This window comes from Lithobates pipiens, unplaced genomic scaffold (genome assembly GCF_037356315.1).
Source record: "Lithobates pipiens isolate NorthernLeopardFrog02 unplaced genomic scaffold, aLitPip1_a1.2 Scaffold_8, whole genome shotgun sequence".
In the NCBI taxonomy this organism is placed as follows: Eukaryota; Metazoa; Chordata; class Amphibia; order Anura; family Ranidae; genus Lithobates; species Lithobates pipiens.
This window is the reverse complement of record NW_027507903.1, coordinates 661,540,485-661,684,663: the sequence shown is the minus strand read 5'-3', so window position 1 is coordinate 661,684,663 and position 144,179 is coordinate 661,540,485. Positions and strand designations below refer to the sequence as shown.

General features: G+C 48.1%; 4 protein-coding genes across 4 annotated transcripts; all 4 read left to right on the top strand.

Annotated features, from left to right (window-relative positions):
• The first annotated feature begins 55,166 nt into the window (after nt 1-55,166).
• LOC143961829 (C-reactive protein-like) lies at nt 55,167-82,999 on the top strand. Its single transcript, XM_077471163.1, has 3 exons — nt 55,167-55,248; nt 72,746-72,807; nt 82,342-82,999. The coding sequence occupies exons 2-3, from the start codon at nt 72,750-72,752 to the stop codon at nt 82,971-82,973; spliced, it is 690 nt and encodes a 229-aa protein (XP_077327289.1). The 5' UTR covers nt 55,167-55,248; nt 72,746-72,749; the 3' UTR covers nt 82,974-82,999.
• Nucleotides 83,000-93,715: 10,716 nt separating this feature from the next.
• Nucleotides 93,716-118,716, top strand: LOC143961828 (uncharacterized). The gene is made up of 3 exons (XM_077471162.1): nt 93,716-93,954; nt 108,962-109,023; nt 113,262-118,716. Exon 3 carries the CDS (start codon nt 115,386-115,388, stop codon nt 116,277-116,279), a length of 894 nt encoding a protein of 297 aa, XP_077327288.1. The 5' UTR covers nt 93,716-93,954; nt 108,962-109,023; nt 113,262-115,385; the 3' UTR covers nt 116,280-118,716.
• On the top strand, nt 108,966-114,893 carry LOC143962492 (C-reactive protein-like). Its single transcript, XM_077471771.1, has 3 exons — nt 108,966-109,023; nt 113,262-113,882; nt 114,685-114,893. The coding sequence occupies exons 1-3, from the start codon at nt 108,966-108,968 to the stop codon at nt 114,891-114,893; spliced, it is 888 nt and encodes a 295-aa protein (XP_077327897.1).
• Nucleotides 118,717-137,196: 18,480 nt separating the features above from the next.
• Nucleotides 137,197-142,087, top strand: LOC143961827 (C-reactive protein-like). The gene is made up of 2 exons (XM_077471161.1): nt 137,197-137,253; nt 140,960-142,087. Exons 1-2 carry the CDS (start codon nt 137,211-137,213, stop codon nt 141,592-141,594), a joined length of 678 nt encoding a protein of 225 aa, XP_077327287.1. The 5' UTR covers nt 137,197-137,210; the 3' UTR covers nt 141,595-142,087.
• The last annotated feature ends 2,092 nt before the right edge of the window (nt 142,088-144,179 follow it).

Below are 144,179 nucleotides of genomic sequence, written 5' to 3'. Positions count from 1 at the left end.
CTCGCTATCCCCGGCTCTTAGCCACTTAACCTCTTGAGATCCGCGCTATAACCGAATGACAGCTACAGCGCAGACCTCCTTTGCCGGGACTACGTCTATTGCACGAGCGGCCTGCATGCCCCCTGAGGGGCGCGCGCGGCGAGCTCTGTGATCGGCGAGTCAATGAGACTCGCCTGATCACGGATCCGAGCAAGGGGTCGATCCCGACCCCTTATCACGTGATCAGCTGTCAGCCAATGACAGCTGATCATGTGACAAAACAGAGCCGGTAATTGGTTATTTTTCCTCCTTGCGCTGACAGCGCAAGGAGAGAAAAAAAAGCAGATCACCGGCGGCCGTGATCGGGACATCAGTCCTGATCACGGCCAGTGTATCAGTGCCCACCTGCCCCCTGCCAGTAACCCCCAGAGAATTAAAAAAGTGCCACCCAGCAGTGCCACCCATCAGTGCCCATAATGCCACCCAGCAGTGCCATACATCAGTGCCCACAGTGCCATACATCAGTGCCCACAGTGCCATACATCAGTACCCACAGTGCCACCTATCAGTGCCCACAGTGCCACCTATCAGTGCCCACAATCTGCCTCAACAACATTGCTGCACCTCAGTGCCACATATCCGTGCCAATCAGTGTCATCTACCAGTGCCCATCAGTGCCACCTATCAGTGCCACCTATCAGTCCCATCTATCAGTGGTACCTATCAGTGCCCCTTAGTGCCACCCATCCGTGCCACCCATCCGGGCCACCTATCAGTGCCACCTATCAGTGCCGCCTTATCTGTGCCCATCAGTACTGCCTTATCTGTGCCTATCGGTGCCACCTTATCTGTGCCTATTAGTGTCACCTTAACTGTGCCTATCAGTGCCCACCAGTGCCGCCCATCAGTGCCCACCAGTGCCGCCTCATCAGCGCATTTCAATGAAGGAGAAAAATGACCTGTTTGCTAAATTTTATAACAAACTATTAAACATGATTTTTTATTTTTTTATATTGCATCTTTTTTTTTTGTTTAGCAAAAAATAAAACTCCCAGCTGTAATTAAATACCACCAAAAGAAAGCTCTATTTGTGGGAAAAAAATGATAAAAATGTCATTTGGGTACAGTGTAGTATGACCGCGTAATTGTCATTCAAAGTGCATCAGCGCTGAAAGCTGAAAATCGGTCTGGGCAGGAGGGGGGTTTAAGTGCCCAGTAAGCAAGTGGTTAAAGACCAGCCTCTTTTTGAGATTTTGGTGCTTACATGTTTAAAACAGTTTTTTTTTTGCTCGAAAATTACTTAGAACCCCCAAATATTATATATTGTTTTTTTTTTTTTTCTAAAACCCTAGAGAATAAAATTTTGCAATACTTTTTTTTTTTTACACTGTATTTGCGCAGCGGTCTTACAAGTGCACTTTTTTCGGAAAAAAAAAACACTTTTTTGAATAAAAAAAGAAGAAAAATATATATTTTTTTATATTGTGAAAGATAATGTTACACCAAGTAAATTGATTCCCAACATGTCACGCTTCAGAATTGCGCCCGCTCGTGGAATGGCGTCAAAATTTTACCCTCAAAAATTCATAGACCACCATTATCGTAAACACATCAGGCGCCTGAAGAGATGGATACCTCAGTTGTGGCAGCAGCTGCTGCCGTTACCGAGATATCCCTCTTCAAAAAAAGGGATGTACGTTGGCATGTGCTGGTCATGAAGTGGTTAAAGGGGACGTATAGGTACAGCCATTTGCCCGCCGCTGTCCTTGTGCCGACGTATATCGGCATGCGGCGGTCGGCAAATGGTTAACATTCTAACAAAAGGAAAAGGCAAAATAAAGAGAGGAGGGAGGAGGAGAAATGAAAGAGAGGAGGGAGGAAGAGAAAAGAGAATAAGAGGAAGGAGGGGGAGAGAAGAGAAAAAAAAGGAATGAGGGGGTGGGAAAAGAAAGAGAGGGGAATGAGGAGACGAGAGGGGAAAGGAGGGAGGAAGGGAGAGGAGGGGGAGAATAATAGACAACGAGAGGAAGGAGGAGGAAAGAAGAGAGGGAGAGATAAGGAAGGAGGAAAAAAGAAAAGGAGACAGAAGGAAGGAGCAAAGAAGAGAGGGAGAGAGAAGGAAGGAGGAAAGAAGAGAGGGAGAGAGAAAGGAGGAAAGAAGAGAAGGACAGATAAGGAAGGAGGAAAGAAGAGAAGGAGAGAGAAGGAAGGAGCAAAGAAGAGAGGGAGAGAGAAGGGAGGAGGAAAGAAGAGAAGGAAGGAGGAAAGAAGAGAGGGAGAGAGAAAAAAGGAGGAAAGAAGAGAGGGAGAGAGAAAGGAGGAGGAAAGAAGAGAGGGAGAGAGAATGAAGGAGGAAAGAAGAGAGGGAGAGAGAAAAAAGGAGGAAAGAAGAGTGTGAGAGAGAAGGAATGAGGAAAGAAGAGGGAGATAGAGAAGGGAGGAGGAAAGAAGAGGGGGAGAGAGAAAAAAGGAGGAAAGAAGAGGGGGAGAGAGAAGGAAGGAGGAAAGAAGAGAAGGAGAGAGAAAGAAGGAGGAAAGAGGAGAGGGAGAGAAGGAAGGATGAAAGAAGAGAATGAAGGAGGAAAAAAAGAGAAGGAAGGAGGAAAAAAGAGAGGGAGAGAGAAAAAATGAGGAAAGAAGCGAGGGAGAGAGAATGAAGGAGGAAAGAAGAGAGGGAGAGAGAAGGAAGAAGGAAAGAAGAGGGAGAGAGAGAAGGAAGGAGGAAAGAAGAGGGGGAGATAGAAGGAAGGAGGAAAGAAGGGAAGGAGAGAGAAGGAAGGAGGAAAGAAGAGAGGGAGAGAGAAAAAAGGAGGAAAGAAGAGAGGGAGAGAGAAAAAAAGGAGGAAAGAAGAGAGGGAGAGAGAAAGAAGGAGGAAAGAGGAGAGGGAGAGAAGGAAGGAGGAAATAAGAGAGGGAGCAAGAAAGAAGGAGGAAAGAAGAGAGGGAGAGAGAAAAAAGGAGGAAAGAAGAGAGGGAGAGAGAAAGAAGGAGGTAAGAAGAGAAGGAGAGAGAAGGAAGGAGGAAAGAAGAGGAGAGAGAAGGAAGGAGGAAAGAAGAGGAGAGAGAAGGAAGGGGGAAAGAAGAGAAGGAGAGAGAAGGAAGGAGGAAAGAAGATAGGGAGAGAGAAGGAAGGAGGAAAGAGGAGAGGGAGAGAAGGAAGGAGGAAATAAGAGAGGGAGCGAGAAAGAAGGAGGAAAGAAGAGAGGGAGAGAGAATAAAGGAGGGAAGAAGAGAGGGAGAGAGAAACAAGGAGGTAAGAAGAGAAGGAGAGAGAAGGAAGGAGGAAAGAAGATAGGGAGAGAGAAGGAAGGAGGAAAGAGGAGAGGGAGAGAAGGAAGGAGGAAATAAGAGAGGGAGCGAGAAAGAAGGAGGAAAGAAGAGAGGGAGAGAGAATAAAGGAGGGAAGAAGAGAGGGAGAGAGAAACAAGGAGGTAAGAAGAGAAGGAGAGAGAAGGAAGGAGGAAAGAAGAGGAGAGAGAAGGAAGGAGGAAAGAAGAGGTGAGAGAAGGAAGGGGGAAAGAAGAGAGGGAGAGAGAAAGAAGGAGGAAAGAAGAGAAGGAGAGAGAAGGAAGGAGGAAAGAAGAGAGGGAGAGAGAATGAAGGAGGAAAGAAGAGAGGGAGAGAGAAAGAAGGAGGAAAGAAGAGAGGGAGAGAGAAGGAAGGAGGAAAGAAGAGAGGGAGAGAGAAAGAAGGAGGAAAGAAGAGGAGAGAGAAGGAAGGAGGAAAGAAGAGAGGGAGAGAGAAAGAAGGAGGAAAGAAGAGAGGGAGAGAGAAGGAAGGAGGAAAGAAGAGAGGGAGCGAGAAGGAAGGAAGAAAGAAGAGAGGGAGAGAGAAAGAAGGAGGAAAGAAGAGGAGAGAGAAAGAAGGAGGACAGAAGAGAGGGAGAGAGAAAGAATGAGGAAAGAAGAGAGGGAGAGAGAAAGAAGGAGGAAAGAAGAGAGGGAGAGAGAAGGAAGGAGGAAAGAAGACATTGAGAGACCGGCTCTCCAAATCCTCCCTGGAGGAGCTCCAAAGATTGCAGAAGTTCCTCAGCCTCATGTTCTCTCCCATTGCGTGATGAACACAAGGATCCTGTGGTTAGTGAATCATCTCTTTCTGTGCCAACAGTTCTCTTTACTGAAGTCACATCCCCCCCAACTCTATAAAGGAACATTTCTCAGACGCCCACCATTCCTCTTCTATCACGGGATCCGCTCCCACTAACATGCCCAGAGAAGTCACCTCTGTAGGGGACTGGGAGGAGGCAGACAACTGTCATGCTAATGTTCCTCTCTCCACTGATGACCCCACACTGAGACACCACGACAGGAGTCTGAGCTCAGCAATTCATAAGCCTAATGCCGTGTACACACCATGGGAATTTCGGGCCAGCAAAAGACCGATGAGAGCTTTTTATCGGAAAATGCGACCGTGTGTACGCTCCATCGGAATTTAGCTGTCCGAATTCCCACCAGCCAAAAATTGATAGCATGTTCTCAATTTTCCAGACGGAAAAAACTTTCTATCGGAAATTCCGATCGTGTGTAATGCAATTCCGACACGCCAAAAATCACGCATGCTCAGATTGAACTACGAGACGGAAGCTATTGGCTACTGGCTATTGAACTTCCTTTTTCTAGTCGCGTCGTACGTGTTGCACGTCACCGCGTTCTAAACGATCGCAGTTTGGTATGACCGTGTGTAGGCGAGACAGCTTGAGCTGAATTCCGTCGGGAAAATCATCAGAGCTTTTTCCGATGAAAATTCCGATCGTGTGTACGCGGCATCGGACTACACTTGTTCCTCAGATAGAGTCAGTTACCACTTGAAGACCCAGAATTTTCTGGCACTTTTTGTTTTCATGTGAAAATTTTTTTTATTTTTTGGCTACAAAACTAGTTCTAACCCGTTTTGTAGCAACAAAAAATAACAAATTTTCACATAATATATATATATATATATATCTATATATATATATATATATATATATATATATATATATATATATATATATATGTGTATATATATATATATATATATATATATGTATATTTATATATATGTATATATGTATATTTATATATATGTATATATGTATATTTATATATATGTGTATATATATATATATATATATATATATGTATATATATATATATATATATATATATATATATATGTATATATGTATATATATATATATGTATATATGTATATATATATATATATATATATATATATATATATATATATATATATGTATATATATATATATATATTTTTTTTTTTTTTAAAGTAGAGGCCCTAGAGAACTAATTGTTTGTTTTTTTGTAATTTTTTTTATGTCGCGCGGTATTTGCACAGCATTTTTTTTTTTATGCAATTTTTTGGAAAAAATACAGTCTTTTTCATTTTAATGCAAAAAAAACAAGAAACATAACAAAATTTTTTGTAAATTATAAAATATGATGTAATGCCAAGTAGATAGATACCAAACATGTCACGTTTTAAAATTGCGCACGCCCAACAGCGACACACAACTTAAATTTTACTATTCATAGGCGACGCTTTATAAAGCCTTTACAGGTCAGCACATTACATCTACAGAGTAGGCCTGGTGGTAGAATTACCGCCCATGATCCGATGTTAACAGCGATACCTCCTATGTGCGGGGCGATCGCTGTTTGTGTGCGTGCGGGACCGACGCATGCATTTGCATTTGCCTTTGCGTGCTCGCACGAGGGGACGGGCACTTTTTACATTTTTTTTTTGGAGAAAAAAGAAAGCCACCGCTCCAAGCTAGTCCACCCGGAAGACTGCTTGTTTTCCAGACAATGGGAGTCCCGGGTGCAGGCTGATTGCACAAACCAATGGATGAAAAGGGAAAAAAAAAACTCTGGACAGCCGCACTCCAGATCGAATCAAAAAGGAATCGTGCCTTTATTTTTCCAAGTAAAAATTCACATCATACAAATCACAGCAACAAAGGAGAAAAATAGAACAAAAAACGTTGACGCGTTTCACGCTAAAATTAGCGCTTACTCATAGCTGATATTTGTCCTAAGTGAGGAACAAATATATACTATGTAGATAACATCATGCGATCGTATAATCAATAGTGAAAATCTGTGACGGCTGGTAGCCCGTTACTGTAGAATCTTCACACATGTGATCCAAATTATATATATATATATATATATATATATATATATATATATATATATATCAAATCTCGAAATAAGACCAGTGAAAGAGATGCAAAGTGAATAAATGTGAAATAAAGAGAACCCCAAACTAAAACAGATTGCGCAAATGTGCATATAAATAATCAATATATGTGAAGAAAAATACTATATATCAATATATATAATCTTAATCTGTTATGTGTAACAGATAAAAAAAAGGGGGGGGGGGGAGGGAGAAGTAAAAAAACAGAATATATAAAAAAATGTGAGGCATGTAATTATAATGTGCAGGCATGTGTCTATGAAAACAAAAAATGTGTACATAACTGTGTGAAAAAAAAAGTACATAACACAGTTATGTACACTATGTGCACACTCCCCTCCCCCCCCCTTTCACTTCTGCCTTGAAGAGAATTGCTGGCTAAAAAAATTCAATACTGGCATGATGCCTGTAGGTGCACTGAAACCCAAGGACGACCATGGAGGTTCTAAGGACGGTAAGTAGCAGTGGCGGCTGGTGAAGTTTTAGGATGGGAGGGGGGGGTGCAAGACCCTGCACCTCCAGATTTGGCCTCTCCCACTTCTCACAAGACACACCCCTTATATAATCAACATCATATACCAGGCTGCACATTATAGACAGGGCTCTGTACATCATATACCAGGCTGCACATTATACACTGGGCTCTGCACATCATATACCAGGCTGCACATTATAGACAGGGCTCTGCACATCATATACCAGGCTGCACATTGTACACCGGGCTCTGCACATCATATACCAGGCTGCACATTGTACACCGGGCTCTGCACATCATATACCAGGCTGCACATTATAGACAGGGCTCTAGTAAAGCAACCTATAAATCACACATATCTGCATTCTGCAACCTGTAAATCACACATATCTCTATTCTGCAACCTGTAAATTGCACATATCTGCATTCTGCAACCTGTAAATCGCACATATCTGCATTCTGCAACCTGTAAATCGCACATATCTGCATTCTGCAACCTGCAAATCGCACATATCTGCATTATGTAAATCGCACATAACTGCATTCTTCAAACTGTAAATCACACATAACTGCATTCAGCAACGCGTATTTGCACATATCTGCAACCTGTAAATCGCACATATCTGCATTCTGCAACCTGTAAATTGCACATATCTGCATTATGTAAATTGCACATAACTGCATTCTGCAAACTGTAAATCACACATAACTGCATTCAGCAACCTGTAAATTACACATATCTGCATTATGTAAATTGCACATAACTGCATTCTGCAAACTGTAAATCACACATAACTGCATTCAGCAACCTGTAAATTGCACATATCTGCAACCTTTAAATCGCACATATCTGCATTCTGTAAATTGCACATATCTGCATTCTGCAACCTGTAAATCGCTCATATCTGCAACCTGTAAATCGCACATATCTGCATATCTGGGTGCTTCATCTCACTTGCCTTGGCTTACAGTACTGATCTGCAGAACAGCATTCGCATGTCACTATATGAGCACTGTTCATCAAGAACCACCAACCACTGTCTAAGCAGAAGAGAATGAGACTGTGGGGGGTGGAGGCTGTAAACTAACAATTAATTAATCACAATTAATAACTGTGGGGGGGGATCGGTATGCTGCCGACCACTGAGAATAATTAATTACTTTTTAATCATGTTGAGCGCGGGGGGGGCGGGGGATTGGTGTGCCGCCAACCACCAGGGAGGCGCCGAAAATAGAAATTAATCTTGCCCCCGAGAAGAGAAGAAGAAAAAAATAATTAAGGTTGGGGGGTCCGGTGGGGGGGGCGCTGAAAAAAGGATATTTTATATATATATATATATATATATATATATATATAAATATATATATATATATATATTAAATATAAGTTGGAAAGCATGGCCATACCTTACCTCAGCCTGTGAGCCTGTGATCCTCTCAGGCGGGGACATTGCAGTGAAAACAGCGGGCCAACGTCACTTCCTTGAGTGACGTCAGAAGCGCCGCCCATGTCACTCAAAGAGCAAGTCTATGCCCTCGCCCGGCCAGTCTATCGTGCCGGAAGCTGTGGTGCGATCGGCTGCGCCACGGGGCGTTTTTTGAGGAAATGAAGTGCCACGTCTGCAATCTTGTGATTGCATAGACGTGTCGCTTCCCATACTGCACTGCGCCCGGTGCCAGGACACAGTGCACATAGGGACATTTAAAAAATATATATATTTTTTTTTTTTAAGGGACATGTTTTTTTTTTTACTGCATGGGGGGTGGCGCCCCCTATGGACGGGCCTCCACTGGTAAGTAGTTTAAGGAAAGGTTATTACTCTCCTCTATGATTGAGGCCCTAATAGTCTCGACCCCTAAACCCAACAAAGATTTACTTCTTTGTGACTCATTCAGACCAATATCCCTCATTAATACTGATCTTAAAATCCTTTCAAAAATGTTAGCTCTCAGGTTAAATAAAGTTATTGCCTCACTGGTAAATTTGGACCAAACAGGATTCATCCCTGGAAGGTCGACCAATTTTAATATTCAAAGACCTTTTACTAATCTGCAGGTCCCCAACCACCAACCAGACCCCTAGAGCCCTTGTGGCCTTGGATGCTCACAAGGCGTTTGATTCTATAGAATGAACTTATCTAATTCAGGTTCTATGTATACAGAGCCTTGAAAAAGTATTCATACCCCTTGAGATTTTCCAAATTTTGTCATGTTACAACCAAAAACGTAAATGTATTTTATTGGGAAATTATGTGATAGACCAGTGATGGGGAACCTTGGCACAACCAGATGTTTTGGAACTACATGATGCTCATCTACACTGCAGAGTGCATGAGGATCATGGGAAATGTAGTTCCAAAACATCTGGGGTGCCAAGGTTCGCCATCACTGTGATAGACCAATACAAAGTGGCACATATTTGTTAAGTGGAAGGAAAATGATAAATGGTTTTCAATTTTTTTTACAAATAAATATGTGAAACGTGTGGGCGGGGGGGGGGGGGGGCATTTGTATTCAGCCCCCCTTTACTCTGATACCCCTAACTAAGATCTAATGGAACCGACTGCCATCAGAAGTCACCTAATTAGTAAATAGAGTCCTGTGTGTCATTCAATCTCAGTATACAGTAAATAACGCTGTTCTGTGAAGCCCTCAGAGGTTTGTTAGAGAACCTTCGTGAACAAACAGCATCATGAAGACCAAGGAACACACCAGGCAGGTCAGGGATAAAGTTGTGGAAAAGTTTAGAGCACTGTTTAATCCATCATCGGAAAATGGAAAGAGTATGACACAACTGCAAACCTACCATGGCCGTCCTAACCACCTAAACTGACAGGCCGGGCAAGGAGAGCATTCATCAGAGATGCAGCCAAGAGGTCCATGAAGGAGCTTCAGAAATCCACAGCTCAGGTGGGAGAATCTGTCCACAGGACAACTATTAGTTGTGTTCTTCACAAATCTGGCCTTTATGGAAGAGTAACCAACAAATGGCCCCTGACCCCACCTATAAATGGCCTTCACAGCAAAGAAGACATGGAAGGGCAAAAGCATGAAAGACAAAAACAGAACATTCTATAGCTCAACTCACAAACCAGTCTGCTCACCAACCAGATTAACCTGTCCAACAATCCGCGTTAAAAATAGGGGTTTAGTTATCACGCATTTGTAAACGCATGTTTAAGCTGCAAGGCCTCTTCACGGCACCCTGTGTATTGCTTGCAGTCCTAAACACTACTGAATTTATGAGCGTCTCCACAGTGGGAGCACATGCTTTTGAGATTGAATGACTACTGTCCAAATACTAAGAAAATACCTTACTTCCATGTATCTCCTCTTTTCGTACTAAGACATCTCATTGGCTCAAACTTCCTCTCACTCTGGTTGGCAGAGTAAACCTATTTAAAATGATTTTCCTCCCCAAATTTTTGTATATTTTGTCTTATTCACCAATCTATGTGACAAAAGGATATTCAGGGAAATCAATTCAGTTCTTTACACATTCCATTGGCACACTTAATCAGTCAGACTCTCGTTGGAGACTAAGGCCACGTACACACGGGCGGACTGTCTGCCCAACTTAGTCCGCTGAACAGTGTTTCAGCGGACAATCCGCTCGTGTGTGGGCTTCAGCGGACTTTTTCAGCGGACAGTCTGACGAACAAAGTCTTACGGAATTTCCGTAAGACAGTCCGTTCAAACTTGGTTTTGTCCGTCCAAACTTGGTTTCAGCGGACAGTCCGCTCGTGTGTAGGCAAGTTGGACGGACTAAGTATGGCGCATGCTCAGAAAGGGTTTACACGGCCGAAGGTTGCATTGCAGTGTATAGGACGTCGTTTTTCTAGTCCCGTTGTACGTGCTGTACACGTCATCACGCACGCTTCAGCGGACTGTCTGCTCATCGTGTGTGGTCAAGTCCGTTCATGCTAATTTTGAACGGACTGTCTGTCGGATTGTCTGCCGAACTTAGTTGGGCAGACAATCCGCCCGTGTGTACGCGGCCTAAGCAGCTTCCCATTCAGTGGCGTAACTAGAACCTTCAGGGCCCCGATGCAAGAAACCATGAGGGGCCCCCCTTAACCCCAGCCAGGGCCCTTCCCTCCGAGTCCGGTGGTGGAACTCCAGGGCGTGGTCACAGGTATGACCTTTTTGAGCCCTGTAGTTCCATTTATTTTTATTTTTTTTAGGTGCCCCACAGGGGGACTGTCCCTAGGCAGGATGGGGTCCCTGTCCCCAGAAGAGATGAGGTCCTTTTCTCCAGGGCAGATGAAGTTACTGCCCCCAGATGAGAAGGGGTCCCTGTCCCCAGGGGAGATGGGGGTCCCTGTCCCAACGTGAGAAGGGGTCCCTGTCCCCAGGGGGAGATGGAGGGGGTATGTAATGGTGTGTGGGGGTTGGGGTCTTCTCACTCACCATGACCAAGCTGCAGGCCGCGCACTCATCCATGTTGGCCTGGGCTCCATCCAGTGTGCTGGACCGGCGATCAGCATATCTCCCCGAAAGACCTTTCATCATCTGTGTATGACGGGGGAGGAGGGGGGCTGGCAGACAAGCCTGCAGTGTCCTCCGGGGAGCCGTCTCTCATAGGGCTGCACTGCACCTGTGTGCTTAAAGTTTGTTTACCCGGGAGAAGTGCGCAGTGCAGTGTGGGCCGGACTCGGGGGGGCGGGACTCTGGCTGGGGAGAACAGACAATGGACTGAGCGGCAATGCATGGAGCAGGAGAGGGGTACTCTGAGGAGCCAGCCGAGGACACAGGTCATGCGGGGAATGCACAACTAAAGAGCAGCCAGTGCGATAGTCGAGCATGGAGCTCTGCTAGTCAACCTCCACCTCCAGCCACCCATGTGCATGGTGCACTGGTACCCCTCGCTGCCTATGCTGCTGCCGGCCATATGAAGAGGGGGCTGCATGGGCCCCCTGCATCACAGGGCCCAGTTGTGGTCACGACTGCTGCACCCCCTATAGTTATGCGCCTGTTCCCACTACTAGGGTAGCTTTGGCTTTCCCCGGTCTTCGTCTCTATTTCTTTGATGCTCAGTTAGTTTATATTCGTTGGTTGCTCTTCCCTCAACTGAAGAATTTGGCTACTGTGGTGGAGGCTACGGTAGTTTCCTCATACAAGATTCTGGCCAATCTTATTTGTAGGCTTACGCTTTTCACAACAGAGGGTACTCATATTTTATGGGTGTCAATGAGAATTTAGGTCCACCTTGCTAGTTAGCGGAATGGTCCCTCTTTGGCCATCATTGTTCGTGGCATAGATACAACAAGGTGTTGGAAACATTCCTCAGAGATTTTGCTCCATAGTGACATGATAACCACGCAGTTCCTGCAGATTTATCGGCGCATATCCATGATGTCAATCAGCCATTCCACCATATTCCAAAGGTGCTGAGATCTGGTGACTGTGGAGGCCATTGGAGTGCAATGAACTAATTGTTATTTTCAAGAAACCAGTGGGGAGATGATTTGAGCTTTGTGACATGGTTCATTATCCATGCTGGAAGGTGCCATCAGAAGATGGGGACACTGTAGGGTTGCCACCTCATCCCTTTTAACCCAAACACATATGAATTACACAGGTTCTGAGGCCAATTTAATGCAGATAAGGCACTGAGTGAGTTTAATTACCACCTTAATCAGCCACAGAACCTGTGTAATTAATATGTGTTCGGGTTTAAAGGGATGAGGTGGCAACCATAGTACACTGTAGTCATAAAGGGATGGACATAGTCAGCAACAGTATTCAGGTAGACCGTGGCGTTTAAACCATACTCAACTGGTACTAATGGTCCTCTGCCCTACTTCCACCTGTATACTACCCTGCTAACCCCTCTACAATTCTCTGATAACCTACTGTACATGTCCCTACAAACAGGGCCAGATTAACGTAGGGGCTATTGGAGCTGCAGCTCCAGGTCCCTACCTTTAAAATAGGCCCAGCCCCCCAAAAATAACAGGCCATGCATGGAAAGCAATGGGCATATGGGGAGGGATCTCCTTTGACTGGCCCTGCATTTCGCACTCACCGCCAACCGGGGTCAGTAGGGAGTCTCATGAGAAGCTCAGTCCATCCTAAGAGGTGGCCACAGCTTTATTACTAGGGAAGAGGAGGCTCAAGGTGAGAGGAGGCAATGAACCATGACATTCCTGCCAACTGCTGATACAGCGCTTGGGGAGGGCTCAGAGGATTTGTGCTGGCCAGAATGAGAGGGATGGTGGAGCCATGAGGATGCGGGCAACTGGTATGGTCACTTCTCCTCCTGAGAAGGCCTCAGAAATGATGTGTATTTTGTGACTTTTGGGGTCACAGCTATCATTCCTTGGCTACTGCAGGGGAGACATTAGGGTTCTAATAGTATCTGTCACTTACCCGTGCTATCACTTATGGATAACTTAATAAACTTTTAAAAAGTCCACCAAAGTCCCAAGCACCAGGCCCATGATGCTCTTAATCTGGGCCTGCCTACAAACTGCTGACCTTATCTTCTGCCTTGCTGATCCCATGTACACTGCCTTTCTACTCCTACACTGCGCTGCTGACCTTACATCCTCTGCCCCCCTGTCATGTTTTTACTGCAGTCCCACATCAGAAAGGCTGAATCTGATCCTCTTACTCAATACTTCATCCATAGTGGTAGTAGGCCTCAGCTGCAGGAACATGTTCTCCTCCTCAACCTCAGATACAATGAATTGCTGTGCATCCTCTTGCAGAAAGTGGCTGATATACATAGTTACTTAGTAGGTGAGGTTGAAAAAAAGACACAAGTCCATGAAGTTCAACCTATGGCATGGTCCAACCTGATAAGGTCCTTCATCAACTCGACTGACTCCCGTATCTCTGGATAAGGAGGAAGAACAGGATGCTTTAGCAGCTACTGATGACTTCAAGCTATTCTGTTCCTGGGAGACAGGAAGAGCATGAGGAAGACTTGGTTAGCCCCCTTTCACACTTGTACGACTTGCCCCACGATTTTGGACTGCAAAATCGCATGACAAGTCATTCTCCATGATTTTGAATGACTACCATTCATATTGGCATGACTTTAAAGTGGTTGTAAACCCTTACAACCAACTTTGACCTACAGGTAAGCCTAGATTAAGGCTTACCTGTAGGTTCAAGAAATATCTCCTAAACCTATACGGTTTAGGAGATATTTACCCGAAGACAGCGGCCTGTAGGCGCACTGGGGCAGGCCGCAGATCGCGGCGATATGCCTCGAGTGTCGGCTCCCGTGCGAATGCGCGGGAGTGACGTCATCGCGGCTCCGGCAAATCACAGCGCTGGAGCCGCGGGACCCGGAAGTCGCTCCGGGATCCATGGCAGCGGCAAAGAGGAAGACGGAGGACCGATTCGGGGGCTTCGTTCTCAGGTAAGTTATTCATAATGAACTAGTATGCTATGCATACTAGCTCATTATGCCTTTGCCTTACAGGTTGTGCTTTTAAAAAAAAATAATAATAATTTGCCTTTACTTCCTCTTTAAGTCGTGTCGACTTCAAAGTAGTTCCTGCACTACTTTTTTTCTGAAGTTGGATCAAAGTCGGATTCGGTATTAACTGATCCGACTTTGGCATGCGACTTGTGCATAAAGGCATGTGACTTGGCATGGGTTACCCCTTCATGAGCATACTGGGCCCTTCAGTCTGGTATGGATTTTAAGGGGAACCCCCATGCTAAGGAAACGGCGTGGGGTCCCCCCCAAAATACATACCAGATCCTTATCCGAGCACCAGCCTGGAAAGGAAAGGGGATGGGGATGAGTGGGCGCCCCCCCCCCCCCCCGAGCCATACCAGGCCGCATGCCCTCAACATGGGGGGTGGGTACTTTGAGGCAGGGGGACCCTGCCCCCCCAGCCCAAAGCAACTTGCCCCCATGTTGATGAGGACAAGGGCCCCTTCCCAACAAGCCTGGCCATTGGTTGTCGGGGTCTGCGGGCGGGGGGCTTATCGGAATCTGGGAGCCTCCTTTAATAAGGGGGCCCCCAGATCCCGGCCCCCCACCCTATGTGAATGAGTACCCCTACCCATTCACCTGGGGGGAAAAAGTGTCAATAAAAAAACACACTACACAGGTTTTTAAAGTAATTTATTAGACAGCTCCGGGGGTCTTCTTCCAACTTCGGGGGTCTCTTATGACTTCTTTGCTTTCTTCTCCCGATCTCCGGTGTCTTCTCCCGTTCTCCGGTGCCTTCTGCCAGGCTCCTCCGCTATCTTCTTCCAGCTCTTTTACTAGCGTTGGCCCGCTCTTCTCCGTTGTTGTCGTCGTCTTCTTCTCTCTTCTGTCTTCTGTCTTCTCTCTTCCGATGTTGACACAACGCTCTCCCCCAATGTAATGCATTGTGTGCCGTGCGCAACGATTTATATAGCCATGGGGCGTGGTCACCCGGTGACCCCACTCCATTACAACGCCAGAGTCCCATCATGCCACGGGCTGTGGCATCATAAGGAGGCGGGGTCACCGGGTGACATCACCCGGTGACCACGCCCCATGCCTATATAAATTGTTGTGCACCGCGCACGTGGTATTACAGCGGGAGAGAGCGTCGTGTCAACATCGGAAGAGAGAAGACAGAAGAGAGAAGACAGAAGAGAGAAGACAGAAGAAGAAGACAATGACGACGGAGAAGACAGGGCCAACGCTAGTAAAAGAGCTGGAAGAAAATAGTGGAGGAGCCCGGCAGAAGGCCCCGGAGAGCGGAAGAAGACACCGGAGAGTGGAAGAAGAGATCAGAGAAGTCGGAAGAGACCCCCAAAGTCTGAAGAAGACCCCCGGAGCTGCCTAATAAATTACTTTAAAAACCTGTCTAGTGTGTTTTTTTTCATTGACACTTTTTTCCCCAGGTGAATGGGTAGGGGTACGATGTACCCCATACTCATTTACATAGGGTGGGGGCCGGGATCTGGGGGCCCCCTTGCTAAAGGGGGCTCCCAGATTCCAATAAGCCCCCCCGCCCGCAGACCCCGACAACTAACGGCCAGGGTTGTCAGGAAGGGGCCCTTGTCTTCATCAACATGGGGCAAGGTGCTTTGGGGTGGGGGGCAGGGCCCCCCTGCCTCAAAGAACCCACCCCCCATGTTGAGGGCATGTGGCCTGGGATGGCTCAGGGGGGGGGGGCTCACCCGTCCCCATCCCCTTTCCTGACCGGCCAGGCTGGTGCTCGGATAAGGGTCTGGTATGGATTTTGGGGCGGACCCCACGCAATTTTTTCGGCGTGGGGGTTCCTCTTAAAACACATACTAGACCGAAGGCCCCGGTATGCCCATGAAGGGGGAACCAATGCCATTTTTTTTCTTTAAAAAAAAAAATTAGTGTGGAGTTCCCTCTAATTATTTGGTAATCAAAGTCGCGTCCCTGCTCGTTGAAGTTGTACTTCAAGTCGTGGGGCAAAGTCGGATCCACAGTCATATGACTGTCTTGCCAAATCGCCTGACTTTGGAGTAGCACAAGTGTGAAAGGGTCCTTAGACACTCCACCATCTTCTCTTCATCCCTGGGTGTATAACAGGCTTGCTGCCAGAAATGAAAGACACATGTGCCCTACCCCTAGATATTGAACCACAACCCTCAATGTGGCCTGTGGATATGAATGCTGGAATGCTGAACAAGGTAATGTTAAAAATGTATTTTTAAAAGTGTAAATGTACACAATCACAGGGCTTGTCTTAATCTGACATCAAAAGGTTTATTAACCACTTAAGGACCGCCGCATGTAGATATACGTTGGCAGAATGGCATGTACGGGCACATGGGTTGATGCCACCATGCTTCGGCATATATATATTTTAGGCACAGGTTGTGTTAAAAAAAAAATTATTTTTTACAGTTTTTTTTTGGTATTTGCTTTGCAGGTATGGTATGGTAAGGTTTTACTGTTCTACTGTAATGTTACTTTGTTTTAACGTTAACCATAATTTGCTTAGCAGGTACACCATTCAGTTGCAGCGTGGATTTATTTATATTGATCAGCAACAGCGTTTGCTCCCACGATACATAAAGCTGCGACTCCAACGCTGTAGGAGGTGATTTCACCACTACAGTTAAAAAAAAAAAGAGCATATATGCCGAAGCATGGGGGCAGCAGGGGCGGAGGAGCGATTTTACTCCTATTGCCGCGTACATACGGTCGAAATTCAGGCGGAGGGCTTGCCCGTGGAAAAGTTCAACCGTGTGTACGTGGCATAACTTTTTTGTGGGAGGATGCCCCCATGATTCAGCATATATAAATGGTGCATGTATGCCCATCATTAGAAGTGGGTGGGTGAAGGGAGATATTCTAATGGTGGGCATATCCACCGATCAATCTCTTTTTATTCGTTCAGCCAACATGACTCTCAGCAAATAGCTTGGGGTGTCTACTTTCCAAAATGGGGTCATGGGGGGGGGGGGGGGGGGGGGTTGTGCTATTTTGGCATTTTATGGCCTTCGAAACTGTAATAGGTAGTGAGGAGTGAAATCAAAAATTTGCGCCCTTAGAAATCCAGAAGGTGATGATTGGTTTTCGGGGCCCCGTACGCAGCTAGGCTCCCAAAAAGTCCCACACATGTGGTATCCCTGTACTCAGGAGAAGCAGCAAAATGTATTTTGGGGTGCAATTCCACATATAACTATGGTATGTGTGAGTAATATATCATTTAGTGACAACTTTTTGTAAAAAAATAATTATTTATATTTTTTGTCATTATTCAATCCCTTGGGACAAAAAAAAATATTCAATGGGCTCAACATGCCCCTCAGCAAATAGCTTGGGGTATCTACTTTCCAAAATGGGGTCATTTGGGGGGGTTTATGCTATCTTGGCATTTTATGGCATTTTATGGCCTTTTTATGGCCTGTGATAGGTAGTGAGGAGTAAAATAAAAAATTAATGCCCTTAGAAATCCTGAAGGCGGTGCTTGGATTTCGGGGTCTCCCTGTACTCAGGAGAAGCAGCATAATGTATTTTGGGGTGTAATTTCACATATGCCTATAGCATGTGTGAGCAATATATCATTTAGTGACAACTTTGTGCAAAAAAAAAAAAAGTTTGTAAGATTCCCACAACTTGTGGCAAAATATAAAATATTCCATGGACTCAACATGCCTCTCATAAAATAGCTTAGGGTGTCTACTTTCCAAAATTGGGTCATTTTGGGGGGTTTTGTGCTATTTTGGCATTTTATGGCCTTCGAAACTGTGATAGGTAGTGAGGAGTGAAATTAAAAATTTTCACCCTTAGAAATCCTGAAGGTGGTGATTGGTTTTCGGGGTCCCGTACGTGGCTAGACTCCCAAAAAGTCCCACACATGAGGTATCCCCGTACTCAGGAGAAGCAGAATGTATTTTGGGGTGCAATTCCACATATAACCACGGCATGTGTGAGCAATATATCATTTAGTGACACATTTTTGTAAACATTTTATTTATTTCGATTTTTTTGTGTCATTATTCAATCACTTGGGACAAAAAAAAAAATATTCAATGGGCTCAACATGCCTCTCAGCAATTTCCTTGGGGTGTCTACTTTCCAAAATGGGGTCATTTTGGGGGGGGGGGGTTGTACTGCCCTGCCATTTTAGCACCTCAAGAAATGAGATAGGCAGTCATAAACTAAAGCTGCGTAAATTCCAGAAAATGCTCCCTAGTTTGTAGACGCTATAACTTTTGCGCAAACCAATAAATATACGATTATTGACATTTTTTTTTACTAAAGACATGTGGCTGAATAAATTTTGGCCTAAATGTATGATTAAAATTGAGTTTATTCGATTTTTCTTATAACAAAAGGTAGAAAATATCTTTTTTTCTCGAAATTTTCGGTCTTTTTCCATTTATATCGCAAAAAAATAAAAATTGCAGAGGCAATCAAATACCATCAAAAGAAAGCTCTATTTGTGGGAAGAAAAGGACGCAAATTTTGTTTGGGTACAACATTGCATGACCGCGCAATTACCAGTTAAAGCAGTGCAGTGCGAAATTGTAAAAAGACCTCTGGTCCTTAGGCTGACAATTGGTCCGGGGCTGAAGTGATTAACCACTTGCCGACCAGCCGCTGCAGTTTTAGTGCGGCAGAATGGCACAGCTGGGCGAAACAACGTCATGTTACGTCGCTTCGCCCTGTGGCCACTAGGGGCGCACGCCGATGCGAGTGCCCGATGACTGCCGGGCTCCCACGATCTCTCATGAGACAGCGAGAACTGGGATCTGTGTGTGAGGGGAGAAGAGACTGATCGTGTGTTCATACAAAGTATGAACACCGATCTCTCTCTTCCCCTAGCAAGTCCCAACCCCCTACAGTTAGAACACACCCAGGGAACACAGTTAACCGCTTGATCGCCCCCTAGTATTAACCCCTTCCCTGCCAGTAACATTTTTTTTTACAGTAATCGGTGCATTTTTATAGCACTGATCGCTGTATAATTGTCAGTGGTCCCAAAAATGTGTCAAAAACGTCCAATTTGTCCGCCGCAGTCCCGATAAAAATCACAGATCACCGCCATTACTAGTAGAAAAATAAATAATAATAAAAATGCCATAAATCTATCTCCTATTTTGTAGACGCTATAAATTTTGTGCAAGCCAATCAATATATACGCTTATTGTGATATATATTTTTTACCAAAAATATGTAGAAGAATACATATGGGCCTAGACTGAGGAAGAAATTAGTTTTTTTGAAAAAAATAAAAATAAATGTGGGATATTTATTATAGCAAAAAGTAAAAGATATTGTGTTTTTTTTTTAAATTGTCCCTGTTCTTTTGTTTATACCGCAAAAAAATAAAAACAGCAGTGGTGAACAAATACCACCAAAAGAAAGCTCTATTTGTGGGGGAAAAAAAGAGACGCAAATTTTGTTTGGGTACGGCGTCCAACGGCCGCGCAATTGTCAGTTAAAGCAACGCAGCGCCAAATTGTAAACAGTGCTCTGGTCAGGAAGGGTTGTAAAATCTTCCGGGGCTGAAGCGGTTAACAAATCAACTGAGAGCCGAGCTCAGCCTCGCCCTGTGCAGAGGAGTTGCAACGAGTTCAATTTTATTGCTAGCTCCAGATACTTTCAGTTCTGTTTGAACTTTTATACCGATCCTGTAACCTTGAATTACGGGCACAACCTCTGCCAGGTCTGTATTGATCGTGTGCTGGATACACAGGAGAATATTCTGGTCTTGTATGCAGAGAGAAGTTTCAGGAGTCGTCCTGCATTGCAGAAGATAATTAAACCTCGTAACATGGCAGAGAATTTACTGTCTGCTCAGCAAGATCGGGAGGAGTCCGGGGTCTTCTGTACTCACTGTGTGGACTATCCTGTACCTGCTGTTAGATCCTGTCTGCTCTGTGAGGTTTCTTTGTGTGATAAACATCTGAGAGTCCACAAAACGTCCCCAGAACACGTCTTATGTGACCCCACCTTGTCCATGGAGAGCAGGAAATGCCCCGTCCATAAGGAAGTTTTGAAGTATTTCTGCACTAATGACGGTAGCTGTGTCTGTATGTCTTGTTGTCTGATCGGAGAACACATAGGACATAAGATGGAGTCACTGAATGAGGCTTCTGAGAAGAAGAAGGAGCAACTGAGGAATGTTCTGCAGAAACTTCTGACAAAGAGAGAGAAGACGGAGGAAAGAGTCCAGAGTCTGCAGGAACACAGGTGGAAAGTAGAAGAAGAAGCAGCCGGTGACACCGAGAGAGCCACTGCCCTGTTTAGAGATCTCAGGAGACGTCTGGAAGACCTGGAGAAGAGAGTCCTGAGGGAAATCTCCGGGAGGGCAGAGCGGGTCTTTATTTCCATATTGGATTTCATACGGGATCTGGAGATAAAGAAGGAGGAGCTGTCCAGGAAGTTGCGTCACATTGAGGAGCTGTGTAACGTGACGGATCCACTGACTGTCTTACAGGAATCAGACACAGGTGACTTGTGTGATACTGAGGATGGAGATAATGAGGACAGAGAGAGACATGAGGAGCTCCTCCATGATGGAGGGGGTCTGGGTGTGGCGGGGGTCTTACATACAGGTTTATCTGATATAATAACAGAGGTAAATGTATACTTCCCTATACGGGAATCTTCAGACATATTAATGGATGTAAACACATCGGGTAATGAGCTACAGATGTCAGATGACAGGAAAACTGCTCCCGGGTCATATATAGACCAGAATCACCGAGAAACACCAGAGAGATCTCAGAATTGTCCTCAGGTGATGAGCAGTCAGAGTTTCTCCTCAGGGCTACATTACGGGGATGTGGATGTTGGGGGGTCAGGGAGCTGGAGAGTTGAAATGTGTTACCCTGCAGACATATTATTGGATGTAAACACAGCTAGTAATAATCTACATATATCAGATGATGGGAAAACTGTATCCAGGTCAGATAGGAACCAGAGGCGCCCACAAGCACCAGAGAGATTTCAGTATTGTCCTCAGGTGATGAGCAGTCAGAGTTTCTCCTCGGGGAGATATTACTGGGATGTGGATGTTGGGGGATCAGATGAATGGGTAGTCGGGATGTGTTACCCCAGTATAGACAGGAGAGGACGTAAATCAGAGATTGGAAGGAATAATAAGTCCTGGGGATTGGACAGGTCTGGTCATCAGTATTTTGTGATACATGACGGTAAAGATATCCCCTTACCCACCAATCCCTCCAGTAACAGAGTCAGAATAGATCTGGATTATGAGGCCGGGCGGATCTCCTTTTATGATCTGTGTGACCCGATCCGACACATCAACACCTTCACCACCACCTTCACTGAGCCCCTCCATGCTGTGTTTAATGTGTTGAAAGGTTGTATAAAGATATGTGAGGAGAGAAGTGAGAACGCCCAGAGTCTGGTGACATCACAAGAATGGGTGATGGGAATGGATCATTGATCAGCCACTGCTTGGAGGACTCCACAGATAGAGGAGCCACCCTAAGACAGAAATTGTGTTACTGGCAGGATCACTAGGGGAAAAAAAAAAGCCCTAAAATTGATAAGCTTCAATATATATCATTTTTGTTTTTGGGTTTATTACCACTTTAAGTCTTTGCTCCGGAACAAGCATGCTGTAAATCCATGGTTCTCAACCTCGGTCCTCAAGTACCCCCAACAGGCCATGTTTTGGGAATTTCTCTTAGATAAAATAGCTGTCCAAAATACCAAGCCATTGACTCGGTGCAAGATAAAGTGAAAACCTGAAAACGTTGCACAGAGTCAATGGATTGGTATTTTGGACAGCTATTTTATCTAAGAGAAATTCCCAAAACATGGCCTGTTGGGGGTACTTGAGGACCGAGGTTGAGAACCACTGCTGTAAGTAAGAAAAAAAAAGTCAGAATTCCTTATCTCTATACTTGCTCCGGGTCAAAGACGGAGACAGTATTGAAGCCGAAGCATCAGCTTGACCGCCAGGGAACTAGCATTCTCGCAGGGAGTTTAGCAATGGCAGCCCCCCATGCTTCTCTCATGACAGATAGACATGTGCAGACTGAAATATTTATTTTCGGAATTTCGTTTTCGTCCGAAAAATACATTTATTTAGTTACTCCCGAAATTCGTTTTTATTTATTTAGTTTTTTAGTTTTCATTAGTCCGAAAATCAAAAATGAATTACGGTTGAATCTGTCATTGAAGGCTTATGGTGTCTATTGGAATGTTAAAGAAGATTCGACGGAGCAGCGAAACTCATGACGCTGCAATCATACATTCCCGGACGAATATTTCGACTACAAGCTATAGTAGGATTCTAATGTCGTACGTCTTCTATGGGTTTTTTTAAGGCTATTTGTATTGCACACAGGTCATTAGCATTAAGAAAAAAAAATGCGTTGGGGTCCCCCAAATTTCCATACCTGGCCCTTCAGGTCTGGTATGGATATTAAGGGGAACCCATGCCAAAAAAAAAATGGTGTGGGGGTCGACCTCAAAATCCATACCAGGCCCTTCAGGTCTGGCATGGATTTTAAGGGGAACCCCGCACCAAAAAAAATGGCGTGGGGGTCCCTCTCAAAATCCATACCAGACCCTTATCCGAGCATGTAACCTGGCAGGCCGCAGGAAAAGAGGGGGGGAAGAGAGAGCGCCCCCCCTCCTGAACCGTACCAGGCCACATGCCCTCAACATTGGGACGGTGCTTTGAGGTAGCCCCTCAAAGCACCTTGTCCCCATGTTGATGAGGACAAGGGCCTCATCCCCACAACCCTGGCCGGTGGTTGTGGGGGTTCTGCGGGTGGGGGGCTTATCGGAATCTGGAATCCCCCTTTAACAAGGGGACCCCCAGATCCCGGCCTCCCCCCTTGTGAAATGGTAAGGGGGGTACAAAATTACCCTTACCATTTCATCAAAAAAGTGACAATAAAGTGTTAAAAATGACAGGAGACGGTCTTTGACAATTCCTTTATTAAAGTCTTCTTTAATAAAGGCCTGTAGGGCCTGGTATGGATTTTGAGGGGGCCCCCACGCCATTTTTTTTTTGGCGCAGGGTTCCCCTTAAAATCCATGTCAGACCCGAAGGGCCTGGTATGCTCTTGAAGGGGAACCCATGCTGTTTTTACATTAAAGTCGTGTTGTAAGTCGCGCTGTGATTCACATTCAAGTCGTGTCCAAGTTGCCTCCCAAAGTCGTGCTGGAAGTCGTGTCGCCCCTGTGTGAATGGACTGTTATGATACAAGTTCCATAGACACAGATTGTTATTGTCAGAGTCACGTCGAATCTCCTACCTGTATCGAACTGCGTCAAAACGAAAATAAAGCATTTGTTTATATCGGATCTTTTGTTTTTCGGACTCTGCGCTTTCGTTATCATTTGTCTAAACGATAACGAAAATACCTGAAATTCGGACGAAAATGCATTCGGACAAAAACGAATGCACATGTCTAATGACAGATGCCCTTTAAATATAAAATGTAATTCATTATCTGACACAATGATAACTGCCAGGTGTGTCTGAATTCCAGGGACAGTCCCGGGATTTAGAGGTTTGTCCCTGGAAATCTTGCTGATTTTAATCATATTTTTCTATATTTTTCTTTATTAGGGTTTGTATTACAGAGTCATTTCTTCTTCATGGTAATCATAATCGGTGATGGTTATTTTATTTGTATAACATAAAATTTGGGCTATGCATTGGTACCTCATCCATAAATTATGTGACACAGAAATTCATAAAAAAAATTATATATTTATTACAAAAAGTTAAAATATGTTAGCATTATATTCATAAAATCATAAGGTCAATGCTCATTTTGGATGATGCAGGCCATATAATTACACTTCAACAATATTCCTTTGCTAATATGTCAAGAGCTCAACGCATTTCACCAACATTGCTTCCTCGGGACCTCAGACTGCAAAGAAAATGTGGCCTATCCAAAAGGAAAAAGCACAACAATTCATTTTAGTAAATAACATGCAACATGATACAGTAGTACGAGCATAATCCGTTCCCCAAGAATGCTTGTAATGCAAAGCACTCGTATATATCAAAGCGAGTTTCCCCATAAGAATCAATCGAAAGTAAGATAATGTGTTCCCCAGTCAATGCTGGTCTGTGCAGTGCTGTATGTGGCCAGAGATGTGAGGGTGCCGGTGTATGCAGTACAGCATGTGGCCAGAACTACAGGGGCGCCAGAGGCACTCGGAAGCACTCGGAAATGCTCTGAGAAAATCAGGAATGGAGTATTTCTGAGTATTTCCGAGTGTCTCTGAGCATCTCAGAGTGTCTTAGAGTGTCACCGGCCGCCCTGCACCTCTGGCCAAATAAGGTACTGCACACCCAGAGGCTTGAATCCTGCTCGTCTCATGAGTCAACGCTCGCAAATAGAGCCAGGATTAAAAAAAAACAAAAAAAAACAGCTTGTATAGCGAAACGCTTGTTAACCACATTACAAACAATCTGAGGTTCCACTGTATATAGTAAGCATGCTGTGTCCCTCTAGACCACTTACATGCTCCAATCAGAGCCAGGCAAAATAATGTTCCATATGCCATAATTTGTCCTATAGAAAGGAGCACAACTGGTTGGGAAGCTAGCCTCATCACTAGGCAAACAAACAAAATGTCCAAGAGTGTCACACTGTTACTCCTACTCACTCCTACTCCTACTCACTCCTACTCACTATTAAATAGATCCCAGAGGAGGAAAACAGCACTGAAACCAGATCACGATATCAGAATGTTTAATCCAATACAGATTAATGTGACCTATGATATCCAATACACACAAACCATATATTTATGGATATATGAATATTGAGGTCCTGAGGAAGCAATGTTGGTGAAACACGTTGACATATTAGCAAACGAATATTGTTGAAGTGCAATTATATGGCCTGCATTATCCAAAATGAGCAGTGACCTTATGATTTTAAGAATGTAATGCTAACATATTTTATATGAACATTTTTTATGAATTTCTGTGTCACTGTCCTTTTCTGGTACCAGTAAAGCCCACAAGGTTCTATATATATATATATATATATATATATATATATATATATATATATATATTCTTTAAAGGCTATTTTATTCCTCATATTCCTGTTTCTATCAATGTCGGCTGTTTTCAGTCCTGGAGATACACGTCTCCTTCATACAGGAGAGAATTCTGGGAAATCCCTGGAAGATATATGAGGAATAATGAGGTTGTCTCACTTCCTGTTAAAGCAGAACTCCGGGTTGTATTCATGTATACAGAGCCACCTTCATTTCTCTCTTCTATCTGCCCGGAGTTCAGCTTTAAATTAGAGAAGACACCCCGACATTCTCCTCCTCCTTTCCTAAGATTTTGTTAGTTTTTTTTTTTCTCTGAATGTTTTTTTTTCTCCTAAAGTCACCATTTATATAGAGAAATGTTCTTTTATCATATAGTGATAGGAAGTGATGAGGATTTAGTATTATAGGGGAACGGCTGGACTGAGGAGCTGCTAGAACTAGTATTGTCCATGTCTAACGGGGTCCCGGGAAATCTTTATTTCATAGAAAAGTATCCAGAAATAGATCTGCAGATCAGGGTCTGGATTGTACTTGGCAGAAGAGCTGACAATCCACATCAGATTTCCCCCATGATAACCCCAGAGACATCTATCATCTGTTATAGTCATCCTGCCGTCCACCAGATTAGGAATGTTCATGTTTCTATTGGTCATGTTCTATTTCTATCACCGGAGTCATGTGATCAGTTCTGTCAATCTTTTTTTTTCGGATCTTTTATGTCCCAATCATGTCCAGTAATTAGAAGTGATTGTCAGGAATCGTATTGTATTGGAAGTGATTTCTTTATAATAAATGGAGATGAAGCATTTCCTCAGATTGGGTTGTGCTGTGGTCACTATATAACCAGTAAAAAAGGGAGGACAGACCATATTGGCCCCATAAAGAATGAGGAAGGACATCTGGTTACAAAGGATGGGGAGATGGTGAAGGTATTGTATTTATTCTTCTCCTCAGTCTTCACGAGGGAATTGGGGGGCTTCAGTAACCAAAACTGCAGTGTTTATCCTCATGACACATCACAGGAAGCACCTCCATGGCTAACAGAGGACAGAATTAGAGATAGAGTTGGAAAAACTAACATTAGTAAGTCACCGAGACCAGATGGCTTGCACCCGAGGGTCCTTAGTGAACTTCAGTCAAGTAATTGCCAGACCATTGTTCCTAACTTTTACTGACAGTCTACTGACTGGAATGGTACCAGCTGATTGGAGAGAAGCCAATGTAGCACCAATATTGAAAAAAAAGGGCCAAAATATATCCATGGGAATTACAGACCAGTTAGCCTAACATCAATAGTATGTAAACTCTTGGAAGGGATGATAAGGGACTATATACAAGATTTTAATAATGAGAACGGTATCATTAGCAGTAATCAGCATGGATTCATGAAGAATCGTTCTTGCCAAACCAATCTACTAACCTTCTACGAGGAGGTAAATTGCCATCTAGATAAAGGAAGGCCCGTAGACGTGGTGTATCTGGATAAAGGAAGGCCCGTAGATGTGGTGTATCTGGATAAAGGAAGGCCCGTAGACGTGGTGTATCTGGATAAAGGAAGGCCCGTAGATGTGGTGTATCTAGATAAAGGAAGGCCCGTAGATGTGGTGTATCTGGATAAAGGAAGGCCCGTAGATGTGGTGTATCTGGATAAAGGAAGGCCCATAGACGTGGTGTATCTAGATAAAGGAAGGCCCGTAGATGTGGTGTATCTAGATACAGGAAGGCCCGTAGATGTGGTGTATCTAGATAAAGGAAGGCCCGTAGATGTGGTGTATCTGGAAAAGGAAGGCCCGTAGACGTGGTGTATCTGGATAAAGGAAGGGCCATAGACGTGGTGTATCTGGATAAAGGAAATCCCGTAGACGTGGTGTATCTGGATTTTGCAAAAGCATTTGACACAGTTCCCCATAAACGTTTACTGTACAAAATAAGTTCCGTTGGCATGGACCATAGGGTGAGTACATGGATTGAAAACTGGCTACAATGGCGAGTTCAGAGGGTGGTGATAAATGGGGAGTACTCGGAATGGTCGGGGGTGGGTAGTGGGGTCCCCCAGGGTTGTGTCCTTGGACCAATCCTATTTAATTTATTCATAAATGACCTGGAGGATGGGGATGGGGCAAAAAGTTCAATCTCTGTATTTGCGGACAATACTAAGCTAAGCAGGGCAATAATTTCTCCGCAGGATGTGGAAACCTCGCAAAAAGATCTGAACAAATGAATGGGGGGAGGGGCAACTACATGGCAAATGAGGTTCAATGTAGAAAAATGTAAAATAATGCATTTGGGTGGCAAAAATCTGAATGCAATCTATAGACTTGGGGGGGGGGGGAGAACCTCTGGGGGGATCTAGGATGGGAAGGACCTGGGGGTCCTAGTAGATGATAGGCTCAGTAATGCCTTGCAATGCCAAGCTGCTGTTAACAAAGCAAACAGAATATCGGCATGTAATAAAAAAGGGATCAACTCCAGAGATAAAACGATAATTCTCCCGCTCTACAAGACTCTGGTCCGGCCGCACCTGGAGTATACTGTCCAGTTCTGGGCACCAGTCCTCAGGAAGGATGTACTGGAAATGGAGCGACTACAAAGAAGGGTAACAAAGCTGATAAAGTGACTGGAGGATATTAGTTATGAGGAAAGGTTGCGAGCTCTGAACTTATTCTCTCTGGAGAAGAGACGCTTGAGAGGGGATATGATTTCAATATACAAATACCGTACTGGTGACCCCACAATATATAAATACCGTACTTGTGTCCCCACAATAGGGATAAAACTTTTTATGTGGAAGGGAGTTTAACAAGACTCGTGGCCACTCATTAAAATTAGAAGAAAAAAGGTGTAACCTTAAACTACGTAGAGGGTTTTTTACTGTAAGAGTGGCAAGGATGTGGAATTTCATTCCACAGGCGGTGGTCTCAGCGGGGAGCATCGATAGTTTCAAAAAACAATTAGATAAGCACCTGAATGACCGCAACATACAGGGATATACAATGTAATACTGACATATAATCACACACATAGGTTGGACTTGATGGACTTGTGTCTTTTTCAACCTCACCTACTAAGTAACTATGATATGAGAAGTTCTAGAACCCCAAAGACCCGTGGCACCGGGTTTACTGTGTATATTCAGGATGAGCCCCGCCACTGCACACGGCGTGATCTGAGCCAGAAGAAGCCCCACCCACATCCACCAATGGGGATCAGTATAGAGGCTGACAGGGGGAGGGGCTGGAGGATGACACGCCTACACACTTCTGTAGCTCACAGATGGACATGACCAGAAATGATGGAGGTCTACTGATGTCTTTATTAATTCAGGAAAAACAAAGAAATCTAGATATTGGAAGGGAGTCATTCTACTATGATGGGGCTGAAGTCATTTCCCATGATCCTCGGAGAGAGTATTACAGGAGATAGGTCAGGTACTCCGCTCCAGCAGAAACGATTCCTTCATATTGGTCAGAACCTTCCCGGTCATTGTCCAACCAATCCAAGACATGAGAGCTGAAATATTATTGGTTAGACACTTTCCTCTCAGATACATTTTAGGATTTGGGAACAATTTATATGTAGTGGCGGCTGCTGAAGAGCACGCGCTATGCGTTTTTTCAAAGTTAAACTATAGTTTGATTTGGGTATAGTTATCTAAATTGGACTTCTGCATCAGTCTGACTGGGCTGTGAGATGTTCAGCCTGGCCACAGGGGGCACTGTCTCTTGTGGCAGGTGTGGAACTATGGTCTGGTCAGGTGCTTAAGTTACTCTCTTTCGGAGCCAGGTCATTGGGAGTGGCCCTCTCACTGTGATTTCTGGGAGAGGGTATTTAAGATGCGGACGTCACATGGTTCGGGGGTTCCGGTCCAGTATGATGTGCTGACTTCATGGTCCTGACCCTCCTGACCAGCCCCCAGGAAGGCTATGGCCTGGGGTGCGGATCCACCCGACTTTAATGTCTCGGGGCTGGCTAGCCTGAGGCAAGGAAACTAAGGAAGGATTCTGAGGTGGTTGGGTGCCGTCTCCGGTTCGGGAGAGACCCAGTGTACTTCAAGCATTCCAGGGGAGGACTCTTTAGAAGAACACCACGTACGGGTTGGTTTTCTTAACAAGAGCCTGGAAGGGCTGAAGTAAACGAGAGAATCCGGTCTTGTAGATATCGCCAAGCAGGCTGAAAGATCCAGGTATCCTACAAGTGTTTCAAGTTTAGTTTTCCTATGGGTTCTACAACAACGTCGGTGATAAAGACTTTGTTCCTGAGTAAGCACCTTGTTGGCTGCTAGGCCTTGTGAGAGACGAACTGTCCAACCTGAGTGATCATCCAGCTGCGAATGGCTATTCTCTGGATGCAGTCAAAGTAAGCAAGTTCTCTAACGTTTTTTGGAATTTGACATTAAGAGTACCTGAATTTCCTTCCCAACCCTCTGATCCCAAGTTGAAAGACTGTTCAATTGACTGAGTTTTGCAAATAAAATCCATTCAACTGGGTCTGTTGTCAGTCTCGAGTTACTGAGCCATCTACCATGGGACATCCCCTAGACGTGCAACGAGGAGAAACAAAGGTAACGGTAAGCCCAAAAATAACCAGCAGCTCCTTCGGGGGTTAGTGCTACATATGTCAGTTTGATTTGTGAAAAACGGAGTTCAGTAGATGATCTTCAATTGTTTAGAGGATTGTTACCGACTCCTTAATTGTCTAATGAGTGTTGGACTCCGAGGGCCTGAACTGTGACTGAATGGAGTGGGGTTGTGTTCTCTGCCCATGTGATGTACAATTTCTTATTCTTAATTCATTTATTGAAACTAGAGAAATATAATTCAGTTTTCTGTTGTATCTCCTCCTGATGAATCCATCACACCCGTATATGAGGAGACTCTATGTATGAAGTGAAGGATGACCATGGGTGGTCATTTCTTATTCTGACTCCAATCATTGTAATAGTGTCGGATCCTTCACTGAGTCCTCTATGGAATAAGATAAAATATATAAGGAGGATAAAGGAGGAGAGAAATGGAAAGAGTAGGAGAGATGAGAACAAGAGAAGTAACTAATAGAGAAGTTAGAGAGGATGTAGAAGGAAGGAGAGGGGAGGAAGGAGAGAGAAGAGAGAGAGAAAGGAGGGAACAGTCTAGGAAGAAGAAGGGGAGTGAAGAAGGAGAGAGAGGGGAGGAGGAGAGAAAGAAAACAGGAAGAGAGAAGAGATAGGAGAATTAAGGAGGAGGAGAGAAGAGACAGAGCGAATGAGGGAGGAGAGAGAGGAGCACAAAGTAGAGAGTGAGAGGAGGGAGGTGAAAATAATAAGAAGAGATGAGCAAAGAAGAGATAAAAGAGAGAGAGGAGGGGGGGAGGAAAATAAAGAGAGAGAGAGAGAGGAAAGAGGAGGAGAGAAGAGATGATGATGAAGGAGGAGAAAAGAGAGAGAGGAGGAGGAGATATGAGAGTGAGAGGATGGAGGACGAGAGAAGAAGAAAGGATGATGGAGGATAGAAGGGAGAGACAGAGCAAGAGACAGAAAAAGAGTGAGAGAGCAGAGTGAGGAGGAGAGAAGAGAAAGAGAAATGGGAGAAGAGAGCAAAAGAGAGGAGAGAGATGAGAGAAAAGAAAAAAGGATGAAATAAAGAGAGAGTAACGGGGAGAGAAGAGAGAGAGGAGAAGAAGAGAGTGGGAGGCGGGGGGGGGGGAAGGGGAGAGAAAGTGAAATGGAAGGAGTAGAGAAAAGAGAGATGAGGGGAGGAGAGAAGGAGATAACAGGGTGTTGTGTGTCAGATTGTGGATGAAATCTGTGGAGAGAGGTGAAATTGTTCGGAGGTGGGAGAGGAGATGGAGACACGCCACCAGGGCAATCTTTAATATTGATTGGACCCTGGGCAAAGCATTTTCTTGGGCCACCCCCCCCCCCCCCCCATGCAATTTCGCTCTACACCTGCTGTGAGACATACAATAAATAGCAGCTACACTCAAAATCTGTTTACTGTACCAGATCAGGCAGCGATTGCAATTGGTTGCCAGAGGTTACAGTGTATCATTACTGCATACTGACTGGTTGCTAGAGGTTACAGTGTATCATTACTGCATACTGACTGGTTGCTAGAGGTTACAGCACACATTACGGCTCACTAATTAGTTGCTAGAGGTTACAGCACACATTACGGCTCACTGATTAGTTGCTAGAGGTTACAGCACATCACATCACCTTACATGGTTACAATCAGTCAAGACTTCGGGAGAGCGGCTCTCCAAATCCTCCCTGGAGGAGCTCCAAAGATTGCAGAAATTCCTCAGCCTCATGTTCTTTCCCATTGCGTGATGAACACAAGGATTCTGTGGTTAGTGAATCATCTCTTCCTGTTCTCTTTACTGAAGTCACATCCCCCCCCAACTCCATAAAGGAACATTTCTCAGACGCCCACCATTCCTCTTCTATCACGGGATCCGCTCCCACTAACATGCCCAGAGAAGTCACCTCTGTAGGGGACCGGGAGGAGGCAGACAACTGTCATGAGACAACATGTCACTGAGACACCACAAGAGGAGTCTTAGCTCAGCAATTCAGAACCCTCAGACTGCACTTGTTCCTAAAATAATTTTGCTCCATCATTTAGCCCCCGTCAAATTGCCCCATCAAAACTGCCCCATCCTATTGCCCCTTTAAAATTGATCAATCATACTGCCACCATAAAAAATGGCCCCATTATATTGCTCCATCATAATTGCCCCATCATACTGCCACAATCAAAATTGCCCCATCATATTGCCCCATCATACTGCCACCATCAAAATTGCAATACTCAAAATTGCTTCATCCTATTGCCCCAATCAAATTGCCCCATCAAGATACCCCCATTAAAACTGCCTCATCATACTGCCACCATCAAAACTGCCCCATCATAATATATATAATATAAAAACCACTTCCCGCCCGCCATATAACAGAATTATGTGTGCAAAGTGGTTAAGTTACCCTGACTGGATGTCATATGATGTTCTGCAAGATAAGTCACGATCGCACGCCTGTGCCTACGATCTTGAGTGTGGTGGGTCAATGAAACAGCTGTGTCCAATCACAGCATAAACAGGAAAATATGTTTATCAACTTTTCCTCCTCTCGTGCTGACAGAGGCGAGTAGAGGAGAGCTGATTGGCTGCTTTCCTGAAGGGGAGAGGATGCCCACCCAGGACCACCAGGTAAGCCCACCCATGACAACCAGGTTCGTCAATCAGTGCCCATTAGAGGTGACAATCAGTGCCCAGCAGTAATGCCTGCCAGTGCCTCCTCATCAGTGCTGCTTATCAGAGCCATCTATCAGTGCGGCCTATCAGTGCCACCTATCAGTGCTGCCTAGCAGTCCCCATCAGTGTCACCTATCAGTGCCCATCAGTGCCGCCTATCAATGCCCATCAGTGCTGCATATCAGTGCCACCTAGCCGTGCTGCATATTAGTGCCTCATCATCAGTGTCACTTCATCAGTGCCACCTCACCAGTGCCCATCAGTGCTACCTTATCAGTGAAGGAGAAAAATTACTTATTTACAAAATTTTATAACAGAAACAAAGAAAAAAATATTTTTTCAAAATTTTCGGTTTTATTTTTATTTCTTTAGCAAAAAAAACAAAAAACACAGTTTTGATCAAATACAACCAAAAGAAAGTTCTATTTGTGATAACAAAATTATAAAAATGTAGTTTGGGTACAGTGTAGTATGACCGCACAATTGTCATTCAAAGTGTGACAGCACTGAAAGCTGAAAATTGGGGGGGGGGGGGAGCTACCTACATTTTACAATCCATAGGTGACGTTTTAACCACTTGCCGACTGCCGCATGCCGATATACGTCGGCACAATGGCAGCGGTCGGCAAATGGGCATACCTGTACGTCCCCTTCAAGAGGTGGGGATATCGCGACCGTGCCCGCGGGACCGGTGGACTCGATGTCCGCCGGTCTCCCGGCAATCGTGTCACGGAGCCACTGATATGTAAACAAGGCATTTCCCCATTCTGGGTTGTGGCATGATAGAGATCACCACTCCCTGTCATGGAGAGCAGTGATCACTGTCATGTTTTGGTGAGCCCACCCCCCCACAGTTAGAACATGCCCAGGGAACACAGTTAACCCTTTGATCGCCCCCTAGTGGTTAACCCCTTCCCTGCCAGTGTCATTTACACTGTAATCAGTGCATTTTTATAGCATTGATCGCTGTATAAATGACAATGATCCCAAAAAAGGGTCAAAAGTGTGCGATGTGTCCGCCATAATGTCGCAGTCACGATAAAATTCGCAGATCGCCGCCATTACTTATAAAACAAAATGAATAATAAAAATGCCATAAAACTCTCCCCTATTTTGTAGACGCTACAACTTTTGCACAAACCAATCAATATACGCTTTTTCCATTTTTTTTTTACAAAAAATATGTAGAATAAAACTGAGAAAAAAGTAGTATTTTTTTGGGGGATATTTATTATAGCAAAAAGTTAAAAAATGTATTTTTTTTCAAAATTGTCACTCTTTTTTTCGTTTATAGCGCAAAAAAGAAAAACTGCAGAGGTGATCAACTGCCACCAAAAGAAAGCTCTATTTGTGGGGAAAAAAGGACGTCAATTTAGTTTGGGTGTCACGTCGCACGACCGTGCAATTGTCAGTTAAAGCAACGCAGTGCCGTATCGCAAAAAGTGCTCTGGTCAGGAAGGGGGTACAATCTTCTGGGGCCGAAGCGGTTAAAAGCCTTTACCACTTTATATCTACAGAGGAGGTCTGGTGCTAGAATTACTGCCCATGATCCAATGTTAACGGTGATACCCCATAAGTGTGGGACAATCGCTGTGTGTGTGCCCGCGGGATCGACGCATGCATTTGCCTTTGCCCGCTAGCACGATGGGACGGGGGCACTTTAATTATTTTTTTATTATTATTAGCTTATACAAAAAAAAATAATACACTGTTTCTTTCTTTATTTTCATTGATCACTTTATTGCTGCCACAAGGAATATAAACATCCTTTTGACAGGTCTCTTTATGGAGGGATCAGGGGTCAATAAGACCCCAAATCCCTCTTTTGCACTTGAAAGCATTTTTGAGTACTTTTTTTTTTCAAAAAACTGAGCCGCTGACCTTCAGGTAAACCGGAAGTGAAGTCAGGTCATCTCATCTGGGTTACCATAGCGGAGACCAGACTGGGTGGCACATAAGGAATATATGATACCCCAATTGTTGGTATTGTATCCCTTTATTTATTTATTTTTTTCAAAAGAACTCATTGATGATGTAACAATACATTCCTAATATATATCATATAAACCATTGGTACTTCACAATTGTAATAGGTAGTCCGTTACTTGTACATAATAGATGAAAGGACTGTGAAAGTTCTTAAATGCGTTTGGTGATATTGTTGAGTGTATGAAGGCATGTCAGCTTAGGAGGAAACGTTGTCTGGCAACCGAGTGGTTGAGGTCTGTGTTGATTTTTTTTTTCTTTGTGAAGCAACAATAGTAGTTCCTGTTTTATCTGCAAAATTTTTGCATGTGTGGAAGATGTCCAATTTTTTAGACCTGCTCTCTACGCCACCAGGAGGCAGAGTAGGATACAATTTAGTGTTGGTTCTTGCCCTTGGATGGCCATGTCAGAAGCAGCTGGTTACAATACCCAAAGATGAGAAGAAGAGGGTCTTTAGGAAGGTGAAGCAGGGTAAATCCTTGAATGAAAGATATGGTTTCGTCCCAAAAGTGGAGATTTATTTGCACGTCCAAAAGCGGTGGGATGAAGTAGGTCTTTGTTGGTGGCAGAGTGGGTAGGAGGACGATTAAGGGTTGTCTTTATCCAGCAGGAATGGTATATGTGCACGATGGATTATTTTAATTTGTGTTTCCTGCTATTGTTCGTACAGTGTCAACTGGAGGACTTTGTTGAATCCCAGCAAAAAATTTTCCGTAAGCTCTGGGACTGGAAGGTCCTTTCCCCAGTTTGAGGGGGCGGGGATGGGGGTTATTTTGCTGATCAGCAATTTGTACTGTATATGTTTGAAATAGCGTAAGATCCTTCTTTGAGTAGATGGTCTGTTATTGTAGTCTTGGATCTCTTACCACTTTTACTGCATTAGGTACGGATGAAGTTGACACATTGCCAGAAGTAGAAGGCATGGGAATTTGGCAAAGAGAATTTTTCAGCTATACTTAAGAAGTGAGAAGGTATAGGGTACACCTGTTTCCATGTCACAGAGGGAGGCAAACTCTGTAAGGCCATTTCGTTGCCACAGGGTGTATGTTTGGTGTTCTAACCTTGGAGGGAAGCTGGGGTTTCCTTGAATTGTTAGGTGTCTGGAGATGAAGAGGGGGAGAGGTTTAAGCTCTTGTGTACTTCCATCCATGCTATGGCTGTATCAAGGGGCGGGACAAGGGGTGGGCAGGAGGGGCGGCTGCTCCTGGCGCAATGGTTTATTGCAGGGGTAGGGGGCACCCTGACCCTAACTCTAAAGGAAAGGGGGGCGCAGTTTGACATCTTTGCCCTGGGCACTGAATGATCTTGTCCCGGCACTGGCTGTATCATGTAGAAGAAGGTTATGTTGAAGATCTGATAGGAGTAGTTTCCATTTGCAGTGTAGTAGGACCATCAACAAATATGGGTGGGCCATTTCAGATTCAGAGGAAAAGTTTGAGTAGTGGTAAAGTCTAGGCCTGTTCTCAGTAGGCAGGCTAGATTATACGTTCTAATATTTGGGAGACTAATGCCCCCTCACCCCTGGGAAGGTGAGGGGGCACCCGCGCTATGCACAGTCTTTTCTTTTTGCCAAATAAATTTGGAAATGGCTTTATTAAAAAAGCTGTATATCTTTGTTTTAGTAGTAAAGGTATGGTTTGAAGTGGGTAGAGTAGTTGGTCGAAGCAGACCATTTTGAAAAGATGACATCTTCCCAGAAGCGAAAGAGGCAGATCCATCCAGTTTTCCAATTCTTGAATGATTTTGGTAATCAAGGGAGGATAGTTAAATGTGTACAAGGAAGAAGGAGATACCCCTATCCTAATACCCAAGTAGGTAATGTGAGACTTGGCTTTAGTGAAAGATGTCACCGAAAGGGGATTTGCAGAGGAGCCTAAGGGAAGAATTTAGCTCTTAGTGTAGTTGATGCAGAGGCCCGAACAATCTCTGAAATCATCAGAGGACTTCTTAATTGAGATCGTATCAAGGAAGGGATAAGCAGAAAAGATGAGTATGTTGTCTGCAAAAAGGGCTCTATGCAGTTCGTGTTTCCCTATATGGATTCCGTGTGGAGGGGCATGATTATTTAGGTACCTACAAAGGGGTTCTAGTGCCAGGTTGAAAAGTAGAAGTGCTAGGGAGCATCCTTTTCTTGTACCTTTGTATAGGCGGAATTTGTTGGTGAGGAGACCTGCCACCACCAAGTCTGGCCATAGGATAAGTGTACATGGACTTGACGAGATGGTTGAAAGAGCCTGTGAAGTCACCCTTGGTCAAGATCAATGAGAGCCAATCAAAGCTGATATTTTAAAAGGCTTTTTCCGCATCCAGAGTGATGATCGCAAAATACCCCCCTGGGTGATTTTTATCATGTTCTAAGGCCATTAACGCCATCTGTCCATGTGTCAAAGTAGTTTTTGGCTTTTTGCCAAATGTCTCTGTTTTCGGGGGAGTTTGGGGCAGAGAGAGATTGCTGAGCCTCTCTCTAAGATGAGAGCTTGCTGTCTTATAGCTAGATAGGGCCTTTTTCTTGTAAGAGGCTGCAAAGGATATGATCCGACCATGAAGATAAACCTTCCCTGTTTCCCAATAGAGGTTAGAGTTGTCAGCATGGGGAGAATTGGCGGTAGTGTACTCTTTCCAAGCATGGTCTATGTATGAGTGGAAGTCGGCATTGCTATACAAATATGATGGGAAACGCCATAGGCGAGGGTTTGATTTGGAGTCTGCTATGTCAAGTGTGTTCGAGATTGGGGAATGGTCCGAAATGGCTATTTCATGGATATCTGTCCTAGCAATCGTCGGGATTATGTGATTAGTGCAGAAAAGGTAGTCAATTCTGGTGAAAACATTGTGGGGTGTAGAATAAAAAGTGAATTCTCTGTCCACCGGGTGGGAGAGGCACCACGCTTCAATGAAATGGAGGGATTCCATAGTGGAAGTGAAGAGGGTTTGTTCTGAGTCATGAGTTGCTTTGTGCGTTTTTTTGGGAGTGGATCAATCATCTGTCATGTGCATTGTGGAGTTGAAATGCCCACTTACTACATGTAGAAAATGTGGGAACTTCAACAGTTTGGTATATAGGTCTCCAAAGAATTTCTTTCCAGGGTTTTTGGGTGCATAGATGTTAGAGATCAAAAGATCTCTGTCGCCGAACGGATGTGGGTGGTGAGAAGGCATCCCTGAGTGTCGGAGTCTATTTTTACTACTTCACATGTAAGGTTTTTGTGTATCAGGATGAGTACCCCAGCCTTTCGGCCAACTGCATCAGTTCCTAACACAGTGCCTGCCCACAATTTTTTCATGCGGTGAATGTCAGGGCATGTCAAATGGGTTTCCTGGAGTAGGGCTATGTCAGTTTTCAGTCTCTTGAGATTTCTTAGTATCTTGAGTCTCTTGATAGGGGATCAAAGTCCCTTTATATTCCATTAAGGTAACTCTCATGGGGGGGGGGGGGGTTCGGAGGAAAGAAATTAGCTGGTATTGTATATGAAAGGGTGAATACCAGGGATAGGGGGACTATTGCTCTGGAGGTTTGCAGTGGGTGTTCCCTAGGCGATTTGGAGATTGCAGTGGGTAGAGTAGTTGGTCGAAGCTGACCATTTTGAAAAGATGACATCTTCCCAGATACGAAAGAGGCAGATCCATCCAGTTTTCCAATTCTTGAATGATTTTGGTAATCAAGGGAGGATAGTTTAAGGTGTACAAGGAAGAAGGAGATACCCCTATCCTAATACCCAAGTAGGTAATGTGAGACTTGGCTTTAGTGAAAGATGAGCGTTTTACCGAAAAGGGATTTGCAGAAAAAGAAAAACTAATAGTTAAAGGGATTTGCAGAAAAAGAAAAACTAATAGTTATTGGATTTGTATAGGCCGCTTGACTAGAAAGGACCGCGGCGGTATATGCAAAAGTGAACGACAATAGGGACATTTTCCATATTCAAAGTCTAAGCAGTGTTCCAATTACCCAAGTGAATGAAAGAGAGATAACCAAGGAGTAAGAGTCAGTGATGATTGGAGTGATTGCTGGATCCAGAGGACTTGAGGCGTTTAGGAGAACCCTTACGTGGGCTGCATTGTTCCATAGGACGGAGTGATGAGGATGCCCTGGAAGGGGGGTTTGATTGTGGATCTTTGTGGATCTTTGTGGAGGGAGCGTAGAAACACCTCTGCCTCCGAGGGGTTATGGAAGGGAGCTTTGAGGCAAAGTACTGCGGAGAAAGCCAAAGTGAATTTTATCTGTTGCTGGTATAACCCCCATGCATATCTGCTGGAAAGCTTTCCTTTTCTTTGAAACTTCGATGTAGTAGTTGGCAAATACCAGGATTTTGATCCCATTGATTTGTAAAGACCTGACCTGTCTGTACTTTTGCAAGATGGCAGCATTATCAGCATAGTTCAGACACTTGGCAATAATCGGATGAGGGGAAGTGCGTTTCGTGAACAAAATGTAGGCCTAGCGCTTCTGGTATGCGCCTGGTGCAAAATTCTGTTATTGCAGATGATTGCATAGACACCTATGAAGCGTTGGTTGTTCCGACGCAATCTATTTTCCAGATCTTCCAGTTTTTGTACGATGTACTGATTTGTTTTATCCTGTGCCTGCTCCATTCACTGTGCCTGGTACAGCTCCTCCCAAATATTAGACATTCTATGCTCAGCTTCATTGAGGCGGGAGGCATGTTCCCCCAGCTCTTTTTCTTATGAGGAGCATGCCTGCATTGACAGCCTTTTCCATAGAGGCTTCTATTGTAGGGGCCAGAATCGCAGTAACAGCTTGGGCGATCTCTCTGTGTTGTCTGACACTGACTGTGGTGTGAGACCGCCACTCACTTCCATAGCAGGTGCGTGTGCTATGATGGATGACAAGGCATCCCCGGCCTCGATTTGCTGCTAGGCCAGTGGGACTCACGGACCACTTTTGTCCAAAAAGTGGTCCATTGTTGCAAGGGGTCTTTCCGGAGGCTGTGCAGGCAGTAGCGGGTGTTAGGGCAGATATTGGACGTCATTTTTCTGGCCGTGCTGCGGGAGCTAAGGTGGAGTACAGCTACGCCATACGGCGTCAGAACCAGAAGTGTATGCCTCTATTTTAACCACTTACCATCTGGGCCAATTCTGACACTTCACTCCTACATGTAGAAATCGACTTTGTTTTGCTAGAAAATTACTTAGAACTCTCAAACATTATATATATTTTTAAGCAGAGGCCCCAGAAAATAAAATGCTGGGTTTTGCAATTTTTTATGTCACACAGTATTTGTGCAGCGTTTTTTCAAATGCAATTTTTGCATCAGCTCTACTCACGAGTCTCATTTAAATCCTTTTTGATATTACGGCAAGAGCTGGAGATCCCAGCACCCTGGTATTTTAGGTATTTACAGCTTCGGCCTGCTGAAGGAGCTCAGTTCGGGGTGCGAGAGGTGCATCTCTCTAACTCTAAACTGGAAAGAGCCCCTCTCCACCTTACTCATACAGGACTCACTTCTGCCTTCTGAATGAAGGAAGAAATTGCTGGCTGCACACCGACCTGATTGAAGTCCATTCATTGAACCATACAAATAATAACACACACCATGGTTGCCATAGCAGGAACAGAGGTGGACTAGTTTCGCACAGCTACATTTTGCTTACTCATCACCTTGAAATGTGTTACTGACATTCCTTAAATAGCCGCCCACACCCATGTCCACAGGTGTGGGTGGGTATCAGTGGACACCCTACCTGTCCCAATTACATAGAGAGCTGCATAATTAGAACCAGACAGGAGGGAAAGAAAAGGATACACCTTATCTCATTTTGTTACATAGTAAGAAGAAAACGTTGACGCAAAGTATCAAATACACATCAATAAAAGCCAATCACCCCCTGCCAATCTGCCAACAGCGCATATGCAAATGAATACTAACAAACAATTGACCAGGGGCGGCCCATCCATTAAGGGAGCGCGGACGCCGCCCCCTCCATCGTGTCACCCCTCTATATGACTAATGGATAGAGTCATGCATTGCATGACTCTATCCGTGGCTGCCCGATGGGCAGCCCCTATTCAGGCGTCCAGCCCCTTTTCGGGTGTCGGGCGCCTGAATTACATCGGCGGGGGTGTTATTATTTAAGCACCTGATTAGAGCCATAGGCTCTAATAGGCTTCAAAAAGTGTGGACTCGGGGCGCAGAGCCTCACCCAGAGTCCACCCAGATGTGTTAGAAAAGCAAATTAATATTTGCATTTTTCTAACACTAAACCGCCTCTCTGCCAATCAGGATGAGCGGATCTAATACTGGTCACCTGATTGGCTGAAGGCACATGTGCCCCTACTGAAGAGAGAAGGGGGAAACATGGAGGACACAGGAGCCATTCCACAGCATCGGGCAGACAGTGGGAAGGCAGGGGTCAGAGGGGCTGCATTTGATGTGCACAAGTGGCTGCATTTGATGGGCACAAGTGGCTGCATTTGATGGGCACAAGTGGCTGCATTTGATGGGCACAAGTGGCTGCATTTGATGAGCACAAGTGGCTGCGTATGATAGGCACAAGTGGCTGCGTATGATGGGCACAAGTGGCTGCGTATGATGGGCACAATTGGCTGCATATGATGGGCACAAGTGGCAGCATATGATGGGCACAAGTGGCTACATTTGGTGAGCACAAGTGGCTGCGTATGATGGGCACAAGTGGCTGCATATGATGGGCACAAGTGGCTGCATATGATGGGCACAAGTGGCTGCATTTGATGAGCACAAGTGGCTGCGTATGATGGGCACAAGTGGCTGCATATGATGGGCACAAGTGGCTGCATATGATGGGCACAAGTGGCTGCATTTGGTGAGCACAAGTGGCTGCGTATGATGGGCACAAGTGGCTGCATATGATGGGCACAATTGGCTGCATATGATGGGCACAAGTGGCAGCATATGATGGGCACAAGTGGCTACATTTGGTGAGCACAAGTGGCTGCGTATGATGGGCACAAGTGGCTGCATATGATGGGCACAAGTGGCTGCATATGATGGGCACAAGTGGCTGCATATGATGGGCACAAGTGGCTGCATTTGATGAGCACAAGTGGCTGCGTATGATGGGCACAAGTGGCTGCATATGATGGGCACAAGTGGCTGCATATGATGGGCACAAGTGGCTGCATTTGATGAGCACAAGTGGCTGCGTATGATGGGCACAAGTGGCTGCATATGATGGGCACAAGTGGCTGCATATGATGGGCACAAGTGGCTGCATATGATGGGCACAAGTGGCTGCATATGATGGGCACAAGTGGCTGCATTTGATGGGGCACAAGTGGCTGCATATGATGGACACAAATGGCTGCATTTGATGGCACAGAGGCTGCATTTCATGTGTACAGTGGCTGCATCTGACGGCACAGTGGCTGCGTTTGATGTGTACAGAGAGGCAGCAATTGATGTTTTTTTTTTGTTTTTTAGTTTTTTACAGCTTGTTTGTATCCCCCCAAAAAAATATGTTCATATGATGGGCACAAGTGGCTGCATTTAAAGGGCACAAGTGGCTGCATTTGATGAGCACAAGTGGCTGCATTTGATGAGCACAAGTGGCTGCATTTGATGAGCACAAGTGGCTGCATATGATGGACACAAATGGCTGCATTTGATGGCACAAGTGGCTGCATATGATGGGCACAAGTGGCTGCATATGATGGGCACAAGTGGCTGCATATGATGGGCACAAGTGGCTGCATTTGATGAGCACAAGTGGCTGCATATGATGGACACAAATGGCTGCATTTGATGGCACAGTGGCTGCATTTCATGTGTACAGTGGCTGCATCTGATGGCACAGTGGCTGCATTTGATGTGTACAGTGAGGCAGCAATTGATGTTTTTTTTTGTTGTTTTTTTGTTTTTTTACAGCTTGTTTGTATCCCCCCCAAAAAAATGTTGAGCACCAGCCGCCGCTGCAATTGACCATAACAAGTACGTGTAAAACTATAAAAAATTTATCATATATGAATACATACATATAAAATTTAAACGAAAAGAAAAACTATTGTATATGTATATAATAAGTAGACAAATCATATAAGAAAAACACAGAACAAAGGGAAAAGAAAATAAGACCAAAAAAATGCATATAAAATCATGAATGATCTCCAAAATATAATGAACAATCATAAATGCACATATAAACATCATATAAAAAATCAACCTAAAGTTTGTGCATATGTCTTAGCCCTTGTACACACGGTCGGAGATTCAGACGGAATGTGTCCGATCGGACTGTTTTGTCGGATATTCAGACTGTGTGTGGTCTACATCAGACTGTTTCCGTCGGATATACTCCGACGGACCAAGTTTTCCAACTTGTTGGTAAAATTTTCCAACAAAATGCTCAGATCGGACATACTCCGATCATGTGTAGAGAATTCCGATCGGACAAAGTGCCACGCATGCTCAGATCAAATTCCTACACCAAAGCTATTGGCTACTAGCGTGAACGTAGTACCGTCGTAACGAAATAATGTCATCACGTCGGATTTTCCAGCGGATTTGGTTGTCGGAATCTCCGACCGTGTGTACAAGGGGTTAAGGTTATATGATAACCAATAGAGAGACCAATTTGTAAATAACAAATTCTAAATATGATAATCTTACACTGACCCAGACATGGCGGTAACTAACCACCATACCCTGTGTGGAACTGTGTGTACCATACATATCAACTCCCAACCTCCAGATCATTGTACCAAGAATAATATTTAAATATCTAAATGATCTCCATCAGATTATATCATAATAAAATAAAACAAAAAATGTCTATACTAGAGGAAATGAAAGAGTGAACTGATGAACAGACATGGAGCAAAAAATAAAAAAAATAAAAATAAAGTAAAGTGAAATATATTGTGAACTACCTCTATAGAAAAAGTATACTTTTGAGCCGCAGAGAGGTGCTGGGATGTATTCATAAATAGGACTAACATCCCATTCAAACCCATGGGAATGCGAGTCTGAAGATGGAAAATCCAAAACACCTCTCTGCGGCGCAGCAGGCGAAAGGCATCTCCACCTCTCTTTGGGACCCTAATCTTGTCTATGACTTGGACCTGCACAGTGGATTTATTACCTCCATGACATGATGTAAAATGTTTTGCTATATTTGTGGATTGTTTATTTTTTAGCAATGCTGTAGACATGTTCATAAAACCTATCGTGTCCTCCCCACATATTGGACACAGCAGGCACTACATGAAATAAGGTAGATCACAAAACTCGTATTTGCAATTGTAAAAAGAAGTCAATATTAAATTCTCTCTTATTAGACGTAGAGGTAAATTTACGGTGTCCTTCAGGGCGGGAGGGTGAGGTGATTTCCATTGTTTTGCCACAGCTAGCCGGGCAGCAATCAGGATGTGTGTTACCAGCACATTGAGGTGTCCAGGCCAAGTGGCAAGTGATAATCCCAGGAGTAGATCCAATGGTGTCATAGGGAAGGAGATGGCACATAAAGCGGAAATAAAGTCAGATATCTCCTTCCAGTAGATTTTGATGGCTGGACAGTCCCACCGGTTGTGTTTTAATGATCAATGTTGCCGCCACCTCTCCAGCATTTCGGTGAAATTGTGGGGTATATAGTAGCTAACCTGTCCGAGGGTATAATACCACGTATGGAATAGCTTTTGCAAGAATTCCCAGTGGGTTATGCAGTGGGATAGGCGGAGAGGAATTATGAGGGACTGGTGCCACTGTTTAGTTGGAGGTGATATGTCTGTGTGAGTGGGCCAGAACTTGATGGAGGAGGCAAGTGATTCAGGGGGTGAGAAATATTCTATCAGACTGTCCAAGTGTCAAAGAAGTGCCACATCCCAATGGATATTGAAACAAAAAAGAAAAACGAGACGGGACTTTGGAGGCACCAAAAGACACTTTGAATTTGGACAATGGTAGTTTATTAAAATAATTTCATTGATACAAACATTTTAAAATTCCTATAAAATTGAAGCATGATGCATACGACAAAGTAAGCAATACATTTCAAATTAAAGAATTGCACATGATATCATTCCTCAAAATACTACTGCAACGCAACAATACCCCTACGCGTTTCAACTAAAACAGTCTTCCTCAGGGAGTTCTTTGTTGAGGAGTTCATTGAATCGACACTAAAAGACAAATGTCAATCAGAGAGACATGTTCTGCAAAATCATGTTGAAATATGTGCATCAAACATTGAAAATATGAGTATATCTTACACAATGTAGATGGAAGAATCATATATGGACACCAGAAAGGGACAGAGGGAAGGGGATTATTACGGTGCCAACACAACTCAATACAAAGTAGGATTAAAAGACAGATTTTATTACATTGCGTTAAAAATCAATTCAAAATACTAATTCACATAAGTATAAAAAGGAGCATATACAATATAATGTTCGCCAAAAAAGATAATGGCTATTTACAGTAGCAGGTCAAGTCTTCCCTACTATTTTCGCCAAGACATTGGCTTCATCAGGGGAATAGGACGTGACAAAAGGAACTGTAGCTCTATAAAAAGAAAAAAAGATTATTTAGAAAAAAAAATCAATAAACACGAATATAGTGTCAGACATGGTGCGCATTACTGAATAATTGGGCGATGTGGTACTTAATGTCCCACCCCCCTCCCAAATCCATCGAACACCTCCCCACATACCATATGATGGGAATGAAACATCCCAACACCACAAAAACATTCACCCAGCCTACCCTAATAGCTCAACGGGGCAAGGCCAGTGCGGTCCAAATCCCAGGGATGGCAAGCCCACGCTGCAGAGGGAAAATGGGAGACCAATAAATACTAGAAAAATAAGGGCAAATGGCTCAAATAGAGCTCATGTCTGTTTCATAGATAGGGCTAAAAAGCCTCAATACAAACAAGTAAAGAATATTGTGATGAAAGGGGCTCTGTGGTAATCGAGGATATAAGGTTGATCAAGGAAGGACGATTAGGCTGGAGTATTAAAGATGAAATAACTAAATAAAATAAAAATTAATAATAAAAATAGATACTAACGTAGAAATAACAAAAAAAAAAAAACACCATCTAACTGTTAAAGCCTCACTGTGTGCTAGTTACAATCAAGGGGTTCAAAATGATGTTTGAAAAAACAAAATTGATGTAGAGTGGTACCTGAGTTGAATGAAAAGCACTATCCAAAGGTCACAGCATAAAAAGGCCTAGTCAGGAAAGTAATAGAGTGAAAAGAGCGTTGTAAATAGAATTGCAATCGAAAGCATATCAGCAGTACAATAATAAGTATCAATGGAAAAAAGAAATGAGAAACCCCCCCCATCCTGGAGACTACCTTCAGTGGAGAAGTTCACTGTAACAGCGCCCCTTGAAGCCAGTGATCTTAGGCTGGCAGGGTCTGCCTTTATAGCCCCCCACCCAGTTGGCGTGTGACGTCACCAACCAGGAGCGGGCAGATTATGGCCACTGCGCCTGCGCAGTATCGATATCCAGCAGCCTACAGTTCCCGCAACGCCGTGCGCAGCGTCAATCACGTCACACAGCTCCAGCCGTGCAGCACAGACAGATGTAGGCGCGGCAAGCAGTGGGCCCTCCAATAGGGAGGACAGAAAAAATCCATCCGCACTTATATGGGAGGATAGCAAAAGTGGCAGATGTTTAAGGAGGGGATATGGGGCGAAATGGGGGCCGGGGGAGGGCGGGCCTCGTGTAAAATGACATTCAGCCCTTGGGTGTCCATACAGCCACAGGCTGTGATCGAATCGATTCCCCTGGGCATAACCCAGATGGGGGCATGGCTGGAGCCGTGTGACATGATTGAACTGCGCCCGGCGTTGTGGAATCTGTCGGACGCCTTCTCCGTGTCTAAAGAAAGGAAGAGAGAAAGCGTTTGACCATGCTCCATCCATTGAATAAGGTTGATGAAGCGCCTGGTACCATCTGATGCCTGCCTGCCTACCTGGCACGCACCCCACTTGGTCTAGGTGGATAATCTAGGGAATGATGTGTCGAGGGTCTGCGTTTTGTTGGACTGGTGGCATCAAGCACGGGGTCTATAATATCATTAAAGTCTCTGCACAGCATTAAATGTGTGGATATATATGGGTGTAATTTTGAGAGCAGGGTAGCGTAGAACTTTTATGGGCTGTGTTGGTTGTATAGAGGTTAACAATAGTGTGAGGGCAACTGTCAATTGTAACTGAGAGTATTATATATCTGCCATCTTTGTCTATTTCACTGTGGTGGAGAGAAAAGTTTACTGATGCGCTTATGGTGACCATGACTCGCATTTGCGAAGAAGCAGTGTGGGTATCGTCCATGTGTGCATGAAGGTTGCATAAGTTTAGAAAAGTGGGTCTCTTAATTGCAGAACATGTTGCGCCAATGCCTCTTTCCAGAGAAAGTTATGTTTGAAGGGGGAGTTTAGACCTTTAGCATTTATTGAGGTGGGTGTGAGGACCGTGTTAAAAAAGGAGTGCCTGAAGGAGTAAACGGATGTAGAGATACTATATCCCTTACACGTATCAGTTAAAGTTTCTAGGAGTGTCAAGATAGCTCACAGGTTACAAGAATGTATACAGCAGTTTACAGAAGAAAAAAAAAGGAGTGTCAAAACTGCACTTAATGGAACGGTATGCAGATAAGTATTTACTCAATACAGGCAACAAGCTGAACAAGATAGTGTGCGCAGCACACTATAACCTGAAGGGTGGGAAACAAAAATATGGACATCGCCCAGACTGGATCTGAATGAATGAATGCGGGGACTGAACATAACTATAAACCTTCAAACTCAGTCCCTTCTAGGCACCGGATTCCAGGAGTCAATGAATGTGGGGGGTGGGCCCCTTAGCCCCGTGTCATGGGGAGTAAGAGGGAGCTTGCCCCAATTGGTCAGTTTTTTGTACCCATATTTGGGGGGTGAGGATGAGGATATTTTGTTGCTGATAGGTGACCAGCAATTTAGTTGGGAAGCCCCACCTGTAGACTATTTTATTTTTTACAGAAAGTGTCCCCGCCGGCTTGCGCTACACTGTTAGTGTAGCGGCAGTCTTATGGGGCGGACTGGGCTGAGAGGCAAATTAGTCTAGTGCCCCCATAAAGGGACCACACTGCTTCCAGCAGGTGGGTGGCCGGCATTCCACAACTGGGGGGGGGAGGGGGGCACTGCTTCTAATTTTGACTGTCCTACCATTCTGGACCACAAACCTTCCTCACTGTGCTATATGTTTCTGCTGCACCATTGGCATGGTTATATCGTCTTAGTCCTCTCCATAAAATTATCAGAAATTTGTGCTTAGAGTAGAACTATAGCCAACACTTTTTTTTTTTTTTCATTTTGGATAGAATAAGGGAGGATTATAGCCCCTGTCAGTTTCTTTTTTATCATGCCTGTCCCAATTGCAGAGATTTCCCTTCACTTCCTGCCCCATCGCCAAACAGGAAGTAAGGAAATCTATGCAAATTAAGGGAATCCACCCCCCCCGGCCCTCAGAACTAGTGTCCCCACGCAAAAATTTCAGGGTGGGTCTTAAACAGCAAGGGGTGTGACCTTGACAGGAAGGGGTGTGTCATATTTAAATTAGGGGGTGCACGAGTTTAGTCAGGCCTAGGGCAGCACAAAACCTAAATACACTACTGTCTCTGATGGTTGAGAGGATTTGCTCCTTAATATGGAAAAAGTGAATCCGAGCCAGTACATCCCTTGGGATGTCAGCTGGTAAGTGTGAGGTTTTGGCAATCCTGTGTTGAGATAAGTTGCTGCATGTGGGGAGTGAGCGCATTCGCTTTAACTGATTCAAGGATGCCCCTGAATTTAATGTTATTTCGCCTAGAACGATCCTCTAAATCCACCAATTTCATCTTAATGCGGTGGATCTCCTCAGTGTGAGGATCATGAGCATCTAATAACTCATTATGAGCTTTAGAATAATCACGCATATTTTCCTCCAATACCGCCATGCTCCCTTCCAGGCAACCCACTCTGTCATACATTTGAGACAAAGATATTCGTAATTCTCGATGCAAGTCTTTCTGCAGAGTGAGCAGCATAGACTTAAGCGTTGCCTCAGATACAGGGTTGGGTATCACAGGGACAGCAACCAAGGATGGTGTGTGTTCTATGTGGGGTGCTCCATTAGCTGCTGCAGCAGCAGCCCACAGATCACTGTCACAGCGTCATCAACCTTAGCCGAGACAGCCAGAGCAGCGAAAAGCAGCGACAACACTGACTTGTTGCGGGGATCACGGCGAGTGTGGGGGAGGGAGCAGCAACATACGGATATTCAGAGCGGGGCAGAACACGGCTTGTCCAATATTGGAATTAACCTGGTGTACTATTCCTGGACAAGAATGCCATATTGAAGGATGAATGGATAGAAGGATAGAGGCCTGGTGTTGATGCTTGTTGCTTGCAGAATTGAGGGGAGAGTTCTGGGAGCTCAGTCCCTATTGGATATCCAGCATAGAAGGAAGTTGGGTCTTGTTACTATATTATTGGAGAAGTGGACTTTATATGAGCATATATTTATATATGGAATCGGACAAATTGGAGCGTTAATCAATACATTTTTACATCATTTGATACCCACCGTATATCTTGTCTCTTGGACCATTTTTTTATCACTATATATATATATATATTCATTATCACAATATTATTTAGGTTTAATTTATCACCAATGTGCAAGTTCACTTTCTATTATTGATTTTTTTGCTGTGTAAAGCAGCCCACAGATGTTTTTGGCCTGAGGCTCCTTGCAGGTTGGATTGGCGGGAGAGGTTGTCAGCCTCTTACCTCTGTCTGCTGGTTGCAAGTCTGAGGCTGTATCAGGAGAAGGCCATATCTTCTCTAGCCGCCGTTGTAGAGTGGTCTCCTGGCTGTGGGAGCGTTGGTGCAGAACAAGCAGGTAGGCTGGGCTTGCTAGCTTTTGGTGACTGTTCCCTGGTCCGGCGCCATCTTGGGTCGACTGCATGGCCATTGCGGTGTTGTAGTAGTGTGTGTAAGGAAGCATGGAGCAGGGGACTTGTATCATTTACGGGACATGCCCGGGAGTGTCCCCGATCTTTCCCACCATGAGGAGAAGGGCTGCATCGGGTTTGCCAGAGACCCGGGCCTTGGGACAGAGCTAGGGAGTTGGGCTTCCATCCAGGTCAGCAGCAGGCCACATTGTAGAGTGGTCACCTGGCTGTGGGAGCGTTGGTGCAGAACAAGCAGGTAGGCTGGGCTTGCTAGCTTTTGGTGACTGTTCCCTGGTCCGGCACCATCTTGGGTCGACTGCATGGCCATTTCGGTGTTGTAGTAGTGTGTGTAAGGCAGCATGGATCAGGCGACTTGTATCATTTCCGGGACATGCCCGGGAGTGTCCCCGATCTTTCCCGCCATGGGGAGAAGGGTTGCGTTGGGTTTGCCAGAGATTCGGGCCTTGGGACAGAGTTCGGGACTTGGGCTTCCATCCTGGTCGGCAGCAGGCCACGTTGTAGAGTGGTCACCTGACTGTGGAAGCGTTGGTGCAGAACAAGCAGGTAGGCTGGGCTTGCTAGCTTTTGGTGACTGTTCCCTGGTCTGGCGCCATCTTGGGTCGACTGCAAGGCCATTGCTGTGTTGTAGTAGTGTGTGTAAGGCGGCATGGAGCAGGCGACTTGTATCATTTACGGGACATGCCCGGGAGTGTCCCCCATTTTTCCCGCCATGGGGAGAAGGGCTGCGTCGGGTTTGCCAGAGACCCGGGCCTTGGGACAGAGCTAGGGACTTGGGCTTCCATCCTGGTCGGCAGCAGGCCACATCCCCCTTTTGAACCTTTATGTGATGCTACCTTGGCTTTGTTTTCTTCCAAAGTTTTGGAGTAGGATTGCTCTTCTACATATCACTTGATTGTGTATGTCATCTACAGTATTCTCTGCATAGCTGGTTTATCATTTCCTATATATGCTGCACTTGTCTCATAAAGTTTGACTCCATACCACTTTTTTAATAATACTGTCTACTACTTAGCCACTTCCGGACCGCCCGCTGTCGTTATATGTCGGCAATTTGACGTTGAATACCGCTGTTATGGCAGCAGATAGCTGCCATACCCCCCCCCCCCGGTATTTTCTGAAAACGACGGAGGGTTCACTTTGGGATAAAAGTGGTCTTCGCGGCGGATTCGCCATGAAATATTTTTTTTCCACCGGCGGAGGAGGTGCCCACTCCCCTCCCGCCATGTTCCCGGATGTCTCTTACCGGAGCCGTTGCAAGCAGCGGAGATGATCCGATCCTTTCCCCTCAGAGGCCGGAAGTCGAATGAGGGAATTATGGCCCCCCACTCCATTCAATGTCATTGGATGACAGAAGCGACGTCAAACGTCAATTCCGCCAACGGCCTTAAAAGGACTTTTTTTTTTTTGTTGAAAACATTTTTTTTTTTTATTATTGCATTGAAAGTGTTACTAAACTCAGTAATATGAAAATGGTCCATAAACCCTAGCCCTAGACCTCCTCTGTAACTCAAAACTGGTAACCTGTAGAATTTTTTAAACGTCGCCTACGGAGATTTTTTAGGGTCAAAGTTTGTCGGGTGCAATTTTGAAGCGTGACATGTTGGGTATCAATTTACTCGGCGTACCATCGCCTTTCACAATAAAAAAGAATGGGCTAACTTTACTGTTTTCTTATTTTTTTTTTAGTTCAAAAAGTATCAAAAAGCATTTTCTCCTCCCAAAAAAATTGCGTTTGTAAGACGGCTGCGCAAATACGGTGTGACAGAATGTATTGCAACGACCGCCATTTCAGTTTTGTTTCTTTACGTTTCCGTTGATTCGTAACGATTCGTGATTTTCGTAAGACGCGAGTTTTCGTATTCGGGCTCGTGTGTATTTACGCAACAGTTATATTTTCGTTGGTACGAAGTGATTCGTAATTCAGTTCGTTTAATTTTCTTTGATTCGAAATTTGTCATTTTGTTAGATAATAATTTTCGTTTATTCGGTACACTACTCGTAAATTTACTAATTGTTACTTTTTGTGAGATTGCCTTTTTTTTTCGTTGATTCGTACTTTCGTAGGAAATAAAGAATAATAATCCTAGGCTTGCTTTTCCAATAAGTCCTCCTGTACTTGTACTCCAGTCCACTCCCTCAGTCACCAGACCGGACTCCGTCTCCTCAACTCAATCGAAAAAGATCCAGGAATGACGTGCGACTCAGACACAAAAGGGATAACCTGATTGGCTAAAGGTATTAAGTAAGATACATTACTCACTAATACATTGCCCACTCGAAAGAACGATTCGAGAACACGAAATTTCAAACATGCAGTATCTGACAAAAGTAAGTACACCCCTCACATTATTTTGTATCTTTTATCTTTTCTTCTATCTTTTCATGTGACAACACTGAAGTTCCTCCTTGAATAGTGAGTCCGCTTCCTCCTTGAATAGTGAGTCCGCTTCCTCCTTGAATAGTGAGTCAGCTTCCTCCTTGAATAGTGAGTCCGCTTCCTCCTTGAATAGTGAGTCCGCTTCCTCCTTGAATAGTGAGTCAGCTTCCTCCTTGAATGGTGAGTCCGCTTCCTCCTTGAATAGTGAGTCCGCTTCCTCCTTGAATAGTGAGTCAGCTTCCTCCTTGAATGGTGAGTCCGCTTCCTCCTTGAATAGTGAGTCTGCTTCCTCCTTGAATAGTGAGTCCGCTTTCTCCTTGAATAGTGAGTCAGCTTCCTCCTTGAATAGTGAGTCCGCTTCCTCCTTGAATAGTGAGTCCGCTTCCTCCTTGAATAGTGAGTTCGCTTCCTCCTTGAATAGTGAGTCAGCTTCCTCCTTGAATAGTGAGTCCGCTTCCTCCTTGAATAGTGAGTCCGCTTCCTCCTTGAATAGTGAGTCAGCTTCCTCCTTGAATAGTGAGTCAGCTTCCTCCTTGAATGGTGAGTCCGCTTCCTCCTTGAATAGTGAGTCCGCTTCCTCCTTGAATAGTGAGTCTGCTTCCTCCTTGAATAGCGAGTCAGCTTCCTCCTTGAATAGTGAGTCCGCTTCCTCCTTGAATAGTGAGTCAGCTTCCTCCTTGAATAGTGAGTTCGCTTCCTCCTTGAATAGTGAGTCAGCTTCCTCCTTGAATAGTGAGTCCGCTTCCTCCTTGAATAGTGAGTCCGCTTCCTCCTTGAATAGTGAGTCAGCTTCCTCCTTGAATAGTGAGTCCGCTTCCTCCTTGAATAGTGAGTCCGCTTCCTCCTTGAATAGTGAGTCAGCTTCCTCCTTGAATAGTGAGTCAGCTTCCTCCTTGAATAGTGAGTCCGCTTCCTCCTTGAATAGTGAGTCCGCTTCCTCCTTGAATAGTGACACACAGCCATTAATGTCTAAACCGCTGGCAACAAAAGTGAGTACACCCCTAAGTGAAAATGTCCAAATTGAGCCCAATTAGCCATTTTCCCTCCCCGGTGTCACGTGAGTCGTTAGTGTTACAAGGTCTCAGGTGTGAATGGGGGAGCAGGTGTGTTAAATTTAGTGTTATCGCTCTCACTCTCTCATACCGGTCACTGGAAGTTCAACATGGCACCTCATAGCAAAGAACTCTCTGAGGATCTGAAAAAAAAGAATTTTTGCTCTACATAAAGATGGCCTAGGCTATAAGATGATTGCCAAGACCCTGAAACTGGGCTGCAGCACGGTGGCCAAGACCATACAGCGGTATAACAGGATAGGTTCCACTCAGAACAGGCCTCGCCATGGTCCACCAAAGAAGTTGAGGTCACGCGCTCAGCGTCATATCCAGAGGTTGTCTTTGGGAAATAGATGTATGAGTGCTGCCAGCATTGCTGCAGAGGTTGTAGGGGTGGGGGGGGTCGGCCTGTCAGTGCTCAGACCATACGCCGCACACTGCATCAAATTGGTCTGCATGGCTGTCGTCCCAGAAGGAAGCCTCTTCTAAAGATTATGCAGCAGAGAATGACATTTTCCGAACCGACTTTGGGGACACTTGGTGCTAGGAACTCCAGCTATGGATATGTTGTATTCCTTCCAGGGGTGGACTTACAACTCATGGGGCCCCCGAGCAATAGGAGATTATGGGGCCGCCAGGCAATCAGAGATTATGGGGCCACACAGTAGACACAAACACACACACACAGTATGCAATCACACAGTATACACAGACATGTTTCTATTGGCTAAGAAGGTACTGGAGAGGTGGGGCAGCTATAATCTCAGGATTTTTAGACCAAAGGGATGTTGGTAAGGGGCACTTCAGAGACAGATGTAAAAAAAACACAGATTTTTACATACTGTCCCTTGTTTTACTGAAGCTGGCAACCCTGATGGGGCCCCCTAGTGGCATGGGGCCCTCGGGCAGTGCCCAAATGGCCCAATGGTCAGTCCGTCCCTGAGTGCTGGTTCCACTGGGTTTGCATGCCAAATTTGGGGCTCCTAGCACCAAGTGGCCCGACATACGGGGGCCCCCCAAATTCGGTTTGGAAAATGTCATTCTCTGCTGCCTGCCCCATATTGTCCCCCTCTCCATAAACCTTCTTCTGCCTGCCCCATATTGCACCCCTCTCCATAAAATATCTTCTGCCTGCCCCATATTGTGCCCCTCTCCATAAACCATCTTCTGCCTGCCCCATATTGCACCTCTCTCCATAAACCATCTTCTGCCTGCCCCATATTGCACCCCTCTCCATAAACCATCTTCTGCCTGCCCCATATTGCACCCCTCTCCATAAACCTTCTTCTGCCTGCCCCATATTGTGCCCCTCTCCATAAAACTTCTTCTGCCTGCCCCATATTGCGCCCCTCTCCATAAACCTTCTTCTGCCTGTCCCATATTGTGCCCTCTCCATAAACCATCTTCTGCCTGCCCCATATTGTGCCCCTCTCCATAAAACTTCTTCTGCCTGCCCCATATTGTCCCCCTCTCCATAAAACTTCTTCTGCCTGCCCCATATTGTCCCCCTCTCCATAAACCTTCTTCTGCCTGCCCCATATTGCACCCCTCTCCATAAAATATCTTCTGCCTGCCCCATATTGTGCCCCTCTCCATAAACCATCTTCTGCCTGCCCCATATTGCAACCCTCTCCATAAACCATCTTCTGCCTGCCCCATATTGCACCCCTCTCCATAAACCATCTTCTGCCTGCCCCATATTGCGCCCCTCTCCATAAACCTTCTTCTGCCTGCCCCATATTGCACCCCTCTCCATAAACCATCTTCTGCCTGCCCCATATTGCACCCCTCTCCATAAACCATCTTCTGCCTGCCCCATATTGTGCCCCTCTCCATAAACCATCTTCTGCCTGCCCCATATTGTGCCCCTCTCCATAAACCATCTTCTGCCTGCCCCATATTGTGCCCCTCTCCATAAACCATCTTCTGCCTGCCCCATATTGCACCCCTCTCTATAAACCTTCTTCTGCCTGTCCCATATTTTGCCCCTCTCCATAAACCATCTTCTGCCTGCCCCATATTGTGCCCCTCTCCATAAACCATCTTCTGCCTGCTCCATATTGTGCCCCTCTCCATAAACCATCTTCTGCCTGCCCCATATTGTGCCCTCTCCATAAACCATCTTCTGCCTGCCCCATACTGCACTCCTTTCCCCGACACCTCTCTAGCAATGCTCTGCTTCTGGCTCTCTAACCCCTCTCCATAGACCTTCTGCTATCATTCACAAACCGTGCTCTTGAGGTGAGGAATGTTTTGGCAGTGTGTGAGCCCCCCCACTAAGGGGATTCCTTCACCTGGGGTTGGGTAGGTCATTGTTCATATATCCTGTTATTGATTAGAGGTAATCAATCATTTCATCAGGAAATGTGCACAGTGACCTTACAGGCCTCCTCCCTCCGACAGTTATGGCCAGGACTGTATTCCATAGATGGGGGCGTTCCTTCCCAGGAGGAGCCTTTCATTGTAACCCTTTAGAAGTAGACGTGTATTGGATCTTCTCCCGGCACTCCTTCACTTCTGGCTGCTCTGAGTTCCAGGTGGAAAACTCTGGGTAAGAATTTACTTTACACTTGTTGTCTTTATGTACATTATTAAACTATATTAACATTGCATCCATCCATATGTATTCATTAGTTTGGGGGTGCCCCACTGAGGTTGTAATGACATTGTATCCATAGATATGTATTCACCTGTGCGGAGGTGCCCTATTAATGTTGTGTTGACATTGTATCCATAGATATGTAGTCATTGGATTGGGGGTGCCCCATTGTATTCATAGGTTTGGGGTGCACCATTAATGTTTTGTTGGCATTGTATCCATGGATATGTATTTATTGGTGTGGCAGTGCCCTATTAGTTGTGCTGACATTGTATCTGTAGATATATATTCATTGGTTTGGGGGTGCCCTATTCACGTTGTAATGACATTTATCCATGGATATGTATTCATTGTTTTGGGGGTGCCCTGTATCTATTCATATATTAATTTTTAGGCAATTGTTTGTTATTATCCTTACCACTTCCCCACATTTTTAACTGCTCTTTGTAGCTTCTGTAATGTCTTGCTAAAGGTTGTAATGACATTATGTCCATGTATTTGTATTCATTGGTTTGGGGGTACCCTATTAATGTTGTACTGATATTGTATCTATGGATATGTATTCATTGGTTTGGTGGTACCCCATTAAGGTTGTAATGACATTGTATCCATAGAAATGTATTCATTGGTTTGGGGTACCCCATTAAGGTTGTAATGACATTGTATCTATGGATAGGTATTCATTGGTTTGTAGGCACCCCATTAATTTTGTACTGATATTGTATCTATGGATATGTATTCATTGGTTTGGGGGTACCCCATTAATGTTGTACTGATATTGTATCTATGGATATGTATTCATTGGTTTGTAGGTACCCCATTAATGTTGTAAGGACATTGTATCCATAGATATGCTTCCATTGGTTTGGGGGTATACCCCATTAATGTTGTACTGATATTGTATCTATGGATATGTATTCATTGGTTTGTAGGTACCCCATTAAGGTTGCACTGACATTGTATCCATGGATATGTATTCATTGGTTTAGTGGTACCCCATTAAGGTTGTAATGACATTGTATCCATAGACATGTATTCATTGGTGTGGGGTACCCCATTAATGTTGTACTGATATTGTATCCATGGATATGTATTCATTGGTTTGGAGGTGACCCATTAAGGTTGTAATGACATTGTATCTATGGATATGTATTCATTGGTTTGTGGGTACCCCATTAATGTTGTGTTGACATTGTATCCATGGATATGTATTCATTGGTTTGGGGGTACCCCATTAAGGTTGTAATGCTATTGTATCCATGGATATGTATTCATTGGTTTGTGGGTACCCCATTAATGTTGTGTTGACATTGTATCCATGGATATGTATTCATTGGTTTGGGGGTACCCCATTAAGGTTGTAATGCTATTGTATCCATGGATATGTATTCATTGGTTTGGGGGTGCCCTGTATCTTCATATATTTATTTGTATGTGACTTTTTGCCATTATTCTTACTGCTGTCCAACATTTTATAATTACAAATTTTAGCGTCTGTAATGCCTTAATCATGGCTCTAATTATTATATCGGTTTTAGTAGGCGCAGTCTGCTATGATTAGAGGTCAGTTCACTGATTAGTGGTATTTTAGCCATAGGTGCAGCCTAGTGAGCTTATTCATTCCTTCTTTTTACATGACATTTGTAAGGACTTAAGCCCCCCCTAGATGCGTATCCATAACCTCCCACCCATGGCCGACACCCGCCTCCAAAACCTGATCCCCACCTTTAAAAAACCACGGACAAGGTATGGAGTAAATGGCCAACTGGCCTTAATTTATTAACAAAAATATATATAGTTTAATAAAATACTATAAATAACTTTCAAAATGTAAACATTCCCAGCCTTTAAACGGGTCATGGGTACCATCATAACAACACACTGGTCACTGCGAACGACTTCCCACTTTTGACCTCTTGACCTCCAGACGGTATCCCCTGTCTCGGAGGCTATACCCAAACCATCACAGTGACCTACCCCTTTTTAGTGATGGACGAACTTCCGACGGGACGTTTCGCGAACGCGAAATGCGAACGGACCCAAACGTTCGCGAAACCGACCGTTCGCCGCGGGCCCCATTGACTTCAATGGGAGGCGAACTTTGCAAACCTTCATGTCGAATTTGCGGCCACGTGGTAATTATTAGGGGGTAAAACGTAGTCCCACCATCTGGACAATGACATAATACATGTATGAGGTGAATTTGGGATCGATAACTACAAGCATTTTTATTTTATTTGGGAAATTGTTCTAACAATTCAGGACTATGGAGCTAATGAAGGCAATGGAGGAGAGGGAAGGTCAGGGACCAGGGTAGGCAAAGAAGAGGGTGCAGGAGATGATCACCAGCAGCGTGACATACCGGAATGACACATGCACCGTGATAGAGGCATCTGACAGCAGCACCGTAATACAGAGCACTGACAGCAGCACCGTGACATACAGCGCTGACAGCAGCACCGTGACATACAGCGCTGACAGCAGCACCGTGACATACAGCGCTGACAGCAGCACCGTGACATACAGCGCTGACAGCAGCACCGTGACATACAGCGCTGACAGCAGCACCGTGACATACAGCGCTGACAGCAGCACCGTGACATACAGCGCTGACAGCAGCACCGTGACATACAGCGCTGACAGCAGCACCGTGACATACAGCGCTGACAGCAGCACCGTGACATACAGCGCTGACAGCAGCACCGTGACATACAGCGCTGACAGCAGCACCGTGACATACAGCGCTGACAGCAGCACCGTGACATACAGCGCTGACAGCAGCACCGTGACATACAGCGCTGACAGCAGCACCGTGACATACAGCACTGACAGCAGCACCGTAAGCAGCCCCAGGAGGAAGTCAGCACAGCACAGGGATGGTGTGATCCCCTCATAATAAGAACCCCCAGGAGGAAGTCAGCACAGCACAGGGATATCATAAGCAGCCCCAGTAGAAATATGACACCGCTCAACCTCTTCAAAGAGGAGGGTAGGGGCATATAGTACGGTGTGCTTTTTTGGGTCAAGGAAGTGAGCCAAATGAATTAAGAAGGTCTGTGTGCTTGATTAAAAAAATAGTTTATAGACATATACATGGTCTACTGGTCACATGTGTTGAATTCCTCCGAGATCCATGCCTCATTCATTTTTAGAAATGTGAGGTAGTTAACACTGTGGTGAGCTAGGCGAGTACGCTTATCGGTCACAATCCCCCCTGCTGCGCTGAACGTCCTTTCGGACAGGACACTGGATGAGGGGCAAGCCAACAGTTCGATTGCAAATTGGGCAAGCTCTGGCCAGAGGTCAAGCCTGCCCACCCAGTAGTCTAGGGGTTCATCACTCCTCAGAGCGTCCACATCGGCCGTTAACCCAATGTAGTCGGACACCTGACGGTCTAGGCGTTCCCTGATGCTGGATCCGGATGACACCTGTCGATGGGTCGGCTGAAAGAATGACCTCATATCCGAAGTCACCAACACATCTTCAAACCGGCCTCTTCTTGCAGGCGCTGTTGGATTGGTACCCGCAAATCCTTCTCTGGGAGTGGGAATTGCTCCTCTGCCAGCGCACGCAAAAGCAGAATGCAGCATTTCTCGAAGCAAGGCCTGGAAGTGCTGCATTCTGACAGCCCTCTGCGACGGCGGTAACATTTCCGCCATTTTGTGTTTGTACCGGGGGTCTAAGTACGTTGCCACCCAGTACTGGTCCTTGACCCTCATGCTTTTTATACGGGGGTCCCTATTAAAACACTGGAGCATGAAGGCCCCCATTTGCACTAAAGTGGAAGCGGTGTGGTGGCCTGGCTCCTGCTCATCATCCAGGATAATGTCGTCCTCTTCATTCTCCTCTCCCCATCCTCGCACAACAGGGATCCCAGAAAGGTTTAAAGCATGCTCTTCTTGCTCCTGCTCATCCGCCCCGGCACCATCCTCCTCTGACTCCTCATCAGACTCCTGTTGTTGACTTGTCTCAGATAGAGTAGCCCCCCCTGGGAATTCATCCAGCATTGCGACTTCCTCATCTTCCCGCTCCTGCTCCTCCACAGCCTGATCAATGACACGACGCAATGCACGCTCCAGAAAGAAGGCATAAGGTACCATGTCACTGATGGCGCCATGGCTGCGACTGACCAGTTTGGTGATCTCCTCAAATGGCCGCAGAAGTCTGCATGTGTCGCGCATGAGCAGCCACTGGCGCGGTGAAAAAAAACCCAGCTCCCCAGAACCGTTTCTTTCGCAGAGTTCATACAGGTAGACGTTAACTGCACGTTTCTGCTGGAGCAGCCTATCAAGCATATAGAAGGTTGAGTTCCATCGCGTCGGGCAATCGCAAATAAGACGTCTGACCGGCAGATGGTGTCGCCGCTGAATGTCAGCAAGGCGAGCCATGGCCGTGTAAGATCTTCTGAAATGGGCCGAGATTTTCCTTGCCTGCCGCAAGATGTCCTGGACCCCAGGGTATTTGACAAGGAATCGCTGCACGACCAAGTTTAAGACGTGTGCCATGCACGGCACGTGCGTGATTTTGCCCTGTTTCAATGCGCTAAGCAGATTGGCACCGTTGTCACACACCACTTTACCAACTGTCAAATTGAGCGGTGTTAGCCACTCATCTGCCTGTGAACGCAAAGCTGAAAGGAGTGCCGGGCCAGTGTGGCTCTTTGCTTCCAGGCACAACAGACGCAGCACGGCATGGCAACGTCTCACCTGGCATGTGGAATAGGTTCTGGGGAGCTTGGGCGGTGCAGTGGAAGAGACGCTAGCAGCGGAAAAGGAGGAGGCAGCTGAGGAGGAGAGGGAGGAGGATGGAGTAGGAGGAGGAGAAGAAGAGTCAGGCCTGCATGCAATCCGTGGCGGTAAAACCAAATCTACACGGGTGCCACGGGTTACATGCTTGACGGCCGTCAGAAGGTTCACCCAGTGGGCAGTAAAACTGATATACCTTCCCTGCCCGTGTTTGCTAGACCACGTGTCTGTGGTCAGATGTATCTTGGCACCGACACTGTGTGCCAGAGATACATTCACTTGCCGCTGAACATGGCCATATAGCTCTGGGATGCCCTTCTCTGAGAAATACTTCCTTCCTGGGACCTTCCATTGTGATGTTCCAATGGCCACAAATTTGCGAAAGGCCTCCGAGTCCACCAGTTTATATGGCAGTAGTTGGCGGGCTATGAGTTCTGACAAGCCAGCCGCCAACCGTTGGGCAAGAGGGTTATCCGGCATCATCATTTTTTTACGCTCAAACATTAGGCCCACGGAAGCCTGCCTTTTTGCAGAAAAATGTGAGCTTGGCGTGATGGAAGGTGGAGTGGAGGACAATTGTGAGGAGAGAGGAGAAGGAGAAGTAGAAGACGAGGCTGGACGGTGAGAGCCTGCAGTGTGGCTTTGTGTGTTCCGTTGCTCCCACTGGGCTCGGTGATGGCTGCTCATGTGCCTTCTTAAGGCGGTCGTCCCTAGGTGAGTATTGGGCTTACCGCGACTAACGCGTTGACTGCAAAGATTGCAGATGGCAACGCTATTGTCAGCAGCGGACACGTTAAAAAAAGCCCACACTGCGGAGCCATGTGCCGGTGTCCTGGGAGCGCCAGATGTGACCGTACATGGTCGATGACTCGCTCCTGATACATTTGCAGTCTGCTTTGTCCCTGCTGTGCAATGTAAGTCATTGCTGCTTCTCCTCCCTATCTGCTGGTCCATATCTCCCTCTGAACTCCCCTCCTCTTCCTCTCTTGTGGGCACCCACGTGACATCACTAGACACGTCATCATCAACGTCACCTTCCCCACCGCTATAAGTAGAGATCTCGGAGTAGGCAGCAACACCGGGGACCAACCTCCTCCTTGGGCTGATCTGGGTACTGGCGTCAGACTGCTGAGTAGCGCTTGTTGCTACCTCCTCTTCCTGATCCAATACCAAGAGTGGCTGCGCATCAGAAATGTCCTCTTGATATGGATCGGAAAATAATTCCAGTGACTCAAGCGGAAGGTATGTGGTGGTGGTGGTGGTGGTCGTGTTGTTGGTGGTAGTGTCTTTGGGGGTGCACATAGCAGAGAGTGAAGAAGAGGGTGCAGATCGAGAGGATGAGGAGGGTGCAGAAGAGTAAGGCTGAGCGAGCCACTCAACCAAGTCTGGTGCATCCTTTAAAGTAATTGAACGCACCTTCTGCAACTTCCCACTTTGGCTCAAGCCTGTTGCTCCTGCCCTACCCCTACCACCCCTGCGGAAGGGCCTGCCTCTTCCTCTGCATGTCATTTTTTAAATGACCCTGTGACAAAACTCTTAGTCCCTATACCGCTGAAGGACTGCTGCAGTATAGGTGAGCGGTCAGCAGTGGTGCACGTCAACCCTATCTATTGTGGACCTATAGCGGTCCTTACAGAACAGCAGACTGTACCGCACTCAAGCCTATGTACCGTAGCACCCTATACCAAGTTACCAGTCCTTATAAGAACTTTTGTGGACCAAGCAGGTTGTGTATTAGTGTTTAGCAGACTGTACGTCAGTCCCTATACCGCTGAAGGACTGCTGCAGTATAGGGCAGCGGTCAGCAGTGGTGCACGTCAACCCTATCTATTGTGGACCGATAGCGGTCCTTACAGAACAGCAGACTGTACCGCACTCAAGCCTATGTACCGTAGCACCCTATACCAAGTTACCAGTCCTTATAAGAACTTTTGTGGAACAAGCAGGTTGTGTGTTAGTGATTAGCAGACTGTACGTCAGTCCCTATACCGCTGAAGGACTGCTGCAGTATAGGGCAGCGGTCAGCAGTGGTGCACGTCAACCCTATCTATTGTGGACCGATAGCGGTCCTTACAGAACAGCAGACTGTACCGCACTCAAGCCTATGTACCGTAGCACCCTATACCAAGTTACCAGTCCTTATAAGAACTTTTGTGGAACAAGCAGGTTGTGTGTTAGTGATTAGCAGACTGTACGTCAGTCCCTATACCGCTGAAGGACTGCTGCAGTATAGGGCAGCGGTCAGCAGTGGTGCACGTCAACCCTATCTATTGTGGACCGATAGCGGTCCTTACAGAACAGCAGACTGTACCGCACTCAAGCCTATGTACCGTAGCACCCTATACCAAGTTACCAGTCCTTATAAGAACTTTTGTGGAACAAGCAGGTTGTGTGTTAGTGATTAGCAGACTGTACGTCAGTCCCTATACCGCTGAAGGACTGCTGCAGTATAGGGCAGCGGTCAGCAGTGGTGCACGTCAACCCTATCTATTGTGGACCGATAGCGGTCCTTACAGAACAGCAGACTGTACCGCACTCAAGCCTATGTACCGTAGCACCCTATACCAAGTTACCAGTCCTTATAAGAACTTTTGTGGACCAAGCAGGTTGTGTATTAGTGTTTAGCAGACTGTACGTCAGTCCCTATACCGCTGAAGGACTGCTGCAGTATAGGTGAGCGGTCAGCAGTGGTGCACGTCAACCCTATCTATTGTGGACCGATAGCGGTCCTTACAGAACAGCAGACTGTACCGCACTCAAGCCTATGTACCGTAGCACCCTATACCAAGTTACCAGTCCTTATAAGAACTTTTGTGGACCAAGCAGGTTGTGTATTAGTGTTTAGCAGACTGTACGTCAGTCCCTATACCGCTGAAGGACTGCTGCAGTATAGGGCAGCGGTCAGCAGTGGTGCACGTCAACCCTATCTATTGTGGACCGATAGCGGTCCTTACAGAACAGCAGACTGTACCGCACTCAAGCCTATGTACCGTAGCACCCTATACCAAGTTACCAGTCCTTATAAGAACTTTTGTGGAACAAGCAGGTTGTGTGTTAGTGATTAGCAGACTGTACGTCAGTCCCTATACCGCTGAAGGACTGCTGCAGTATAGGGCAGCGGTCAGCAGTGGTGCACGTCAACCCTATCTATTGTGGACCGATAGCGGTCCTTACAGAACAGCAGACTGTACCGCACTCAAGCCTATGTACCGTAGCACCCTATACCAAGTTACCAGTCCTTATAAGAACTTTTGTGGACCAAGCAGGTTGTGTATTAGTGTTTAGCAGACTGTACGTCAGTCCCTATACCGCTGAAGGACTGCTGCAGTATAGGTGAGCGGTCAGCAGTGGTGCACGTCAACCCTATCTATTGTGGACCGATAGCGGTCCTTACAGAACAGCAGACTGTACCGCACTCAAGCCTATGTACCGTAGCACCCTATACCAAGTTACCAGTCCTTATAAGAACTTTTGTGGACCAAGCAGGTTGTGTATTAGTGTTTAGCAGACTGTACGTCAGTCCCTATACCGCTGAAGGACTGCTGCAGTATAGGGCAGCGGTCAGCAGTGGTGCACGTCAACCCTATCTATTGTGGACCGATAGCGGTCCTTACAGAACAGCAGACTGTACCGCACTCAAGCCTATGTACCGTAGCACCCTATACCAAGTTACCAGTCCTTATAAGAACTTTTGTGGAACAAGCAGGTTGTGTATTAGTGTTTAGCAGACTGTACGTCAGTCCCTATACCGCTGAAGGACTGCTGCAGTATAGGGCAGCGGTCAGCAGTGGTGCACGTCAACCCTATCTATTGTGGACCGATAGCGGTCCTTACAGAACAGCAGACTGTACCGCACTCAAGCCTATGTACCGTAGCACCCTATACCAAGTTACCAGTCCTTATAAGAACTTTTGTGGAACAAGCAGGTTGTGTGTTAGTGATTAGCAGACTGTACGTCAGTCCCTATACCGCTGAAGGACTGCTGCAGTATAGGGCAGCGGTCAGCAGTGGTGCACGTCAACCCTATCTATTGTGGACCGATAGCGGTCCTTACAGAACAGCAGACTGTACCGCACTCAAGCCTATGTACCGTAGCACCCTATACCAAGTTACCAGTCCTTATAAGAACTTTTGTGGACCAAGCAGGTTGTGTATTAGTGTTTAGCAGACTGTACGTCAGTCCCTATACCGCTGAAGGACTGCTGCAGTATAGGTGAGCGGTCAGCAGTGGTGCACGTCAACCCTATCTATTGTGGACCGATAGCGGTCCTTACAGAACAGCAGACTGTACCGCACTCAAGCCTATGTACCGTAGCACCCTATACCAAGTTACCAGTCCTTATAAGAACTTTTGTGGACCAAGCAGGTTGTGTATTAGTGTTTAGCAGACTGTACGTCAGTCCCTATACCGCTGAAGGACTGCTGCAGTATAGGGCAGCGGTCAGCAGTGGTGCACGTCAACCCTATCTATTGTGGACCGATAGCGGTCCTTACAGAACAGCAGACTGTACCGCACTCAAGCCTATGTACCGTAGCACCCTATACCAAGTTACCAGTCCTTATAAGAACTTTTGTGGAACAAGCAGGTTGTGTATTAGTGTTTAGCAGACTGTACGTCAGTCCCTATACCGCTGAAGGACTGCTGCAGTATAGGGCAGCGGTCAGCAGTGGTGCACGTCAACCCTATCTATTGTGGACCGATAGCGGTCCTTACAGAACAGCAGACTGTACCGCACTCAAGCCTATGTACCGTAGCACCCTATACCAAGTTACCAGTCCTTATAAGAACTTTTGTGGAACAAGCAGGTTGTGTGTTAGTGATTAGCAGACTGTACGTCAGTCCCTATACCGCTGAAGGACTGCTGCAGTATAGGGCAGCGGTCAGCAGTGGTGCACGTCAACCCTATCTATTGTGGACCGATAGCGGTCCTTACAGAACAGCAGACTGTACCGCACTCAAGCCTATGTACCGTAGCACCCTATACCAAGTTACCAGTCCTTATAAGAACTTTTGTGGAACAAGTGAGTTGTGAATGTTTAGCAGACTGCAGCAGAAGGGCAGCAGTCAAGTATAATATCCTTTCTATATTTGGAAGAAAGAATATTATACATGTACAAGCCTATTACTGTACCACTGATACCAGTCCTGAAAAGAACCTTTGTGGAACTAATAATAACAGCAAGTCTTTAAAATTACCCTCACTGCCTGACAACACTGCTTCCTTCCTGTCCCTATACAAATTGGCAAAAAAAGAGAACGATTAGTGGTTACTGGAACAGCTCTTTTGTGGACCTTGATAGTAACAGCTAATGATGATGATGATGATGATGATGATGAAAGACTAATCTGGCTGTCCCTGTAGCATACACCGTCCTTTCCCTTTCTCTAAACTAACAAAAGACACTCAGGCTGCTGCAAGAATCAGCAGCACAGCAAACCTATCAACACCTAACACCTATACCAGTCCTGAAAAGAACTTTTGTGTACCAAATAGCTAGTGGTTTATCTCTCCCTACTCCACACAGGAACCTGTCCCTATCTTAACAGAAGAAAGAATGTAAAATGGCCACCGGATCGGGTGTATTTATAGGTTAGGGGGAATGTACAAGTGTCCATGTGCTGTCATGTCTCAATTGGCTGTCCTGTATCACATGATAAACGTGTCACCAAAGGTTAAAGTTCTTGTATACATTAAACACGTAAGTCCGCCGCGGCGAACGACGGAAAAAGGCGTTCGAACGTGCGGACCGCGAATGTCGGAAATTCGCCGCGAAACGACCGCCGGGCGAACCGTTCGGCCATCACTACCCCTTTTAACCCTTCCAGGTTAACAACTCTTAACCTGAAAGTACATTAACCACCCCCATCCCATGGATGGGTACAACAGTCTTTTTACCTGTAAAAACCTCCCCTTTCCTACCCAAAAATCCCCAAGCGCCGCCACAGCCTGAAAGGGGTAAAACCTTACCCTTGCAGGCACCTCCACACGCGCAGCCCTCGCTGGATGCCCTCCTGGAGACCCAAGGCCCACAGATCCGTCCCCACCTCATTCAAGTGCACACCATCACTCCTCAAATAACGCCAGGTGTCTATTTCCAGCTCCCTGTGCCTAACGGCAAGGCCCCCGTTTCTAATGAAGAATCTGCTGACCTCCTTGTTCACCTTCACCCTTGCCCGATCCACCTTCTTATCAGACAAAGCCCACCGCCAGGACATCCTGCCCACCATGTCGGACCAGACCAGCACCATGTTAGGATATGCAGCTTTTAAACGTAAGAAATCGCATTTGATGTCCCTGATGAGATCTCTCATGGACCTGACCCCCATGTCATTTCCCCCCACATGCAAGAGCAACACATCTGGAGACCTGTCTAGGCGAGAAAACCTGTGAACTTCGCCCAGGACTCTGTTCCATCTCATGCCAGGGACCCCGATCCAGCGAACCTGTGCTTCCTGCCTGGGTATGCGAAGTTGTCTGCCGTTCGGCCGAATGTCAGCTCTCTTCGCACCCCAAAAAACATAGGAATGGCCCAGGATCCACACCAGGCCCACACCAAAACCTGTAGATAAAAATTGGATTAACATACCACAACCACACGACAAACACCCCGCCTCCCCCCAAAAAAAAGGGGTGTGCCCCTACCCGCATTACACCACCCATTGCGGACGGACATACAACTTAAACCTGTCTGACTCCCACCGTCCGATTCTCCTCACAGCCTCGTCACTCAAACCCGCCCTGGATGCCTCCGTAGCCGCCCCAATCCTAAAGGAGTGAGAGGAAAAATTCCTCGGGTCGAAACCCGCCTCCGCCACGCATTTTTTAAAAACAGCGATAAACTGAAATTTGGAAAGATAAGAGCCATCCAAGTGCAACAAAAAGGGGCCCTCGCCCCGAGGTCGCCTGTGCCAAAACCTCTCCACCGCCCCTAACGGACAGATATCGGAGTCACCTATCCTCAACACCTCCACCCGCAGCCCCCGACCCATCTGATCAGTCTTTGACCGCCGTACCCGGATACCAACCGAGTCACCGTCGATCTCAACGTCGTCCCTGGCCAACCCCCCAGCCACCCGTTTCGACGGGCTGACCAGCTCACTGATCCGAAACGCCCCAAAAAAGGCCAGAGTGAATGCCGCCCGGAACAGCGCTGTTTCGTAATCCGAGCCGCAAACCTTCCCCACCACCCGGCACAAACCGCGAAGGAGGTCAAAAGAGACTGGACGCCTCCCGTCCCTCTGTTTGTGCGCCCGACGGTATCCCTTGATGGCCTGTCTCACCCAGAATTCCTTGGTATGATCCCTCTGCCCTTGCCATTTAAACAAAAATGCTAGCCCAGCCAGTTTGCGGTCAATTGAAGCTGCCGAAACCCCTTTAGCCATAGCTCCACTAAGAAAATAGAACACCGCCTGAGCCATGCCCGCAGCGCCCGGGGCCATGCCGATCGCATCCAGGCAAGCCGACCAGTCCTGCCAAACCCTCGAGTAGGCGCTCCACGTAGCCTTACTCACAGATTGCCTGATCCAATGAGCCGCTATTCCAGCGCTAAGGCCCACAGGCCCTCGGGGCATTCGATCCCATGACGCTCCGCCTCCGGTGCCAGTCCCCGGAATCTGTCCCACTGAAAACGAGACAGAGCGTCAGCAACCGTGTTGTCCACCCCCGGTAAATGAACAGCATACAGGAAAGAATTAACCTGCAAACACCGTAGCACCAGATGCCGCAACAGCTTGACAACCGGCCCAGAGGCCGCCGTCAGCCGATTAACCACCTGCACCACACCCAGGTTGTCGCAATTAAATCTCACCTTCATGTTACGGAATGACTCCCCCCAAATCTCAACAGCCACCACAATAGGAAACAGCTCCAAAAGAACCAGGTTCTTCAGCAGTCCCGCCTCCGCCCACTCCGATGGCCAGCGAGCTGCACACCATTGGCCCTTAAAAAAGGCCCCGAACCCCGTGGACCCCGCCGCATCCGTGAAGAGTTCCAGATCGCAGTTACTGATGGGCCCAGACATCCAAAGGGCCCGTCCGTTAAAGGACTCCAAGAACCCCAGCCACACCCTCAGGTCCTCCTGGAGGTCCCGACTGAGCGTTACAAAATGGGTCGGGACACAAATGCCCGCCGTAGCGGCCGCCAGCCGGCGGCAAAACACACGCCCCATCGGCATGATCCGGCAGGCGAAGTTCAGCTTCCCTAGCAACGATTGCAACCGACGAAGTTGCAACTTCCGCAATCCAGCCATCCCGCGTATTTCCGCCTGAAGCCCCGTTAGCTTGTCCAGCGGCAACCTACACTCCATCTTCCCAGAATCGATCACAATCCCTAAGAACGTGATACAATCCGTAGGACCCTCCGTCTTCTCGGGGGCCAACGGGACCCCGAACCGCTCTGCGAGATGTTGAAGCGTACCCAACAGGACCGAACAGACGTTGGACCCAGCCGGCCCTACACACAGGAAGTCGTCCAGGTAATGGATAACCGAGTTGAGACCCGACACATCACGGACGGCCCATTCCAAGAAGGAACTGAACTGTTCAAAGAAGGCGCACGAAATCGAACATCCCATCGGAAGGCACCGGTCCACGTAAAACCCCCCCTCCCAGGAACAACCCAGCAGTCGAAAACTCTCTGGATGCACCGGCAGGAGCCGGAAAGCCGATTTGATGTCCGACTTCGCCATCAGCGCCCCCTTGCCATAACGCCGAACCCAGGCAATGGCCGCGTCAAAGGAAGTGTACGTCACCGCACACTCCTCCGGAGCAATGGCATCGTTGACCGAACCCCCCTTAGGGAAGGACAGGTGATGAATCAATCTGAACTTATTCGGTTCTTTCTTAGGAACCACCCCCAGCGGGGAAACCACCAGGTCCGGGAGAGGCATCTCCCGAAAGGGACCCGCCATTCGACCCAAAGCCACCTCCTTCTCCAATTTCGCCGAAACGACAGTTGCATACTGCAGCGCGGATTTCAAATTTTTTGCCAGAGGGGGCACCGAAGACAGTGAACAAGGTATCCTAAAACCAAAACGAAACCCATCCTCCAGCGAGCGGGCCCCCACCCGATCGGGGTACCTATTGAGGAAAGGCACCATCCTTTCCACCCGCACCGGCGTCGTCCCTCTTGTGCGCAGAATCTCCGGGACGCCCCTTTCCTCTTTTAAAGCATTTGGCAAATGCGTGAGATCCCGCGCATCCGGAGCACGCATGTTTGAACCGGCAGGTGGCCCCAAACTTACACGTCCCCTCATTAAATTGCCAACAGAAACCCCAACGCTTTTCGGTCGGCTGTCCCGAGGCTGTCGAACCTCCGACCCCCGACGGAAAAAACTGGCTTGGGGCCCGCGCAGCCGTCATGAGCTTCATCCATAAGCTGATATCCTTATGATCCCAGTGAAGAGACGGTCGGACTGCCATCCTCTGTCGAAATTGTTCATCGTAACGGAGCCACGCCGTCCCTCCGTAGGTCCTGTGCGCCTCGCTGATGGACTCCAAGTACACAAAGAGCGCCGAACAGTGCTCCGGCGTCTTCTCTCCCACGACGCTTGCCAGGATCGCAAATGCCTGAAGCCAATTAGCAAAGGTACGCGGAATCAACCTATAGCGCCGTTTTTCCTCATCCTCCTTCTTCCGCTCCTCGGGCTTCAACCTGTCCAGGTTGAACTTCTCCAGCGGCAACAGGGTGAAAAGCTCGACATACTCACCCTTCCATATTTTCTCTTTCACCTCCGGTTTAAGATGCGCACCTAACGGGCCCTCGAAGCATACGTACACTTCGCTCCTCGCCGCATCCGCCAACCGCACCGAGTCCGCACCCTTCTCCGCGGGTTTACTACCCCCCCCGTCGGCCGAGCTGGCCGCCGGCGATGCCAACGGCACCGCAGCCGAACCCACCTCAACCGTAGGTGCAGAAGCCTGCACCCCGGCCACCCCCCCAGCCTGGGCCACGAGCGGCCCAGGCACCTGCGGCCAAGCCTGTGCCGGTCCCCCCACAGCCCCAGGCTCAAACCGCTGAACCAGCTCCTTCAAGCCCAACCACAAACCCCCCAGGCCTTCCCGCCCCACCCTGGATTCCTGCGCCCTATCCTTCGGGGGGCTGACTGCAGCCTCGACATTCCCCCCTACCCCGCTGGAACCCGGACAACTACCCCGTGCCATCAAGTCATGCAACAAAGAAGAAAAAGAAGAAGAAACACACTCACCGGGCTGCCCAGGACCGGACCTCGCAGCCGCCTCCTGCGGACCCACCGTCGACGACCGACCGTCCTCGCCATGGTCATCCGACTCCGACAGCTCGCCCTCGGATCTTTCGCTGACAGCCGGCGGTTCCTGGCGTGGCGTGCGACTCACTGATGGACCAGCTTCCATGGCCAAGGGTCTGCGGTGCTGCACGCGAGATGCCCTCTGCTCCCGACCACCAGCCCCGCTCTCTCGCCTCGGTGAAGGGGACCTGCGCCTCCCGGCCCGCCGACTCTTCCCTGCTCTCGTCCCGGCAGTGATCGCCCTGGCCTCCGGACTCTCACGGTCTCCGCTACCCCTGCGCCTGGGACTGGGGGCCGCGGCAACTGGAGGGGCCCCCACCCGCTGCAGGTCCTGACCCCGCCGTCCTGGCTGGCTGCCGCTGTCTTCCTCTCCCCCGGTGCCCGACGGCCTCCCCGTGCATCGGCGCCGCGCAGGGGGCGCCGAACCCTGCGCCATGTCCGTCACCCGCGCAGGCGTGTCCTGACCCCTCCTCCGCACACCTCTCCGTGGCACTGCACTCTGCTCAGAAGTCCCCGGGGTGGAAGCCGAAAGATCCTGACGCTGCCCATCGGACCCTGAGCCCACCTCCCTCCTGGGAGTGCCCGCCAGCGCACGTTGAGGCCCACCCGGGCCGGCATCCGGGCTGTACCGCTCGGGCGGCCGGGAACGCCGAGCCCGAGGTGTAGCCCCTGCTCCCCTGGTGTCTGTGCCCCCCCCCTCTGCTGCCATGGCCGCAATTTGCTCCCGGAGCCACGCAGCGCCCTGGCCGTGTACCGCCGCCCGCAACTGAGCTAGGAACGCCTCCGTACCTGCCGCCATGCTGTCCCCCAGATCCGAGCGGGAGGGTGCGTGCAATCGCTTCCTCCTCCGCTCTCCGAGTGAAAGCATGGTACGCCGCTATCACGTACCATGCCGTAGCTCCGCCCCTTACCTCCGCCTGACCCCTCGCCTTAAAGCGGCCTCCCCCTGGGCAGCTAATTAAAGTGGCAACAGGGCTGTCCTGCACCTGTCATGCCGTCCTTACGCCGACCCCCTCCCCTTCGGGGGGGGGGGGTATGGCTGCAGGACTCTCTTGTCTTGGATACACCAGCAGCAAGCCCCCCCCCCTCCCTTCCATAATTTCTGAACCATCTTTATTCCTCCTGGGAATGTTGGGTGTTCCCACCTACCTTTGTGTGGTCCAGTTCTTCCTGTAACAAATTCCATAATATATAATAAGAATTCTGCAAGGATGGTGGTAACCCCTCCTAATGGGTAAAGCAGGTGTGCAGAGCCAGGAGCTCAACAAAGGAGATCAAAGGTCCTCATCATGGGCACAGAAGGTGTACACACAATGGAACTTGGAACAGGGATGGTGGGAACCTGGGATATAGACTGGGGAACTCAATACAGGAATGGTGCAGGAATGGTGGGAACCCATCATATCGCGCAAAGCAGGTGTACATTACTGGGAACTCAGTGCAGGAATGGTGGTAGCCCATCATATCAAGCATTACAGGTGTATAGACTGGGGAACTCAATACAGGAATGGTGCAGGAATGGTGGGAACCCATCATATCGAGCACTGCAGGTGTACAGACTGGGGAACTCGATACAGGAATGGTGCAGGAATGGTGGGAACCCATCATATCAAGCAAAGCAGGTGTATAGACTGGAGAATTCAATACAGGAATGGTGGGAACCTGTCATATCAAGCACAGCAGGTGTATAGACTGGGGAACTCAGGGCAGGAATGGTGGGAACCCGTCATATTGAGCACAGCAGGTGTACAGAATGGGGAACTCAGTGCAGGAATGGTGCAGGAATGGTGGGAACCCATCATATTGAGCACTGCAGGTGTATAGATTGGGGAACTCAGTGCAGGAATGGTGGAGGAATGGAGGGAACCCGTCATATCGAGCACAGCAGGTGTACAGAATGGGGAACTCAGTGCAGGTATGGAGGGAACTCTCACAATGGACATAGAAGGTTTGCAAAGCCTGGTACACAATGCTGGAATGATGCAAACCCCTTATAATGGGCACAGCAAAAGTGGAGAGCTCAAACCTCAATGCAAGGAAGGTATAAAACTCCTCATAATGGGCACAGCATCAGCCCGATATAAATATATATGTTTTTCATTTAGAGGGTGTGATTGTTTTTCTGGAGAGTATGTTAAGGGTTATTTTTGCCCAAGATGGGATTCAGGAAAGTGTTATATGTAACCCTCAGTTGACATTTAAAGACCATTGTAAACTTACAACATAACAATCTTCATTTCGCCTTCCCAATTGGTTTCCATGCATTTTGCCGAAAATGGAAACATTTCTTGGAAATAAAGACTCTGAGCTTTGCTCATCCCTTCCCCTTCTCATCCTTCCCGGACCAATGTACATGACAGTTCTCTGCATCCTCAGTGTGTAGTCTGATTAGTAGAAATATGAAGGATTTCAGCTAACAGTTGGTTTGTGTTATTCAGGGAGATGGCTCTGTGTGTGATGATGATCCTGCTGGTGATCCCGCCGTCTCTGGCACAAGAAGGTAAGTGATGGAGCCTGGGCACACTTACCCAATGAGTGAATCACAATCTTCTGTCTTCCTCTATTTTTTCTGATCATTTTCAGTATTTGTTGTGTTTCCCTTGTGCCTAGGGCGGGGGGTCAGCAACCTGTAGATCGCAATCTACCAGTAGATCTCGGACAGGTGACTGGTAGATCGCAGTCTGGGCTTGCTGACCCTGCCATTCCAGAGCATCAGAGTTCATGACTAGTGTAGTCTAGATATCCCCAACCTTCTTTTACTGTCCTTGGACCACACATACTACCCCAACCCCTTTTCTTTTACCCCCCCATAAAATAATGAGACCACACAGGAGTTTGGAGTATAAAAATGGCCATAGCAGCCTTTTATTATTAACCAACTATTAAATATTTTCCAATTTTATCATATAACCTTTGTAACGACAACTTTTTAAATAACAGTCTATTGGTCTCTGATGGTACCCGAAACTTAACACTTTCCACCACTACACTGCGGGACCTTTTTCACCATAACAGGCCTCCAGCCGAATGATCAGTTTGGAGACAACCCCCTTCCCGCAGTGCAACCATTACCGTATTCCAGCAGACACTGTTCCACTGGAATAAACCAGAGGGGCACATACTACCGATGAGCCCCCCACCACTTCCATCACGTATGATTTTGCCACCATCAAAGACCAAAGACACCGCCGTTACACAGCTGCTATGACGACCCAAGTCCACGGTTCCTGAAATAAAAGGAAACAAACAGACAACACACAACAGAAACACAGGGAGGGTGGGTGGGAAAACGGCCTCCTTCTGTCTCTCTCACTGACTGTGCCCGGAAGTCCCCGCCTCCCCTTTAAATAAACTCTCCTCCCCCTCAGATTCCTTTATTTCTTAAATCCTCCCCCTTAAGACTCCTCACACTTTTTAACCCTTTGTTGTCTCACTATTCCACATAGTCATGCCCGGCCCTGCACTATTTTGTTTCTCTTTTGTTCGTTCCGGGCCTCACTTGACTAGTGTAGTCTAGATATCCCCAACCTTCTTTTACTGTCCTTGGACCACACATACTACCCCAACCCCTTTTCTTTTACCCCCCCATAAAATAATGAGACCACACAGGAGTTTGGAGTATAAAAATGGCCATAGCAGCCTTTTATTATTAACCAACTATTAAATATTTTCCAATTTTATCATATAACCTTTGTAACGACAACTTTTTAAATAACAGTCTATTGGTCTATGATGGTACCCGAAACTTAACACTTTCCACCACTACACTGCGGGACCTTTTTCACCATAACAGGCCTCCAGCCGAATGATCAGTTTGGAGACAACCCCCTTCCCGCAGTGCAACCATTACCGTATTCCAGCAGACACCGTTCCACTGGAATAAACCAGAGGGGCACATACTACCGATGAGCCCCCCACCACTTCCATCACGTATGATTTTGCCACCATCAAAGACCAAAGACACCGCCACAGCCCGCAAGGATAACCCCTTACCCTTGAGGGCCCCTCCACACCCGCAGGGCCCGCTGAATCTCCTCCTAAAGACCCAGCGCCCACCGGTCAATACCCCCAGCCGAGAGGTGAATCCCCTCGCCCCCCGGAAAACATACCCACCTTAGGCTCCAACTCCATGTGTATAACAGCCCAAACCCCCTTACATGAAACCACTCACCCACAACCTTTTACACCACATACAGGCTTTATTATACTTTGCCACTGATAATGCCCAAATCTTGTAGTCCGGGCAACAATGTCGGACCACCCATGAACCCGGCAGGGAAAGGTTGAGCGGAGTGCCACCTTCTGACTTAAACAGCCGAGCGTACCCCCCCGATGAGACTGACCCCTAAACATCCTCTCCCACCCGGAGAACCAGAACGTCCAGTTGCCTGACCGAGCCAAGCTTAATGTTGCACCTCCGGTACCACCCTGTTCCACACCATCCCAGGGGTCCCCATCCAGTGGATACACACCTCCTCCCGAGAAACGCCCAGCCGCCTGTTATCTGATCTATCCTCCGCCTACCTGGCCCCCCAACAACCTAGGGATGCCTCAATATCCAGACAAGGCGTATGCGCACTTCATCCGAAAGGACAGAACAACAAACAAGGGTATCACCAAAGACACAGGGATGCCCCCATGACCAGACAAGGCGTATGTGCACTTCATCTGAAAGGACAGAACGACAAACAAAGGGGTAGCCCCAACAGACCTAGGGATGCCGCCATATCCAGACAAGGCGTATGCGCACTTCATCTGAAAAGGACAGAGCGACACACAAAGGGGTAGCACCAACAGACATAGGGACGCCGCCATAACCAGACCAGGCGTATGTGCACTGCATCTGAAAGGGCAGTATGACAAACAAGGGTAGTACCAACAGACATAGGGATGCCGCCATATCCAGACAAGGCGTATGCGCACTTCATCTGAAAGGACAGAGCGACACACAAAGGGGAAGCACCAACAGACATAGGGACGCCGCCATAACCAGACCAGGCGTATGTGCACTGCATCTGAAAGGGCAGTATGACAAACAAGGGTAGTACCAACAGACATAGGGATGCCCCCACATCCAGACAAGGCGTATGTGCACTTCATCTGAAAGGACAGCACGACAAACAAAGGTAACACCCACAGACATAGAGATGCCCCTATATCCAGACAAGGCAGATTTGCACTTCACCTGAAAGGACAGAATGGACAAAACCAGGGTAACACCAACCTAGAACACATTCCACAACTAAAGCAAAGCCAACTATTAGATAGCTACCTCCAACCCCGTACCATGCCCACTCCCAAGTGTGTAACCATATGTAGGCAAACGCCAGTGCGAAAATACCTACCTTCTCACCGTGCAATCCTCATTACCGCCACCTCAGTCAGCCCCACCCCTGGCACCCCTGTGGTCGCCCATACAGTCCAACCCCACTGCCCTAAGGCTTTACCGATAAACCACCACGACTGGAACGTGGATACTCCGGAACCCCCCTTGTGCAACTAAAATGGCCCGCCCCCCTAAAAACTGAACACTCAAAGAGTCCATCACCACCCTCCCAGGGCAGACCTGGGAACCAGGCAATGTACACAGCTGCACACTCCCCTTTTCCCTCCGGTCTGACCTAGACCCGCACAAACGTAACCACACTACCCTCCCCTGAAATCCACATCTAGAGCCGTAAAAAACCCCCCTTTATTCCGCCTGTAGGGGCCCACCAACACCCCCCCCCCACTCGAATGGCGCCAAAAACGCTATGTAAAACAGCTGTATAAATTGTATCCCTTAAGTCAAGGAACACATGGAACCCCAATGGCCCCCATGTCCCAAAGAACGCAAAACAATTGGCAATCAAGGGTCCGCATGCATGTGACCCCTCCGAAGCCCTGTAAACGCGTGTGGCTCCCAACACTCCCTCCGCGACGTCCATCTGGCCCCCGAGAGTGGATGAACAAAGCCAAACCAGCCATTTGCCGCCTAACGGCGGACACCGCCCCCCCATACCCACATGTGCATGGAAGGAAATACCGCACCCACCTTCTGACTTCCGACCCAACCAACACAGCCCCCAGCAAGCCATACAAAAAACCATCCATGCACTCCTTACCGTGTTGCAAGCCACCCGGCCGACCCACTCACCCCCGGGGACCCCTCCTTCTCTGCAGATGGAGCTACCTCCCGAACTCGGCCCACGAAAAACCGAGACAGGAAATCCCACAGAGTATGGACACTTCCTAGGAGGCGTGCAGCATACATAACAGTGGTCAACTGTATGCAATGCCCATACGAAAATGGTGCAGCAACCGTACCACCATCTGTTAGGACGTGGGTATGCGGTAGACAACCCGTACCGCACACAGTGTCAAACTGCCACCCACTCTTCAAGTTCCTACACGGCTCCCCCACAACTCCATAGCCAGGCCCCTGCCAACCAATCAATGTCAGCTTACTCCCCGGTCCAGCCCAAATCGACCACCCCTGATACTCCTCCAACACGCGCGCCCAACAGTCCGGTCCCCTTCGTATTCCGTAGAAAACCTTATAAATCGGGCCTGGTCTGCACCCTAGCTGTTGCCACCGACAGCCGTCGGCAGAAATCCCTGCACGCGGACTGCTGCGACCTGCAAACGTAAAACACGCCCAGTAAAGACTAATAACCCCAATCAAACCCCGCTGACCCGACATACCCGAATCTCAATCCCGACCACCTACACTCGAGGATCCGGGGCAACCCTGATGCCCCAGAAAATTAATATCCGCCCACGAGCCCTCAGTATTTATAACCGCCACCCATGGCATGCCGAACCCACCTGCAAAGTGCCGTAACATAGACAGGAGAATCGCACCCCCCTTTCGAGGTCGGTATCCCCACACCCAGAAAGGCATCCAATAGCGGACGACGGAAACAGGCCCAACATATTCTCAACCACCCACTCCCCCGTGACTAACATATGAAACTGCTTGCAAGGCCTGGAGCAACCCCTGGCCAGACCTCCATTCCTGCAACGGTCCCTTGCCCCAGCATCCCCGAAGAACAATGAAAAGCTACCTCGATGTCAGGCTAAGCCCCGAATGTTCCTTTCACATAGCGCTAACCCATCTGTCAGCAACGTCAAGGAAGAATCAGACGCCATACCAGCTTCGGGGTCCCTCCCCACAGCAACCGAATCCCAGCTGGGAAACGAGAATTGGGGCATAAGACGAACCTCCTTTGATTCCTCCTCAGGGACCACTCCCATTGGTGAACAAACCAACTCCCACCATATTATTTCCTTTTTTTTTTTTTTTTTTTTTTTTTTTTTTTATTATCATAACCAGGGCCCTCCCCCATGCCCCACCCTCTCCATTTATACCGAAACCCCCCCCCCCAGATTTTGTTTCGGAGCAGACCGTAAATACTGCACCATAAACGGCACCCCCGCCAGGGAACACGGCAGCCCAAGAAATCTTCTACACACCCATCAGCCTAGCCGCCCCCCCAATCAGGGTACCTATTTTGGAAAAAGGTTGCATACTTCCCCCTCTCCCCACCGTCACCATCCCCCTTGTTCGCAAACTCCTCGACACAGGCAACTTCCCTGAAAACACAGGGACAGGGGATAAGAACCCCCCACAGCAGATGCCCTCCTGCCCAGGACAGCCGTAACCCCCCAGTCCACCGTAGCTCCCATATAAACACCGAGGCGGGTGTCTCCCCAGCCCCCCACCCCCTTGAAGAAAAACTGCCTCGGGGGGCCCCACGTCTAAAACCCCAAGCGCCCACATAGGCCGATATCCCGCCATCCCACCAGAGAGATCGACGAACCACCCCCTCCCTGTTTAAAGGAAGTACCATACTGCAGCCCAGCGGACCCCCTCCGAAACCTAATGTGCCCCCCCCATTGGCCGCAGTGTAACCGGCAAGAGCCGAGCAACGTGCCTGTTGTCCCTTGACCGCTCGCTCGGCAACAAAGCCAACGCCTGCAGCCAAGGCACAACGACCCACAATCTCCAAGGTGCAGCAAGAGAAGAACTACCCATACTCACCCCGCCGTGCTGGATCCGAATCCCAGCCGTAAATGGGCTCCCAACAGCCCCTCGGAACACATGGAAAACCCCCTACGTGGCCTCTGCAAACACAACCCGCCCGGGCCCCCCCTGCACCCCGCACGTTGCACCAGCCTGCCCACCCGGACGCTGGGCAGGGGGCCCTGTCAAGGCCGAGGGGGGGGGGCTATCTGCTCTTTTTCCCCCCGTCAACCCCTGGGGTTACCCGCGGGGGCCCCCAAACAGGTCCTCCCAACCCCCCAACAACTGCCCAGTTTCCCCACCGTCCCACCAGTGCCAGGCGAAAATGCCCGACGCCCCGGGGACAACTGCCGCATCCGTACGTGCCCGCAGCATAGCACCCCCATTTCCCCACTTCCAGCAACAGACAAAGAGCATCAATAAACTCGACGTGAGACAATGGACCATCTTACCTAGCTGACGGGTAGGGCCCCACAGCCGCTGCTCCTGCCACTCCAACGATGCGAGATCCCAAGGCTGCTCCTCTTCCTCCAAACTGGACCATTCCTCCCCCGACCTCACCTCATGAGCTGGGCCCATAGGTGGAAGCAGCCTCCCAAGTGCAGCAGGCCTGGGGGCCGTAGATTCCCAGCTGCACAGTGGGCCTCACCCCTTCGGCGGATCCGTCCACCGCAGCACCAGCCCCACGCTTGCCTATCGCCAGGTGGGCCGCCCCGCTGTCCTCCTCCATTCCGCGCTTCCCACAGGCCCCGTGGAGCCGCAGGGTAACCCAGCACCTCCCCCGCTGGCTCTCCCCCCCGGCTGGCACTGTTGAAGGGGGGGGGACGCAATCTCCACCGGCCTGCGCATGCTGCCAGGGAACGGGCGCCATTACAGCCCACAGCCCCACCCCCCTCGCTCCCCCAGTGACAAGTATCGTTCTGCACCTCATGGGGGCTAAACCCCCGTGTGCTCCCCGCCGGTGGGGTTGGCGGACCGCTAAAAAAGGGGGGGGGGGCACCGATGTGGCGCTGCTCGCCGCTGGGGAGAGGAGCAGGGGCGAGAAACGCCTAGTGTACCGGGCCTCCGAGCGCAGAAACGACCCTCCCTCCGTGGCGCTGACCCCTCCGCACAATCCCCATACCGCACCACCGCCTAGACGCCACTCCGTCCCCCCACTGGACGCTGCAGCCCGCCATCGCGCCGTGATAAAAGCAACCTCCTGGTAGCACTGACAGAGGAGCAGCACGTGTAAAACGGCCTCCTTCTGTCTCTCTCACTGACTGTGCCCGGAAGTCCCCGCCTCCCCTTTAAATAAACTCTCCTCCCCCTCAGATTCCTTTATTTCTTAAATCCTCCCCCTTAAGACTCCTCACACTTTTTAACCCTTTGTTGTCTCACTATTCCACATAGTCATGCCCGGCCCTGCACTATTTTGTTTCTCTTTTGTTCGTTCCGGGCCTCACTATACAGAGGGACTGCATGTAAAGTTGGAGCTGTAGTAGGGAGCAAGAGCCACATAAGCCGATGCCTCCTCTGTAGTGCCACCTCCTGTCCCATGCAGAGTGATACCAACTGCACTCCATCTCTTATCCCTGCTAGCGGTCTCCAGAATGGTGCCAGAAGCAGGAAAGAAGAGATCTTCAGGTCAGGTGTGAATCAATACACTGGGCATAATAGCAGTATTGCGTTGCTTTCTCACCACCTGCTTTGGACCCTACAGAAGCATGCAGGTGCGAGGCACTTCCAGAGTGGCCCCATTTACATGAATGGGTCGTGATTGGCAGGCGGTAGCACCCACTAAAAGCAACAGAAGCCTTAATTCCTGCTCCTCCATGTGTACACCAAAAGGAAGAAGGGATTGGGGCGTTAAAACCATAAATCAACTACAGGGATTTACAAACCCACAACAATACATGGGTCGAATTTCGAAAGAACTTTCTTTCGAAAATCTTATTTACGAATTTTCGTACGAATTTCGCACCATTAGTGGGCAGCAGCAACGGCTAATTTCCGTGCGGCCATCGAATTTTAATAATCATGACATGTTGGAAATTTTTGGAAAAAACAAACCATTTTCCCATGATTGCCATGTGATAAAAATGTGACACGGTAATACAGCAATTAGAGGTTTAAACCAGGTGTGAGGAGGCAGCACAGTGCCCGGTGATCTTTGACTTCTTCCATGTTCTTCCATGTTGTTCAGGTAGATCTCCACCACTTTAAGGTTGCCCACCCCTGGCCTAGGGCATTGTCTACTTCTGCCTGTTGCTTGGGACTGCTCTCCAGTAGATAGAACAAAAAGATTAGGACCCTTTTGATTGCATGGACTGATTGGGTCCACCTGACAGTTTTTCAGGCAGATCCGATTGGACCATCCATTGCTCTCTATGGAGCGGCAGATATCAGTGGTCATGCGTCTGCTGACAACCACGAACATCCGATCTGATCTGGTGCACTAAAAACAGATGGATGGGGATTGTTCCCCATCCATCTGATAGCAGAGCTACACTCGTAGGCAGGTGCAGTCTATTTTTTTCCATTGCAGGTGGTGCTCAACCACAGCACCACCTAGGATTCGGAATAGTTTTCATGCTGAAGACAGCATTTGTCAAAGAGAGGGGCAGGCACGGTCCACTTTCTCTAATGCAGGTGGTGCTCTAAGCCCTTGTACACACAGTCGGAGTTTCCGACAACCAAATCCATCGGATTTTGTCCGTCGGATTTTGTCCGAAACTGTTGTATACACACGGTCGGATGAAGTTGTCGGAAAATCCAATCGTTCAGAACGTGATGACGTTATTTCGTTACGACTGGACTACGTTCAGGCTAGTAGCCAATAGCTTTGATGTAGGAATTTGATCTGAGCATGCGTGGCACTTTGTCCGATCGGAATTCTTCACACATGATCGGAGTATGTCCGATCGGAGCATTTTGTCGGAAAATATATCCGGCAAGTTGGAAAATTTGGTCCGACGGATATTCCGACGGAAACAGTCCGATGCAGACCACACACAGTCGGAATGTCCGACAAAACGCTCCGATCGGACACATTCTGTCGGAATCTCCGATCGTGTGTACAAGGGCTAATGTAGCAGCAGTGCAAAGAGAGAGGAAGAGAGAGGAAGTCAAGAGGAACATGGTTCCTTCCTCTATGGTTTCCTGGGTCACCGGAGCAGCAATCTGGTTGGATGATGACAGCCCATGTGATTCTGGTGGCCATCTTGGGTAGGCAGAATCTATTTAAGATTGTGGGTAATGTAAGGACAGGTCACCCGCCTGTCAGGGGCAGTGATAGCGGTAGGAAAATGTTTCAGATTAGTAGAGAAAGCTTAGGAATCTGCGACTCTTCCTGGAAACCCTCCATGCTTGGGCTTGGACTGGCCAGGCCACATTCCGCCCCTCAAAACAGATGCTGTTAGTTCAGCTGAGATCTGCTCCTCTACCGATCATCTGTTCATCCTTGAGTGTTCCTGGTTGGGCTGCCTTCCCGCTGGGCTTGTTGTGAACTGTTATACTCTGACTACCATACAAACAGGGGCAGACTGACCATTGGGCCACTCGGGCACTGCCCCTAGGGGGCCCAATGAGGGTTGCCAGCCTCAGTAAAACCAGGGACAGTATGTAAAAATGTGTGGTTTTTTTTACATCTGTCTCTGAAATGTCCCTTACCGACATACTTTTGGTCTAAAAATCCTGAGATTATAGCTGCCCCACCTCTCCAGTACCTTCTCAGCCAATAGAAACGTGTGTGTATACTGTGTGTGTGTTTGTGTATACTGTGTGGCCCCATAATCTCTGATTGCCTGGGGGACGCATAATTTCCTATTGCTCGGGGGCCCCATGAGTTGTCAGTCCGCCCCTGCATACAAGTTCTTTCATCTGGACTGAATGTGTGTTGTTGCACCACGCTGCACCCCCCCCCCCCTAAATCCACACACTTCCTATATATATATTCCCTCTTATATACCTTGGGGGTAGATGTGTCTTTGCACTATATATATACAGCATACCTGTAGCAATAAGTGATTTGAGTTTCTTTTCTTCTAGACATGAACGGTAAAGTCTTCCTCTTCCCCAAAGAAACCAACACAGATTACGTGTCTTTAACACCCAATATTACAAAGCCATTGGAGAAAGTCAGCGTCTGTCTACGTTCTTACACCGATCTCCCGGGCACCTGCAGTCTCTTCTCTCTAGCTACTCCTGGCATGGAAGAAGCTTTTTATATCGCCGATTATTCACTCTCCACCTCTATATACATAAACGGGAACTCCACTAGATTTATTACAGCCTCCGAGTCATTGGTCTGGAGGCACATCTGTGTGACCTGGGACTCGGACACTGGAGTGGTCCTACTTTGGATCAATGGAAAGCTCTACCTCAGAACGGTCTCCACAAAAGGGTCTTCTATCGCGGCTGAAACCAGCATTGTCCTCGGCCAGAGACAGAACACTTTTGAGGGCCAGTCTTTCTCTTTGTGGCCATTTGTTGGAGAAATAAGCGATGTCCACATGTGGGATTATGTCTTGACACCAGATGAAATGCTGCAAGCCCTACATAGCAATGCCCAAGGAAATATCATTAACTGGAATTCTCTTCGTTATGAAATTAAAGGGGATATTCTTGTCCAGCCAAAATTTCAGTGCACATATCTCAACCACTATAAACCTTGTAATTAAATCCACACACCCTTTTGAGCCCCCTTCATATTATTGCGTTTGGCTTCATTTGAGGTGGCCTCTGTCCCTTGCTTGTATTTCTACATATTGCTGCTTCTTAAAGCGGTTCTTCACCCTAAAGGGGAAGTTCCGCTAGTATTATCCCTCCCCCCCTCCGGTGCCACAATCGGCACCTTTCGGGGGGGAGGGGGGTGCAGTTACCTGGATAATCCAGGTAACTGCACCCACTTCCGGCCAGACCGCCGCAGACCCCCGCATCGCTCCGCCCCCCCCCCCCCCGTTGTGTTCTGGGAAACACACAGTTCCCAGAGACACAGCGGGGAACCAGCGCAGCGCGACTCGCGCATGCGCAGTAGGGAACCGGGCAGTGAAGCCCTCATGCTTCACTTCCCGATTCCCTGACAGAGGATGGCGGCGGTGGCTGCAGCGAGACGAGCGATCGCTCGTCATCTGCCGCCGACATCGCTGGAACCTGGGACAGGTAAGTGTGATATTATTAAAAGTCAGCAGCTGCAATATTAGTAGCTGCTGGCTTTTAATATTTTTTTTTAGGTGCAGCTCCTCTTTAAGAATGAGATTTTTCTCGCAAAGAGTAAAGCAGAATTCAAGGGAGCCCATGTTTCTCTGAGGGCTCTTTGGGGGGGGGGGGGGGGGTGGTAGCTGTCTGATTGGATGCTGCTGTCCAGCTGGTTAATGATTAAAGCGGAGGTCCACCCTAAAGTGGAGCTTCCGCTCATTGGAACCCTCCCCCCCCCCTCCAGCGCCACAATTGGCACCTTTCAGGGGGGGAGGGGGGTGCAGGTACCTGTACAGTTCAGGTATCTGCACCCACTTCCGGCATAGATATCTGCAGAATATACGCCCCTTTCCGCAGAATCTACGCCCCTTTCCGAAGGTCCCACGCTGTCTGCTGGGAAACACACGGATCCCAGAGACAGCGGGGACCATCCTTATTGCGCAGCGTGACTCGCGCATGCGCAGTAGGGAACCGGGAAATGAAGCCACAAGGCTCCACTTCCTGATTCCCATACCCAAGATGGCGGCAGCAGCACCCGAGAGACGATTGAGAGATCGGCTTCGGGTGCCGACATCGTGGGCGCGCTGGGCGGGTAAGTGTCCTTATTTTAAAAGTCAGCAGCTGCAGTATTTGTAGCTGCTGGCTTTTAAAAAAAAAAAAATGGCGGAACTCCCGCTTTAAGCACAAGATGTATGTGTGAAACGCATCTATCTGACCACAGTTTGGTGTCTTTGGTGTTATCTTTGTGAAGCGAAATAAAAGGCAATCGGAAGTTCTGGATGTGCAGCCATTTCTTTCTTCTTGCCCAGCTGACCTCTGTGGGGCACTCTCCCCCTTTGATTGGCATACATTTTATGAATGGTCAGTGTAACGGAACGTCCCGCAATCCGCTTGAGTGCTTTCGTCATATACCGCTTCCTCCCAGTCTGAATATAGATATCAGATATTCCAACCGGTCACAAGCACAAAACAAGACAAGACTTGTTTAGCTGCTCAACATGGACTCTTTATTATAACCAAAATTACAAGTATTTATATAGGTTTCCTCTCCTGCTCATATTACTCTAACAACACAACTGCAACCAGAAACCTAATTAACATGAGCTTGTTTACTAAATCACTAACCCAGACTAGGTGACTCAGAGACTTGACCTTTAGGACAGACTTGTGGTCACCGAGCTTCACACAGTAGTATAAACACAGGACACCTTCTCACAATAGCAGAAGCTAATTACAATTAACAATACAAAACGTGATCCCCCCCTCCTCATCCTAGTAGCCAACAAACTATAGTAGGAGTAGACTGTCCGGCTCCTACCCAGTTCTAGAGGCCAATGTGATCAGCTCTCTCAGCTAACATGTTGAGTTCAGAATCAAACAAACCAAGAATAGCCTTTACATATATCCTGGGAGATATTGTGGATAAATATTATTGTCCCATTTTAAGCAATCCAAGACATACCCTCCCAGTCACCATTTCCAATATGGCATACACAGGGTCCCCAGAGTCTGTGTTTCCTGGGGGACAAGGACCCAAATCCAAAGTAATACCACGTCAAGGGTCCCCAGGCATACAGTTCACAAAGCGCTCCGTTCCCCCAAATGCCAGGGCCCATAATCGGTAGGCCAGTGTGTCTATGGGAGTGTTTGACCATTCTTCCAGAGGTGCATTTGTGAGGTCAGGCACTGATGGTGGATGTGAAGGCCTGGCTCGCAGTCTCCACTCTAATTCATCCCAAAAGTGATCCAAATCATTTGGTGGAGGGGGGATTATGGTGTGGGGGGTTGTTTTTCAGGGGTTGGGTTTGGCCCCTTAGTTCCAGTGAAGGGAACTCTTAAGGCATCAGCATACCAAGACATTTTGGACAATTTCATGGTCCCAACTTTGTGGGAAGAGTTTGGGGATGGCCCCTTCCTGTTCCAACATGACTGCCCACCAGTGCAACAAAGCAAGGTCCATAAAGACATGAATGAGCGGGTTTAGGGTGGAGGAACTTGACTGTCCTGCATGGAGTCCTGACCTCAACCCGTTAGAACACCTTTAAGATCAATTAGAGTGGAGACTTCTCGTCCAACGTCAGTGCCCTGACCTCACAAATGCTCTTCTGGAAGAATGGTCAAACATTCCAACAGACACACTCCTAAACCTTGTGGACGGCCTTCTCAGAAGAGTTGAAGCTGTTATGGCTGCAAAGGGTGGAACAACTCAATATTGAACCCTCCGGACTAAGACCGGGATGCTTTTAAATTTCATGTGTGTGTAAAGGCCGGTGTCCCAATACTTTTGACAATATAGTGTATGTGTGAGCCTTATCTAATAAAGTCAGTAAATTATTTTGGTATATAATATGTGATGAGCATTCAGATTACACACACATGCAATGTGATTCCCTGAGGAAGCCTTCTTCTACTCTCCTAGCAGTCAGTTATACACAGGATGCCTCAAAGCATGCAGGCAGCACAAATCATTTATATCCTTGGACACCTTGCATTAAAAATTGAATTTTTTTTAATTGCAAATTTTTTTTACAAATATATGACACATCAGTTTACAAACCAAATAATTACATGGCCATCTTTGGGTTAGCGCTGCATTTTTGTTTTATAATGCAGTTATGCAACTACCATTAAGCTTTTTACAAAGTACACAGTATATATTGACTTGCAGTATTTCCAGTTAAAATAACATAGAATGTCTTTGGTATGATCTGCATTTCAGATATGCAATCCTGTTCTTGTTTATAACATGCTTGTAAGGTGATACTTAGTCAATACAGGTTTTATTATAAAAAAAAAATACATAAGAGTGAAGCTGAGGGAGGATAAGGGGGTGAAATGGGTGGAAGGAAAGAGAGACCAATGGAAGCCATCATAGGGGGGAGAAAATTGCACTGCATTTGGAATCACAGCCTACATGGTCATACATTTAGGCCTCAATATTATAGAGAGTAATGATTAAAGGATCTTCAGTCAGGGAGTGAGAAGGCCAATGGTGGCCTCTTAATACAGAGGTGGTGAAGTGAGTGCATCACAGCAGTAGATTTGGCGTGTATGGTGGAGACATGTTGAGAACATTGAGGTGTATGATGGGGTGTGATTAGAGTACTGAGGTGTATGATGGGGTGTTATGAGAGTATTGAGGTGTATAATGGGGTTTTATGAGAGTACTGAGGTGTATAATGGGGTGTTATGAGAGTACTGAGGTGTATAATGGGGTGTTATGAGAGTACTGAGGTGTATGATGGGGTGTGATGAGAGTACTGAGGTGTATGATGGGGTGTGATGAGAGTACTGAGGTGTATGATGGGGTGTGATGAGAGTACTGAGGTGTATGATGGGGTGTGATGAGAGTACTGAGGTGTATGATGGGGTGTGATGAGAGTACTGAGGTGTATGATGGGGTGTGATGAGAGTACTGAGGTGTATGATGGGGTGTGATGAGAGTACTGAGGTGTATAATGGGGTGTTATGAGAGTACTGAGATGTATGATGGGGATATGCTGACGGTATTAAGGTGTATGATGGAGTGTGCTGAGAGTATTGAGGTGAATGATGGGGCATGATGAGAGTATTGAGATGGATGGAGGGGTGTGATAAGAGCATTGAGGTGCATGGGGGATGTGCTGAGGGTATTGAGGTATATGATGGGATGTGCTGAGGGTATTGAGGTATATGATGGGATGTGCTGAGGGTAATGAGGTGTATGAAGAGATGTACTGAGAGCATTGAGGTGTATGGGGGGATGTGCTGAGGGTATTGAGGTGTATGATGGGGTGTGATGAGAGTACTGAGGTGTATGATGGGGTGTGATTAGAGTACTGAGGTGTATTATGAGGTGTGATGAGAGTACTGATGTGTATGATGGGGTATTATGAGAGTATTAAGGTGAATGATGGGGTGTGATGAGAGCATTGAGGTCTATGGGGGGATGTGCCCAGGATAATGAGGTGTATGATGGGATGTGCTGAGGGTATTGAGGTGTATGGGGGGATGTGCCCAGGATAATGAGTTGTATGATGGGATGTGCTGAGGGTATTGATGTGTATGGGGGGATGTGCCCAGGATAATGAGGTGTATGATGAGATGTGCTGAGGGTATTGAGGTGTATGATGTGGTGTGATGAGAGTATTGAGGTGTATGATGGACTCTGATGAGAGTATGAGGTGTATAGTGGGGATATGCTGTGAGTATTAAGGTGTATGATGGGCTGTGCTGAGGGTATTGAGATGTATGATGGGGCCGGATGAGGGTATTGAGATGTGTGATGGGGTGTGCTGAGGGTATTGAGACGGATGGAGGGGTGTGACGAGAGTATTGAGGTGTATGGTGAGGTGTTATGAGAGTATTAAGGTGAATGATGGGGTGTGATGAGAGCATTGAGGTCTATGAGGGGATGTGCTGAGAGTATTGAGGTGTATGATGGGATGTACTGAGGGTAATGAGATGTATGGGGGGATGTGCTGAGAGTATTGAGGTGTATGATGGAATATGCTGAGAGCATTGAGGTGTATGATGGGATGTGACGAGAGTATTGAGGTGTATGATGAGGTGTTATGAGAGTATTAAGGTGAATGATGGGGTGTGATGAGAGCATTGAGGTCTATGGGGGGATGTGCTAAGAGTATTGAGGTGTATGATGGGATGTACTGAGGGTAATGAGATGTATAGGGGGATGTGCTGAGGGTATTGAGGTGTACGATGTGGGATGTGCTGAGAGCATTGAGGTGTATGGTGCGATGTACTGAGGGTATTGTGGTGTTTAAAGAGATGTGCTGAGGCTAATGAGGTGTATGATGGAATGCTGAGAGCATTGAGGTGTATGATGGGATGTGCTGAGTGTAACAAGGTATATGATGGGATGTGCTGAGAGTACTGAGGTGTATGATGTGGTGTTCTAAAAATATTGAGGTGTATTACGGGGTGTACTAAGGGTATTGAGGTGTATGATGTGGTGTGATGAGAGTATTGAGGTGTATGATGTGGTGTGATGAGAGTATGAGGTGTATGATGTGGTGTGATGAGAGTATTGAGGTGTATGATGGACTCTGATGAGAGTATGAGGTATATAGTGGGGATATGCTGTGAGTATTAAGGTGTATGATGGGGTGTGCTGAGAGTATTGAGATGGATGGAGGGGTGTGATGAGAATATTGAGATGTATGATGTGGTGTGATGAGAATATTGAGATGCATGATGGGGTGTGATGAGAATATTGAGACGGATGGAGGGGTGTGATGAGAATATTGAGATGTATGATGGGGTGTGATGAGGGTATTGAGATGTATGGTGGGGTGTGCTGAGGGTATTGAGATGTATGGTGGGGTGTGATGAGGGTATTGAGACGGATGGAGGGGTGTGATGAGAGTATTGAGATGCATGGTGGTTGTGTTTTTGTTTGGATACCCTGCTTTTTTGTACCACCTTGGTTCATTGCCCCCCGAAAGGAGCCCCTCTCCATAGCTGGTCAGAAGGCTATGCTCTACATAGTTGGCTCAAAGGGCCCCAAGATCCAGAGGTGGCAAGAAGGACCTCATCTCCATCCGAGCCATGTAGCACAGCCTTTTCATAGTGGCTCCAAAAGACCTCTTGCCTAAGCAGCATAAAAGACCACCAATTCCATAGCAAGCTTGGAGGACCTCTTTTCCACAACTGGCTTAATAGAGTTCCTTTTTATAACAGTATTAAAGGACTTCTCTCTATGGCCAGCTTGGAAGACCCCTTCTCCACATCTTGAAGGGCCCATTTATATAATAGTTATGAAGAACCCCCCCCCACACACACACACACACACACACACACAACAGCTATCTTAAAAGACCTCCACAGCTGGCTTGAAGGACCCCTCTCTATAGTAGACTTGAATGAATGAATGAAATACTTGTATAGCGCACAATGCGAACTGAATCACCTCAAGGGACTTGTGGGACCCCTCTCCATAGCAGACTTAAAGAACACTGTCTCCATAGTAGACTAATAAAAGTAATAACGTATGCTGAGGCCGATCGAGAAAAACATCAGCACATGAAGGGGGTAAAATCCTCCCAAGCTCAAGCAGGTAAAAAAGCCATCAATAAAAATGTCATTTGCCAACATTTTAAACTGATTACGTTTCTTTTTCTCCCTTCCCTCACAGAAAACACATTCCAGACCCTTTGAGTCCGGTATGGATTTTAAGCAGGGTACCTCACACACAAAAACCCAAAACAAAAACAAAAGTATGAGCCCCCCCCCCCCCAGAAAATCCATAGCAGACCCTTCTGATTTGATACGGATTTTAAGGTAGACCTCACACAGGAAAACATATGACATGGGGGTCCCCCTAAAAATCCATAGCAGACCATTAATCTGCACATTCAGCCTTTTTAGCAATGGAAAATTGGGCCACCTACAAGCTTACAGAAAGAATGACTTCTCCTGCCTTCACGGCTGGGTATAAAACGTTGACCGCACCCTCCTAAAATCAATGAGACCCCCTCATGTATGGCCAAGAGTTGGTTTCCGATCTCCATTGTTATAGCTTACAGATCAAAAGTGAGTTATTGCCCATTCAAACCATCCAATTGGATGGAAGGGACTGGATGTTGCCTATTATTTCATTAACCTCAGGTTGGGTTTCTCTAACAACAATCTTAGGAAGAAGAAACCCATCTGGCCTTCAGGAAGAAGCTCAAGACCCATCTCTTCTGAAGACCCAGATGGACACTGGTGGCAAATGCGCCTTGAGGCGATTTAGTTGGCATATGTAGCGCTATACAAGTAATTCATTCATTGAGGAACCTCATAACCACGAGTCATGGACCGGTCAAGAAGATTAAAGGTCTCAGCTGTTTTTTCATCATAGAATTCAAACTCTTCTACTCAACACATAGCAGAACCAGTGGCACAATAAAAGGACCCAGATATTAATAACTCCTCCAGACTTCATCATTAACCTCTTGAGATCCGCACTATAGCCGAATGACGGCTACAGCGTGGACCTCCTTTGCCGGGACTACGTCTATTGACGTCATCCCGTGCACGAGTGGCCTGCGCGTCCCCTGAAGGGCGCGCACGGCACGCTCTGTGATCGGCAAGTCAATGAGACTCACCTGATCACCGATCCGAGCAAGGGGTTGATCCCGACCCCTTACCACGTGATCAGCTGTCAGTCAATGACAGCTGATCATGTGACAAAACAGAGCCGGTAATCGGCTATTTTTCCTCCTCACACTGTCAGCGCGAGGAGGAAAAATAGCCGATTACCGGCGGCCATGATCGGGACATCAGTCCCGATCACGGCCAGTGTATCAGTGCCCACCTGCCCCCTGCCAGTAACCCCCAGAGAATTAAAAAAGTGCCACCCAGCAGTGCTACCCATCAGTGCCCTTAATGCCACCCAGCAGTGACATACATCAGTGCCCACAGTGCCATACATCAGTGCCCACAGTGCCATACATCAGTACCCACAGTGCCACCTATCAGTGCCCACAGTGCCACCTATCAGTGCCCACAATCTGCCTCAACAACATTGCTGCACCTCAGTGCCACATATCCGTGCCCATCATTATCATCTACCAGTGCCCATCAGTGCCCATCAGTGCCGCCCATCAGTGCCCAGCAGTGCCACCTATGAGAGCCACCTATCAGTGCCACCTATCAGTGCCCATCAGTCCCATCTATCAGTGCCACCTATCAGTGTCCATCAGTGCTGCCTTATCTGTGCCCATCAGTACTGCCTTATCTGTGCCTATCGGTGTCACCTTATCTGTGCCTATTAGTGTCGCCTTAACTGTGCCTATCAGTGTCCACCAGTGCAGCCTATCAGTGCCCACCAGTGCCGCCCATCAGTGCCCACCAGTGCCACCCATCAGTGCCCACCAGTGCCGCCTATCAGTGCCCACCAGTGCCGCCCATCAGTGCCCACCAGTGCCGCCTCATCAGCGCATTTCAATGAAGGAGAAAAATGATAAAAATTTCATTTGGGTACAGTGTTGTATGACCGCGCAATTGTCATTCAAAGTGCATCAGCGCTGAAAGCTGAAAATTGGTCTGGGCAGGAGGGGGGTTTAAGTGCCCAGTAAGCAAGTGGTTAAACTACCGTGTTTGGTGTACAAACGTATCTTTGCACCACCAAGCTTTTACGTCCTTATGATTGTGCGCTGCAGCAGGGGATGGGTGTTACGGAAAAATACCAATTTCCAGATGTTCTGAAGCTATGTACTCACACACATTGAAGTTGATTTACTAAAACTGGAGCGTGCAAAATCTGGCGCAGCTCTATATAGTAACCAATCAGATTCCAGGATTTTTTTTTATCAAAGCTTGACTGAACACACTGAACAAGTCAGCAGCTGGCTGTAATACACAGCTGCACCAGATTTTGCACTCTCCAGTTTTAGAAATTCAACCCCCAATGTCTAAAGGATTTTCGGCAGGGGAATTATGAAATTACAAAAAATCCAACCATTAGTACGCTCCTTCAGACAATTGTTGTCCAACTTTACGCCAACAAATGTTGGATGGCAGGCTAGAAAAATTTTTGTCGGACAGCGGTCTGTTGTCGGATTTTCTGATCGTGTGTACACGAGTCAATCACACAAAAGTGGGAATCAATGCTCACCAAACACAACATTAGCAGAAGGTGCCCAAAGGGTGGCGCTCAAGAGCTGAAATTCCACTTAGTATGTCACTACGTTTGTGTTTGTTGGCCGACGATTGTGTACTGTTTATATGCAAGACAAGTTCTTGGCACACGTTCTTCGGACCAAAGTCTGACGCTTTGTTGGCCAACAATCTGATCGTGTGTACAAGGCTTTAGTCTTATGGAGGTGCTAGCGAGTCTAGTGATCATATGGGACATGAGCAGGGCTGTCGATAAGGGGGCACAGCTTGGCCTCCTGTACGGGGCTTATCGGGGGGGGGAGGGGGGGCCAGGAAGCAGGTGTAATGGGGTCATAGATGGGGGGGTGATTTATGCAGCGGGGAGGGGGGGCAATTACAGAAATCAATCCCTGTGCAGCTCTCCCTACAGCAACTGAAATTTGGAAGGAAGAAGAGGAGGAGAAGCTGTACCGATCATCCCCAGTCCATGATCCTTTTCCCCCTGCTGCCTCGATCCCCCGTGTTCTCCTTTCACCCGCAGCCCTGATGGTTGTATCATGCCAGTATTGCAATCACACAACAATGGGGGGGCGGGGGAGTTAGAGTCAGGAATCAGCAGCTGAAACCTCTATCCGTCATCAGACACAGAGGAAGAAGAGATCAAAAGACCAGATTTCTGTAGGCCTCGGAACGTAGGCCAGCACTCACTCCATGCAGCCATACTCAATGAGTAGCATGGACCCGGGCTTGATAAAGCTTTTCACCCCTGAAATGCGTTGCCATAGTAAGCATGATGTATAGAAGTAGCAAACTCCCATTTGAGGAGCTTCCAAGCAACATTGGACACTCTTTGTTGAACATCACTGTGTGTAGGAATGATGGCCCTGAGTCAGCTGGTCTATCACCTCCCCCAACGTCTCTCCATAAATCTGCTGTTGCCTGTCCACACATTGCACTCCTCTCCCGAACACCTCTCTGTAGACCTTCTGCTGCCTGTCCACATATTGCACTCCTCTCCCCAACACCTCTCTATAGACCTTCTGCTGCCTGTCCACACATTGCACTCCTCTCCCCAACACCTCTCTGTAGACCTTCTGCTGCCTGTCCACATATTGCACTCCTCTCCCCAACACCTCTCTATAGACCTTCTGCTGCCTGTCCACACATTGCACTCCTCTCCCCAACACCTCTCTATAGACCTTCTGCTGCCTGTCCACACATTGCACTCCTCTCCCCAACACCTCTCTATAGACTTTCTGCTGCCTGTCCACACATTGCACTCCTCTCCCCTACACCTCTCTATAGACCTTCTGCTGCCTGTCCACACATTGCACTCCTCTCCCCAACACCTCTCTATAGACCTTCTGCTGCCTGTCCACACATTGCACTCCTCTCCCCAACACCTCTCTATAGACTTTCTGCTGCCTGTCCACACATTGCACTCCTCTCCCCTACACCTCTCTATAGACCTTTTGCTGCCTGTCCACATATTACACTCCTCTCCCCAACACTTCTCTATAGAACCTCGGCCATCTTTCACATACTGTACAATTGCTAGGATTGTGCTGTGTCACTGTGAGGAATGTTTTGGCAGTGTGTGAGCCCCTCCACTAGGGGGATTCCTTCCTCAGGGGTTGGGTAGGTCATTGTTCATATATCCTGTTATTGATTAGTGGGAATCAATCATTTCATCAGGAAATGTGCACAGTGACCTTACAGGCCTCCTCCCTCCGACAGTTATGGCCAGGACTGTATTCCATAGATGGGGCGTTCCTTCCCAGGAGGAGCCTTCCATTGTAACCCTTTAGAAGTAGACGTGTATTGGATCTTCTCCCGGCACTCCTTCACTTCTGGCTGCTCTGAGTTCCAGGTGGAATACTCTGGGTAAGAATTTACTTTACGCTCATTTTTCATGTTATATTGACATTGTATCCATTGATATGTATTTTATTGTCTATTATTATTATTATATCAATGTATAATTTTTTTATCTTCTAAAATGTTTTGTTAACTATGATTATACTGCATTCTTAGTTGCAGTCTACTATGATTGAAGGGTCAGTTCTCTCATTAGTGCCATATTAGTGGTAGATGGAGTCTAGTGAACTGATTCATCCCCTAATACTACATGGTTCACATACTCCATAAGAAAGATCCCTCTGCTGTAAATTCTGAACCAGCTCTGTTCCACTTAGGAACGTTGGGTGTTCTTGCCTATATTTCTGTGTTCAAGTTCTTCCTGTTACAATTTCCATAATAAAATAAAGAAAAATCCAGCAAGGGGGGATTGGGACCCCTCATAATGGGCACAGCGGGTGCAAAGATCCGAAAACTCAGTACAGGGATGGTGGGAACCCCTCATAATGGGCACAGCAGGTGTGCCAACCCCGGAACCCATTGTAGGAAGGTAGGACCCCTTATAATGGGCACAGCACAGGTACAGACCCAGAAACCCATTGCAGGAAGGTAGGACCCCTTATAATGGGCACAGCACAGGTACAGACCCAGGAACCCATTGCAGGAAGGTAGGACCCCTCATAATGGGCACAGCAGAGGTACAGACCCCAGAACCCATTGCAGGAAGGTAGGACCCCTTATAATGGGTACAGCAGAGGTACAGACCCAGGAACCCATTGCAGGAAGGTAGGACCCCTTATAATGGGCACAGCAGAGGTACAGACCCAGGAACCCATTGCAGGAAGGTAGGATCCCTTATAATGGGCACAGCAGAGGTACAGACCCAGGAACCCATTGCAGGAAGGTAGGACCCCTTATAATGGGCACAGCAGAGTTACTGACCTGGGAATTCAGCACAGGGATGGTGGGAACCCCTCATAATGGGCACAGCAGGTGTACAGACCTAGGAACCCATTGCAGGAAGGTAGGACCCCTTATAATGGGTACAGCAGAGGTACAGACGAGAATTTGGCAAAGAGATGGTGGGAATCCCTCATTATGGGCACAGCAGGTGTACAGACCCCGGAACCCATTGCAGGAAGGTAGGACCCCTTATAATGGGTACAGCAGAGGTACAGACCCAGGAACTCATTGCAGGAAGGTAGGACCCCTTATAATGGGGGCACAGCAGGTGTACAGACCTAGGAACCCATTTCAGGAAGGTAGGACCTCTTATAATGGGCACAGCGGAGGTACAGACAAGAATTTGGCAAAGAGATGGTGGGAACCCCTCATAATGGGAACAGCAGGTGTACAGATCCAGGAACTCATAGCAGGTAGGTAGGAACCCCTCATAATGGGCACAGCAGGTGTTAAGACATGGGAATTCAGCACAGGGAGGGTTGGAGCCCCTTATAATGGAAGCAGCAGGTGTACAGACCCAGGAACTCAGTATAGGATCGGCAGGAACATCTCATAATTGGCACAGCAGTTGTTTAGTCCCAGGAAATCAGCAGAGGGATGATGGGAACCCCCTAATGGGCACAGCAGGAGTACAGACCCAGGAACTCATATCAGGTAGGTAGGAACCCCTCATAATGGGCACATCATGTGTTAAGACCTAAGAATTCAGCACAGAGATGGTAGGAACCCCTCATAATGGGCACAGCAGGTGTAGAAACCCAGGAACTCAGCACAGGATTGGCAGGAACATCTCATAATGGGCACAGCAGGTGTACAGACCTGGGAACTAAGCACAGGGATAATGGGAACCCCCCATACTGGGCACAGCAGGTGTACAGACCCTGAAATCAGTAGTGATGGACGAACTTCCGACGGGACGTTTCGCGAACGCGAAACGCGAACGGACACAAACGTTCGCGAAAACGACCGTTCGCCGCGGGCTCCATTGACTTCAATGGGAGGCGAATTTCGCAAACCTTTAGGTCGAATTTGCGGCCACGGGGTAATTATTAGGGGGTAGCACGTAGTCCCACCACCTGGACAATAGCATAATACATGTATGAGGTGAATTTGGGATCGATAACTACAAGCATTTTTTTTTTATTTGGGAAATTGTTCTGACAATTCAGGACTATGGAGCTAATGAAGGCAATGGAGGAGAGGGAAGGTCAGGGACCAGGGTAGGCAAACAAGAGGGTGCAGGAGATACAGAGCACTGACAGCAGCACCGTAATACAGAGCACTGACATCAGCACCGTGACATACAGCGCTGACAGCAGCTCCGTGACATACAGCGCTGACAGCAGCTCCGTGACATACAGCGCTGACAGCAGCTCCGTGACATACAGCGCTGACAGCAGCTCCGTGACATACAGCGCTGACAGCAGCTCCGTGACATACAGCGCTGACAGCAGCTCCGTGACATACAGCGCTGACAGCAGCTCCGTGACATACAGCGCTGACAGCAGCTCCGTGACATACAGCGCTGACAGCAGCACCGTGACATACAGCGCTGACAGCAGCTCCGTGACATACAGCGCTGACAGCAGCTCCGTGACATACAGCGCTGACAGCAGCTCCGTGACATACAGCACTGACAGCAGCTCCGTGACATACAGCGCTGACAGCAGCTCCGTGACATACAGCGCTGACAGCAGCACCGTGACATACAGCGCTGACAGCAGCTCCGTGACATACAGCGCTGACAGCAGCTCCGTGACATACAGCGCTGACAGCAGCTCCGTGACATACAGCGCTGACAGCAGCTCCGTGACATACAGCGCTGACAGCAGCTCCGTGACATACAGCGCTGACAGCAGCTCCGTGACATACAGCGCTGACAGCAGCTCCGTGACATACAGCGCTGACAGCAGCTCCGTGACATACAGCGCTGACAGCAGCTCCGTGACATACAGCGCTGACAGCAGCTCCGTGACATACAGCGCTGACAGCAGCTCCGTGACATACAGCGCTGACAGCAGCACCGTAAGCAGCCCCAGGAGGAAGTCAGCACAGCACAGGGATGGTGTGATCCCCTCATAATAAGAACCCCCAGGAGGAAGTCAGCACAGCACAGGGATGGTGGGAGCCCCTCATAATAAGAACACCCAGGAGGAAGTCAGCACAGCACAGGGATGGTGGGAACCCCTCATAATAAGCAGCCCCAGTAGAAATATGACACCGCTCAACCTCTTCAAAGAGGAGGGTAGGGGCATATAGTACGGTGTGCTTTTTTGGGTCAGGGAAGTGAGCCAAATGAATTAAGAAGGTCTGTGTGCTTGATTCCAAAAATTGTTTATAGACATATACATGGTCTACTGATCACATGTGTTGAATTCCTCCGAGATCCATGCCTCATTCATTTTTAGAAATGTGAGGTAGTTAACACTGTGGTGAGCTAGGCGAGTACGCTTATCGGTCACAATCCCCCCTGCTGCGCTGAACGTCCTTTCGGACAGGACACTGGATGAGGGGCAAGCCAACAGTTCGATTGCAAATTGGGCAAGCTCTGGCCAGAGGTCAAGCCTGCCCACCCAGTAGTCTAGGGGTTCATCACTCCTCAGAGCGTCCACATCGGCCGTTAACCCAATGTAGTCGGACACCTGACGGTCTAGGCGTTCCCTGATGCTGGATCCGGATGACACCTGTCGATGGGTCGGCTGAAAGAATGACCTCATATCCGAAGTCACCAACACATCTTCAAACCGGCCTCTTCTTGCAGGCGCTGTTGGATTGGTACCCGCAAATCCTTCTCTGGGAGTGGGAATTGCTCCTCTGCCAGCGCACGCAAAAGCAGAATGCAGCATTTCTCGAAGCAAGGCCTGGAAGTGCTGCATTCTGACAGCCCTCTGCGACGGCGGTAACATTTCCGCCATTTTGTGTTTGTACCGGGGGTCTAAGTACGTTGCCACCCAGTACTGGTCCTTGACCCTCATGCTTTTTATACGGGGGTCCCTATTAAAACACTGGAGCATGAAGGCCCCCATTTGCACTAAAGTGGAAGCGGTGTGGTGGCCTGGCTCCTGCTCATCATCCAGGATAATGTCGTCCTCTTCATTCTCCTCTCCCCATCCTCGCACAACAGGGATCCCAGAAAGGTTTAAAGCATGCTCTTCTTGCTCCTGCTCATCCGCCCCGGCACCATCCTCCTCTGACTCCTCATCAGACTCCTGTTGTTGACTTGTCTCAGATAGAGTAGCCCCCCCTGGGAATTCATCCAGCATTGCGACTTCCTCATCTTCCCGCTCCTGCTCCTCCACAGCCTGATCAATGACACGACGCAATGCACGCTCCAGAAAGAAGGCATAAGGTACCATGTCACTGATGGCGCCATGGCTGCGACTGACCAGTTTGGTGATCTCCTCAAATGGCCGCAGAAGTCTGCATGTGTCGCGCATGAGCAGCCACTGGCGCGGTGAAAAAAAACCCAGCTCCCCAGAACCGTTTCTTTCGCAGAGTTCATACAGGTAGACGTTAACTGCACGTTTCTGCTGGAGCAGCCTATCAAGCATATAGAAGGTTGAGTTCCATCGCGTCGGGCAATCGCAAATAAGACGTCTGACCGGCAGATGGTGTCGCCGCTGAATGTCAGCAAGGCGAGCCATGGCCGTGTAAGATCTTCTGAAATGGGCCGAGATTTTCCTTGCCTGCCGCAAGATGTCCTGGACCCCAGGGTATTTGACAAGGAATCGCTGCACGACCAAGTTTAAGACGTGTGCCATGCACGGCACGTGCGTGATTTTGCCCTGTTTCAATGCGCTAAGCAGATTGGCACCGTTGTCACACACCACTTTACCAACTGTCAAATTGAGCGGTGTTAGCCACTCATCTGCCTGTGAACGCAAAGCTGAAAGGAGTGCCGGGCCAGTGTGGCTCTTTGCTTCCAGGCACAACAGACGCAGCACGGCATGGCAACGTCTCACCTGGCATGTGGAATAGGTTCTGGGGAGCTTGGGCGGTGCAGTGGAAGAGACGCTAGCAGCGGAAAAGGAGGAGGCAGCTGAGGAGGAGAGGGAGGAGGATGGAGTAGGAGGAGGAGAAGAAGAGTCAGGCCTGCATGCAATCCGTGGCGGTAAAACCAAATCTACACGGGTGCCACGGGTTACATGCTTGACGGCCGTCAGAAGGTTCACCCAGTGGGCAGTAAAACTGATATACCTTCCCTGCCCGTGTTTGCTAGACCACGTGTCTGTGGTCAGATGTATCTTGGCACCGACACTGTGTGCCAGAGATACATTCACTTGCCGCTGAACATGGCCATATAGCTCTGGGATGCCCTTCTCTGAGAAATACTTCCTTCCTGGGACCTTCCATTGTGGTGTTCCAATGGCCACAAATTTGCGAAAGGCCTCCGAGTCCACCAGTTTATATGGCAGTAGTTGGCGGGCTATGAGTTCTGACAAGCCAGCCGCCAACCGTTGGGCAAGAGGGTTATCCGGCGTCATCATTTTTTTACGCTCAAACATTAGGCCCACGGAAGCCTGCCTTTTTGCAGAAAAATGTGAGCTTGGCGTGATGGAAGGTGGAGTGGAGGACAATTGTGAGGAGAGAGGAGAAGGAGAAGTAGAAGACGAGGCTGGACGGTGAGAGCCTGCAGTGTGGCTTTGTGTGTTCCGTTGCTCCCACTGGGCTCGGTGATGGCTGCTCATGTGCCTTCTTAAGGCGGTCGTCCCTAGGTGAGTATTGGGCTTACCGCGACTAACGCGTTGACTGCAAAGATTGCAGATGGCAACGCTATTGTCAGCAGCGGACACGTTAAAAAAAGCCCACACTGCGGAGCCATGTGCCGGTGTCCTGGGAGCGCCAGATGTGACCGTACATGGTCGATGACTCGCTCCTGATACATTTGCAGTCTGCTTTGTCCCTGCTGTGCAATGTAAGTCATTGCTGCTTCTCCTCCCTATCTGCTGGTCCATATCTCCCTCTGAACTCCCCTCCTCTTCCTCTCTTGTGGGCACCCACGTGACATCACTAGACACGTCATCATCAACGTCACCTTCCCCACCGCTATAAGTAGAGTAGGCAGCAACACCGGGGACCAACCTCCTCCTTGGGCTGATCTGGGTACTGGCGTCAGACTGCTGAGTAGCGCTTGTTGCTACCTCCTCTTCCTGATCCAATACCAAGAGTGGCTGCGCATCAGAAATGTCCTCTTGATATGGATCGGAAAATAATTCCAGTGACTCAAGCGGAAGGTATGTGGTGGTGGTGGTGGTGGTCGTGTTGTTGGTGGTAGTGTCTTTGGGGGTGCACATAGCAGAGAGTGAAGAAGAGGGTGCAGATCGAGAGGATGAGGAGGGTGCAGAAGAGTAAGGCTGAGCGAGCCACTCAACCAAGTCTGGTGCATCCTTTAAAGTAATTGAACGCACCTTCTGCAACTTCCCACTTTGGCTCAAGCCTGTTGCTCCTGCCCTACCCCTACCACCCCTGCGGAAGGGCCTGCCTCTTCCTCTGCATGTCATTTTTTAAATGACCCTGTGACAAAACTCTTAGTCCCTATACCGCTGAAGGACTGCTGCAGTATAGGTGAGCGGTCAGCAGTGGTGCACGTCAACCCTATCTATTGTGGACCTATAGCGGTCCTTACAGAACAGCAGACTGTACCGCACTCAAGCCTATGTACCGTAGCACCCTATACCAAGTTACCAGTCCTTATAAGAACTTTTGTGGACCAAGCAGGTTGTGTATTAGTGTTTAGCAGACTGTACGTCAGTCCCTATACCGCTGAAGGACTGCTGCAGTATAGGGCAGCGGTCAGCAGTGGTGCACGTCAACCCTATCTATTGTGGACCGATAGCGGTCCTTACAGAACAGCAGACTGTACCGCACTCAAGCCTATGTACCGTAGCACCCTATACCAAGTTACCAGTCCTTATAAGAACTTTTGTGGACCAAGCAGGTTGTGTATTAGTGTTTAGCAGACTGTACGTCAGTCCCTATACCGCTGAAGGACTGCTGCAGTATAGGGCAGCGGTCAGCAGTGGTGCACGTCAACCCTATCTATTGTGGACCGATAGCGGTCCTTACAGAACAGCAGACTGTACCGCACTCAAGCCTATGTACCGTAGCACCCTATACCAAGTTACCAGTCCTTATAAGAACTTTTGTGGAACAAGCAGGTTGTGTGTTAGTGATTAGCAGACTGTACGTCAGTCCCTATACCGCTGAAGGACTGCTGCAGTATAGGTGAGCGGTCAGCAGTGGTGCACGTCAACCCTATCTATTGTGGACCGATAGCGGTCCTTACAGAACAGCAGACTGTACCGCACTCAAGCCTATGTACCGTAGCACCCTATACCAAGTTACCAGTCCTTATAAGAACTTTTGTGGACCAAGCAGGTTGTGTATTAGTGTTTAGCAGACTGTACGTCAGTCCCTATACCGCTGAAGGACTGCTGCAGTATAGGGCAGCGGTCAGCAGTGGTGCACGTCAACCCTATCTATTGTGGACCGATAGCGGTCCTTACAGAACAGCAGACTGTACCGCACTCAAGCCTATGTACCGTAGCACCCTATACCAAGTTACCAGTCCTTATAAGAACTTTTGTGGACCAAGCAGGTTGTGTGTTAGTGTTTAGCAGACTGTACGTCAGTCCCTATACCGCTGAAGGACTGCTGCAGTATAGGGCAGCGGTCAGCAGTGGTGCACGTCAACCCTATCTATTGTGGACCGATAGCGGTCCTTACAGAACAGCAGACTGTACCGCACTCAAGCCTATGTACCGTAGCACCCTATACCAAGTTACCAGTCCTTATAAGAACTTTTGTGGAACAAGCAGGTTGTGTGTTAGTGATTAGCAGACTGTACGTCAGTCCCTATACCGCTGAAGGACTGCTGCAGTATAGGTGAGCGGTCAGCAGTGGTGCACGTCAACCCTATCTATTGTGGACCGATAGCGGTCCTTACAGAACAGCAGACTGTACCGCACTCAAGCCTATGTACCGTAGCACCCTATACCAAGTTACCAGTCCTTATAAGAACTTTTGTGGACCAAGCAGGTTGTGTATTAGTGTTTAGCAGACTGTACGTCAGTCCCTATACCGCTGAAGGACTGCTGCAGTATAGGGCAGCGGTCAGCAGTGGTGCACGTCAACCCTATCTATTGTGGACCGATAGCGGTCCTTACAGAACAGCAGACTGTACCGCACTCAAGCCTATGTACCGTAGCACCCTATACCAAGTTACCAGTCCTTATAAGAACTTTTGTGGACCAAGCAGGTTGTGTATTAGTGTTTAGCAGACTGTACGTCAGTCCCTATACCGCTGAAGGACTGCTGCAGTATAGGGCAGCGGTCAGCAGTGGTGCACGTCAACCCTATCTATTGTGGACCGATAGCGGTCCTTACAGAACAGCAGACTGTACCGCACTCAAGCCTATGTACCGTAGCACCCTATACCAAGTTACCAGTCCTTATAAGAACTTTTGTGGAACAAGCAGGTTGTGTGTTAGTGATTAGCAGACTGTACGTCAGTCCCTATACCGCTGAAGGACTGCTGCAGTATAGGGCAGCGGTCAGCAGTGGTGCACGTCAACCCTATCTATTGTGGACCGATAGCGGTCCTTACAGAACAGCAGACTGTACCGCACTCAAGCCTATGTACCGTAGCACCCTATACCAAGTTACCAGTCCTTATAAGAACTTTTGTGGAACAAGCAGGTTGTGTGTTAGTGATTAGCAGACTGTACGTCAGTCCCTATACCGCTGAAGGACTGCTGCAGTATAGGTGAGCGGTCAGCAGTGGTGCACGTCAACCCTATCTATTGTGGACCGATAGCGGTCCTTACAGAACAGCAGACTGTACCGCACTCAAGCCTATGTACCGTAGCACCCTATACCAAGTTACCAGTCCTTATAAGAACTTTTGTGGACCAAGCAGGTTGTGTATTAGTGTTTAGCAGACTGTACGTCAGTCCCTATACCGCTGAAGGACTGCTGCAGTATAGGGCAGCGGTCAGCAGTGGTGCACGTCAACCCTATCTATTGTGGACCGATAGCGGTCCTTACAGAACAGCAGACTGTACCGCACTCAAGCCTATGTACCGTAGCACCCTATACCAAGTTACCAGTCCTTATAAGAACTTTTGTGGACCAAGCAGGTTGTGTATTAGTGTTTAGCAGACTGTACGTCAGTCCCTATACCGCTGAAGGACTGCTGCAGTATAGGGCAGCGGTCAGCAGTGGTGCACGTCAACCCTATCTATTGTGGACCGATAGCGGTCCTTACAGAACAGCAGACTGTACCGCACTCAAGCCTATGTACCGTAGCACCCTATACCAAGTTACCAGTCCTTATAAGAACTTTTGTGGACCAAGCAGGTTGTGTATTAGTGTTTAGCAGACTGTACGTCAGTCCCTATACCGCTGAAGGACTGCTGCAGTATAGGGCAGCGGTCAGCAGTGGTGCACGTCAACCCTATCTATTGTGGACCGATAGCGGTCCTTACAGAACAGCAGACTGTACCGCACTCAAGCCTATGTACCGTAGCACCCTATACCAAGTTACCAGTCCTTATAAGAACTTTTGTGGAACAAGCAGGTTGTGTGTTAGTGATTAGCAGACTGTACGTCAGTCCCTATACCGCTGAAGGACTGCTGCAGTATAGGTGAGCGGTCAGCAGTGGTGCACGTCAACCCTATCTATTGTGGACCGATAGCGGTCCTTACAGAACAGCAGACTGTACCGCACTCAAGCCTATGTACCGTAGCACCCTATACCAAGTTACCAGTCCTTATAAGAACTTTTGTGGACCAAGCAGGTTGTGTATTAGTGTTTAGCAGACTGTACGTCAGTCCCTATACCGCTGAAGGACTGCTGCAGTATAGGGCAGCGGTCAGCAGTGGTGCACGTCAACCCTATCTATTGTGGACCGATAGCGGTCCTTACAGAACAGCAGACTGTACCGCACTCAAGCCTATGTACCGTAGCACCCTATACCAAGTTACCAGTCCTTATAAGAACTTTTGTGGACCAAGCAGGTTGTGTGTTAGTGTTTAGCAGACTGTACGTCAGTCCCTATACCGCTGAAGGACTGCTGCAGTATAGGGCAGCGGTCAGCAGTGGTGCACGTCAACCCTATCTATTGTGGACCGATAGCGGTCCTTACAGAACAGCAGACTGTACCGCACTCAAGCCTATGTACCGTAGCACCCTATACCAAGTTACCAGTCCTTATAAGAACTTTTGTGGAACAAGCAGGTTGTGTGTTAGTGATTAGCAGACTGTACGTCAGTCCCTATACCGCTGAAGGACTGCTGCAGTATAGGTGAGCGGTCAGCAGTGGTGCACGTCAACCCTATCTATTGTGGACCGATAGCGGTCCTTACAGAACAGCAGACTGTACCGCACTCAAGCCTATGTACCGTAGCACCCTATACCAAGTTACCAGTCCTTATAAGAACTTTTGTGGACCAAGCAGGTTGTGTATTAGTGTTTAGCAGACTGTACGTCAGTCCCTATACCGCTGAAGGACTGCTGCAGTATAGGGCAGCGGTCAGCAGTGGTGCACGTCAACCCTATCTATTGTGGACCGATAGCGGTCCTTACAGAACAGCAGACTGTACCGCACTCAAGCCTATGTACCGTAGCACCCTATACCAAGTTACCAGTCCTTATAAGAACTTTTGTGGAACAAGCAGGTTGTGTGTTAGTGATTAGCAGACTGTACGTCAGTCCCTATACCGCTGAAGGACTGCTGCAGTATAGGGCAGCGGTCAGCAGTGGTGCACGTCAACCCTATCTATTGTGGACCGATAGCGGTCCTTACAGAACAGCAGACTGTACCGCACTCAAGCCTATGTACCGTAGCACCCTATACCAAGTTACCAGTCCTTATAAGAACTTTTGTGGAACAAGTGAGTTGTGAATGTTTAGCAGACTGCAGCAGAAGGGCAGCAGTCAAGTATAATATCCTTTCTATATTTGGAAGAAAGAATATTATACATGTACAAGCCTATTACTGTACCACTGATACCAGTCCTGAAAAGAACCTTTGTGGAACTAATAATAACAGCAAGTCTTTAAAATTACCCTCACTGCCTGACAACACTGCTTCCTTCCTGTCCCTATACAAATTGGCAAAAAAAGAGAACGATTAGTGGTTACTGGAACAGCTCTTTTGTGGACCTTGATAGTAACAGCTAATGATGATGATGATGATGATGATGATGAAAGACTAATCTGGCTGTCCCTGTAGCATACACCGTCCTTTCCCTTTCTCTAAACTAACAAAAGACACTCAGGCTGCTGCAAGAATCAGCAGCACAGCAAACCTATCAACACCTAACACCTATACCAGTCCTGAAAAGAACTTTTGTGTACCAAATAGCTAGTGGTTTATCTCTCCCTACTCCACACAGGAACCTGTCCCTATCTTAACAGAAGAAAGAATGTAAAATGGCCACCGGATCGGGTGTATTTATAGGTTAGGGGGAATGTACAAGTGTCCATGTGCTGTCATGTCTCAATTGGCTGTCCTGTATCACATGATAAACGTGTCACCAAAGGTTAAAGTTCTTGTATACATTAAACACGTAAGTCCGCCGCGGCGAACGACGGAAAAAGGCGTTCGAACGTGCGGACCGCGAATGTCGGAAATTCGCCGCGAAACGACCGCCGGGCGAACCGTTCGGCCATCACTAGAAATCAGCACAGGGATGGTGGGAACACCTCATAATGGGCACAGAAGATGTAGAGACCCGGCGACTCAGCACAGGGATACATATAAATGAGATTTATAAATATGTTTTTATGAGCAGGTGTAGACATAAGTATCAACTGACATTTCTGAATGGTAGCCTCATGGTGGGAGGTCAGTTCTACCATCAATAACACCCTGTATATACATCAGCACTAGGCAGGAACAGTATGGAAGCTCAGAAATGGAGCATCTCCTCCCAAAACCCAAGTTCACTCATACACCGGACTCTACTGGCCTTATCCATTTTACTTCTGGCAGAGCAGAATCTGCTGATTTCACACGTTAAGCTCAGGAACCATTAACGTCTTCTGCACTCTTAAAAAACACTCTTTGGTTTCAATACATTTTGCCAAAATGGAACAAATTCTTGGAAATTAAGACCCTCAGCTTTGCGCAATCCATTCCCCGGACCAATGTACATGACGTTTCTCTGCATCCTCTGTGTGTAGTCCGTGGTGGAAGTGCAGCGCTGCGGCACTAAAAACTCAGAGTCCATTTGCAGGAACAGAACTGTATTAAAGTTAAAGTGCAGTAAGACACAACACCAGGTGCATTCACACAATGTTATAACAAAGGGTCAACAGTGGGTCTTGGGTGCACCAACAGCATCTGTCTTGAGGGGCGGAATGCGGCCTAGCTGCTCTGTACCCAAATAGGGAGGTTTTCCAGGAAAGATAGCTCTTGCCTAACTCATCTGGAACCTCTTCCTGCCGCTAGTACTGTTCCTGACAAACGGGTGACCTGTCCCTACACTGCCCACACACTCAGGACCGTTTTTAAGGCAGGGCAAAAGGGGCAGCTGCCCTGGGCCCTGTCATCATTGTGGGGCCCAAAGCAGCTGCCTCATACTTGCCAACTATCCTGGTTTAAATTCCCTTGTCCCTTGAGGTTTTAGTCCTGTACTGTGTCCCGATATCTCAGTGTGAAGTGCTGCTACTAATGCTGCCCAGATCTGCCCTATTGTTGTGTACGGATGACTCACCTGCAGATCCTGTGTTTACATGTAAATTATCGGCATTCATATGTAAATAGTGGTGGCATTCATATGTAAATAGCGGTGGCATTCATATGTAAAGATGGCATTCATACGTCAATAGCGGCCGCCAGCGGCATTGATATGTACAGTGGTGTGAAAAAGTGTTTGCCCCCTTCCTCATTTCCTGTTCCTTTGCATGTTTGTCACACTTAAGTGTTTCGGAACATCAAACCAATTTAAACAATAGTCAAGGACAACACAAGTAAACACAAAATGCAATTTGTAAATGAAGGTGTTTATTATTAAAGGTGAAAAAAAATCCAAACCATCATGGCCCTGTGTGAAAAAGTGATTGCCCCCTAAACCTAATAACTGGTTGGGTCACCCTTAGCAGCAACAACTGCAACCAAGCGTTTGCGATAACGTGCAATGAGGCTTTTACAGCGTCCTGGAGGAATTTTGACCCACTCATCTTTGCAGAATTGTCCTAATTCAGTTACATTAGAGGGTTTTCGAGCATGAACGGCCTTTTTAAGGTCATACCACAACATCTCAATAGGATTCAGGTCAGGACTTTGGCTAGGCCACTCCAAAGTCTTCATTTTGTTTTTCTTCAGCCATTCGGTGGTGGACTTGCTGGTGTGTTTAGGATCATTGTCCTGCTGCAGAACCCAAGTTTGTTTCAGCTTGAGTACACGAACAGATGGTCGGACATTCTCCTTCAGGATCTCTTGGTAGACAGCAGAATTCATAGTTCCTTTTATCACGGCAAGTCTTCCAGGTCCTGAAGCAGCAAAACAGCCCCAGACCATCACACTACCACCACCATATTTTACTGTTGGTATAATGTTCTTTTTATGAAATGCAGTGTTCCTTCTACGCCAGATATACTTGGACACACACCTTCCAAAGAGTTCCACTTTTGTCTCATCGATCCACAGAATGTTGTCCCAAAAGTCTTGGGGATCATCAAGATGTGTTGTGGAGAAATTGAGACGAGCTTTGATGTTCTTTTTGCTCAGCAGTGGTTTTCTCCTTGGAACTCTGCCATGCAGGCCATTTTTGCCCAGTCTTTTCCTGATGGTGGAGGCATGAACGCTGACCTTAACTGAGGCAAGTGAGGCCTGCAGTTCCTTGGACATTGTTGTGGGGTCTTTTGTGACCTCTTGGATAAGTCGTCGCTGCGCTCTTGGGGTAATTTTGGGCGGCCGGCCACTCCTGGGAAGGTTCACCACTGTTCCATGTCTTCGCCATTTGTGGATAATGGCTCTCACTGTGGTTCGCTGGTTTCCCAAAGCTTTGGAAATGGCTTTATAACCCTTTCCAGACTGATAGATCTCAATTACTTTCTTTCTCAGGCCTGAATTTCTTTGGGTCTCGGCATGATGTGTAGCTTTTAAGGATCTTCTGGTGGACCTTACTGTGTCAAGCAGCTCCTATTTAAGTGATGCCTTGATTGTGAACAGGTGTGGCAATAATCAGGCCTGGGTGTGGCTAGAGAAATTGAACTCAGGTGTGGACAACCACAGTTATAGTATGTTTTAACAAGGGGGGCAATCACTTTTTCACACAGGGCCATGATGGTTTGGATTTTTTTTCACCTTTAATAATAAACACCTTCATTTACAAATTGCATTTTGTGTTTACTTGTGTTGTCCTTGACTATTGTTTAAATTGGTTTGATGTTCCGAAACACTTAAGTGTGACAAACATGCAAAGGAACAGGAAATGAGGAAGGGGGCAAACACTTTTTCACACCACTGTATATCTTGCCCCCCTGAGGTCATATCCACAGTAATCTTTAGCAACCAGGCAACAAGCAGAAATCATGTGCTGTGACCTCTAGAAACTAATCAGTGAGCCGTAATGTGTTCTGTAACCTCTAACAACCAGTCAGTGAGCGATAATGATACACTGTAACCTCTGGCAACCAATTGCAATAGCTGCCTGATCTGATTCAGTAAACTGATTTTGAGTCTAGCTGCTATTTATTGTATGTCTCAGAGCAGGTGGAGATCGAAACTGCATGGGGGGGGGGCCCTCAAGAAAAGTTTTGCCCAGGGTCCAATCAAAATGCTCACAAATCCTGGGAGCCAGGATCTTAAATAGACTCTGCCTGCCCCAAGATGGCTGTCCAAGTCACACGGGGCACCAGCCTCCAATCAGATAGCTTCCTCATTGACCCAGGGAACCATAGAGTAACCATGTTCTCCTTGACTTCCTCTCCCCCTGCAATGGCGCTGCAGTTGAGCGCCACCTGCACTGAAGAAAGTAGACTACACCTGCTTACAAGTCTAATGTGTTGTTTAGTTGAGATATGGGCCATTCCATCTAATGGTTGGTTTGTGTTATTCAGGGAGATGGCGCTGTGTGTGATGATGTTCCTGCTGGTGATCCCGGCATCCCTGGCACAGGAAGGTAAGTGATGGAGCCAGCACACACTTACCGAATCAGTGAATCACAATGTCATGGTTATGCAATAGTTTGTCTGCTTACCTGTTCCCATGCGTTCATCTAGAGACCAGCCGACCCTCACCTGTCTGATTTTGTAATCCATACTCTGGCATGGCTCCACCCTAGCTCCTACAGAGAACTCTACATTAACCTGTGCACTGCAGGCCAACCCTGCTGATCAACCTTTGTGTGTTAGATTCCTGTTACCTGCCGTGTGCTCTTCTATTGTTCCGTTACCGACTTTGGTGTGTCCTTGACTATCCCTGTTTGCCTGTGATCCTGACCTTTTGGCGTGTCCCTGACTATTCCTGTCTGCTTGTGGTCCCTCACTATCCCTATCCTCCTGTTGCCTACTATGGGTGTGAGCTGGGGGACCCTGGGGGTCGCGACCTGGAGCCAGTTGCAGCCAAGTCCATCCTCACCACTAGAGGTGTTGGTGAACACCTGCTGGCTCTTAGGCCGCGTACACACGCGCGGACTGTTCGCCCAACTTTGTCCGCTGAACAGTGTTTGGGCGGACAGTCCGCTCGTGTGTGGGCTTTCAGCGGACAGTTTCAGCGGACAGTTTGACGAACAAGGTTTTTCGGAAATTCCGTAAAACTGTCCGCTGAAACCTTGTTTCAGCGAACAGTCCGCCCGTGTGTAGGCTTGTTCGTCAAACTAAGTTCCGCGCATGCTCAGAAAGGATTTACACGCCGAAAGTTATAATGCAGTGTATAGGACGTCGTATTTTTCGTCCCGTCGTACGTGCCGTTCACGTCATCGCGCACGGTTTCAGCAAACTGTTCGTTCGTCGTGTGTGGCCATGTCCGTCCATGCTAATTTTGAGCGGACTGTTTGCCGAAACTGTTGGACGGACAAAGTTGGGCGAACAGTCCGCGCGTGTGTACGCGGCCTTAGACTCCACGCCCCAGGGAATCTTATGCTCTAACCCCAGTGGGATCTGTCTCCTGTCTGCAGCAGTCAGCCGTAGGGTCCACAACCTTGCGGTGCACTCCTGATCCCTACAGTGTGCATCTGTCTCCTCGCCTCAAGGTGACCTGACACACAATCTTCTGTCTTCTGGTTTTTCTCTATATTATTATTATTCACTATTTATATAGCGCCAACAGTTTACGCAGTACTTTACAATGTATAGGGGGGACAACACAATTACAGTACAGTTCAATACAAAAGGTACACGAGGGCCCGGCTCGTAGAGCTTACATTCTAAAGGGAGGGGGTGGTGGAACAAAAGGTAATAGCTGCAGAGAATTATTTGATCTGGGTGGCTAATTGGATATATCTAATTGGATGTAAGATTGAGTCACCTCACCAAGAACTAATCATCCAGATACAAACTAATTTCATTATAAAACCTGGTGAAGATAGGATTATGCCCTTTGCAATGGATATTGGCACAGCTGCTTGTTCTTTCCACCAGTGGTGCATGTGACATGACGACAACACAAAAGCACAATTGAGTTACAGTTGTCACTTTACCACCGACCATCATGGTCATGGCAGATTTAGACATTGACTGCCATTATTATGGCCCACATCAACATTGACCTTCAATGTAACTCCACAATTCTCCACCAACTGCCAATTAGGCTTTTTGGAGCATTTCATCGGCATGACCAGTAGAATTGGGACTTGCCGCCAATGTTATTCATAATAAAAAAAATCATCAAGATTGATATTTTTAGTAAAAGAGGTGGCCACCTTAGCACAATGTTATATTGGAGGTCAATGGTGATGTGTGCCATAATAATGGCAGTCAATGTGTAAATCTGCCATGACCATGATGGTCGGTGGTAAAGTGTGTTGAGAACGATGTTCTGGTCTTCCATAAAATGGTGGCTGTGGAGGATATGCCTATTGATAAGGCCTATTTTGCGCATGTCCTCCATGGCAAATACATTTTTCAAAACTAGGCAGTTATGGCGGACATTCTCAGTGCAATCCCTACTGGGCATGTCCGGATATGCTGCCCTTTTGTAGAGGACATATTCCTTTTTATATACAGTAGTTTCCACCAAGGGCATGTGTAGTGGTTTGGCAACATTATATCTGAAAAAAATAAAATAAACCATGCCTGCACATACACAACCATTTCTACAAAGACCTTGCTTTGGAAATTAATAATCATTTCAATGAATATGAAAAACTATGGGTCTGAGAGATTTTGGGGGATGAGTACAGGTTTGTGAGGAGAGCGTAGAGGGGTATGAAGGACAATATGTATACTGTGAGGCTGGAGCTCTGGGGGTGGGGGGTTTAGGAGGAGAACGGAGGGAGGTATGGAGGACAGATTGTATAATGTGGGGTGGAGCTCTGAGGTTGGGGTTTTAGGAGGAGAATGGAGGAGGGTATGGAGGACAGTTTGCATACTGTGAGGCTGGAGCTCTGGGGTGGAGGTTTAGAAGGAGAACAGAGGGAGGTATGGAGTACAGTTTGTATAATGTGAGGCTGGAGCTGTTTTTTTAGGAGGAGAGTGGAGGGAGGTATGGAGGACAGTTTGTATAATATGAGGTTGGAGCTCTGGGGTTGGGGGTTTAGGAGGAGAACAGAGAGAGGTAGAGAAGACAGCTTGTATACTGGGAGGCTGGAGCTGTGGGGTTGGGGGTTTAGGAGGAGAACAGAGAGGGGTATGGAAGACAGCTTGTATACTGGGAGGCTGGAGCTGTGGGGTTGGGGGTGCAGGAGGAGACTGGAGGGGTGTATGGAGGACAGTTTGTATACTGGGAGGCTGGAGCTTTGGGAGTGGGGGTTTAGGAGGAGAAGGGAGGGAGTTATGTAGGACAGTTACTATACTGTGAGGCTGAAGCTCTGAGGGTGGGGGTTTAGGCAGGGAACTGATGGAGGTATGGAGGACAGTTTGTATACTGGGCGGCTGGAGCTCTGGGGTTGGGGGTTTAGGAGGAGAACGTAGGAGAATATGGAGGACAGTTTGTATACTGTGAGGCTGGAGCACTGGGGTGGAGGTTTAGGAAGATAGCAGAGAGGGGGGTATGGAGGACAGTTTGTATATTATGAGGCAGGAGCTGTGAGGGTGGAGGTTTAGGAGGAGATTAGAACCTAGTGGTGGGGTATGGAGGACAGTTATGCCGCGTACACACGACAGGACTTAAGTCCGGCAGACTTTTGACTGAGTTCTGAGGAAGTTCTGACGGACTTTCCGAATGAACGGACTTGGCCACACACAATCACACCAAAGTCCGACGGATTCGAACGTGATGACGTATGACTGGACTAGAATAAGGAAGTTCATAGCCAGTAGCCAATAGCTGCCCTAGCGTCGGTTTTAGTCCGTCAGACTAGCACACACACGAGCGGATTTCTGGGTCCGGCGGAGTTCTGGCGGAAAAATTTGAAGCATGTTCCATTTCTAAAGTCTGTCAGACTTTTGTGAATCAAAAGTCCGTTGCAGCCCACACACGATCGAATAGTCTGCCGGAATCATTCCGTCAGACTTTTGATGCTGAAAAGTCCGGTCGTGTGTACGGGGCTTTAGTATACTGTGAGACTGAAGCATTGGGGGTGGGGGGTTTAGGAGGAGAACAGAGGGAGGTATGGAGGACAGTTTGTATACTGAGAGGCTGGAGCTCTGGGGTTGGGGGTTTAGGAGGAGACTGGAGGGATGTATGGAGGACAGTTTGTATACTGGGAGGCTGGAGCTCTGGGGTTGGGGGTTTAGGAGGAGACTGGAGGGATGTATGGAGGACAGTTTGTATACTGAGTGGCTGGAGCTCTGGGGTGTAGTGGTGGGGTATGGAGGACAGTTTGTACACTATGAGGCTGGAGCTCTGAGGTTGGGGGTCTAGGAGGAGAACAGAGGGAGGTATGGAGGACAGTTTGTATACTTGGAGGCTGGAGCTCTGAGGTTGGGGGTCTAGGAGGAGACTGGAGGGAGGTATGGAGGACAGTTTGTATACTGGGAGGCTGGAGCTCTGAGGTTGGGGGTTTAGGAGGAGAACAGAGGGAGGTATGGAGGACAGTTTGTATACTGGGAGGCTGGAGCTCTGGGGTTTAGGAGGAGACTGGAGGGATGTATGGAGGATAGTTTGTATAATGAATGGCTGGAGCTCTGGGGTGGGGGCTTAGGAGGAGAACAGAGGGAGGTATGGAGGATAGATTGCATACTGGGAGGCTATGAGATACATAAATACTATTGCAATATATTCACAGCATGTCTACAGTTATCTTTTTTTCTTTTTCAGACATGGATGATAAAGTCTTCCTCTTCCCCAAAGACAAACACACTGACCACGTGTCTTTAACACCAAATATTACGAAGCCATTGGAGAAATTCAGTGTCTGTCTATATTTTTTCAGAGATTTTCTTCGTAACCTCAATCTCTTCTCTCTAGCCTCTCCCGGAACAGGCAACACGTTTTATTTCGCTGATTCTTCTTCCACCAACACTGTACACATGAACCAGGATTCCGCTCTTTTTAGGACAAATATGGAGCCTTATGAGTGGAAGCATGCTTGTGTGACCTGGAACTCCGACACTGGAGTGGTCAAACTTTGGGTCAATGGAAAGCTCTACCCCAGGAGGGTCTGCATGAAAGGGTCTTCTATCCCGGCTGAAACCAGCATGGTCCTGGGACAGAAGCAGGATTCTTTTGAGAAAAAGTCTACTACATATCCATTTGTTGGGGAAATAAGTGATGTCCACATGTGGGATTATGTCTTGACACCAGAGGAAATGCTGCAAGCCCTGAACAAAAACGCCCATGGGAATATCATTAACTGGAACTCTCTTCTCTATGAAATTAAAGGGGACATTCTTGTTCTGCCCAAGTCTAGGTGCCCATATCAAATCACCTCTAAATCTTGTAAATAAATTCCAACAACCCCTCCCCATTGGACCCTCCTCCCTTCTATTTGTATTGCAGCTTTGGGCTTCTTTTGTATTGGGCTCTGTCCTTTGCTTGTCTTTCTATGTATTGCAGCTTCTTAAGAGTTTGAGCCTCCTGGAAGAGAGGGAAGCAGAATTAAAAGAGTGCCCCACAGAGAATTAATCTTTAGGCAGGTCATGTGACGTGGTAGGTCTTCTTCATCTTAGCTATCCCAGTAGTGGGCAGTCCCGGATAATGAAAAAAGTGGCATCAATGTGATGACCTCAGCGTCACTCCATGGATCATTACTCTGTGAGTGCAGGACATTTTGGTGATGCCCCCTCTAGGGGCTGGGTCTCTGACACCCTGCACTTACAGTATGTCCTCAGTTTTCAGGTTAAATGTTGCTGCTCAAGATGTCCTCAGAATACAGGTTGTTCTTAATAGATTCAAGACCTTCACCAAAAAAAAAAAAACGACTTGAGGCACCAGTAGATAAAAACAAACTGTGCAGCTTTGACCAAAGTTAAGCACTGCCTTTGCTCTAGGTGTAGGCCATTTACATACCTTCCGAAGCCTGGTGGGAAAACTCAGAGAGCTGGCATAATCCTGTCCTGCCTTTGTAAAATTGTAAAATTGCTGTTTTTATGAGAGCACTATACATTTACCCCTATATATCTCCTGAGGAAGCAGACCTGAGAAATGTGTTGAGATAAAGGTGAAAACTGATGAAAATATAAAGGTGAAAACTGATGCCATACTCATGGGCTGCTCTAGTCTCCCTGTGGCAACGGTGAAGATGTAGACAACGGTGAAGATGTAGACAACGGTGAAGATGTAGACAACGGTGAAGATGTAGACAATGGAGAAGATGTAGACAACGGAGAAGATGTAGACAACGGAGAAGATGTAGACAACGGAGAAGATGTAGACAACGGAGAAGATGTAGACAACGGTGAAGATGTAGACAACGGTGAAGATGTAGACAATGGTCAGGGCTGTCTTTAAGGCAGGGCAAAAGGGGCAGCTGCCCTGGGCCCTGTCATTGTTGTGGGGCCCAAAGCAGCTGCCTCATACTTGCCAACTATCCAAGTTTATATTCCCTTGTCTCTTGAGATTTTAGTCCTGTGCTGTGTCCTGATAGCTGCTGCCCAGCTCTGACCTATTGTTGTGTACAGATGACTCACCTGCAGACCCTGTGTTTACATGTAAATAACCGGCATTCATATGTAAATAGCAGTGACATGCATATGTAATTAGCTGAGGCCAACGGCATTGATATGTAAATAAGTGCAGCATTCATATGTATATCATGCCCCTCTGCAGTGAAGAGATGATGTGCTGTAACCTATAGCAACCGGTGAACAGTATTACTGTACAGTAACCTCTAGCAACCAGTTAGTAAGCTGTAATGATATGCTGTAACCTCTGGCAACTAATCGCAATCGCTGCCTGATCTGATACAGTAAAATTATTTTAAGTCTAGCTGCTATTTATTGTATGTCTCAGAGAAGGTGGAGAGTGAAATTGCATGGGGGGAGGGGGGGCCCTAAGAAAATTTTTGCCCAGGGCCCAATCAATATTAAAGACGGCCCTGACAATGGTGCAGATGTATACAACGGTGAAGATGTAGACAACGGTGAAGATGTAGACAACGGTGAAGATGTAGACAACGGTGCAGATGTAGACAACGGTGCAGATGTAGACAACAGAGAAGATGTAGACAACAGAGAAGATGTAGACAACAGAGAAGATGTAGACAACGGTGCAGATGTAGACAACGGTGCAGATGTAGACAACGGTGCAGATGTAGACAACGGTGCAGATGTAGACAACAGAGAAGATGTAGACAACAGAGAAGATGTAGACAACAGAGAAGATGTAGACAACGGTGCAGATGTAGACAACGGTGCAGATGTAGACAACGGTGCAGATGTAGACAACGGTGAAGATGTAGACAACGGTGCAGATGTAGACAACGGTGCAGATGTAGACAACGGTGCAGATGTAGACAACGGTGCAGATGTAGACAACGGTGAAGATGTAGACAACGGTGCAGATGTAGACAACGGTGCAGATGTAGACAACAGAGAAGATGTAGACAACAGAGAAGATGTAGACAACAGAGAAGATGTAGACAACGGTGCAGATGTAGACAACGGTGCAGATGTAGACAACGGTGCAGATGTAGACAACGATGCAGATGTAGACAACGGTGAAGATGTAGACAACGGTGAAGATGTAGACAACGGTGAAGATGTAGACAACGGTGAAGATGTAGACAACGGTGCAGATGTAGACAACGGTGCAGATGTAGACAACGGTGCAGATGTAGACAACGGTGCAGATGTAGACAACGGTGCAGAGAACGGTGCAGATGTAGACAACGGTTAAGATGTAGACAACGGTGCAGATGTAGACAACGGTGCAGAGAACGGTGCAGATGTAGACAACGGTTAAGATGTAGACAACGGTGCAGATGTAGACAACGGTGCAGATGTACACAACGGTGCAGATGTAGACAACGGTTAAGATGTAGACAGCGGTGCAGATGTAGAGAACGGTGAAGATGTAGAGAACGGTGCAGATGTAGAGAACGGTGCAGATGTAGACAACGGTGCAGATGTAGAGAACGGTGCAGATGGAAACAACGGTGCAGATGGAAACAACGGTGCAGATGTAGAAAACGGTGCAGATGTAGACAACGGTGCAGATGTAGACAAGGGTGCAGATGTAGACAACGGTGCAGATGTAGACAACGGGGAAGATGTAGACAACGGTGAAGATGTAGACAACGGTGAAGATGTAGACAACGGTGAAGAGATGTAGACAACGGTGCAGATGTAGACAACGGTGCAGATGTAGACAACGGTGCAGATGTAGACAACGGTGCAGATGTAGACAACGGTGCAGATGTAGACAATGGTGCAGATGTAGACAAGGGTGCAGATGTAGGCACACAGGCAGCTCCAAAATCAGATGTCACTAATAAAAGCCCCTTTAGCGCCACCCCCCTTACATTTTTAACAAAAATTAACCCCCTTCACTGCTGTCTGATCACAGCTTGCATGCAATGGTATCTGGCTGCTGCCTGGAGCTACTAGAAGTTAGGGATTCGCCTGGACAATCCGGGTTTCAGACCATGTTCCACAACCGCAGAGTGCATAGGTGTGCACATGGTCCCCATCCCCATACACGGACAGGAGAGGAGAGAGGGGTTGATCTTCTCCTCCTCCCACCCCTACCCCTGTGTCCTCCCACCCACACTCCAATCCCTGGTGTTCTGTGCCTCAGGTAAGGGATGTGTTGGCTGGAAGTTTGAAGCTCAGCAACCGGCAGATACATTGTGGATGAAAGGTGCCGATGCCTGAGCCTCCATCCTCGGTGAGTGAGCTCGCCATTCAATGTCTGAAGTCTCCCCCCTCCCTCTCTTCTATTTCCTGCCTCCAAGCGAGTGAGTACACTAAGGTAAGGGGGACTCTGTTTTAAGGTGGGATTCTGGGAACTGAAATGTAAGTGGGAGGCTTGGTCAGCAGAAACCCCCTTACATGAGAGTTCCCCTTTACACCAGAGGCCACAGCATTCCCCCTTAAAAATAAAATGTCGCCGTGCACGGCTAAAGTGTTGGAGCTTGAAGAAAAGGTTGCAACCCTACTAGAGCTCCACGTGTAGGGTTGCCACCTCATCCCTTTAAACCCAAACTCATATTAAATACTCAGTTTCTGTGGATGATTAAGGTGGTAATTAAACACACTTAGTACCTGATCTGCATTAAATTAGCCTCAGAACCTGTATAATTCATGTGTGTTCAGGTTTAAAGGGATGAGGTGGCAACCCTATCCACATGTGACCAGAAACATGTGGCCTCCACTTACTCGAGTTGTGTCTATTGGTTAAACATTGAGTGGAAGCCACATGTTTCCTGTCAAGAATGTAACTCCACTCTGCATTTGGATACTAGTCTTGACAACAACCCCCATGACTCTCAGCGTTTTGCATAGGAAGTCCATAGGCTTTCCTAGCTATAGCTCTCCCCCTCCTGGCTGGAGGGGATAGTGCAACATAACATCCTGCATAGCAGTAGAAATTTTCGAGAGTTTTCTGCAATCTTCCCTCACAAACTAGGCGGAGTATCTGGTATATAATATGTGCAGTCAGTGTCGCAGCAGTCATTTATACATAGGATGCCTCAAAGCATGTAGGCAGCACAGAGCTTTCTTATTCTCAGACACACTGTAATACATGTTTATGTGTATTATGTTTAATACCAATATTAGCCACTTCCGGACCGCCGCACGCCGATCTACGTCCTTACTTTGAAGGGGGATATCATTGTTATGGCAGCAGCTAGCCTCCATAACCCCGTTATCTCCTTCTTTAGCCGGCGGTCCGCTTTCTGATAAGAGCGGTCTCTGCGGCTCATTTTTATCGGCGGCAGGAGAGGGCCCCCCCCCCCTCCTGCCTCTCTCTCTCTCCGGTGCCCTCCGCTGCTTACCGGAGCCGTCAGCGGAGATGATCGGATCTTCACCCTTGCTGGGCATGGAGATGAGTGAAGGGAAGATGGCCCCCAACCGTCTCCACCATACCATTGCAGGGCGGACGCAACGTCAAAACGTCACTTCCGTCCATAGCTCTTAAAGGACCTTTTTTTTTAATTATTTTTTTAAATTACTATTTTTTTTTTTTTTTTTGCATTTTAGTGTAAATATGAGATGTGAGGTCTTCTTGACCCCCCAGTTCTCACATTAAAGAGGTCCTGTCATGCTTTTTTTCTATTAAAAGGGATGTCTACATTCCTTGTAAAATGAAAAAAAGTGACACATTTTTTTTTTTTAAAGAACACTGTAAAAATAAAAAATAAAAAGTAAAATAAATAAGAAAACTTTTTTTTTAAACGGGTCCTGTCCCGCCGACCTTGCGCGCAGAAGCGAACGCATACGCGAGTAGCGCCCGCATATAAAAACGGTGTTCAAACCACACGTGTGAGGTATCGCCACGGTCGGTAGAGCGAGAGCGATAATTCAAAACATACAACCTATCGAAATATTTTAAACGTCGCCTATGGAGATTTTTAAGGATAAAAGTTTGTCGCCAATCCACGAGCGGGGCGCAATTTTGCCCTTGTACACATGGTCGGACATTCTGCCAACCAAATCCTTTGAATTTTGTCCGACTGATTTTGTCCGACGGAATGTGTCCAAAACTGTTGAATACACACGGTCGGACAAAGTTGTCGGAAAATCCGATCGTTCAGAACGTGATGACGTTATTTCGTTACGACGGGATTACGTTCACGCTAGTAGCCAATAGCTTTGATGTAGGAATTGGATCTGAGCATGCGTGGCACTTTGTCCGATCGGAATTCTCTACACATGATCGGAGTATGTCCTATCGGACCAGTTTGTCGGAAAATATTTCCAACAAGTTGGGAAATTGGGTCTGACGGATATTCCAACAAAAACAGTCCGATGCAGACCACACACAGTCGGATTATCCGACAAAATGGTCCGATAGGACACATTCCGTCCGAATCTCTGACCATGTGTACAAGGGCTAAGAAGTGTGGCATGTTGGGTATCAATTTACTTATCTTTCACAATAAAAAAAAAATGGGCTAACTTTACTTATTTTTTAATTCAAAAAAGTGTATTTAAAAAAAAAAAAAAGGGCGCTTGTAAAACCGCTGCGCAAATACGATTTGACAAAAAGTATTGCAACAACTGCTATTTTATTCTCTAGTGTTAGAAAAAAAATGTATAATGTTTGGGAGTTCTAAGTAATTTTCTAAGTAATTTTCTAGCAAAAAAAAACAGTTTTTAACTTATACCTCAAAAAAAAAAAAAGGCTCAGTCCTTAAGTGGTTAAGAAAAATAAATAATCTATAAATCATCAGTTTATAAACCAAATAATTACAAGGTCAGCGTTGGGTTAACCCTGTATTTTTGTCTTTAGTTATGAACCTACAAGTGACCATTCAGCTTTATACACAATATACAGTATGTATTGACTTACTTCCGGTTAAAATAACATAGAATGTATGATCTGTATTTTAGATATGCAATTTTTCTCCTGTAAAATTATATTTAGTCAATAAAGCTTTTATTGTTAAAAAAAAAAAAAATCCATGTGCGTGAAGCTGAGAAGAGATACAAGGGTGAATGGGGAAGAGGGTTGGTGTATATTTGGAATCACAGTAGACATGGTCGTACATTTAGACCTCATGCACACTGGGCTCTTCTCAACGCCTTTCTGGTGACAGGAGAAAAGTAAAATTAAAAAACACACCTAAAGTTGCAATTTTCAATCGCGATTAGACGCGTTCGGGCGTGTCAAGCGTTTGGACATTCTTGCATTTCATTGGGCAGAATATCTCGCCATCCTCCTGTCTCCCAGGCGCACAGTGGCACCATGTCTTATACAACTGCAAAAGCACCCTGTCCCGCCTCCTCGTCCACAGCTAGTCCTGCTATTGGCCCTCAGATTGGCAAGGAGGAGTCAGCGAAATTATTGTGCAGCATCGCCAATGGCGGATGGTGCTCAATATTTCGAGGAAGGGTGGCAAACAAACCTGCCCCCCTCACTCGTACAATAGCCACCACCCCCCCCCCCCAATGTGGGAGATGAGCGGTGGGCCATGATCGGAGATGGAGTGGGCTCCTGAAAGCTGCTTCTGGCCCCTTCACTCACACTAGCAACCCATCCCCCCCTCCCACCCGGATAAGAAGGCGGCCATCAATGCCCTTACTTTAGGAGGTGGTGCTAGATCTGGGGTAGGGCTCCTGGAAGCTGCCCCTTCGCCCCTCCACCTGCTGCAGCTTGCTGAGGGAAGAGCCAGGCCTGTTGCTTCTTCTCCCAGCCAAACAGGAAGTGGGTCCTGAAACCAGAATCCTAAGACTCCCTGACCAATCGGGTCTCAAGAACCACTTCCTGATTGTCCAAGAGGAGAAGCAGGGACACATTAGAGAATATTAATTTCCTAATGTCACACAACTGGATGGGCTCAGGGCGCAGTGCCCTGAGCCCACCCTTTTTTGAAAACCACTTAGAGCCTCAGGCTCTAATCATGTGCTTCAAAATAAAACTAAAAAACCACTACTAAATCAATGCATCCGTGCTCTGCATGGAGATTAGGGCACATGGATTAGGGGGACAGTGCCCCTGCCCCCCTAATTGAGCAGCCGCCACTGAGCGTCACCCACTTTCTGAAAGAGTATGCACCGTAATGAATTAGATAACAGGAAGGTAGAGCCAATTGGCACTGATGTTCCTGCAGCTGCAGTTTACTGCCAAGTTGGCTCCGGCGATGGCGGTTGATGATGAGGTCTCTAACCATACTTGGGTGCCAAACACAGCAAAAGCAGAATTAGGGAGAGGCACAACATCAGTGAGGCAGGATGTCATCCATGGGCAGGTCACAGAAGAGTGGATGGAAGAGCTCCATGAGTGATGGGCACTGTTATCTCCAGGTCCGTGCCCCACATCTCAGCAGGGTGGGCCTATTTCCACATATGTACTGTAGACAGCACTGTAGTAATTTTCAGTCTCTGTCAGTAGCATATCAAGCAAGGTAAGTCCATTGGTCATTTGGGTACCACATGTATGAAGACACACATAACAGCTCACCATAGAGCTCAATGGGAGCAGCACATGAATGCCATCACTTGGCAGCAAAAGGGCTGCATCCCCCCTTCTTCCTGCTCCTCAGGAGCAGCGTGGGGAGAGGACAGAGGAACGCCGTGGGGAGAGGACAGAGGAGCGGCGTGGGGAGAGGACAGAGGAGCGGCGTGGGGAGAGGACAGAGGAACACCGTGGGGAGAGGACAGAGGAGCGGTGTGGGGAGAGGACAGAGGAGCGCCGTGGGGAGAGGACAGAGGAGCGCCGTGGGGAGAGGACAGAGGAGCGGCGTGGGGAGAGGACAGAGGAGCGCCATGGGGAGAGGACAGAGGAATGCCGTAGGAACAGGACAGAGGAGCGGCGTGGGGAGAGGACAGAGGAACGCCGTGGGGAGAGGACAGAGGAGCGGCGTGGGGAGAGGACAGAGGAGCGCCGTGGGGAGAGGACAGAGGAACGCCGTGGGGAGAGGACAGAGGAACGCCGTGGGGAGAGGACAGAGGAATGCCATGGGGAGAGGACAGAGGAACGACGTGGGGAGAGGACAGGAATGCCGTGGGAAGAGGACAGAGGAACGCCATGGGGAGAAGACAGAGGAATGCCATGGGGAGAGGACAGGAATGCCATGGGAAGAGGACAGAGGAACGCCATGGGCTAAGGACACAGGAACACCGTGGGGAGAGGACAGTTGAACGCCATGGGGAGAGGACACAGGAACACCATGGGGAGAGGACAGAGGAATGCCATGGGGAGAGGACAGAGGAACGCCGTGGGGAGAGGACAGAGGAACGCCATGGGGAGAGGACAGAGGAGCGACGTGGGGAGAGGACAGAGGAGCGGCGTGGGGAGAGGACAGAGGAGCGGCGTGGGGAGAGGACAGAGGAGCGCCGTGGGGAGAGGACAGAGGAGCGGCGTGGGGAGAGGACAGAGGAGCGCCGTGGGGAGAGGACAGAGGAATGCCGTAGGAAGAGGACAGAGGAGCGGCGTGGGGAGAGGACAGAGGAACGCCGTGGGGAGAGGACAGAGGAGTGGCGTGGGGAGAGGACAGAGGAACGCCGTGGGGAGAGGACAGAGGAATGCCATGGGGAGAGGACAGAGGAACGACGTGGGGAGAGGACAGGAATGCCGTGGGAAGAGGACAGAGGAACGCCATGGGGAGAAGACAGAGGAATGCCATGGGGAGAGGACAGGAATGCCATGGGAAGAGGACAGAGGAACGCCATGGGCTAAGGACACAGGAACACCGTGGGGAGAGGACAGTTGAACGCCATGGGGAGAGGACACAGGAACACCATGGGGAGAGGACAGAGGAACGCCGTGGGGAGAGGACAGAGGAACGCCGTGGGGAGAGGACAGAGGAGCGACGTGGGGAGAGGACAGAGGAGCGCCGTGGGGAGAGGACAGAGGAGCGCCGTGGGGAGAGGACAGAGGAGCGGCGTGGGGAGAGGACAGAGGAGCGCCGTGGGGAGAGGACAGAGGAACGCCGTGGGGAGAGGACAGAGGAGCGACGTGGGGAGAGGACAGAGGAGCGCCGTGGGGAGAGGACAGAGGAGCGGCGTGGGGAGAGGACAGAGGAGCGCCGTGGGGAGAGGACAGAGGAACGCCGTGGGGAGAGGACAGAGGAACGCTGTGGGGAGAGGACAGAGGAACGCCGTAGGGAGAGGACAGAGGAATGCCATGGGGAGAGGACAGAGGAAGGACGTGGGGAGAGGACAGGAATGCCGTGGGAAGAGGACAGAGGAACGCCATGGGGAGAGGACAGAGGAACACCGTGGGGAGAGGACAGAGGAACACCGTGGGGAGAGGACAGAGGAACACCGTGGGGAGAGGACAGAGGAACACCGTGGGGAGAGGACAGAGGAACACCGTGGGGAGAGGACAGAGGAACTCCGTGGGCAGAGGACAGAGGAATGCTGTGGGAAGAGCAGAGAGGAACACCGTGGGGAGATGACAGAAGAATGTCATGGGAAGAGGACAGAGAAACGCCGTGGGGAGAGGACAGAGGAATGCCGTAGGAAGAGGACAAAGGAACGCAGTGGGGAGAGGACAGAGGAATGCCGTGGGAAAGGGACAGAGGAGCGCGTGGGAAGAGGACAGAGGAGCGCCGTGGGGAGAGGACAGAGGAACGCTGTGGGGAGAGGACAGAGGAGCGCCGTAGGGAGAGGACAGAGGAATGCCATGGGAAGAGGACAGAGGAATGCTGTGGGAAGAGGACAGATGAGCGCCGTGGGGAGAGGACAGAGGAGCGCTGTGGGGAGAGGACAGAGGAGCGCCGTGGGGAGAGGACAGAGGAATGCAGTGGGAAGAGGACAGAGGAACGCTGTAGAAAGAGGACAGAGGAGCGCCGTAGGGAGAGAACAGAGGAATGCCGTGGGAAGAGGACAGAGGAATGCCGTGGGAAGAGGACAGAGGAACGCCGTGGGGAGAGGACAGAGGAACGCCGTGGAAGGAAGACAGAGGGATGCCATGGGAAGCGGACAGAGTGTTGCTGTGGGGTAGGGATGAGCCCAGTGTTCGATTTGAACCCATGTTCGAATCGAACATCAGCCGTTCGTCCGTTCATCGAAACCAGAACTTTGTGGGCCGTTCGCATAGAATTCGTGTGATATGAACGGCCCACAATGCACTGCGCCAGTCGCAGTGCATTGCTGGCTGATGATTGGCCAAGGATGCACTGTGACCCGGCATGCTTGGCCAATCACAGCGCCGGAAGCGAGGAGAGCCATAATTGGCCACAGGTTGGATGCCTGTGGCCAATTATAGCTCAGAGGGTATAGTACACGCCCCACACTATAAAAGGCTGCCAGCGTGGCGGCCTTGTGTAGTGTGTTGCGGCGTTCATAATGAATGAATGAATGAAATACTTGTATAGCGCACAATGCGAACTGAATCGCCTCTAGGTGCTGTGGCGAGCTTTTGATCATCTGCTAAAAGAGGAAGGTCTTGAATTTTTTCCTAAAAGCCAGGTGATTTTCTTCCAGAAGAGAAGGATAGGCAGGGACAGTGTCAGCTGTGCTTTACTTCTTTAAATAGTTCTGTTACAGTGAGTGTAGTGTTCAGGGAGAGAGCAGGATAGGCAGGGACAGTTTCAGCTTTGCTTTGCTTCCTAACCTAGCGCTGTTACAGTGGGTGTAGTGTGCCTCCTGCATAGCATACACCTGAATCTACCACCCCCATTGCTGGTGTTGTGTAGTTCATTTGTGCATCTGCCTAACATTAACATAACATATTTTGGGTGCGGGGTTCCCCTTAATATCCATACAAGACCGAAAGGGGCTGGTAATGGGCTGGGGTAGGGGGGTGATGGGGTAGCCATGCCATTTTTCTCAAAGATTTTCAACCATATTGCAAGGACAAGACATTACATTAAAGCCGCAAGCAGTTTTAAAGGACTTTTTTTCCTTTACAAATGCCATTTTGTGCAGGGACTGTTCTAAACATGGGAAACACATGCCACTTTACAGGCATACTTTGGACACCCCCCAGATACGATATTTAAAGGAATATTTCAAATTTTTTTTCACTTTATGCATAATTAAAATCACTGCTCCAGAAAAAACGTCAGTTTTTAAAACTTTTTTTTGCATTGATACATGTCCCCTGGGGCAGGTCCCGGGTCCCCAAACCCTTTTTAGGACAATAACATGCATATTGGCTGTTATAATTAGCACTTTAGATTTCGTACGTTCGCGTCCATTGTAATTAATAGGGTTCTAACGTTCGTGCAAACTTTCGGTCCGTTCGCAGGTTCTGGTGCGAATCGAACCGTGGGGGTGTTTGGCTTATCCCTACTTGGGAGAGAACAGAGGGACGCCGTGGGAAGAGGACAGAGGGACGCTGTGGGAGGAGGACAGAGAGGGACGCCGTGGGAGGAGAACAGAGAGGGACGCCGTGGGAGGAGGACAGAGAGGGATGCCGCGGTAGGAGAACAGAGAGGGACGCCGTGGGAGGAGGACAGAGAGGGATGCCACGGTAGGAGAACAGAGAGGGACGCCGTGGGAGAAGAACAGAGAGGGACGCCGCTGGAGGAGGACAGATAGGGACGCCGTGAGAGGAGGACAGAGAGGGACGCCGTGGGAGGAGAACAGAGAGGGACGCCGTGGGAGGAGGACAGAGAGGGATGCCGTGGGAGGAGGACAGAGAGGGATGCCGCAGTAGGAGAACAGAGAGGGACGGCGTGGGAGGAGAACAGAGAGGGACGCCGTGGGAAGGAGAACAGAGAGGGACGCCACTGGAGGAGGACAGGGAGGGACGCCGTGGGAGGAGAACAGAGAGGGACGCCGTGGGACGAGGACAGAGAGGGATGCCGTGGGAGGAAGACAGAGAGGGATACCGCAGTAGGAGAACAGAGAGGGACGGCGTGGGAGGAGAACAGAGAGGGACGCCGTGGGAGGAGAACAGAGAGGGACGCCACTGGAGGAGGACAGAGAGGGAATCCGTGGGAGGAGGACAGAGAGGGACGCCGAGGGAGGAGGACAGAGAGGGATGCCGCGAGAGGAGAACAGAGAGGGACGCCGTGGGAAGAGGACAGAGAGGGACGCTGTGGGAGGAGGACAGAGAGGAACGCCGTGGGAGGAGGACAGAGAGGAACGCCGTGGGAGGAGGACAGAGAGGAACGCCGTGGGAGGAGGACAGAGAGGGACGCCATGGGAGGAGGACAGAGGAACGCCGCGGGAGGAGGACAGAGAGGGACGCCGTGAGAGGAGGACAGAGAGGAATGCCGTGGGAGGAGGACAGAGAGGGACGCCGCGGGAGGAGGACAGAGAGGGACACCGTGGGAGGAGGACAGAGAGGAAAGCCGCGGAAGGAGGACAGAGAGGAACGCCGTGGGAGGAGGACAGAGAGGGACGCCGCGGGAGGAGGACAGAGAGGGACGCCGTGGGAGGGGGAGCGAGAGAGGGACGCCGCGGAAGGAGGACAGAGAGGAACGCCACGGGAGGAGGACAGAGAGGAACGCCACGGGAGGAGGACAGAGAGGGATGCCGTGGGAGGAGGACAGAGGAATGCCGTGGGAGGAGGACAGAGAGGGACGCCGTGAGAGGAGGACAGAGAGGGACGCTGTATCTTTTCATTTGGGGGGAGAGGGAGTAAGAGGATATGTGCTCAGGGTGCTTTGGGAGGGGAGAGGATATGTGCTAGTGGGGGGGGGTCAGACCCCCCCCACTAGCACATATCCTCTCCCTCCCAAAGCACCCCCCAGCACATATCTCCTTATCCCCTTCCCATCACTCAATGTGTGCATCTGTTATCTCCCTTTCCTTCCCGGTTACTGTGTCCCACTGTAAACTATACACAGACATCAGATCAGCAGCACGGCTCTTGCACTGAAGTCGTGTCCCTCCTCTGTGGCTCCTTCTCCTGGCTGTGTACACTAGAACATTGGAGGTGAGGAGGAGCCGAGGAGTGTGTACGGCTATCAGTGGGGAGAGAGGTTTCGGCTGCTATGTAAAGCCCACCCCTGTCTGGTCAGCTACCAGAGCTCAGTACCGGAACTTGTCGTGGCACAGGGCTCCGTGATTCAGCTGTACTCCCCTACCGGCGGCCCTGCGTGGTGCGGGAGCCAGTAGGAGGGTGCAGGTGTATTTTTTCATGTGGGGGGGGGGCGGCTTTTTTTCCGTAACCCTGCAAAGTGCCGCCCTAGGCCTGGGCCTTGTCGGCCTAGGTAAAAACACAGCACTGACCTTACACCATATCCAGTGGTAAAGAGGGTCAGTATAGTGCCATGCAGAATAGAGGCAAGTGTAGGCTGCAACTTCAAGCCTAAATATGCAAGTCCCACTTTTATATCTCCCGCTGTATCATTGAGTAGGCAAGTATCACACCTCCCAACTTTTTGAGATGGGAATGAGGCACACCTATCAGCAAAAGCATGCAGGCATAGGACACACCCCTTGCCACGACCCCTTAAAGGAGAATTGTACAAAAAAAAAAAGTGCTTTTTTTACCACTATCATTCCTTCATATTGGCTTTTGGAATTTACAATTTGCAGCAATTTAGAAATCAGATGAAAGGTTTAGGGCTGGAAAACACTGATAGATAAAAAGTGAATTTTATATACATATTGAATAAAATGTCACACGCCTGTAAATTTAGTTTTTGCCTCAGAACAGTAGGGGTTCTGAGGGTTAATTACATAGGTTGGCCTTCACAGTCTGGCCAGGCTGTGTTGGAAGTTCTGCCTGGTCATGTGGACGGTGAGGTGCACATGACAGGCCAGAACCAGGTCTGGTTGGACGTTTTGAGTATCAGCCTTCTCGGAACCAATCAGTGGGAGTGCCGGGCCCCGCTGAGGAGTCTGGGAAGGGGTACTTAAGATGTGTGGGTCATGTGTTTAGGGAGAGGAGTTTGTGAGGCCCGTGTGGTCTGTTCTGGTTACAGGACCGGGGTAGCCCCGTGAGGGGTCCCGGTCACGGGGTGTTCGACATCCCGCAATGTTCCTGTCAGTGGCCCCTGATAGACCTGCCTGGTCTGGGGTCGGGATCTGTCTGCTCCCGAGTCTCGGAACCTGATGGTCCGAGGCGCAGTAACTGAGGGAGGATTCAAGGTGTCCGGGTGTGTTCTTGGCTTGGAGAGGCACCACAGCTCGTGGAAGTGACCAGGGGAGGACTCTTCGGAGGAGGGCCAACAAGTGGCATCCTGAGAAGTGCCTGGTTACTGAGTTGGGAAGGACATTGACGAATTCACGCTTTTCTAGTACCATTGAGGAGACGGGAAACGTTCCAGGTACTGAGGAAAAAGGTTCCTGGTAACCCTTAGTTACAACTTTCATAGGATTGTTTCAAGTTTTGAGTCAACGTGCTGACTGCCATGATCTCTGGCTAGAGATCTGTTCAGCTTTGAAGTACCCAGCTGTGAGTGGCTACTCTCTGGGTGGAATTAGAGACTTTGTTAGACCTGCAGTTCAAGGTGCCTGAGTTCTTCACCCCGTGCCCTCTGTTTCCACAAGAGACTGTGTTATTGGATGTTACTACTGCAAAATAAAACCTTTTAAAAAGGACTTCATCTGTGTCAAGCAGGCATGTACTGGCCATTGGGACAACCGGGAGTTTCCCGGTGGGCCGATGGCTCAGTGGGCCTCTCTGATGAAAGGGGGCTGGTTATGGGACACTCTGATGTAAGGGGGCTGCTGATTGGACTCTCTGATGTAAGGGGGCTGCTGATGGGACACTCTGATGTAAAGGGGCTGCTGATGGGACACTCTGATTTAAGGGGGCTGCTTATGGGACTCTCTGATGTAAGGGGGCTGCTGATGGGACACTCTGATGTAAGGGGGCTGGTAATGGGACACTCTGATTTAAGGGGGCTGGTGATGGGACATTCTGATGTAAGGGAGTGCTAATGGGACACTCAAAATGTAAGTGGGCCGGTCTGGATGAAGTCCAGGGCCAAATTTCTGTCCCAGTCTAGCCCTGGTGTCAAGTCGTTGGGTATCAACCCTGGGAACCCGTAGACGTGGAAGAGCAGTCCAAGAGAAGGTAACTGGTAAGCCCAATAAGTCAAGGCCGCCCAGCAAGGGTACATACATCTATATAGATCAGACCAAAATGAGGGACAAATGAGGAGGAATGAGGGACATTGCTCCAAATCATGGACAGTCCCTCGAAATCCAGGAGCTATGAAGTATCTTGGCCCCTCCTGCTGAAATGAAACCAAAAAAAAAACACTAAAGCCGCGTACACACGGGCGGACTGTATGGCCTACTTAGTCCGTCATACAATCCGACGGACAGTCCGTCATACTTTCGAATGAACGGACTTGACCACACACACCACTTTTTGAGCGGACTAATACGGCGTACTAAGTCCGCCATACTATCCGCCCTACTTTTGAAATGAACGGACTCGCCCACACACGCGGAGGAAAGTCCACTCATTTCGAGCGCGTCTCCAGGTAGGCGGGGCCCGCGAAGGAGACGTCGCTGACCCCGCTGCCTGGTATGGACTTAAAGGGGAACCCCAACGGCGAAAAAAATCGGCGTGGGGGTCCCCCCCAAGTCCACAACAGACCCTTGTCCGAGCACGCTACCCGGCCGGCCAGGAAAGGGGGGCGAGCGAGCGCCCCCCCCCCCTCCTGAGCCGTACCAGGCCGCGTGCCCTCAACATGGGAGGTGCCTTGTCCCCATGTTGATGAGGACAAGGGCCTCTTCCCGACAACCCTGGCCGTTGGTTGTCGGGGTCTGCGGGCGGGGGGTTTATCGGAATCCGGGAGCCCCCTTTAATAAGGGGGCTCCCAGATACCGGCCCCCTACCCTATGTGAATGAGTATGGGGTACAATGTACCCCTACCCATTCACCTGTAAAATAAAAGTACAAAAAAAAAACACAACACACGAGATAAAATACTTTATTGCACAGCCCCGGGGGTCTTCCGTCTTCGGTGGTCTTCTCGCCGGACTCCTCCGCTATCTTCTTGTAGCTCTTTTGCTAGCGGAGGAGTCCGGCTTTCTTCCTCGCTGCCGGCCTCTTCTCCCGACTTCGGGGGTCTTGTCCCCCTCTTCGGTTCTTCTGCCGGGCCACCGCGCCTTCTTATAGCTCTTTTACAGGCGGTGGCCCGGTCTTCTGTTGCCGCTGCCGCCCGTTCTTCTTCTTCTTCTTCTTCAGGAGATGTTGACACGACGATCTCTCCGGCCGGAATGCCAGGGACGCACTGCGCGGCCACTTATATAGGGACAAGGGGCGGTGTCACATGGCTTTATGTCACATGGGTTGGTGTCACATGGTGACCCCGCCCCCTTACGATGTCATAGTCCCCATGTGACATCAACCCATGTGACCAACCCATGTGACATAAAGCCATGTGACACCGCCCCTTGTCCCTATATAAGTGGCCACGCAGTGCGTCCCTGGCATTCCGGCCGGAGAGATCGTCATGTCAACATCTCCTGAAGAAGAAGAAGAAGAAGAACGGGCGGCGGCGGCGGCGACGGCGGCGACAGAAGACCGGGCCACCGCTTGTAAAAGGTGGCCCGGCAGAAGAACCGAAGAGGGGGACAAGACCCCGAAGTCGGGAGAAGAGGCCGGCGGCGAGGAAGAAAGCCGGACTCCTCCGCTAGCAAAAGAGCTACAAGAAGATAGCAGAGGAGTCCGGCGAGAAGACCCCCGAAGACGGAAGACCCCCGGAGCTGTGCAATAAAGTATTTTATCTCGTGTGTTGTGTTTTTTTTTTTGTACTTTTATTTTACAGGTGAATGGGTAGGGGTACATTATACCCCATACTCATTCACATAGGGTGGGGGGCCGGTATCCGGGGGCCCCCTTATTAAAGGGGGCTCCCGGATTCCGATAAGCCCCCCGCCCGCAGACCCAACGGCCAAGGTTGTCGGGAAGAGGCCCTTGTCCTCATCAACATGGGGACAAGGTGCTTTGGGGTGGGGGGGCCGCGCGGCCCCCACTTCCCCAAGGCACCCCCCCATGTTGAGGGCACGCGGCCTGGTACGGCTCAGGAGGGGGGGCGCTCGCTCGCCCCCCTTTCCTGGCCGGCCGGGTAGCGTGCTCGGACAAGGGTCTGTTGTGGACTTGGGGGGGACCCCCATGCCGATTTTTTTCGGCGTTGGGGTTCCCCTTTAAATCCATACCAGGCAGCGGGGCCAGCGACGTCTCCTTCGCGGGCCCCGCCTACCTGGAGACCCGCTCGAAATGAGCGGACTTTTCTCCGGGCGGGAAAAGTCCGCTCATTTCAAATGTACGGCGGACTGGCATACACACGGGCGGATTGTCCGCCGAAATGCGAGTACGACGGACAGTATTTCGAACATTCCGAAATACTTAGTCCGCCAGACTGCACGCTGAAAAAGTCCGCTGAAGCCCACACACGAGCGGACTGTCCGCTAAAATGTGTTTCGGCGGACTAAGTAGGCCATACAGTCCGCCCGTGTGTACGCGGCTTAAGCTACACCAATGACCAACATCTCAATGCTTAGCAGTTGGTGGAGTCCACCCAGAAGACCATCCCTGTCCTCCATCAATGTTTGAAAGTAACGTCTCTATGCTGCGGAACCACTCGGTAAGCAGCAGGGTCCACAGGATCACAGACATGTGGTCCAGGAAGCATGGGCACAGATATTTTATCTCCCCCATGGCCTACTAGGTAACCTCTACCCCCTTTTCCTCAGTGCTCTTTTCTGGTGAGTCATCCCCAGAACCACCAGTCGCTCCAAGGTGACCAAAAGATTATTATGCAATGGCTCAGGCACAATGCTACTAGACTTTTTGCCGGCTGGTATGCCTAGGGTACAAGAGTCACACGGGTCCCAAATTCTGTCAGAGATGTGGCTAACCCCATGCCAGAAAAGGTTGTGTGTGACAAAGGCCACCATCCTGCTGTCCACCCTTCAGCAGGGAAAGTTCACACGCGTGCCTTTGCCTGGAACAAGTCCCCAACCTGCAGAATTTCTCAGTCAGGTACTCTGGATTAGGAGATCTTCTGAAGTAGGCCAGAAGAATGTATATCCATTTCAGAGGGTCATATCCAGCCAGTGTTCAGGAAGGTGAAATTCAGGCTCTATTCACACCTGATCGTGGGAACCCCAATCGCGTTGCAATTTTGCCACAATTGTCACATGGTAAAGCACTGTGCAATCTACCGTGTGACAATTGGCGCAAAATCACGGTGCAATTGGGGTCCCGTGTTTTGCAGCGATTTGAAATTGCAGGCAGAATCAGGTGGGAATAGTAGAGCCTTAGTGGCAGAGGCATAACTAGAATCTTCAGGACCCTGGTGCAAGAAACCATGAAGTGGCCCCCAACTAGGGCCCTGTGCACTGATCCTGGGGCCCTTTACTTCCATCATGGGACCCTTTTTTAATGGCCCTGCAGCAGGCCACCTTCCTGCCACCTTGTGGTCCCCCCCCCCCATAGTGGCAGAACGCCAAAGCCCAATCACAAGTGCATCCTTTGTGACCCTGGTAGATCCGCCACTGGTGTCAGTCGTTTTTTGTTGTTGTTGATTTTTTAACGGTACTTTTTACCATTTTATTCATTTATTTATTTTTTTAACTCTTTTTTTTTACATATTTTTTAGGACCCCTGTTTGGGGGGAGGGGCTTTGGTGAAATGTCAGGGGTCTAAACAGACTCCTGATGTCTCACTTATGAGACAGAGAAAGGGACTGAAAACAGATTCATCCATCCCATTCTCTGCAGCCTCAGCTGCTCTTCTCCATGGAGCCACAGAGAGGCCTTGTCTCTGCCCCCCCCCCCCCCCCCATCTCATCAGTCTGCAGCAGAGAGGTGGATCAAACTCCTCTTACAGATCCTGTGCCTCTCTGTGCAGCTGCACTCCCCCTCTCAACTCCGGCTCCCCTGGTCTCAACATTCAGCAGACTCCAGCCCTTCTCTGGTCCTCCTCCAGACTCTGCCCTTTCTGCTTCCCAGCTCTGCCCCCAACTTCTTCTCGGCAGCAGAACAAGGTAAGAGGGGTGCACTGTGATGTAAGGGAGGGTGGGGGACTGTTGACTTCTGATAGTGGGGTGGAGGGGCTCCCAACATCTGATGTAAGGGGGGAGGGGTGCTCTAGATGTCGAGTCTTACAGATATAACCAGGCCCTTTGAGGGCAACCATAATGCTAATGAGGTCTACAATGAAATTGAGTTTGACACCCCTGCTATAAACCATCTGCTGTCTGTCTACACATTGCACTCCGCTCCCAAATGACGCATACACACAATCTGAATTCCGGCCAGAAAAAGACCGATGAGAGCTTTTCATCGGAAAATGCGACCGTGTGTACGCTCCATCGGAATTTAGCTGTCCGAATTCCCGCCAGCCAAAAATTGATAGCATGTTCTCAATTTTCCCGACGGAAAAACTTTCTATCGGTAATTCCGATCGCGCGTACGCAATTCCGACACGCCTAAAATCACGCATGCTCAGATTCAACTACGAGATGGAAACTATTGGCTACTGGCTATTGAACTTCCTTTTTCTAGTCCCGTCGTACGTGTTGTACGTCACCGCGTTATAGACGATCGGAATTTGGTGTGACCGTGTGTAGGCAAGACAGCTTGAGCCGAATTCCGTTGGGAAAACCATCAGAGCTTTTTCCGATGAGAATTCCGATTGTGTGTACGCTGCATAACACCTGTCCACAGACCCTCTGCCATTGTTCACAAACTGTGCTCTTGCCGGGATTGTCTCCTGGTGAGGAATGTTTGGCAGTGTGTGAGCCCCTCCACTAGGGGGATTCCTTCCACCTGGGGTTGGGTAGGTCATTGTTCATATATCCTGTTATTGATTAGAGGTAATCAATCATTTCATCAGGAAATGTGCACAGTGACCTTACAGGCCTCCTCCCTCCGACAGTTATGGCCAGGACTGTATTCCATAGATGGGGCGTTCCTTCCCAGGAGGAGCCTTCCATTGTAACCCTTTAGAAGTAGACGTGTATTGGATCTTCTCCCAGCACTCCTTCACTTCTGGCTGCTCTGAGTTCCAGGTGGAATATTCTGGGTAAGAACTGACTTTACACTTCAAATTTTCATGTTATATTGACATTGTATCCATGGATATGTATTCACTGGTTTTAGGGGTGCCCTATTAAGGTTGTATTGATATTTTACCCGTAGATGCATATTTATTGGTTTGGGGGTATCCCAAGAAAATTTGCCTTGACATTGTATCCACGGATATGTATTTATTGGTTTGGAGGTATCCCATAAAATTTGCCTTGACATTGTATCCATGGGTATGTATTTATTGGTTTGGGGGGTGCCCTTTATCTAGGCTTTGTTATCTGGATTATTGCTTTTATTCTTGCTGATTATTAATATTATTATTATTATTATTATTATTATTATTATTATTATTATCTCCTGAAGTGTCTTGTTAATTTCCCGATTATTATACTGTGTTCTATGTTGCAGTCTACTAAGAAGAAAGGGTCGGGTCACCTATCAGTGATATTTCAGTCATAGGTGGAGGAGCTGATTCAGCCCTGGCATCTCACCTGTCCGAGATACTGCAGTACTAAGACCCCCCACTATAATGTATTAACCTACTCCTGTCTATTAAGGATGAGCTCAGGCATGTTCGCATGGTCCATGTGCAGAGCCCGCCAGGAAGTCGGTGCAGCCCTGCGCTAATCACAGTCAATGAGACATTGCCCCAATGCGCGGCTGCAGAGATCAGGCAATGTCTCACTGCCTGTGATTAGCGCAGCGCTGCGCCGACTTCCTGGCGGGTTCTGCACGTGTTCCATGCGAACACGCCAGAGCTCATCCCTACTGTCTATAGTTGTTCAGCTCTTGCGATTGCAATTTCGATAATACTTCTCATAATGGGCCCAGCAGGTGTACAAGCCCAGCAACTCATCACAGGGATGGTGTGGACCCCTCATAATGGGCACAGCGGGTGTACAGACCCGGGAACTCACCACAGGGATGGTGGGAACTCCTCATAATGGGCACAGCGGGTGTACAGACCCGGGAACTCAGCACAGGGATGGTGAGAACCCCTCATAATGGGCACAGCGGGTGTACAGACCCGGGAACTCATCACAGGGATGGTGGGAACTCCTCATAATGGGCACAGCGGGTGTACAGACCCGGGAACTCAGCACAGGGATGGTGGGAACCCCTCATAATGGGCACAGCGGGTGTACAAACCCGGGAACTCAGCACAGGGATGGTGGGAACTCCTCATAATGGGCACAGCGGGTGTACAGACCCCGGAACTCAGCACAGGGATGGTGATAGGGTTGCCACCTCATCCCTTTAAACCCAAACACATATGAATTACACAGGTTCTGGGGCTAATTTAATGTAGATAAGACACCAAGTGAGTTTAAATATCACCTTAAACATCCACAGAACCTATACCCTTTCATGACTAAGCCTATTTTTGACATTTGGTGTTTACAAGCTAAAATCCATATTTTTTGCTAGAAAATTACTTGGAACCCCCAAACATTATATATATATATATATATATATATATATATATATATATTTTTTAGCAGAGACTCTAGAGAATAAAACGGCGATTGTTGCAATATTTTATGTCACGCAGTATTTGTGCAGCAGTGTTTTAAACGCAACTTTTTGGGAAAAGTGACACTTTCATGAATTTAAAAAAAAACGAAACAGTAAAATTAGCCCAATTTTTTTGCATAATGTGAAAGATAATGTTACGCTGAGTAAATAGATACCAAACATGTCACACTTTATAATTGCACGCACTCATGGAATGACGACAAAGTACGGAACCTCAAAATCTCAATAGGCAACGCTTTAAAAAAAATTTCCAGTTACCAAGTTAGCGTTACAGAGGAGGTCTAATGCTAGAATTATTGCTCTCGCTCTGACGATCGCAGCGATACCTCACATGTGTGATTTGAACACCGTTTACATATGCGGGCGCGACTTCTGTATGCGTTTTCTTTGATGCACGAGCTCGCGGCGACGGGGGGGCGCTTTAAAAAAAAAAAAATCTTATTTATTTTATTAATTTTAAAATTAATACATTGTTTTAAAAAAAATAAATAAAAAAATTTGATCACTTTTATTGCTGTCACAAGGAATGTAAACATCCCTTGCGACAGTGATAGGTGGTGACAGGTACTCTTTATGGAGGGACGGGGGTCTAAAAGACCCCCCACCCCTCCTTTACACTTCAAAGTATTCAGATCGCTGAAAACGGTGATTCTGAATACTGTATATTTTTTTTTAATCCGGCACCATTGGCAGCCGAGTAAATGGGAAGTGACGTCATGACGTCGTTTCCGTGTTTACAATTAGGAGACTGGAATGAATTCGCTTACGGCTTCGTTCCAGTCCCTCCCTAGCCGCTGGAAGCGGTGGATGTGAAATCGGTGCTCCCGATTGAACGGGAGCACCGGTAAGAGCGGCGGGAGGCGGTGGGAGGGGGGACGTCCCCTCCCGCTCCTCCGGCATAACAGCCGAGCGGCTTTTAGCCGCATTGGTTGTTATGGCTGCAAAGCCGATCACCCGCTCAGAAAAACAGAAAAACAGGTGCGGGCATCATCCCGGTATAACCCCCGGAAGCCGAGTACGCAGATCTGCGTACGCTCGGCGGGAAGGGGTTAATATGTGTTTGGTTTTAAAGGGATGAGTGGCAACTCTAGATGATAGGACCTCTCATAATGGGCACAGTGGGTGTACAGACCTGGGAACTCAGCACAGGATGGTGGGAACCCCTCATAATGGGCACAGTGGGTGTACAGACCTGGGAACTCAGCACAGGATGGTGGGAACCCCTCATAATGGGCACAGCAGGTGTACAGAGCCGGGAACTCAGCACGGGGATGGTGGGAACCTCTCATAATGGGCACAGCAGGTATACAGCAGCAGGAAATCAGCACCATGACAGGAGTTCAGGTGTGCATGAAAGAAAAGGATCTCCACCTAAAGCCCCACTTCACTTCACTCATTCACAGGGCTCTACTGGCCTTATACATGGCACCCCTGGCAGAGCAGAATCTCCTAATTTCACTTATTGAGCTCCGGAAACCTTTAAAGCTTATTGCACCATTTAAAGCCACCTTCATTTTATTGTTACCTTTGGTTTCACTGCATTTTGCCCCAATGGAGGCAATTCTTGGAAAAAAAAAGACTCTTATTCCTCTTGTTTCCCCGGTGTCAATGTACATGTCTGTTCTCTGCATCCTCTGTGTATAGTATGAAGCTTGGTTTAGTAGAAGTATGAAGGATTCCAGCTAATGGTTGGTTTGTGTTATTCAGGATGATGGCACTGTGTGTGATGATGTTCCTGCTGGTGATCCCGCCATCGCTGGCACAGGAAGGTAAGTGATGGAGCCTGGGCACACTTACCCAATTAATGAATCACAGTCTTCTGGATTTTAACTAAATGGATCTGAGATTGAGGCTTCTCGCCGAAGATTAATCATTTAGATACATATTTATTTCATTATAAAACCCGATGAAAGACTTTGTCACAGAGCCAATGTATTTCAGAGGCCAGAAAGCAAAACCATCATCAGGGCTTGGGGAGGAGAAACAGTAATACTGGACTGGATGTGACAATAAAATGTGTGCTGCATTGTGACCAAACAAGATGATGTGTTTTATCATCGGTTTGGTCAAAATACCACACACTCTGTATTGTCAAATAATCCAGCCCATTACTTACTGTATCTGTTATCCTATTCACAGAATTCCTGCCAGGACTTCGAAAATTCCTGCCAATACTTCCAATGGTACTCACAGAATCCCTGCCAGGACTTCCAGAATTCAAATACTTGCCAATACTTCCATACTTGCCAATACTTCCAATGGTACTCACAGAATCCCTGCCAGGACTTCCAGAATTCAAATACTTGCCAATACTTGTAACTATGTAACTATGTTCGATGGGAGCTTTTTGTCGGAAGTTCCGACTGTGTGTAGGCTCCATCGGACATTTTCCATCGGAATTTACGTCAAACAAAATTTGAGAGCTGGTTCTCAAATTTTCCGACAACAAAATCAGTTGTCGTAAATTCCGATCGTGTGTACACAATTTCCGAGGCACAAAGTTCCACGCATGCTCTGTACCAAGCAGAAGAGCCGCACTGGCTATTGAACTTAATTTTTCTCAGCTCATCGTACGTATTGTACGTCACCGCTTTCTTGTTTTTCCGACAAGATTTGTGTGACCGCGTGTATGCAAGACAAGTTTGAGCCAACATCCGTTGGAAAAAATCCATGGATTTTGTTGTAGGAATGTCCGATCGTGTGTACGCGGCATAAGTTGTTGGTGAATTGTGCTGTTTCATGGGAGGTCAGTGGTGATGTGTGCAATAATATTGGCAGTTGATGTAGAAATCTGCCTTTAAATGAATGGTCGATTGGGAATTGTGCTACAAACAAAACAATGCTTCTGTCTTCAACAAAATGGTGGCTGTGGAGGACCTGCTTATTGAAAAGGCCTATTGTACATGTCCTCTGTGGCCGAAGAGGAAAAAAGAGCATTGCCAGTTCCTATTACGTACAACTGGAGACGCTGCCATTTGGTAGAGGAAATATTCCTTTGAAAGAGTGCTTCCACCCAGAGCACGTACAATGGCTCTTGGCCACACTAGGATTTTAAAGATTTACAGGTTGAGTTTAGGAGGAGAACAGGGAGGGGGTATGGAAGGCAGTGTGTATACTGTGAGGCTGGAGCTCTGGGAGTGGAGGTTTAGGAGAAAAATGGGGTGGTGGGGTTACAGAGGACACGTTGGTATACTGTAAGGCTTGAAGTCTATGACTGGAGGTTTAGGAAACCGGAGAGGGGTATGGCGGACAGTTTGTATACTCCAAAGCTGGTGCTCTGGGAGTTGAGGTTTAGGAGGATAATGGAGTGAGGTATGGAAGACAATCTTTCTACTGTGTGATGTTGGTGCTCCAGAGATACAAGTTTAGGAGGATCATTGAGGGGGGTATGAAGTACTGTGCATCTGGTGCTCTGGGGGTGGAGGTTAGAAGGACAATGGAGGGGAGTTTGGAGGACACTTTGTATAATATGAGGCTGGAGCTTTTGGAGGTAGGGGCTTGGATAGAGAGCAGAGGTGGATATGGAGGACAGTCTATATACTGGGAGGTTGGTTATTTGGGAGTGGAGGTTTAGGAGGCGAATTGAGGAGGGTGCAGAGGACAGTTGGTATACTGAGAGGCTGGAGCTCTGGGGGTGGAGGTTTTGGAGGAGCATGGAGGGGAATTTGGAGGACAGTTTGTATAATGTGAGACTGGAGCTTCGGAGGTGGGGGTTGGGTGGAGAGCAGAGGTGGGTATGGAGGACAGTCTATACACTATGAGGCTGGTTATTTGGAAGTGTAGGTTTAGGAGGAGAATGGAGGAGGGTATGGAGGACAGTTTGTATACTATGAGGCTGGAGCTCTGCGGGTGGAGGTTTAGGAGGAAAATGGAGAGAGATATGGAGGACAGTTTGTATAATGCGAGGCTGGAGCTTTGGAGGTGGGGGCTTGGGTGGAGAGCAGAGGTGCATATGGAGGATAGTCTATATACTGGGAGGTTGGTTATTTGGGAGTGGAGGTTTAGGAGGCGAATTGAGGAGGGTGCAGAGGACAGTTGGTATACTGAGAGGCTGGAGCTCTGGGGGTGGAGGTTTTGAAGGAGCATGGAGGGGAATTTGGAGGACAGTTTGTATAATGTGAGACTGGAGCTTCGGAGGTGGGGGTTGGGTGGAGAGCAGAGGTGGGTATGGAGGACAGTCTATACACTATGAGGCTGGTTATTTGGAAGTGTAGGTTTAGGAGGAGAATGGAGGAGGGTATGGAGGACAGTTTGTATACTATGAGGCTGGAGCTCTGCGGGTGGAGGTTTAGGAGGAGAATGGAGAGAGATATGGAGGACAGTTTGTATAATGCGAGGCTGGAGCTTTGGAGGTGGGGGCTTGGGTGGAGAGCAGAGGTGCAAATGGAGGACAGTCTATATAGTGTGAGGTTGGCTCTTTGGGAGTGGAGGTTTAGGAGAAGAATGGAGGAAGGTATGGAGGACAGTTTGCATAATTTGAGTCTGGAGGTCTGGAGGTGGGAGCTTGGGTGAAGAGCAGAGGTGGGTTTGGAGGACAGACTATATACTTTAAGGCTGGTGCTCTATGATTGGGGGTTTTTGATGAGAATGGAGGGGTGGGGGGAATGGAGGACGGTCTTTATACTGCGAGGCTGCTGTTCTGTGAGTAGGGATTTAGGAGGAAAATGTAGAGGGGTATGGAGAACAGTTTGTAGGCTGAGAGGCTGGAGCTCTGGGGGTGGAGGTTTTGGAGGAGCATGGAGGGGAATTTGGAGGACAGTTTGTATAATGTGAGGCTGGAGCTTCGGAGGTGGGGGTTGGGTGGAGAGCAGAGGTGGGTATGGAGGACAGTCTATACACAGTGATGCTAGTTATTTGGATGTGTAGGTTTCGGAGGAGAATGGAGGAGGGTATGGAGGACAGTTTGTATACTATGAGGCTGGAGCTCTGCGGGTGGAGGTTTAGGAGGAGAATGGAGTGAGGTATGGAGGACAGTTTGTATAATGTGAGGCTGGAGCTTTGGAGGTGGGGGCTTGGGTGGAGAGCAGAGGTGCAAATGGAGGACAGTCTATATAGTGTGAGGTTGGCTCTTTGGGAGTGGAGGTTTAGGAGAAGAATGGAGGAAGGTATGGAGGACAGTTTGCATAATTTAAGTCTGGAGGTCTGGAGGTGGTAGCTAGGGTGGAGAGCAGAGGTGGGTTTGGAGGACAGACTATATCATGTGAGGCTGGTGCTCTATGATTGGGGTTTTTTGATGAGAATGGAGGGGTGGGGGGAATGGAGGACGGTCTTTATACTGCGAGGCTGCTGTTCTGTGAGTAGGGATTTAGGAGGAAAATGTAGAGGGGTATGGAGAATAGTTTGTAGGCTGTGAGGCTGGAGTTCTGGGAGTAAGGATTTAGGAGGAGAATGGAGGCAGAATTTGGATTACAGGTCATGTGATAGATATATACAGTACCATTGAATTATATACAGTATTTTTCTTTTCTTTTCTAGACATGAAGGGTAAAGTCTTCCTGTTCCCTAAACAAACCTACACAGACTACGTGTCCTTAACACCGAACATTACAAAGCCACTGGAGAAAGTCAGCGTCTGTCTACGTTCTTTCAGCGACCTTCTTCGCACCTACAGTCTCTTCTCTCTAGCTACTCCCGGAGTGGGCGGCGCTTTTTATTTTTACGAATCTTCCTTGTCCGGAAGCTCTGTATACATAAACCAGAACTCCACCACTATTATGACAGGCGGGGGGCCCTTCGACTGGAGGCACACCTGTGTGACCTGGGACTCGGACAATGGGGTGGTCCAACTTTGGGTCAATGGAATGATCTACCCCAGAAAGGTCTGCATGAAGGGGTCTTCTATCGCGGCTGAAACCACCATTGTTCTGGGACAGAAGCAGGATTCTTTTGAGGGACAATCTTTCTCTTCATGGCCATTTGTTGGAGAAATAAGTGATGTCCACATGTGGGATTACGTTTTGACACCAGGTGAAATGCTGCAGGCCTTGTATGGCAATGTCCATGGAAATATCATTAACTGGAACTCTCTTCTCTATGAAATTAAAGGGGACATTCCAATCCAGCCCAAGTATTGGTGCACATATCATAACTCGTACAAATCTTGTAGATAAATTCCAACACCCACCATCTACACCCACCTTTAAACCCCTCCCGTCCTTACATTGAAGCTTTAGGCTTCAGTTGGTGATACATAGTCAATAAAACGTTTAATGGTAATAAAATACATAAGAGTGAAGCTGAGGGAGGATATAGAGAACTGGGTGGGAGGAAATAGACATCAATGGAGGTTATCATTGGTGAAGAGGATTGCATTGTATTTGGGCTCACAGTATTTATGGCCCTACATTTATTCATCAGTACTATAGAGAACGATGACTGGCCAATGGCAGCCTCCTGATACAGAGAAGGTGACGTTCCAGCATTATGAGGGAATTGCAGCATAAGGTGTAAATTAGGGACGAGCCAAACAGTGGCGACTGGAGCAAGGTCATCTAGTGCACCAGGCAAAGGTGCCAAACTGTGGCTCAGTTGGGGTGGGCTCTGTCCCTTGCTTCTTTTTCCGCATATTGTTTTTTTGTTTTTTTTTTATTAGGCCCGGTTCACACCGCTGCGGGGGGAGATCCGGATGTGATTCGCACAGCAAATCACATCCGATCTCCGTAGCGATGCGAGTTCAGCCATACAGATAGTATGGCTGAATTCGCAGCGCTCCCGCAGCAAACTCGCACGGGACCCTTTTTTGGGTCCGCAACAGAATCGGATCGCATGGGGGTTCACACCATGCGATCCGATTCCTGTGCGAGTCGACAGATCGCACTGCGATATGCCGACGGATCTGGGGGTGTCATTAACATAACATTGACACTCCCAGCCGTCCGCATAGGGCAGTGTGAACTGCCGGCGGGAGGTGTGCGATGCGGGTAAACGCCGCGGATTCGCGGCGTTCCCGCATCGCTATAGTGTGAACCCGGCCTTAAGGATGAGGATCATGCCAGAAGAAATTAAAACAGAACATAGGATAAAATCTTTGTGACATGGTTGGTCCCCTTCCTCTCCAGGTCTTCTCCCAGCAGTAGATGGTCCTGGAGATTGCAGAGAGGAGTAGCAATGTGAAGACCACAGCATCAATCTCTGCATCGTTACACTGTGAGTGCAGGGCGCTTAAGGGTTGCCCCCCAGGAGCTAGGTCCATGACACCCTGCACTTGTAGTCTTCAGGTTAAATGGTGGTGGGGGGTGTCATTCCAAGCAGAAGACATCCATGCTACAGCAAACAAGACAGCGACACATAATAAGATCCATCCACATAACATGCAAAGTGTCTTTATTGGTTTCCAACATTACCTGAAACTGGATCAGATGTTTAAATCAGCACAAGAGAAATGAGTGCTGGAAACTGATTGGTTGCTCTAAACAACTTGTTATTGTCCTATTTTACACCTATTCAGATGTAGGAACGTGTCCCCGAAGGGCTGATGAATGTGCACTTTGTTTTTCAGTTTTGCTGTAGTGCAGGGAGTCCTGTGTTGTATCTTCTGTCTGACTCTTTTCAATGATCTAGACTAAAGCGATTGTCTCCAAACTGTGTCCTGAGAGCTGGCCATTAACTGGCCCTTCAGGCACTATACCTACCACTGACACCGATCATGGGGCACTATTCTTCCCACTGACACCAATAATGGGACACTATTTCTCCCATGACACCAATGATGGAGCACTATTCCTTCCACTGATACCAATGATGGGGCACTATTTCTCCCACTGACACCAATAATGGGGCACTATTCTTCCCACTGACACCAATAATGGGACCCTATTTCTCCCACTGACACCAATGATGGGACACTATTTCTCCCACTGACACCAATGGTGGGGCACTATTCCTTCCACTGATACCAATGATGGGGGACTATACCTACCACTGACACCGATGATGGGGCACTATTCTTTCCACTGACACCAATAATGGGACACTATTTCTCCCATGACACCAATGATGGGGCACTATTTCTCCCACTGACACCAATGGTGGGGCACTATTACTTCCACTGATACCAATGATGGGGCACTATGCCTTCCACTGATACCAATGATGGGGCACTATTCCTTCCACTGACATCAATGATGGGGCACTATTCCTCCCACTTATACCAATGATGGGGCATGTATTCCTCCCACTGATACCAATGATGGGGCACTATTCCTCCCTCTGACAGCAATGATGGGGCACTATTCCTCCCACTGACATCAATGATGAGGCACTATTCTTCCCACTGACACCAATGATGGGACACTATTCCTTCCACTGACATCAATGATGGGGCACTATTTCTCCCACTGACACCAATGATGGGGCATGTATTCCTCCCACTGATACCAATGATGGGGCACTATTCCTCCCACTGACACCAATGATGGGGCACTATTCCTCCCACTGACACCAATGATGGGGCACTATTCCTCCCACTGATAGCAATGATGGGACACTATTCCTCCCACTGACACCAATGATGGGACACTATTTCTCACACTGACACCAATGATGGGGCATGTATTCCTCCCACTGACATCAATGATGGGGCACTATTCTTCCCACTGACACCAATGATGGGACACTATTTCTCCCACTGACACCAATGATGGGACACTATTTCTCCCACTGACACCAATGATGGGGAACTACTCCTCCCACTGAC

Excerpts from the sequence above, each read along its gene's own strand:
- LOC143961827 (XM_077471161.1), top strand. The coding sequence starts at position 137,211 with ATGATGTTCCTGCTGGTGATCCCGCCATCGCTGGCACAGGAAG. Across the intron at positions 137,254-140,959 it reads GCCATCGCTGGCACAGGAAG|ACATGAAGGGTAAAGTCTTC; the intron begins GTAAGTGATGGA and ends TTTCTTTTCTAG.
- LOC143961829 (XM_077471163.1), top strand. The coding sequence starts at position 72,750 with ATGGCTCTGTGTGTGATGATGATCCTGCTGGTGATCCCGCCGTCTCTG. Across the intron at positions 72,808-82,341 it reads GCCGTCTCTGGCACAAGAAG|ACATGAACGGTAAAGTCTTC; the intron begins GTAAGTGATGGA and ends CTTTTCTTCTAG.
- LOC143962492 (XM_077471771.1), top strand. The coding sequence starts at position 108,966 with ATGGCGCTGTGTGTGATGATGTTCCTGCTGGTGATCCCGGCATCCCTG. Across the intron at positions 109,024-113,261 it reads GGCATCCCTGGCACAGGAAG|ACATGGATGATAAAGTCTTC; the intron begins GTAAGTGATGGA and ends TTTCTTTTTCAG. Across the intron at positions 113,883-114,684 it reads TCAAATCACCTCTAAATCTT|ATGTAGACAACGGTGAAGAT; the intron begins GTAAATAAATTC and ends GCAACGGTGAAG.
- LOC143961828 (XM_077471162.1), top strand. The coding sequence starts at position 115,386 with ATGTCTCAGAGAAGGTGGAGAGTGAAATTGCATGGGGGGAGGGGGGGC.